General features: G+C 48.7%; 12 protein-coding genes across 22 annotated transcripts; 6 read left to right on the top strand and 6 right to left on the bottom strand.

Moving 5' to 3' along the window:
• Window positions 1-19,882: 19,882 nt before the first annotated feature.
• cited2 (Cbp/p300-interacting transactivator, with Glu/Asp-rich carboxy-terminal domain, 2) lies at window positions 19,883-24,886 on the top strand. Its single transcript, XM_029002774.1, has one exon. It carries the CDS (start codon window positions 20,295-20,297, stop codon window positions 20,925-20,927), a length of 633 nt encoding a protein of 210 aa, XP_028858607.1. The 5' UTR covers window positions 19,883-20,294; the 3' UTR covers window positions 20,928-24,886.
• A 3,070-nt stretch (window positions 24,887-27,956) lies between these two features.
• txlnba (taxilin beta a) lies at window positions 27,957-45,297 on the top strand. Of its 2 annotated transcripts, none has more exons than XM_029002581.1 (10): window positions 27,957-28,155; window positions 29,601-29,905; window positions 34,987-35,078; window positions 35,602-35,772; window positions 38,842-39,036; window positions 39,741-39,860; window positions 41,996-42,070; window positions 43,254-43,346; window positions 43,439-43,534; window positions 44,109-45,297. In XM_029002581.1, exons 2-10 carry the CDS (start codon window positions 29,605-29,607, stop codon window positions 45,099-45,101), a joined length of 2,136 nt encoding a protein of 711 aa, XP_028858414.1. In that variant the 5' UTR covers window positions 27,957-28,155; window positions 29,601-29,604; the 3' UTR covers window positions 45,102-45,297. The 2 variants fall into 2 exon arrangements, with proteins under 2 accessions (XP_028858414.1, XP_028858413.1); XM_029002580.1 differs by lacking the exon at window positions 41,996-42,070 and adding an exon at window positions 41,846-41,920.
• Window positions 45,298-47,804: 2,507 nt separating this feature from the next.
• On the bottom strand, window positions 47,805-59,662 carry heca (hdc homolog, cell cycle regulator). Its single transcript, XM_029002582.1, has 4 exons — window positions 59,230-59,662; window positions 56,332-57,402; window positions 49,066-49,220; window positions 47,805-48,270 (listed from the first exon to the last, which is right to left on the bottom strand). The coding sequence occupies exons 1-4, from the start codon at window positions 59,651-59,653 to the stop codon at window positions 48,106-48,108; spliced, it is 1,815 nt and encodes a 604-aa protein (XP_028858415.1). The 5' UTR covers window positions 59,654-59,662; the 3' UTR covers window positions 47,805-48,105.
• A 1,578-nt stretch (window positions 59,663-61,240) lies between these two features.
• Window positions 61,241-63,484, bottom strand: LOC114763581 (uncharacterized). Its single transcript, XM_028953346.1, has 7 exons — window positions 63,260-63,484; window positions 63,046-63,107; window positions 62,922-62,946; window positions 62,342-62,755; window positions 62,109-62,234; window positions 61,553-61,755; window positions 61,241-61,454 (listed from the first exon to the last, which is right to left on the bottom strand). The coding sequence occupies exons 1-7, from the start codon at window positions 63,274-63,276 to the stop codon at window positions 61,435-61,437; spliced, it is 867 nt and encodes a 288-aa protein (XP_028809179.1). The 5' UTR covers window positions 63,277-63,484; the 3' UTR covers window positions 61,241-61,434.
• A 1,426-nt stretch (window positions 63,485-64,910) lies between these two features.
• abracl (ABRA C-terminal like) lies at window positions 64,911-66,416 on the bottom strand. The gene is made up of 3 exons (XM_028953179.1): window positions 66,322-66,416; window positions 66,066-66,146; window positions 64,911-65,220 (listed from the first exon to the last, which is right to left on the bottom strand). Exons 1-3 carry the CDS (start codon window positions 66,410-66,412, stop codon window positions 65,036-65,038), a joined length of 357 nt encoding a protein of 118 aa, XP_028809012.1. The 5' UTR covers window positions 66,413-66,416; the 3' UTR covers window positions 64,911-65,035.
• A 687-nt stretch (window positions 66,417-67,103) lies between these two features.
• Window positions 67,104-71,903, top strand: slc25a27 (solute carrier family 25 member 27). Of its 5 annotated transcripts, none has more exons than XM_029002768.1 (9): window positions 67,104-67,321; window positions 68,045-68,236; window positions 68,329-68,413; window positions 68,504-68,626; window positions 68,725-68,837; window positions 69,850-69,934; window positions 70,007-70,099; window positions 70,920-71,022; window positions 71,830-71,903. In XM_029002768.1, exons 1-9 carry the CDS (start codon window positions 67,225-67,227, stop codon window positions 71,833-71,835), a joined length of 897 nt encoding a protein of 298 aa, XP_028858601.1. In that variant the 5' UTR covers window positions 67,104-67,224; the 3' UTR covers window positions 71,836-71,903. The 5 variants fall into 5 exon arrangements, with proteins under 5 accessions (XP_028858601.1, XP_028858600.1, XP_028858599.1 ...); XM_029002767.1 differs by lacking the exon at window positions 71,830-71,903 and adding an exon at window positions 71,101-71,418; XM_029002766.1 differs by lacking the exon at window positions 71,830-71,903 and having other exon boundaries at window positions 70,920-71,418.
• Window positions 71,904-71,910: 7 nt separating this feature from the next.
• On the top strand, window positions 71,911-74,190 carry pigh (phosphatidylinositol glycan anchor biosynthesis, class H). Of its 2 annotated transcripts, none has more exons than XM_029002772.1 (5): window positions 71,911-72,192; window positions 73,059-73,196; window positions 73,304-73,387; window positions 73,474-73,555; window positions 73,676-74,190. In XM_029002772.1, the coding sequence occupies exons 1-4, from the start codon at window positions 72,016-72,018 to the stop codon at window positions 73,543-73,545; spliced, it is 471 nt and encodes a 156-aa protein (XP_028858605.1). In that variant the 5' UTR covers window positions 71,911-72,015; the 3' UTR covers window positions 73,546-73,555; window positions 73,676-74,190. The 2 variants fall into 2 exon arrangements, with proteins under 2 accessions (XP_028858605.1, XP_028858604.1); XM_029002771.1 differs by having other exon boundaries at window positions 72,987-73,196.
• A 5,637-nt stretch (window positions 74,191-79,827) lies between these two features.
• On the bottom strand, window positions 79,828-81,347 carry rhov (ras homolog family member V). Its single transcript, XM_029002123.1, has 3 exons — window positions 81,093-81,347; window positions 80,941-80,999; window positions 79,828-80,858 (listed from the first exon to the last, which is right to left on the bottom strand). The coding sequence occupies exons 1-3, from the start codon at window positions 81,271-81,273 to the stop codon at window positions 80,412-80,414; spliced, it is 687 nt and encodes a 228-aa protein (XP_028857956.1). The 5' UTR covers window positions 81,274-81,347; the 3' UTR covers window positions 79,828-80,411.
• A 1,538-nt stretch (window positions 81,348-82,885) lies between these two features.
• vps18 (VPS18 core subunit of CORVET and HOPS complexes) lies at window positions 82,886-89,149 on the top strand. The gene is given in 6 exon segments (XM_029002122.1): window positions 82,886-83,138; window positions 83,370-83,511; window positions 84,406-84,497; window positions 85,488-87,358; window positions 88,261-88,769; window positions 88,771-89,149. Coding segments are annotated over 6 exon segments (2,925 nt in total). The 5' UTR covers window positions 82,886-83,047; the 3' UTR covers window positions 88,991-89,149.
• A 776-nt stretch (window positions 89,150-89,925) lies between these two features.
• Window positions 89,926-121,496, top strand: ino80 (INO80 complex ATPase subunit). 4 transcript variants are annotated; one of them, XM_029002118.1, is made up of 37 exons: window positions 89,926-90,299; window positions 91,634-91,700; window positions 91,776-91,949; window positions 92,058-92,206; window positions 93,764-93,831; window positions 93,910-94,056; window positions 94,138-94,258; window positions 94,359-94,561; window positions 95,226-95,279; window positions 95,374-95,577; window positions 96,372-96,570; window positions 96,646-96,713; window positions 97,362-97,556; window positions 97,650-97,730; window positions 98,154-98,249; window positions 101,235-101,294; window positions 101,379-101,521; window positions 102,586-102,670; window positions 102,754-102,871; window positions 102,995-103,080; window positions 103,845-104,012; window positions 104,111-104,244; window positions 104,337-104,404; window positions 104,490-104,583; window positions 105,023-105,206; window positions 107,576-107,716; window positions 109,762-109,987; window positions 114,244-114,371; window positions 115,489-115,583; window positions 115,715-115,787; window positions 115,877-116,035; window positions 116,113-116,215; window positions 116,324-116,412; window positions 117,676-117,837; window positions 118,352-118,529; window positions 120,379-120,579; window positions 120,867-121,496. In XM_029002118.1, exons 3-37 carry the CDS (start codon window positions 91,804-91,806, stop codon window positions 120,977-120,979), a joined length of 4,539 nt encoding a protein of 1,512 aa, XP_028857951.1. In that variant the 5' UTR covers window positions 89,926-90,299; window positions 91,634-91,700; window positions 91,776-91,803; the 3' UTR covers window positions 120,980-121,496. The 4 variants fall into 4 exon arrangements, with proteins under 4 accessions (XP_028857951.1, XP_028857953.1, XP_028857954.1 ...); XM_029002121.1 differs by having other exon boundaries at window positions 89,927-90,299; window positions 118,370-118,529; XM_029002120.1 differs by lacking the exon at window positions 91,634-91,700.
• A 356-nt stretch (window positions 121,497-121,852) lies between these two features.
• chac1 (ChaC, cation transport regulator homolog 1 (E. coli)) lies at window positions 121,853-123,270 on the bottom strand. Of its 2 annotated transcripts, none has more exons than XM_029002125.1 (3): window positions 122,587-123,270; window positions 122,472-122,507; window positions 121,853-122,391 (listed from the first exon to the last, which is right to left on the bottom strand). In XM_029002125.1, exons 1-3 carry the CDS (start codon window positions 122,755-122,757, stop codon window positions 122,020-122,022), a joined length of 579 nt encoding a protein of 192 aa, XP_028857958.1. In that variant the 5' UTR covers window positions 122,758-123,270; the 3' UTR covers window positions 121,853-122,019. The 2 variants fall into 2 exon arrangements, with proteins under 2 accessions (XP_028857958.1, XP_028857957.1); XM_029002124.1 differs by having other exon boundaries at window positions 121,853-122,394; window positions 122,587-123,258.
• A 2,290-nt stretch (window positions 123,271-125,560) lies between these two features.
• Window positions 125,561-133,127, bottom strand: dll4 (delta-like 4 (Drosophila)). The gene is made up of 11 exons (XM_029002693.1): window positions 132,873-133,127; window positions 132,529-132,774; window positions 132,394-132,451; window positions 131,944-132,207; window positions 130,226-130,286; window positions 129,962-130,092; window positions 129,136-129,305; window positions 128,244-128,463; window positions 127,129-127,852; window positions 126,780-126,888; window positions 125,561-126,417 (listed from the first exon to the last, which is right to left on the bottom strand). Exons 1-11 carry the CDS (start codon window positions 132,924-132,926, stop codon window positions 126,412-126,414), a joined length of 2,043 nt encoding a protein of 680 aa, XP_028858526.1. The 5' UTR covers window positions 132,927-133,127; the 3' UTR covers window positions 125,561-126,411.
• Between the last annotated feature and the right edge of the window lie 5,213 nt (window positions 133,128-138,340).

Here is a 138,340-nt window from a genome sequence, read left to right as displayed (position 1 = left end):
CATTTAGCAAACATGCATTATAGACTTTTTATATGAAAAATTACATGGACCAATCAACCAGTCATACCAACAAGAGTCGTCTTTACGGGACATTTATGGCGTCCCCGGTTCACATTTGGTGGGACTTTCTGACGTCTTTAGAACGGTCAGTTCTGGAGACGTTGGCAGAACGTTCCTGGAACGTTTATTTACTTGAACTAATGATAATGTAGGGCCGGAGGGCAGTTTTTCATCATTTCCCAGCATGCCCTGCATTTAGTCATCAGGGATTTTGGGGGTTAAACATTGTGGTGGCTGGTTCTCACTTTTTTCTTTGGCTCCTCCCCCAGCAGGGCAAATAAAACAATTAAGCCTACATAACGTTCCCTGAATGTCCCTGCAAAGGCCATGAAAATGACGTTATTTATTTTTTTGCTATAATACTGCCATTAACTAACACACGTAACACCTCTGGGTGTTCGAGTGTATCGAAACTGGAACATATTAACAAAGAATTAAGACGGATTAACGGGGTTAAATGTGCTCAACGTTAGCCCTTTCATACGGCAAAAGTAAAGAAATAAATGAATAAAACTGCACTTCACAGTCCATTTTCTTGCATTTCAATTATGCGGACTTGACAGAAAACCCCCCGCTGCCGCGGTCGACCCCCCACCCCAACCTTGACACCTCAATTAAATGATCCTCCGCTCCAACCTCTGCCATTCTTTTTGATACCGTCTATATCTGCCCTTGTTAATTCTCGCTCCCTTAAGATTTTTGGCACATTACCATGCATGACCATGCATCACCGAGAACCTTGAGTGTTCCTACTTCAGATCGAGTTACAATAATCCAGTGTTGAGGAGGTGGAATTAACTATTAATGAGGCTCTTCGGAGTGCAAAGAGGCTTAATGAGACCCATAAAGCAAATTTTGACTTTGTCTTAAATTTTCATCCTTTAAATTTAAACAAATTAACCAGATTCAGTGAAGTTGCAATATTACAGTATCGGAACATATTGATTTAAGAAGAATGAGGCTGAATTATACAGCACGTCTGCCACTTGTGGGACTATTAAAGGTTTATCTTATCTCCTGTGCCTTTGGGATTAGCCGCTTCAAACAACACTCCGAAAGAAAAGATGAAATAGAGAATAAAACACCAGCTTTTTTAATACGCTTTGAGGGGATAATGTGCCGAGATCCGCGTCAGAGTTGAGACCTGTCTGCCAAAGACCAGCGATAATGACCTTCGCTGCTCATCATGAGACAGGCGGAGTCTCCTCTGGGTCCAAAGGCGATAAACACGTCACATGACCATGCCGGTGTTTGTTTATGGGGAGCCAGGCGAGGTGAGGGATCAGATATGCATCAGATATGGGGGAGGGGGGGGTGATATTTAGACGGTCCAGTCGGATCCCGGTGAGCAGTTGACAGAGGGCTCGGTCCTGGCCGGGAGAGAGGAGGAAAAGGCGAGTCAGCGGCGCAGCTCCCTTCCCCCCATCCGAGCCCGGCTCACACGCACCAGGCAGCTGGCAGAGTCCTCTTTTAAAGGCGCAGTGTCTTCATCTGGGCCCACGGGGAGAAACTCGCCACCAAATAAACATGGCCGCAGCAGAAAAAAACTCCTTTTTCACCGCTGTTTGTATTCCAAGATTGAGGGAAGGTCAGGGGGGCATGCTGAGATGTCAAAAGGACGGTGCTCCGAAATGAATAAAGCCTATTCTTCATGCACGGGGGAGACTGACTTTAGGGGATGGGGGGTGATTAAGTGCTGCTTTTCTACGGTGACCTTGGTGCTCACAAGGTTCTCTGGCAGCGGCCTGGAGGAATTCGCCCCAACGTCCGCTCGGAACTCCTCCTCTCCTCGGACCATCGCGGGCCGGGAGGGTGGATCGAGCGCCGCCGCGTCGCCGCCGTGACATTTCTGGGCCGGATTCAGCGTCGGCCTAAATTAATACATGGTTCCACGCCGGCAAATTGAATATTAGGCGGCGAATGGTCAAGCTGCCGGCTGTCTGGGAATTCAGTCTTAAGGGGCTCATTTACTTTTGTCAATCTCCGAACAAACCGAACGTTTTTCGTGTGAATTAAAATGCAGACTAACGACCCTTCACCAGTCCGTCAATCACTCACAGGCCATCGTCCACAGAGTTTTTATGGAACTTTTGTATCTAATTAATTAACTTAATTAATTTGAAGTCATTGTCACAATGTATTTATTTATTTTTAATAACCTCAGTGTCTGTATATGCAGGGATATGCAGTTTTATATAGTTTGTTCCAGAAATTCACAGAATGTGTTAAAAAAAATATATATATATATATATATATATACACACACACACACACATATACATATATGTATATATAATTTTAGATAAACATATATATACACATTTTATATATATATATTTATTTATTTATTTATTTATTTTTCGCCGACCCTGTGAAGAGGACTTTTGAATACCGCCGCATCTTAATGCGCCGCCACTCACCTGACATGCGTCGGGGGGGGGGGGGGGGGTGGTGAGTCATCCGGCAAGTTTTGTTGCGGTAAACATTTGTCATGAGATGTTCGGCTGCAGTTGCCAGGCAACATTTGAGAGGCGAGGGGGATAAGTGCGGGAGGGCGGCCCACACCGGTCTAATCAAGCTGCTGAGATGAAGCTAATTATTGCTCTGGTAAATTTTTAAGGACGAAAAGTCTGTAATCTTCTCACTTGGGCTAAGAAGCCAGTTCCTGCTTTTAAAGAGCAGCCTGGACAGCCCAGTTCAAACAGATCCTTCAGCTGTGGATCTCGGGAAGTGGCTCACAGCCCTGAAATAATGTTCTTTTTTTACCTAAACACAAGAGATAAGACCAGTTTAATAATTCACAGAGAACCTGACGCCGCTCACATTTATATAACCGAGGCAGGTTCTGCTTCCCGGCAGCGTCTCACAAGACCTAATTAACAGCTCTGAGATGTTAAAATGATCATTTCGCCCAGTCACAGACTCATTCCTCTGTCCAGTGGTCACCACATCTGAACCGCCAAGCGGTGGGGACAAGATGGTAATGTTTGAGGAACATATCTGCACAACATTACTCTACCAAACACGACTGGCATCGCCTCCAGTGAGGTCGAACGTCTGCATCTTCCCGCAAAAAATAGATGGACGTTCCCAACGGAAAGGCGTCTTCCAGCGCTTGGTCCTCATGGTCCTAGTGAGGAAATGAGCATTTCTGCTAATTCTTCATGATGGACAGCGCTTGAAAATATGCCGGGATACAGAATCGGCTACACAGAAATGTCTTCTTGTCACTGTATGTCCAGATAAACCATACAGTGTCAGGAATGGTCCTAAAAATACGAAGATTTTTTGGTGGCCATTTGCATTATTTTTTTGGTAAACACCGAAGTGGGTCCCACAGACCCGGTTTACAGACATAAACACGAACATTGTGAAGTGCAGAAGATGCACCAGGCTGCAGGAGAGTTCCACAGGGACCACCACTTCTCCAATCCGATCGGATCCCTTGTTCCCAAAACAACGCTTTTCCACGCTCGGGTTCTGATTGACGAGGGGACAATTTTGATGATTAGTGTTTGCACCTGGATGAAGGAGCGCTCAGGATGTGATGAGTTGCGTCGCGGTGATTGCCGTGCGGGCACAGGGCACAATCAAAGACGCGCGGTAACAGAGAGCGAGATTTAGTGTTCTATCATGTACCAAATTTCACCCTTTCTGACCGAGAAGGAACGGAGAAGGAGTGTCATTTCTCACCGGCATCCAGTCACGTCATATTTTGACAGTGAGAGTGAAGTAATTGTCATTGTGATACACAGCAGCACAGCACACGGTGCACACAGTGAAATTTGTCCTCTGCATTTAACCATCACCCTTGGTAAGCAGTGGGCAGCCATGACAGGCGTGTGTGAGGGCGGCTCGGGATTCGAAGTAGTTGATGCAACCATGACATTTACATCATTAATCAGACGCCCTCATCCAGAGTTACAGGGACAGTCCCCCTGGAGACACTCGGGATTTAAGTGTCCTGCTCAGGGACACAAGGCTAGTACTGACATTCCTACCATGACAATGTGACAAGATGGATTTATTCACATCAGGAACTGAGTGAATAGTGGTTAACACACTCGTCTGTGAACCAGAAGACCCAGGTTCAAATCCTGAGCAAGACACCTAACCCTGAGTGTCTCCGGGGGGGCGACTTACTGATAAGGGCGGCTGGTAAATGCTGTAAATGTAAATGAGTGGAATATGAACGGAACGCTGCTCCAGAGGGGTACGTTGCGTTTGCTACCTTGGGGCTGGCGGTGACGCTCGGGGTGGTTACCAGTACGCCGTCAACTCCATGTCCAATGGCTCTTGTTGCTTGGAGACGGGTGGAAAGTTGCTCGCCCTGTTTTTCTGTTGTTGTTTTTTTCCTCTCTTCTGGATCACTTCTGTGTTTGCTTATCATGTTGCACCCACTTAGCAGAAGAACATCTAAGCCAGCGTACATGTTACACTTTGTGTCTATGGCCATATTTAGATGTGCATTCAAACTCATGCAGGGGGATAGAAAAAGTGTAAAATGCCAGTTTTTTCGTCCTTTTCCCACCGTTAATGTGATTTGAACAATTAAAAAAAACGAACACATGGCAACGCCTTATGCTACGATCGCTCACTCCGCGATCCAATTTGTCCAGCCGTGTGGAATTTTGGTGTTGACCCTGCAGTTTTGCTATGTGAGTGTGAAGTCAAGCAGAGGGCCGGTCTTGCCAGAATCATTCAAACAGCGGACGCCACGGCACCCAAACGACCCAGCAGCGTCTCCGCGCCGGCGTACCACGGTATATTACATTAAGCTATATTACGTTATATTACATCATATAATTATCACTGTGCCCGTTTCATATTTAATAAAAGCAGAGCGTACAGTTAATTCCACAAGCTTAACAAAAGAAAAGAAAAAGAAAAAATAACCAATGAACTTTGCTGCCAAGAAAATCTTGGCAAGAGGAACAATACATATATTCATCATTCAAACAAGGCACGGAAAACGATCACTCTTTATATGAAAGTATGCACCGCACATTCCTGTAGTAGCGCTGGCGGCTGCTCGTCTGTGATTTGTATTTGTGATAAATGCTTGTCGATTTGTCTGGATTTACGTGTGCATGTTTAATATACGCAACAGGAAACCGTCTGACGCAAAGCATGCGAAATCAACGCCCTCGTGATGATTTGGAGATGACTGTGGCGTTACGAAAGTGGACTCCACGAGGGCAGGAGTGCGGTGAGTTGGTTTAAAGCCGCCTCGCCTCTAAACATCCTCGTCTTTACATAACGCAAGGAACGACGGGCCCGGCCCTCCGGCCCGCCGAGCCGCGGTCACATGCGCATTCCTGGTGTGCCTGACCCCGGCGACCCGGTGGGCCGCGTTGGAGCGGGCGAGGGACTGCGGGGAAATAAAACGCCCCACGGAGAGTCACCTTCTGGCCTCGCAGCGAGCAGCCCCCAAATCTGGAGCAACATGAAAGAGCCTCATGATACACACTGTCAGGTGAGCGAGTCAGGTGACTGCAAGGAAGAGCGAGGATTGGTTAGGACAGGAGATAAACAGGAAGTCCTGGCGCCTGCTCCTCGCTCAGACATCGTGTTTAATTCATGGTCCATGAGCTCTCACCTGTTTCCAGTGTCCAGTCCTCTCCATCTCCGGTACCGTGAGTTTCTCCATCTCTTCAGCTCGCGAGCTACTTATATCGGCCGGTTTATCGTAACGCCGTTTCCCCGGTGGGATTCCGCTTTTAGCGCTCGGGCGTTACAACAACAATCGCGTGTGTCTTCCAACCTCCCGCGGTTCTCTCCGCGTTTGGGTCAATCCCGCACGCTACAAGGGCGTACCTCTCTCACGATTGTCTGTGTGGTTACACGCCTGACAGGATGTCTGAGCCCGTAGTCGACCCAGCGGAGTTTGAGCGCGTGAAGGCGGAAGTCACATATTTACATGGTATTATTGATGCACAAGCCACCACCATTAATACTCTCAAGGACTCCGTTTTGCAACTCTCCACCTCCATGACAGTGTTACAGCGCCAGCTCTCCGGCGCCACCGCCGGTCCTCGTATCGCTCTGCCAGATAAATGGAACGGGGTGGACGGCCGCCCGGACGGGTTATTAGCCACCTTGGATATGATTTTCGAGTGCTACTCCTCCCATTATGAGACGTCTCGCTCCAAGGTGGCTCTCTTAACATCTCTCCTGTCCGGGCGTGCACAGGAGTGGGCGGCGGCCCTATACAACGCCAAATCACCCATCTGCAACGATTATTTTCTCTTCTCCGAGGAGCTCCGGAAGACTTTCGTCCCAGCCAGCGGCGAGAGGGCTCCGGATTCCCAGCTTCTCCATCTGCGTCAGGGGTCTTTCTCCGTCTGCCACTACGCTTCAGAGTTCAGAACCCTCTCAGCCAAACTCTCTTGGGGAGACGACGCTCTTCGCGCTCTCTTCATTGAGGGCCTGGCTGATCACATACGAGACGAGATGACTGGCAAAGAAGCTCCTCAAACCCTCGATGCGGCGGTGGATCTGGCTCTCCGTATAGATCAGCGGATTCTGACACGGCCTCCACCTGCTCAACGTTGGTCCCGACCACCTTCCACTCATATGCCGTCTCCGCCTCGTTTTTCATTTCCCGGCGCGGCCGCTAGCCCAGCGGCCGAGGAACCCATGCAGCTTGGACGACTGCCGCAGGGGGAACGAGACCGCCGCTGGAGAGAGGGCCTCTGCGCATACTGCGGCTCTTCGGAACATCGCCGTCCCCAGTGCCCTCTCCGTCCGGGAAACGGCACAGCCAGGTAGGTGTCGGGGGAGCCCTGCCTGGCACGTCCACTCATATCGTTAGTTCTCGTTTCTCGCTCAGGGTAACTTTCCAGCTGGGACACAAGCGGGTCGAGTTGGAGGCTCTCCTGGACTCAGGAGCAGCCGACAACTTTATCGACCAAGGGTTAGCCTCCCAGCTGGGAATATCCCTGGAGGCAGTCACCCGTTTCATTCCCGTCACCTCTGTCGATGGACACCCTCTCCAACCTTATCCAGTCCAGTCTCAGACCCAGCCAGTTCTGATGTCCATCGGCCTCCACTCTGAACACATCCACTTCCTGGTCATCTCAGCACCTTCATCACCTCTCATCCTGGGTTATCCATGGCTCCAGCTCCACGATCCACACGTCCTCTGGTCTGAAAACCGCATCCTGGACTGGGGTCCTGCCTGCCGCCAGCACTGTCTGCTTCCCAGGGCAAGCACGTGCTCCAGAGAATCCCCAGCCCCCCCGCCCGCCGACATCGAATCCATCCCTGCTGCTTATCGTGACCTCGCTGAGGTCTTCAGCAAACAGCGAGCCTCCACCCTGCCTCCGCACCGTCCTTATGACGTCGCCATCGACCTCTTACCTGGGGCAGTGCTGCCTCGTGGTCGGCTGTTCTCTCTGTCCCCCGCAGAGAACAGGGCGATGGAGGATTACATCGCGGAGGCCCTCCAACAGGGCTTCATCCGGCCCTCCACCTCCCCTGCGGCCGCAGGTTTTTTTTTTCGTTAAGAAGAAAGAGGGAGGTCTCCGCCCCTGCATTGACTACCGGGGGCTGAACAAGGCCACCATCAAGAACCGGCACCCGCTTCCTCTCCTCTCCACGGCATTGGATTCCCTCTCCCGGGCCTCCATCTTCACCAAGCTGGATCTGCGCAGCGCCTACAACCTCGTGCGCGTCCGGGAGGGGGATGAGTGGAAGACCGCCTTCATTACTCCAACAGGACACTGGGAGTACCTAGTGATGCCGTTCGGGTTGTGCAATGCGCCCGCCGTGTTCCAGCATTTCATCAACGATGTCCTCCGGGACATGCTGGGCCGGTGGGTGTTTGCGTACCTGGACGACATTCTAGTGTACTCCCAGAATGAACAGGATCATGTCCTTCATGTGAGAGCCGTCTTGAAACGTCTGCTTGCCCACCAGCTGTACTGTAAACTGGAAAAGTGCGCCTTCCACCAGCGCTCCACCGCGTTTCTGGGTTATACCATCTCTACCCAGGGCGTGGCCATGGATCCCCAGAAGGTCAAAGCTGTGACCAAGTGGCCCCAACCCACTAGTCTTAAGCAGCTGCAAAGCTTCCTGGGGTTCGCCAATTTCTATCGGCGTTTTATCCGGGGTTTCAGTTCAGTTGTAGCACCGCTGACGACTCTCACTAAACCAGCTCATCAACCCCGGCCGTTTCTTCTTCCTCCAGAGGCACTTCGGGCCTTCCATCACCTCATCAGTCTCTTCACCTCTGCTCCTATTCTTCGCCACCCGGACCCGGCTGAGCAGTTCGTTGTCGAGGTGGACGCGTCCGATGTGGGCGCGGGCGCTGTTCTCTCACAACGTGGTCCAGACAGGAAGCTCCATCCGTGTTGCTTCTTCTCCCGTAAGTTCTCTCCCACTCAGCAGCGTTACGGGGTTGGGGACCGTGAGCTGCTGGCCATCAAGTGGGCTCTGGAGGAGTGGCGGCACTGGCTCCAGGGCGCTGTTGAGCCATTCCTGATCTGGACCGACCACCAGAACCTGATCCACATCCGCTCAGCCAAACAGCTCAACCCCCGGCAGGCTCGTTGGGCATTGTTTTTTGAATCTTTCGATTTCCAGCTGGCCTACCGTCCCGGATCCAAGAACACTAAGGCAGACGCCCTCTCCCGGCAATTTTCTTCGTCTGTCCCTGATCCGGATCCGGACCCCATCATACCTGCCGAGCGGATCGTCGCGCCTCTTCGTTGGCCTCTGGAGGACTCCATCCGGCGTGCGCTGCCTGGGGAGCCGGCTCCTCCGGAGACGCCACCTGGTCGTCTTTATGTTCCCTCCTGCTGCCGCCAAGAGGCTCTGCTTTGGGCCCACTCCTCTCCGCTCTCGGGGCATCCTGGTCCGGCCCGTACCCTTCGCCTCCTCCAGCGCGCTTTGTGGTGGCCCTCCATGCGGCGAGACGTCCAAGAATTCACCTCCGCTTGTGAGACCTGTGCTCGGTCGAAGTCTTCTCCCTCTCCTCCGGTCGGTGATCTGCGTCCTCTCCCGGTTCCCCGGCGCCCCTGGTCACATGTGGGATTGGACTTTGTCACCGGTCTCCCTCCCGTGGACGGGAAGGACACCATCCTCACCATCGTGGACCGGTTCTCCAAGGCAGTGCACCTGGTGGCTTTGTCCGGACTCCCCTCCGCCAAAACCACTGCGGAGTTGCTTCTGGAGCACGTGGTCCGGCTGCATGGGTTTCCGACAGATGTCGTCTCAGACAGGGGGCCCCAATTCATCGCCGGATTCTGGAAAGCCTTCTGCCGTCTGATCGGTGCCACCCGCAGTCTCTCTTCTGGATACCATCCCCAGTCCAATGGTCAGGCTGAGCGGGCCAATCAGCAACTCGGCCGCTTCCTGCGCTGCTTTGTGTCCTCGCAGCCCCGTCTCTGGCCTCGGTTCCTGCTCTGGGCCGAGCTCTCCCACAACCTGCACTCTTCCTCTGCTACGGGCTTGTCTCCCTTTGAGGTCTGTTTCGGCTACTCACCACCCCTCTTTGCTCACCAGGAAGCAGAGGTCGATGTTCCGGCGGCGCAGGACCTGGTTCGGCGGTGCCGCTCAGCCTGGATCAAGGCCCGGACTGCCATCACTCGAGCCAACTCCGACTACATCCGTCAGCACCGACGTCGGCACCGTCCGGGACGTTCCTTCCAGCCCGGCGATCGAGTTTGGCTCTCCACTCGTCACCTTCGTCTGCACACCGAGTCCAAGAAGCTGACTCCTCGATTTGTCGGTCCCTACCCCGTGACCGCTCAAATCAACCCGGTCGCCTATCGGCTGCGCCTCCCCTCGTCTCTCAAGGTCCACCCCGTTTTCCACATCTCCCAGCTCAAGCCGTATGTCTCCTCCCCACTCGTTCCCCCCTCAGCCCCTCCGCCTGCTCCTCGGATCATCGATGGTGGTCCCGCCTTCACCGTCCGTCAGATCCTGGACTCTCGTCCTCGTGGCCGGGGCTTCCAGTATCTTGTGGACTGGGAGGGCTACGGCCCCGAGGAACGGTCCTGGGTTCCCTCCCGGTTCATCTTGGACCCGGACCTCATCTCGGCCTTCCATCGTCGCCAGCCTTCTCGTCCGGGACCGTCAGGAGCCGGTCGTCGAGGGGGGGGTCCTGTCAGGTGAGCGAGTCAGGTGACTGCAAGGAAGAGCGAGGATTGGTTAGGACAGGAGATAAACAGGAAGTCCTGGCGCCTGCTCCTCGCTCAGACATCGTGTTTAATTCATGGTCCATGAGCTCTCACCTGTTTCCAGTGTCCAGTCCTCTCCATCTCCGGTACCGTGAGTTTCTCCATCTCTTCAGCTCGCGAGCTACTTATATCGGCCGGTTTATCGTAACGCCGTTTCCCCGGTGGGATTCCGCTTTTAGCGCTCGGGCGTTACAACAACAATCGCGTGTGTCTTCCAACCTCCCGCGGTTCTCTCCGCGTTTGGGTCAATCCCGCACGCTACAAGGGCGTACCTCTCTCACGATTGTCTGTGTGGTTACACGCCTGACACACACCCTGAAATCACACACAGACAACAGAGCTGGTTCGACAGAGAAAAACACGCACAGCAAATCTACGAACTTGTAATTTCATGCAATTACATCTAAAAAAAAAAAAGCAATTTGAAGCTGTTCTACTTTCTAAATAAGCAGTCAACAAGCCAGCATCATCACCCCGAAAGCTGCCAGGCCAATTGAATAATAAATTGTTTTCATGGCTGCATTAATGCTGAGCCATGTTCAGAAATCATTTACAAGAAAATTCACCTTTTTATAGTTTGCCAACTCTTAAAAATGGTCAATATGACATATTAATTGCACATTGTATGAATAAGAGAGCACGTCCATACACCCGTATATCTAGCAACCCTGCGTTAACACCCGGGTGTGAAATACCACAGTTCAGTCAAAATAGCTGCAACGCATTCTATGCGATTTGAATTTTCTTGTATTTTTTTCACTGTTTAGGTTGCATCTATACACGTACAGAGGAGGCTCATTTGCGAGTCTCATGCATTGGAGTGAAGATCCATGAAAATGTTGTAATAAACTCTTAGCAGGCACGTAAAATATGACATGAGAGCATTAGTGCTGATAAGACATCAGGTCTTGATCTGTGAATCTGTCATCACAGGTTTGCTCAGGCTCATCGCCGTGTACATCGAGAAGAAGACCTTGCACTCGGGGGATCAAACAGAGCACTGCTTAAAGGGGATTGTGGGAAGCCACCTGACGTCCTGAGAAGGTTGTGCTCATCTGTCATATCTCACAGCAGACCCTCCCAGCTCATCGATGGGCAGATCAGCTGTCACCAGGCCCTCGGCCAAGTAAGCAGGCAGAGCGGTTTATGAACGAGATTATTACGATGGCAAAGTACTTTGTCAACCATTTTGTTACTGAATGCAAAATTGCTTCTACTTGTGAATGCAGGGCGTGGGATCACCAAATTAAATATCACAAGGGCTGAGAAGAATTTGGGCTTCGTTTCCTCAACTTAACACGGTGCCTTTTCATAAATTTAATAAAAAATATTCGAAAAACTCTTTTTGATGTTTGATCTTTTGCAGCTCCACATTTCACCAGAAAGACTTAGACTATTATCTGTTGATCTCTCCTGGACATTTCTACAGTCGGTCCTGCGATGCGTGGAGCGTGTACTGAAGGATAAGCCAACAGCTTATCTTCTAAAGCTTGAGGTTTAAAGCTGAAAGTCAGCTAATTATTTGTGTGTTTGAAGAAGACGTGTGGGACAATACGAGCTAAGAGTAAACCAGTTCAGTACCTACTTGTTAACAGGCCAAAAAGGATAAGATAGGATCTTACATAATCGTATGACTTGCCATTGTTCTTATTGTGGATGATGGGGAAAAAAAGAAATAATCTTATAACTGAGGCTATCAATCAATAAAAAAGTGAAGTAACGCAAGAATTTATCATAAACACAATTTATCGTGACTTATTCCTAAATCCAAAGACATCATAAAGGTAACATGCTTCCCATTCAAAAAGTGGTGACATCATGAATTGTGAGTTCGTCACATTGTGTGTCTTGTGGCAGAGAATTTGAGCAAGTGGCAGCTGATCGAATACCATCAATACTTTTGTTCCAAATGCCTGGCCAATCAGCAGGGTTTATTGCGGGATACGCGGCTGTGCTGCTGCAACCGAGAAACAACGATTGGTTGCCGCTCCTGTGCTCCCTGCTGTCATGCCACAAATGCTTGACATTGTAAAATATCATAAAGTTTTATAAAAGAAAAGAACAAAGGCACAATGGCCAGAAACATAAAGAATAAATGTAGCATAACCTTGCAGAACAATGTAGGACAAGGGAGTGAGGGAGAAATCCAACATATAAAGGGTTCTAATCACCCATGTCTAGAACCCTTGCATGTATGTACTCAGGTCTGCCTTGCCGTTTTGTGATCAATTAATGCAATTTTAAACCCCCCAGTAACCTTTCTGCTCAAATTTGCCCAAATTTGCCTCTCCTGTCACATCCACGTTACCAAAAAAAAAAAAAAGTATTTCTGCATTTTCCTGGCAGACTTGAAAGAAGGAAGTTGTACTTGTCTGTGTCAGGGCTTGGTTCTGATTGGATAGTAGAACTACTATTGTCAAGTCTTAATTTATGCACAAGCAAATCTCTATAAAGTTTAATTTAGCCACTCCTGAGAACCACCATCATTAATGCCTTAGGGGGCAAAATTAGGTCGATAAACAAGATCTTTTTTTGTCAACTTTTTTGTTTATTTCATCATTTCAAATGTGTTATTTCATAGTTCTGAGTCTCCGTTAATGTTCATTTTAACCACTACTAAGAACACCCATCAGCCACCAGGGGCGGCCTAGCAGGTAAGGAAGTGGACCTGTAATTAGAAGATCACGGGTTCGAATCCTCATCCGCCAAGGTGCCACTGAGGTCCCCTTGATGAAGGTCCCGGGCGCCTGTCATGGTGTTTACTGCTCACCAAGGGTGATGGGTTAAATACAGAGGACACGCTTCAGAAACTGACACAAAGAGAGTCGTCTCGTCCTCCAGCCTACTGTTCAACTAGACACGAGACACGACGACTCGATCCAGAATTCCCAGAAAAAACGCAGAGCTTCACCAAAACCTCCACTCTCATTCTAAGAAGGCCAGACAACATTACATGCACATATTTAGAATCATATTTTGTATTTTGTTGCATGACGAGACAGTGAAGTGTGTTTGATGAATCTGTTTTTCCTCTTTTTACCTTCATGGCTGCTTGATGAGATGCTAATTACCATGAGTTAATGAGAAGAAAGCATTCAGCATGACTATTGGAAACCGTCCCCGCTGTCCAACTGAAGGTGGTGGAGAGAGGACAGCAAAGGCTCCCTGATTTAAAAATACTCAACTGTTTATTACATAATTTCATATTGCATATTACATAAATGTGTTATTTCATGGTTCTGTGTCTTCAGTTGCTTTTTAATGTAAAAAAAAAAGTCCCATAAATGAGTAGGCGTGTCTACAGTTTTCACTGGTAAAAAAGTAAAAAAGCAATTAATGAGTCAAATTGAACGTAGTCATTAAAACAGAAAATACTAAATTAGTGTCAGAAGTAAAAATAAAGAATCTGGACAAATGTACTGGTGCTTTGGTCATGGCTGAAATGCAGGACACAGGCAGAGTGCTTCCACCACCTCTGGAGATGAAGCGTGGAGTCGAAGCCCCCTGGTCACAAGTTGAAGACGGAACGGTCCCAAAATGTGGGAATCAAAGCGAGCAGCGAGTGACGGAGCGCTCGCGTCCTTTCATCTGGCAGGAAGGTCAGACACCTCGTCCCCACTTGGCAGGACGCGGACGTCCTTGAGGCGGCCACACTTTCAGGGGGAGACGCCGCGTCTGTGTGTGCTTTGGTGAGCTTTGTTCGGAAGGCCAACTCTCTCAACAGAGCAACCGAGAAGCTGTTCGAGATTCCTGGAGAAGAAGATGATGACGTCTTCTACTGGTCCCACACTCAAGATCCACCAGGATGGTGGTGAGAAATCTTTTTAAAAAGTGAAGTGATTGTCATTGTGAAACACTGCAGCACAGCACACAATGACACAACAAAACGTGTCCTCTGTATTTAACATCGCCCTTGGTGGGTGATGTGGGCAGCCATGACAGGAGCACGGGGAGCAGTGTGTGGGGCCAGGACCTTCGTCATATATCATCATCATCATTATAACAGAATATAATTCATAAAATTCTGTTATAAGTTACAAATGAATACTTGATTCTGATTGGCTGGAAAATGTATCCAGAATCATATAATCATATAATGCAGTTATTGTATAAAAAGAACTGCTCAGTATTGTTAAAAACTAATAAGTTGTGCATGTGTAGTACAATTTTAAAAATGTCTGTTTGAAGTAGGATCCTTATTAACACACGAGAACACTTTTCCATGAAACAGGTTTTCGGTTTCTGAAAAACCTGCGTCCACACGGGAGCGTTTTCTGAAACGTCCACGCGTAGACGCAGAGAACGTCCCGAGTGCTGTTGTGACCCCCTCCAAACCTGTAGGTGGCCCTGCTCTCCTTGGCTCCAGCCGTGTCTTTTCGCGAGAAAAGTTCAGCGTAGAGGTGATTTCTTGTAGATGCTGCAGCGCGACCATGAACGTGTTGCCCGCCATCGTGGTATGTAGGACGCGTTTGGGGTTAAAGGTCAGGTCGGAGGTCGGGCTAATACGTCCACTTTGCCGTCCACACGGATACGCGTAAAAGAGAAACTCTCTCTGGAACCCGTTTTTGGAGCGCCGTCAGAAATTTAACCCGCTGTAGAGAAAAACCTTCTCGTTTGGACGGGGCCTAATTCATTCGCTTTTTCTGCATTAGTAGTAAATTCGTGAAAAACGTGGTTTATATTAGCCGGTAGTTTCGTTGCGCATCACGTTCAGATGAAGGCAACATCACAGCAGTCATGACAATCTGGCTGAAAGTCGGAGGCCGATCTTTCACAGCATTTCATCATGTTATTTCCTCTCCAGGACATTGCTGTGGTAAAATATATATATTAGTGTTTTGCATGTTGAGATGGTTGCGAGATTCGTTTGACATCGTTTTACTTCGTTAATGTAGAGTTTTAAAATAAGTTTTTTTTCGTGGTTTATGAAGAAGCCCTGGGCAATTTAGGGTGGGTGCTTCTAAATTTGAAACGCTTGGGTCCTGTACTGTAAAAATCCAACTCATGTCGGTGTAAAATGGTGCATGATTGCATGACTCTGTGGTGGCCTCGGCCATCTTCTGTGGTGTGGTCTGCTGGGGACAGGAAGGGCCAGCTCCGTTCTAGGACGCCCTCTGGACCCAGTGGAGGTGGTGAGTGGCAGGAGAATGGTGGACAACATCTCCCGCCCCGTGCAGGAGACCCTGACAGCACTGAGCAGCTCCTTCAGTGGCAGGCTGAGGCACCACGACGTGGGACGGAGAGGTTCAGAAGGTCTTTCCTACCAGCCGCTGTCAGAAAAGCTGACCACACAAACACACACATCCAGCACACCATCTCCACTTCAATATGTGTACCCACTCACTACCCACTCTGTACATACAGTATGTACACTTACTTATATTCTATGTAGATTTACATTTACAGCATTTACCAGACGCCCTTATCCAGAGCGACTTACAATCAGTAAAGACAGGGACAGTCCGAGACACTCAGGGTTAAGTGTCTTGCTCAGGGAAACAATGGTAGTAAGAGGGATTTGAACCTCGGTCTGGTTCATAGGCGAGTGTGTTACCCACTAGGCTACTACCACCACCCAGATATTATTAAAACTCACATCTGCTTTTTTGTCTCTGTCCACAATGTAAATTTCCCACTTGTGGGACTACTAAAGGGTCACCTTATCTTATCTTACCTTATCTTACCTTGTCTAATGAGAATCTGTTGCATCGTGCGTTTTGCTCCCGTCGGTTTTGCCTTTGATCCGCCTTCATTTTTTCGGTTTTGTGCAGCAGGACCTGGCAGAGCAGGTAAGAACGAGGCAGCACATAATCTCAGGCGACTTTAAATATTGATGCGCTAAAAGCACCTGCAGGGGAGAATACAGCCTTCACTGGGTTTTCACTGGGCTGGCTGTGAAAATGACTGCCTGAGTGTTGGGGGGAAAAAAATCGTATATGAATCATACGAGGCACAATTTTAAAAAATCCAAAAATCTAAACAGACAAAATGTTGGACATGACAGAAGCAACATTTCTGCAGCATGCAGTGTCCGTGCTTTTAACATTGCCTGTTGTTCCACTGCAGCACTTTTCAGCATCAGCAGCCATCCAATCATTACTATTTTTGGTTTGTCCACACGATGTGGATGTTAATTATGAGAAACATGCCTGATATGAACTCTGTCCACGACTGGGACTCTAGGGGACACGGATTGCTTGTGATCAGCCAATAAACAGCTTAGACTATGAATCTTCCTGGTAGAGTGTAAGAAAGTCCCTCGGCTCCCGACAAGAAGCATTTTACAAGCGGTGATGCTCGCCAAAGAGAAAATTATCATCTTGTTTAGATCATCTCTTGATAATGAATCTCAATAATCGATAATAATAATAATAATCAAGCTTGATAATCAGCAAAAAGTACGTTTTTAAAGTGAAGTGATTGTCACATTTAACCCATCACCCTTGGTGTGCAGTGGGCGGCCATGACAGGCGCCCGGGGAGCAGTGTGTGGGGACGGTGCTTTGCTCAGTGGCACCTTGGCAGATCGGGATTCGAACCGGCAACCTTCTGATTTCGGGGGCCGCTTCCTTAACCGCTAGGCCACCACTGCCCCTGACAGCAGAGCTGCATTGGCCGGGCAGCTCAAGACCTTCCTCTTTAGAGAAGATTTAGATGAACTTGTAACCTTCTTCTTGTCTGACTTCTGTATAGAAACTAGAACAGAGGGAATAAAAAGATTGTATTCATAGTTGGGGGTCCTAGTGAACCAGAACTGATCTCTTCATCCATGGTGACATGGAAGCTCTGGATCAGGGCGTCTGCCAAATGCCTTAAAATGTAAATGTAAAATCATTTTGTGATATCATAAAATGTCTTTGCGGAGGGTTCAGATCCCTCTGATTTCACATCCCTAGACAACACCACACGTGCCACACACAGCAGACGGCATATTATATACTGCATAATACATTTTTACGGGAGACGGTGAGGTTTTACTTCACTTTGCACTGTGAATTCTATATAATTATATTTCTATATAATTATAGATTCTGAGTGAAATGACCCGCTGCTACAACCTCCTCTTGAGCGGGAAAGAACGTTTGGCTTCCCAGTTGCTGTTTAACCCGCCAGGCCGGCAGGTCCTGTCTTTATGGCCTTAAAGCAGGGTTTTAGTCCGGGCGGCTCAGGTGGCCGGGGCAAGAGGGGACCCTGTGACACGAGCTGTCTTTTATAGAGAAGGTGGAGCTGTGACATTGCGACAGCGCTTCGAGCGTTAAAATCCACATGGCGAGCGAGTGTGTGTCTTCTGCAGACGTGCTTCCTGCACTGAGGTGGACACACCCCATGTCTTCTTCACACGTCTACACTACCGGTCAAAAGTTTGGACGCGTTATTTTACATTACCGAACGACGCCCACAGAGTAGGGGCGTCCAGATTTCAACTGCTTGTGATTTCAATCAGCCATAACAATAAAACTGGTGGGTAACACACTCGCCTGTGAACCAGAAGACCCAGGTTCGAACCCCACTTACTACCATCGTGTCCCTGAGCAGGACACTTAACCCTGAGTGTCTCCAGGGGGGGACTGTCCCTGTAACTACTGAGTGTAAGTCGCTCTGTATGAGGGCGTCTGGTAAATGTCGTAAATGTAAATGTACGCGAACAGTCAGTTTGAGTTGGACGCTCAGGACGATCCACAAGTGGTCCAGCGAAGGACAACCGGTAATCCCTCTCATGTAGAGAACTTTACTGGCAGCTTGCAGAACCTGGTCCTATTTTCCCACGGTACAGGAGAGCAGGAAGCTGCTGCGGCGACAGTCCAATCAGCGCAATTTGCCATCTGAGCCACAAGACCGAGCGTCTTTATTCGTTTTGGAACACTGATCCCTGCCTGAATAAGAGGAGTTTACCCCCGGAAAGCGGGCGTGGCTCTTTCCCCTGATTCATTAGGAGGCTTGGGGACGGCCTCCTGATGCAACGAAATGGTAAACGGCTCCTTCACCGCTGAGGACTTCCTGCAGACGAAAAACGTACAGTTCACGAGGCCCGGACGGATTAACCCCAAAATACCCCCACCCCCCCCAAAAAAAAAACGGGCCTTCCTCGCGCCGCTTGTGAGGGTGGAAGCTCATTATCTGGAGTCCCCACTGAGGTCGAATCAGGCACGACGTCGGGATTAAACATCTACGGCGTGGAATGCTATTGTCCTGCTGCACACAACAGCTGGAGAAGCGAGATTTCGGTTTGCTCAAGCACGTCGGACGCAATCACGAAACAGCTATTTTCCCTACAGGAGGCCACAAAAGGAATTATTCAATTACAAAACCTGTCCAACGTGTCCGATTATCGATAAATAAGTTGCCACGCTTTCTGTCTTCATCCTTCAGAATTCAGAATTGTGGCTTAAAAAAAAAACACCGTCTCCTGCAAACCAGAAGAGCACAAAGTCCCAGGTTCAAACCCCACACTTAACCCTGAGTGTCTCCGGGGACACTGTCCCTGTCACTGCTGACGGTAAGGCGCTCTGGATTTCACTGCTCGAACTGTGGAGTCTGCTGGTTGTACTTATGCATCTCTTATTTGCTTCTTCCACAATATGTGATTACTAGGCAGATTTTGGATTATTCGCGATTAATTTGTTGCAGAGAAAATGATCGTTTTTATGTTGTTGTTGTTGTTGTTGTTTGCTACATCTAATCGATTGGCGGTTTATTAATTTTAACAAATCTACCAGTATTGCATGGATTACAATTCATTCTACATGTGGTGAGATGTCTATTTAAAGATTGTCCTCATGAGCAGCAACACACAGAGCGCAGTCCCCCGGGGTTGCCAGATAACCAGTTCAAAATCGTTCAAATCATTGACTCCAGTAAATCATTACTGGAGAGGACAATTCATACAACACGGGTACAGTACAGGGAGGCAGGAGAATACCAGAAGCTCACATGCATATTACAATGCAATAAAAATATTACATCTAACACTAGCAGGCCTAGTGGGGTAACACACTCGCCCATGAACCAGAAGACCCAGGTTCAAACCCCACTGACTACCATCGTGTCCCTGAGCAGGACACTTAACCCTGAGTGTCTCCAGGGGGGGGCTGTCCCTGTAAATACTGACTGTAAGTCGCTCTGGATAAGGTCGTCTGGTAAATGCCATAAATGAACACGTCCTGTGCAGAGTGGGGCAGTGGTGGCCTAGCGGTTAAGGAAGCGGCCCCGTAATCAGAAGGTTGCCGGTTCGAATCCTGATCCATCAAGGTACCACTGAGGTGCCACTAAGCAAAGTACCGTCCCCACACACTGCTCCCCGGGCGCCTGTCATGGCTGCCCACTGCTCACTCAGGGTGATGGGTTAAATGCAGAGGACAAATTTCACTATGTGCACTGTGTGCTGTGCTGCTGTGTATCACATGTGACCATCACTTCACGTTAAAAGATTAGTGAGGACGTATTTGCGCCAAGTCGTCTTGGTCGCGGCTTCTCCGCGTTTTCCAGCAGCTCCGGCTCCGGCTCCGCACCGCGCGTAATCCCGGATCCGGACTTTCGCTCTGGCCGCCGTCCGGGCTCCGCGGTCCGGGCTTCGCTCCGCCCCCCGGCGGATTCTCGTATCAGACAACTAGCAGCGCCCCGCTTTTTTGGGGGGGGACTCCGTGTCGGGCGCGTCCGGCGGCGGCGGCGGAGGAGGACCACACGCTCCGGGACACTTTTTCTTTGCAACGCGTGCAGGATATAAAGATCCGGGAAGGTTAAAAAAAGGCTCAGAGGCGCAAAACTTTAGTTTTTTTTTTTTCTTTTTCTTTTTGCTGTTTTTTTTCGTCTTCTTTGCCCCCCGAAATAACCACGAAGTGCGAACTGTGGAGATCTTAACCTGCAGGGAACGGAATTGCACGGGCAGAAACCCGGCGTGGATCTTGATCGGGTTCTGGGTGTAAAGTTGGTGGAAGGAGAACCGGAGCGAGATGTAGCCGCCGAGGGTGCGCGACGCAGCTCCGTCCCCCGAATTAACAGATTTCTCGTCTTCTGTAGTGTTTTGGTTTATTGTCGGCCGGCGGGAAGGGGAATGGCGGACCGCATGATGGCGATGAACCACGGACGATTCCCCGACGCCGTGAACGGTCTCCACCATCACCACCCTGCGCGGCGCATGGCCATGGGCCAGTTCCCCGGGCCGCTCCACCACCACCACCAGCCGCAGCCGCACGGCTACGGCGGCCTGGCGGGGGAGCACATGCACTACGGAGCGCCGAACGTCAACGTCGCCGTGCGTCACGCCGGTGGCACCGGCAGCGCACCGGCCGCGACGCGCTACGGAGCGCAGTACGCCGCGCCCGCCCAGGGCGCCCAGGGCCAGCTGGCGGCCAGCATGCAGCTGCAGAAGCTCAACACGCAGTACTACAGCCACCACCCGCACCCGGCGCTCCACCACCAGCACCAGCAGCACCACCACTACGCGCACGACCCGCACGCCGCCGGGACGTTCCCGGGCGCCGCGCCGCCTCCTCCGCCCGCGGCAATGCTGCCCCCCAACGTCATCGACACGGACTTCATCGACGAGGAGGTCCTGATGGCGCTGGTGGTCGAGATGGGCCTGGACCGGATCAAGGAGCTGCCCGAGCTGTGGCTGGGACAGAACGAGTTCGACTTCATGACGGACTTCGTCTGCAAGCAGCAGCCCAGCAGAGTCAGCTGCTAGTGTGGAGAGAAGGACCAGCACGTTCCTCTTATTATTCTCTCTTTGGTTGTTTTTTTTAATCCGGTGGGGTCGTGGTCCGGTTCAGTGCCGTGCGTCGTACGAATGGGGACGTAAAGAAAGGAGAAGGTACACGAACTGCGGGGTAGGAACAGTAGAGACCCGAGCATACTTGTACAACCGTGGAGGAACTACCACTTTCCTGCACCCTTCAGGTATTCTGGACGTGCAGGTTCGGAGGAGGCGTCGTGCTTGTGAAACATGCTTGTAGACAAGTACTGTGTAACCGTGCCCATACAATTATAATAGACTGTGCATCTTAGTGGCCGTATACTTTTACCCAGAGGTCTGTGCTGTCCGATGAATTTGTCTGGTTGTGGAAAAAAAACGAACAAAAAAAAAAAAAAAGTCGTAACCTCGTCCATTCCTCCCCTGCAGCCGTACGCCGGTCGTCATCACGCCGTGACCCTCCCTCCCTCTCTCTCCGTGGTGGAACGGTCGAGTCGGGGGGGGGGGTGTCGTGTGTGTAAGTGTACGCTCGATTCCTGCTCCCAACGGGCCTGGCGTCCTGGCTCCTCGTCCCCGGCCCTCCGCCGCATTGTTAACCGCGTGGAACGTCGCCGGGGTGGGGAGCGCCCTCCCGCATCACTCCTCGGAGAAAACGTACACCACTGTGCTTATTTGGTGTGTGCGCATACATGGCAATACTACTGTGTTGGAGCTTTCTAGGAAAGTTGGACAGTATTTTTGTACATTTTTTAGAAGAAAATGTTAATTTATTCTATTTTAATTTGCAAACATGAATAAAGCCGCTGAAGTGCATTATTGCTGTGAACACCATGTCCTACGTCATTTCCTAAGCTCGCCGCTTTATTATTTTACCCCGGTTAAGACGACGTGTGCCAATTTAAACCCTTTACTTACCTGGAAAACCGTAGCTGGTCCCGGCAAGGAGGATCATTTTATCTGGTACAAACCCCTTAAAACTCCCTACTCAGCCGTCTCAAAATCAGTCCAAAAGCACGTGTGTTGGATGCTGCCAACTCATTTTAATTCATGAAAAATGTTTCTTAACTTCAATTTGCAGTATTGCAATGTTTTTTGCTGCCTTAAAGTGTAGCCGTGAAAGATTTTTTTTTATTTCCGGTGAAGTGTATTACCGTAAGGTACAATTTTTGTTTCTATGATTTCACGATTTTCAGCGGTTAAGGGAGCAGCAACCGTGATTGGAAGGTTGCCGGGTTCGAACCCCGGTCCGCCAAGGTGCCACTGAGCAAAGCACGGTGCCCACTGCTCGCCAGAGGACACGTTTCGCCGTGCTGCAGTGTCTCACCACGACGGTCACTTCGCTTCCACTTGACGTGACCCCCCGCTCTTCACCACTGCTGTTGAGGCCTGCGCCTCTAATCCGCGACGAGTAACCACGCGCTGGATTCCGGCATGTAATCTACTCGCTGCCGTAATCTGGTTACGTAATCCAGATTACTGCTCAGTAATGCAAATGTGGACGTTTCCTGGTGGTCAGTGTTGCTCATAAAAATGCATTCGTTGGACACTCACAGAAATTGGACAGCCGTGACTTGAAGAAGACAGTTTTCTGTCTCACGTGTTTTACTTTATGTGCGTTTATGTCTGGCGGTTCCCCCGAACTTGTTTACGTCGGAATGATCCGAATTCGGGCGGTTTTTGTGGTGATCTTCTGATGCTGTTCAAGTCCAGGGGGTAAAGAATTCGGTTGAGCGGAGTCGGTCCTGCAGAGAAACCGGAACTTCTCCAGCCGACCGTCACCCGACCAAAGGAGGGATGCTTGCGACTTGCACTAAACCCACAAGAGATTCCGCTCTCGGAGACGTTTTCCCGGCGTCGTGTTTCAAGAGTCGAGGATGCGGAGCGAAAGTAATACACCTGCTGGGTTGTCTCTGGAGGGGCTTCCGCATTAAAAAGGGTTAAGTACACGTTGAATAAGAACTGAATTAGAAGTACCTTCCAGGAAGCGGTTCTCCACGGTTTCCCATTATTGTCCTCATCTTGCCTCTAGAAGGGTTAAGATCTCCTGGAGACCTTTTGGCCGTATTGTGAACCCCAAGGTGAAGAGATTCCACCATGCCAGCCGCCTCTCATCTGAAACAGGACTGTTATGGATATAATAATGTTGTCCATGGATGGATCCATTGCACAATACAAAGGGAATCCTAAAACCTAACGTACGTCAATTATTCAGGCTAATAAAAAAGTAATGACACTAGACTCCCTACGTTTTTTAAAAAATCATCTGAGCAATCCGCTTCACCCACTGCTACAGAATTCAGTCAGCCAACTCTAATGGAGGACTGGGTATTATGAGGATATCAGGAATTAAACCATCCAGGGAAGTGACATTCATTCTGGCGTTGCAATCATTTCTGAATAGCCTGTTCAGGGGAAGAAATGAAAAACATTAGAAAGTTTTAAAGGGCTCCTCCAAAGACACGTCCTTGTGCAAAGTGCCAGACCTTGGGTAGATTCATTTGCTTTGGTCACTGAGGTGCATAAAATTGCTCTGTTGGTTCACTGAGAAATCCTGAATGCACATGATTTATGTACCGAGTTAAATATGAATGTATCATCTTGTAAAAGCAATTTCTACAGAAAGAAAAATGCAATTAATGCAAACAAGTGATTTACATGCATAGTAGATGTGAAAAACATTCGTGCATCTTATATTTTAATGCAATAATCTTAATTCAGTTGAGCACATAAAGTAATTCATTGGTTATCAAACACCATCGGGTCATAATTGTTGTATTGAAACAGGATATAGATAGACAGGTTTCGCAGACCTTTTATAATTCATAGTGTATATATGAATATATAAATTATATATAAATCTATATTATAATGTACAGTTTTAATGCTGAGTTCCACCCGTCGGCAGGTCCATTATTTCAGACCTTTTAGTCTGTTCCTTATTGTTATTCCGTGCCTTACACACACTGTGTGTACACAGAAGTCCTTATGTCGCGTCTGACGATTTCATGAGCAGTTAGACGATGTCACGACTAAATTATTGCTAAGGACACTTTTCTGGAACCATTCAGAACCCGTGGAACCTGTGGGCTCTAGTTGTGTGACTGTTCTAACTGGAACTCTTCTACAGCGAATATATTTTAAAAGACTTTTTTTTTTTGTTTGTCTTTCACCTTTACTTCACCCGGTCGGGTTTTTTTTTAATTCTCATTAGCAAAGTTTGGTCTTTTAATGACACCAGACCTGCACTACATCTGGCTCATTTAAATACCGATGGCAGAAGGACAGCTGAAAGACAGAGACAGAGACAGGACAGATGACAGAAGATGCCATGGTCTAAATAACAGCTGAGTCGGAGGCCCAAACGCATTCGGGTTAACCCAGAGGGACGTACGCTGTCACCGGTCCCCCATGGCAGGATGAGGAACAAGCGGAGGAACGCGTCAAATCCAGGTGGAGTCCTCAAATCAGGCCGCCTCCTGCCTTAACGCTCCACAGAAGTGGGGAGATAAATCCCAGATATACCACGTCAAGGAAGTCAGTCGAGTGTGTGAGGAGAAGGAGGAGGAGAAGTCCCTTCATTTGGTATGCTTCCCACATCTCCAGCTGATTGACAGCCATCAGTGTCTGCAGCAGGTTTAAAAATAGGAGAGAAAAAGTCTGTGGCGTCTTGCAAGAGCTTAATGGGATTGTGAGGCTTTTATGACCTTAAGATTAAATTTGAGATTGACACATTATTTTCAACTCCAGAGAATGTGTTTAATGTAGTTATGTTAATAAGAGGTTACCTTTCCATATGCCAATAAAAAAGGGAGAAGAAGATTTGAGGAATAATGCTATTATAATTTACTCAGGACTGTGAGTTCATGAAATTGGTATTTTTAATTGTTGTCATTTTTTTGTAAATTTCTTATTCCCTTTATTAAAAAATTATTTCATTCAAATGAGCTTTAAAACAGCCTTTGTCCTCAGTGATTGATTCAGTAATGTTATCAGGCCAATATGCAAATAGACTTTTTGACCTTACTAAGGATTTTATTCACAATTTCTTTTCTGTATTTGAAAGTGAGGTGATTGTCATTGTGATACACAGCAGCACAGCAAATGCGTCCTCTGTATTTAACCATCACCCTTGGTGAGCAGTGGGCACCATGACAGGCGCCCGGGGAGCAGTGTGTGGGGACGGTGCTTTGCTCAGTTGCACCTTGGCGGGTCGGGATTAACCACCACCACCCCCTAATATTTATAAAATGTGTCCCATGGCATTATTTCCATATTAAAAGTGTGTAAGTAGTCCACCATGTTCAAGCGTCGGTCTTGAGCAAAATGTGTAAACACATTATTTGTCATCTGCGCAGGTGCTCATGTTGTTTATCAAAATGATTTCCAGGTATAGACTGATTAATATTGGTTAGTGTGCAGACTTATGAGAGGTCATTGCAGGGGTGGGCTTGGTGGGCAACATGGGGAAACGCCACCCTGTCGTCATGAAAAGGATGAAAAGGCCAATGGAGCCACCCGTGTCAAAATGATCAATTATTTACATAAAACAAGCAGAGTTTTACCATAGTTGCCTAATTTTGAGTTCTTGCAGAGTGAACTAATTACTGGGCAAGTTAGTGCCGGCATTTGATTTGATTTTATAGATTTAATTCACCATATTAATCTTATTGTTTTTGTCACATTCACCTCACCTGTTGCTAATGCTCCCGGGCAAATTTTAGGCTAATTATTTGTCCCTGTTTCCAGTGCCCCGAATGAAAAGTTCCCTTCGCCACCGCGAAGAGAGTCACCTTGAGGGTGGGGGGAGAAACTAGAACCCGGGCGCGAGTAGTTGCATTGCATGGCGAGCCACCGGAGACACGGACACCGCAGATCGTGATGCTTCCGACAGCGGCCTGACGAGCGCGGTCAAATGAGACATGCATCACTGCGTCTTGTTCAGGGACAGTCGTGCAAAGCTGTCAGTCGTTACAAACATGAATTGAGCTGCAACCCCGCGCTGAAATAATTAAGTCCTGAGGCAATGTCAGAATCGCTTCTCTCTCGTAATTAAAGAGAGACTCCTACGAAAGCCGAGCCCATGGCTCGGATTAAGAGGCAGGCGTCCATTGTGAAGACTAATGCTTTGCCTCCGACTCGGCTTCCGGGTCGATTATCTCTCCAAATCAAACACAAAGAGAAGGCCACCCGAGTAGACCACCAGAATCGTTACTTCGTAAGAAATGAAAGAAACGACCGACCTCCTGTATTCAGATATAAGTCAAAAGATTAAGGTGCCAAGTGGGGCTTGAACATGTGACCTTGTGGCTCATTGGGCCACCAAATAATGCACCACAGCCATAATAACGGTGAAACTTCCCAGGACTTTTTTGCTGTTTTGTTGAAAACTACATACAAATTAACAATCAAAATTTTGGATATACCTCCTCATTTCTGGATGTAACATTCAGGAACGTCTGGCCCATCAGGTGGCACCATATCACTGTGTTAATAACCCTAATTACCTCCATGTATTCCATTCACATGCAATTTAAGCCATTTCCTCCTTCCTTCCTCCGTCTCGTGTTGCTTGTGTTGATCTCCTGTATGTACGTCTGGACATTGTTCATATTCACTCTGGACATTGCCAACAGTTGTCCCCTTCCTTCCTCCGTCTCGTGTTGCTTGTGTTGATCTGCTGTATGTACGTCTGGACATTGTTCATATTCACTCTGGACATTGCCAACAGTTGTCCACTTATGTCCATTTTATCCGTTTATCAGACGCCCTTCACCAGAGCAACTTCTGGAGTCACCAAGATGATGGCTTCTTCCTCCCTTACTCCCTTCATGCTGGGCAAATGAAGGGTCTGACCTCTATTGCCATCATGGAGTGGCTCGGCTGGCCAGACTCAGAGGAAGATGATGATGAGGATGGGTGGATGGAGGTCTACATGTGGGAACACTGCTTGGAGCTGGAGGAAGATGACATATACGTTCAGTGGTATCCAGGAGAGAGCAATGAGCTGGAGAATTAGGTTCTTTGGTCAGACTTCTCCCAGCACTCGTAGACATCCCAAGACAGGAGCTACCGTATCACATCAGTGCTCCCTACACACCCTCTCAACTGATGCACGTTTGACTGGTAGTATATATCCATATTTGAGGAATCAAAACACAATTACATATATTTTCTCATGAGCTCATACTTGTATGGAATATTAACACTGAAATTAACCAGAACATGTCACACTGGCTGGACATGGCGAGGAAGAAGGACGCATACGCACGACTTTCACGAAACAGAGGAACAGGACAGGGGAAACATCACCAAACAACGACCCGACACAAACAGGGCAGATTTATACAATCATACACACGGGTGAACACAATCAGGAAACATTACACAGGACGAACATGAAACTCCGGTTGCCTTGGTGAGCAGTGGCCACCATGTCAGGTGCCCAGGGAGCAGTGTGTGGGGACGGGACCTTCATCAAGGGGACCTCACTGGCACGTTGGCATCTCGGGATTCGAACCGGCAACCTTCTGATTACCCAAAGAATGTCCGGTTCAGACGGCACTTTGCAATTGATGGAGGACGGTTTTAACTGGGTTTGCTGATACTGCGGTCTACAAACGGCACCATGGCCTAAACCTCAGCGCTGATGTGAATGAAGACAACAAAAACGTCTTCAGAACAGTTCGGCATCTGGGCAAATGAAACTTTCCTTCCGGTTTTTTTTTCCGTGAGGAAAATCCGGAATTTTCAGTCCATGCCGCTGTGGCAAACGGATGATTATTCATAAAAACCTGGCAGCCTCCATCTCCTGGGCGCTTCATTTGACTGTGCGGAGTGTAATTCAATAATGTTTTTTCTTCCTTTTGAAAGTAGAATCCCCGCGCGACCGCTCAATAAGAGTCCATGCGGCGTCTCTTTCCTCGATTTCTGCTCCTTCTAGGGAGCGGACGTGCTATTTGCGACTTTGCTCGGGATGCGCAGAAGAAAGACGCTTCCTGGGTGGCCGCGCAGAAGGCCTGTTGTCTGCGGTGGAGCACCCTCTCCGGTCGGAGAGTTGGGTTCCACGGGGGGTTATTTTAAGAGGGTCGCCCATCGCAGCTGCTGTGTCAGGCTGACGAGCCCCGTCAGACCCTCTTCACTCCCCTTTTACAACTTACTACCCGTCCGTGTGAGAGGCTGCTCCATTGTCTTCCACGCGCCTTTCACAGAAGGACCATCTTTGGTGAGTGTCTCCACTCTTTGCTTTTAATGAGCGGTCACTAGGCGGAAAGTACGTTTGGGATTTTTCGGGGTGAATTTTGATGCCCTTTTAAATGCATGTTAATAGGATTCAACATGATAGCTTTCGGAAAGTTAAGCCAGAGATTCCAGAAGGTTCCTCAACTTCTTCAAAGTAATTGATCTGAGCATGGACTGGAGCAAACCGTCCATCCATTCCTGACCAGGACAAACGAAACGTAAAGCTGAGAAATGTTTTTCTGTCTATTTCATTGTCACCTTGTGGAACCTGGAAAGTCGATTGTGGAAGATGCTGACGTCGGGCCTGATTTTTCCGCTCCTACGCAGGACGGGCGTAACTGACATCGGCAGAGACGTGGTCAGAATAAGACAGCGCTTGACCGTATTTAGAAGCTCTAAAAATAGAGTGTTCCTACAGAACAGGTGTCGTGCGCCTGGCCAATGGAAAGGCAGCAGGGGGGGCGGGGCCGTGGGGAGGTGTTGTAGGGCTAATTTTATCCTGATAAGGAGGAGCGAGCTGTGGGATAAACAACCTCTGGACCCGGAGAGCCTGTGTGTGTGTGTGTGTGCATGCGTGTGCACTTCCGTTTGTGGCCTGCCCTACATGGCGCTCAGGAATGCCGCTGTGTTTTGTGCCATTTCTCCTTGCCGCCCCCCGGCAGGTTTGTGCCTCTCGAATGAGCGTCTGTCCCACTGCTCTGCTGTGCAGGCTGATTTCTGGTGAACCATGAGCCGTAATTATCAACATAAAAACCTGGGGAATAAATACAGCTGCTGCATCGCTACTCTAGCTGAAATTGTGGGTTCTAGCAGAAAAGGGTCAGGACACACAGTGCCACCCAGACGGATGTGTAGGAGGCCCCATAATCACCTACCATGCTGACCCAAGTCCAACAACCACCGGCACACGAGAAGGTCAGTGGGGAAGAAGGTCACCCCACCTTTGGAGAACACATGGCACCAGGATGCACCGTGGCAAGCAACAAAAAAAAAAGTGCCGCTCCATATCCATTTTCCTCAATGTTCCAGTCCCTTTGGACACACGTGTATTTTTCACGTGGGAAAAATAATGATTCGGAGCAAAAGGTTCCGGGCCCGTCTTGTCGTGCCGAATCCTTAATTGATGCAACGCGCTGCACGCGCGCCGCTGTGGTCATTACATCTGGTGGAAATATGGCAGCAACATCCTTAGGCGAAGTAGAAGGTGACCCAGCAGCATGTACTTACAGCAAACAGCTGGACAAGCTGTTAGCTGGACTCTAATGCGGTGTAATTTGCTTTAGCTCCCCACAGCAATGTAAGTGGCAATTTATTTTACCTTTTCATCATAAATCGCTTGCTTTAGAGTCCTTTCTGGAGCCCACCATGTTAATTGTGTGCTTTTCTTGCAGAAACGTTTCTTATTGTGTATCAATCTGTGTGTAACAGAGCAATGGAGTCAAACAGTCAGCCTTTACCAGACCCCTCTGTCGAGCCCAATGACCCCAAACTGGCCCAGAATGGCGGTGACTACACCGACCCCATGGAGGACTTCACCCAGCAGCTGGAGGACATCATCAATACATACGGCTCCGCCGCCGCCCTGATGGAGGAGCAGATCTCCATACTGGAGACGGAGGAGGAGAAGCTGGCAGAGGAGGTCGGTGCCGAGCAGGGGGAGGAGGCTGCACCGGCTAAAGATGCCAGTCCTGGCAAGGAGCAGAAGGCTGAGAAGAAGCTCCTCAAAGGTCTCGGTGAGTAGAGATGAAGGGTCCCATCCCGGTCATAACAAATTTAGACCGGAAGTTGCACTTGATTATTCAACGTGAATTTAATAGTTTTTTTTTTTTGGAAGCAACAATTTCGGTTGTTCTATATGTAGGGTAGCTTAATGACAGACCGTGACAATAGCATTTTTACACCCATTTTTCAGAAAAACAGTCTTTGTAGACCCCAGATTTTGTGTTTGTACTCAGAATTGTGTATTTTAGACCCACCATTCAGATTTTACATGGTAACAAGTGGATTGTGTGAACATTAAACCAACTACCTTTCTCCAATTGGTGCTAGCAGTTTGAACACACTAGCAAAATTGTATGTAGGGATGAGGACAGAAGAATAGTCACTCTTGGAGGGGGGAGGGTAGTGAATGCGAAAAAAGTTCACATTTCAAACAAAAAATATTTGACACCTACTTTTACTTAAGACTGAAGGCATTAAACAATAATACACTTGTTCCCGGGGTTAATACTGGAGTAATCACAACGGCCCTCGTTTATTAAACGTGTGTATGGAAAACATTACCAAATTGTGAAGTGAGCGTTCAATACGCTAAAATCCACACCATTTACATTTACATTTATGGCATTTATCAGACGCTCTTATCCAGAGCGACTTACAATCAGTAGTTACAGGGACAGTCCCCCTGGAGCAACTTAGGGTTAAGTGTCTTGCTCAGGGACACAATGGTAGTAAGTGGGATTTGAACCTGTGACTCTGTAGTCTTCTGGTTCATAGGCAAGTGTGTTACCCACTAGGCTACTACCATCCAGCTCTCAGATCCTGCATGCACCTTCCTGTCAGAAGAAATCGTGGATTGGGAACGATCTGCGTATGTGCGTCCAGTATGGCTACTATCTGACAAATCATAAACCTCAAATCATAAAGCTAGGTTGAATGGCCTGGCCCAGAGCACATAAACCTCTGTCCATGTATTATTAACACGTACTCTAAGTGAAATCATATGATGACGTTATGATCAAATATGTGGACTGCAATGGTCTGACTGCTTAACAACCTGCTCAGTAATATTTATGGCCTTTCACAGAAGAAATTTAACTTGAGCTGGTTTGAAATACGCATGGGGTATTTTTTTGCGGCATGATGCCATCATTTTTCATGTGAAACCCTTTTACTCGTCTCTGTGGGGACAACCAGAATGGTTGTTTTTTTTTTTTTTACACCCAAATCTACACTCCTATTGATAAATGAGGACCAATAACTTTTGCTGATCTCACTATGATGTAGTGCCCCCTAGTGGTCTGGAGCTGGTGCAAGATTCATTTTTTCCCCACTGCATCCCACCTAAGGTAACAGATTTCGGTCAGATTTCTAGATGCCTCCAGGACAGAGATGTGCACCTAGATTTCTGATCTGTCAACCGGGCCTGCGCATTAATAATGTTTCACAATAAGAAATAGGCTAAATATCCCATAAAGAACAATTAACAAATGAATCTTCACCTTTTGCAAATTGGAACCGAGCTAGAGTGAAATATTCCCGGATTAGGAAACTCCGCATTAAAGGACCGGTAAAGGCAGTATGGAGAAAAGGTCTGGAGGGAAGGAACCGTTGCCCTCAAGCCTCCCTTGCGCTGACAGCAGATTTGTCACAATTACACACATAGGTGCACAGCTGACCACATCACCTTTACCAGTTTTAAAGCATATGGCCAGCAATTATGGGCCAAATTAATCTTGACTCAACGTTAATTTGCGCTTTTTTATTTTCTTTATTCTTCCAGGCCTAATGTGGTGTAAAAGACCATGCCTGATAAATCAATTAAGCAATCTTGCCTAATTGTGTCAGTAGGCGGCGCATACTTAGGCAAGTGTTTGATATAGAGCAAGGACGTTATTTGTTAATTCATTGTGAATTTTGTGGCGGAAGAGCCTTTCCAGACTGAGCTAGGCTTTGAGAACTGCCGTGAGAGTTGCATCCACTTCGCAACGTGAGACAGAAAAAAAACTGTCCTTTAATACGTAACATGCTGTCCATGGCCTATTGTCTGTCGCCATTTGAAACTGGGACAGTTTCGCAACATTCACATCTAGTTGCTTTTTTTCTGGGCCAGGGGGTGTCATAAAAGTAAGATGGCTTTGTTGTCCTTTTATTAGGCACTTTTGTAAAATCAATGGCTCCACTGCCATTCCTCCCAAACCAAAAGTGTATCCTGGCCTGAATATAAAATGACCCCAAATATAAAATTTGCCTTTTTCAAGACTAAGACTAGTTTTTGGCCCCATCTGCCGGTATCACACTTTTTGTCTAGACTGCAAATGTAAGACAACTCTACGTTTATCATACAATTTTATTTATTCTGTCATTCTGAAACTGGACCTAGAGCCTCAAGATAGGTGGTACAAATGTGGACAATTTGGTTTTCTTCAAGTGTTTGGTTGAAAGCAAATTAAACAAGTACCCCCTTCTAGTACCAAGGTTGTATTGTTATTTCATACATTTTATTGTTAGACATTGCAATCTTAATAAAATTATACGTAAAATTATACATTTAAAACAAAATAAGACATTGAAATGTAAAATTAAAGGTTGGAATTTTGCCAACATAGAGAACGTTTTTACTCACATCCTTTTTGCACTTCTTGCACAGATATTTTGTGTGGGCGGGGCTTCATATCTTTCATATCATATCTTCATATTATTTGAGTGACAGCTCCATTTCTCAGATCTCTATCACTGCAAGATGTGTTTGCATCAAGAAGACGCACAGCAGCCACAACTATTAGCAATCACATAAGGATCACAGCTTATAAACTTACAATTGATTAATCGTGCGTTGATCATGTGTACAAATGTCATTTCATGTGTGGCTATTCTAATCAGCCGGGCTCATTTTCTGTGCATACTGCAAGATAACAGGCTCAGCCAATGGAAGGACGACACAGACTTAAATCGTGCTGATGACTTCATCCAGGAACAAATACAAGGTCCGGGGAGAATGCATGGTTATAGATGGATGTTCACAAAGTGCCAAGAAAATGGCCTTGAAGCAACAAAGAAGTAAGAATCAAAATAGCCAAGATGGATTCTGGGGGGTCAGCTGTGAAAATGTTAAATAACTCTCCTAAAATTGCGCCCACAGACCGGAGGACACACTCTGTTGGGTCATCGTGTGCTGTGCGGCAGTGTTTCAAAATCACTTCACTTTCACCATCTTGTGCACTCAGTATAATAACTTGTGTGCACAGCAAATTTTTTTCCATTTCATGGTACTTAAGGGGTTTAGTTGCATTTGAATTTAGGTGCATAATAAATAATGATACTGTTTTGTGAGGATGTGCTGTTTTCTCATCAAGACAGATATGTCCAAGACAAGACCGAGACCACAAAAAAATTGTCTCAAGATGAGAACTACATCGCTATTGTGCATGCAAATTAGGCAAAGCCTCACCCACACGACATATCTGTGCTAGAACTGCAACCTCAGGCAGAGTAAACGTAAAAGGGCCGCGTGACTGAAAAACTAGCAGCGAAACTGGAAAAACTTGCAGTGAAACTGAAAAAAACTAGCAGTGAAACTGGAAAAGCTTGCAGTGAAACGGAAAAAAACTAGCAGTGAAACTGGAAAAGCTTGCAGTGAAACGGAAAAAAACTAGCAGTGAAACTGGAAAAGCTTGCAGTGAAACGGAAAAAAACTAGCAGTGAAACTGAAAAAAACTAGCAGTGAAACTGGAGAAACTTGTAGCAAAACTGAAAAAAAAAATGCAGCAAAACTGAAAAAAACTAGCAGTGAAACTGGAAAAGCTTGCAGTGAAACGGAAAAAAACTAGCAGTGAAACTGGAAAAGCTTGCAGTGAAACTGAAAAAAACTAGCAGTGAAACTGGAGAAACTTGTAGCAAAACTGAAAAAAAATGCAGCAAAACTGAAAAAACTAGCAGTGAAACTGGGAAAGCTTGCAGTGAAACTGAAAGAACTAGCAGAAAAACTAGAAAAACCTGTAGCGAAAATAAAAAAACTAGCAGTGAAACTGAAAAAAAAAGCAGTGAAACTTGATAAACTTGCAGCGAAACAGAAAAAACTAGCAGTGAAACTGGAGAAACTTGCAGCAAAACTGGAAAAACTACCAGTGAAACTGGAAAAACTTGTAGCGAAACTGAAAAAAAATAGCAGTGAAACAGGAAAAACTTGCAGCGAAACTGAAAAAAACTAGCAGTGAAACTGGAGAAACTTGTAGCAAAACTGAAAAAAAAAATGCAGCAAAACTGAAAAAAACTAGCAGTGAAACTGGAAAAGCTTGCAGTGAAACTGAAAAAAACTAGCAGTGAAACTGGAAAAGCTTGCAGTGAAACTGAAAAAAACTAGCAGTGAAACTGGAGAAACTTGTAGCAAAACTGAAAAAAAAAATGCAGCAAAACTGAAAAAAACTAGCAGTGAAACTGGAAAAGCTTGCAGTGAAACTGAAAAAAACTAGCAGTGAAACTGGAAAAGCTTGCAGTGAAACTGAAAAAAACTAGCAGTGAAACTGGAGAAACTTGTAGCAAAACTGAAAAAAAAATGCAGCAAAACTGAAAAAACTAGCAGTGAAACTGGGAAAGCTTGCAGTGAAACTGAAAGAACTAGCAGAAAAACTAGAAAAACCTGTAGCGAAAATAAAAAAACTAGCAGTGAAACTGAAAAAAAAAGCAGTGAAACTTGATAAACTTGCAGCGAAACAGAAAAAACTAGCAGTGAAACTGGAGAAACTTGCAGCAAAACTGGAAAAACTACCAGTGAAACTGGAAAAACTTGTAGCGAAACTGAAAAAAAATAGCAGTGAAACAGGAAAAACTTGCAGCGAAACTGAAAAAATAGCAGTGAAACTGGAAAAAATAGCAGCAAAACTGATTTAAAAAATAGCTGTGAAACTGGAAAAACTATTCAAAATATTATTGTTTTGATATTAGGAATGTTTTTTTTTTTTCACATTTTTGGCACAAATCTGATTTGTACGGCAGAGACATTTGTATTGCTGTTTTGTCATAATTATAATTTTTTAAAACCATTTTACATTTATCACGTTGGACGTAAAGGAGCTGTGCTGAACTGTGCACACAGGCAAGGAGGCCACGCTTATGGTGCAGAGCCTGAACAAGCTGTCCTCACCGGAGGAGAAGGTGGAGTTGCTGATCACCAAGTACGCTGAGCTGGTGAGAGCTTCACATGATGAGGAAACAAACACACATACACACAGACACACAAAGTTGTCGTGGAAAACAGCAGGGCCTGGTGAGATGTTAGAAGTGGCTCTACTTATGCTGTGATGACCTAAATATTTGTCGCTACAGGCAGCAAAGTCAGCGCCAGGCCATATGCCACGATAAAAAAAACTCACGCATGGCAGACTAATTCCAAGTCAGGAGATGACACCAGGGATGTGACTTGGGAGGAAAAGTGTCAGAAGAAACTCAACAAAAAGCATTTTCTCCACTGCATAGAGACACTACTTCAGAGTGACATCCTGTGGGCTCTGCATTTTTAAACAGCTGTGGATGGGTGATGAGACTAACATCTCGCCATCTTCATCTCAGTCCCAACTCAGCCATAGCAAATCCTCTTAAGACCATCCAACCATCCAAACAGTTTGTGGCCTTAAAAGCGGCTTAAAGCCAGTGGTGGGTTTAATAGGGACCAGGGAATGGCGGCTGATGTATGGATTTGTGATTCCCTCAGCTGGAGGTGCAGAAGGCGGAGCAGAGGCAGCTGACAGGGCTGCAGAAGAGGCATGGCCTCCTGGAGAGGCAGAAAGACCAGCTCCAATTTGAGAACAGCCGCGCCATCCTGGCCCGCAACAAGTTGGAGGGCCTCTGCAGGGAGCTCCAGAGACACAACAGGACGCTGAAGGTGGGCAACGTGATGAACTTCACTCCATGAGTCCACCTCCCTCCAGCATCCAACCCATAACCTTCTACTTATACAAGCTCAGACATTTACATTTACAGCATTACCAGACGCCCTTATCCAGAGTGCCTTACAGTCAGTAGTGACAGGGACAGTCCCCCCCTGGAGACACTCAGGGTTAAGTGTCCTGCTCAGGGACACAATGGTAGTAAGTGGGACGTTACCAGCGTCCAGAACAGGTTCCATTTGTGTTGCTGTGTGACGTTCTGAATGAGCCGTAAATTGGACTCTTGGGGAACGTTCTCGTTCGGTCCTCTGGAGAGCGCTCTCATCTGGCACAGCAGCGACGTTGTTAGGACGTCGTATTTTGGTCTCACTGTAACGTTTTGGTGGATGTTGATGTGACTGTTCTGTGATGTTTATTTACTTGTAATAATGTGTTGGCATTACCCAGCATGCCGTGCAGGATGGCAGGTGTGTTGAGTATTATATCTTTTTCTGCCAGATTGGGGTTTTTTACCTACTAGCGTAGTCAGGTGACCATAGCTGACTTTGGCAAACATGTCATAACGTATTTACAACATAACGGTGACATAAAGCAGCTATGAATGTGTAGGTAACACGTATAAACTGAAGATTTCTTCTTTGTTGCACCACTACTCAATATTTATGCCTCATGCATATACCTCAGCCGACAACTAGCGTATCTACATACGGTGTGAATAAAAAGGTCATAATAAAGTTCCATATTCTTGTTGTGTGACGTTCTGAATGAGGCGTAAATTGAACCCTTAGGGAACACTTTGGTCCTCTGGAGAAGGTGCTCATCTGGCACTGGGACACATGCTGGTCCCATCACAACGCTGGTGGGACTTTCCTGCGGTGTTCAATTACTTGTTATAATATGGTGGCAGAAGACAGTCTTTCATCATTACCCAGCAGGCCATGCACGATGCACCAATTTGTTCGTTTGGTGTGTTCGTGGCTTTTCAGCTGTGGACAATATGATAATACAATATATTATTATGTTAATAAAAAACATGATAACATGAAAGTGAAGTGATTGTGAAACACTGCAGCACAGCACACGGAGCACAGAACAAAATGTGTCCTCTGCTTTTAACCCATCACCCAGTGGGCACCGTGACAGGCGCCCGGGGAGCAGTGTGTGGGGACGGTACCTTCATCAAGGGGACCTCAGTGGCACCTCGGCGGATCAGGACTCGAACCAGCAACCTTCTGATTACGGGGCCACTTCCGGGGGCCAACCGCTCGGCCACCAGCGCCCCATGTATTAACCAATTTATCGCCCCAACGGTGACGCGAAGCAACTTTGAATAATCTGGTTTTAATTTCTTCTGCGCGGCACCAGCACTCCCGATTTTTGCCTCATGCAGAGATGCCAGCGCGGTAAAAAGATGGATGAATCTGAGCTGGCAGGAATTCCTCAGCACCCCGAGGTGTCTGGCCCCGCCATAAACAAAAGCGCCGCCACACCCTCCCCGTCAGGCCAGCGCGGCCATAAATCCGCAAGATGGATGAAATCATTCCGCTTTCTTGCCCCTTTCCTCCTGTGAGCAACCGGTGCGTCTCCCCGACGCCTGTTCTCGGCCGTGTTTTACCAGAGCCCGTCGCGGGGACCGCGGCGCGGTGACTCGTCCCCGGCAAGAGGGATGGTCTCATTGGGCTGTTGTGGCATCTGCCCTTCGACCATAAATCAAAAGTGTAGAGTAACGGCCCTGGAGAGTCCACGGCGCCTTCAAATAGAGCGGTGAACCCTAAACCAGCTTATAGACGCTAAGCGAACGTTCCAGCTGCGTTTTCATACGCTCGCCGTCGCACGAGCCATTACGCACTTGTTGTCGACGGCGAACGAAGGCCCGCCGCGGAACGAGCGCAGATTCAACTTTTAACGCGGTTTTAAGAGCTACATCATTTCCCTTCCCGCTCGGTTCACTTGGCCGGACAATTACTCTCGCCACAGGTGAATGGGCCGCTTTCCACGCTCACGCCGTGCGTGTGTGTTTTCTCCGAAGACTGAGCTGTCAGAAAGTGTGTGTGTGTGTGTGTGTGTGTGTGTGTGTGTGAGCATGCATTGCACCCGGGGCGAAATTTCCAAATAGCGCCGCTATTGTGTCTGAGGTGTCAAACCGCTGCAAGGCCTTCGCCTCGACCCACTTTCATTGGTGCCTCTCAGAAGTAAGAATATGGCGGAAAACAGTGTTTGTTTTGGTAATTTAATATGGCCAAAAGTCTGGACAAACCTTCTCATCCAACGTGTTTTCGTTATTTTCAGGACCATTTACGTTGGTAGATTGTCACTGAAGGCACCAAAACTATGAATGAACACATGTGGAGTTCTGTACTTAACAAAAAAAGGTGAAATAAGTGAAAACATGTTTTATATTCTAGTTTCTTTGCTCTGATTACTGCTTTGCACACTCTTGGCATTCTCTCGATGAGCTTCAAGAGGTCCTCACCTGAAATGCTTCTCCAACAGTCTTGAAGGAGTTCCCAGAGGTGTTTAGCACTTGTTGGTCCAGCTCACCCCAAACCATCTGGATTGGGTTCAGGTCCGGTGACTGTGGAGGTCAGGTCTCCACTTTTTGTTAAGTACAGAACTCCACATGTGTTCATTCATAGTTTTGATGCCTTCAGTGAGAATCTACCAACGTAAATGGTCATGAAGATAAAGAAAACACGTTGAATGAGAAGGTGTCCAAACTTTTGGCCTGAACTGTTGATAAATACAGTGCTAACTAAATCATGAATTATTATTATTATCATTATCTATTTATTCTTTGGTTGGTGCAATATTTATTTACACTATGTTAATAAGCCTTATTGTTGCATCTAAAAGAAATCGAAAGTGACGAAATTAGTTGTCATAATTTAAATAAAACATGTGAACTCAGAGTGTGTAAATGAAGACATGAATATAGCCCTGTTCTAGTGCTAAGTTCGTTAAACGCTCGGCTGAAAAGCATAATTTGCTCGTTATTGTGGCCTTTCATGGAAACTGATTCAGTGATCCCCGCTCTCCACCTGAACGTGTATCTCCATGTCTTCCAGGAGGAGAGCCTCCAGAGGTCCCGCGAGGACGAGATGAAGAGGAAGGAGATCACGGCCCACTTCCAGAGCACGCTCACCGACATCCAGGCCCAGATCGAGCAGCACAGCCAGCGCAACAACAAACTGTGCCAGGATAACATGGACCTGGCCGAGAAGCTCAAGTGCATCATCGACCAGTATGAGAGGAGAGAGCAGGTACCGGGGCCCGGGGAGGGGACACACCAACCTGGGATTTAATGAGTCCATTAGAGCTCATAGGTCAAGGAAAGCTCTGGAAGGACCGGCCTTGACAACAGGGCACATGTTCCAGCATACAGATGAACAGATCCTGATAATGTCATAAATTATACATCGTTTTTGTAACGTCGCGACCGAACGTCTGATCATAAACCCTGGCCTCTATAAACGGCGCTCGGATGCAGGGCCTGCTCCTGGCTACCGGTGAAGATGCCTGCTGGCAGCTGTGACTGGCGTGTAGAGTGAACCTGGCGCCCTCTCCAGACATTGTCTTGTCCGTGCTGCCATCTGCTGGTCGTCCAGGTCTTCCACAGCAGCAGCGGGTTTTATTATTACAGCGTGGCGAGAAACAAAATTCATTCATTCAAATATGTGCATTCAAATATGAAAAATAGACAAGGACTTTGGATTGGCCAAGCAGCGTATGCTTTCATTGCACTTATAATTAGCCATAGATAAACGTTTCTCAAGTGTAAGGATAAGTGTCGAGAGTTATTGTCTTCTAGCGCTGGTACAGAAGTTGGATGAAGTAGCAGGTTGTGCCCACAAACGTCTGCTCTGTTGATGACAGAAAAGGAAATGCAAATGCGAAATATGGATTCTTTTTTCCATATTATGATGCATACTCAACATTACGCATGATGCGCGCCTCTCTCCTCCAGAGCCTGGAGAAGATCTTCAAGCACCGCGACCTGCAGCAGAAACTGTCCGACGCCAAGCTGGAGGAGGCCAACATGCTGCTGAAGGAGGCCGAGGACCGGCACAAGCGGGAGAAAGAATATGTGAGTAGGCCAGGAGAAGACGTCTGTAAATATTACCATTTCTCACGCAGCTTCTTTAAATGTTCAGGATGATGTTAAATATGAGTATTTGAATGTTGAGGACCTGCCCCGCGTCTCCTTAACCATCTGATGTTAAATATGAGTATTTTAATGTTGAGGACCTGCCCCGCGTCTCCTTAACATCTTGCTGTCTTGGTTGATAGAGGAACCATCTGATGTTAAATATGAATATTTTAATGTTGAGGACCTGCCCCGTGTCTCCTTAACCATCTGATGTTAAATATGAATATTTGAATGTTGAGGACCTGCCCCGCGTCTCCTTAACTTCTTGCTGTCTTGGTCGATAGAGGAACCATCTAATGTTAAATATGAATATTTGAATGTTGAGGACCTGCCCCGCGTCTCCTTAACCATCTGATGTTAAATATGAGTATTTTAATGTTGAGGACCTGCCCCGCGTCTCCTTAACCATCTGATGTTAAATATGAGTATTTTAATGTTGAGGACCTGCCCCGCGTCTCCTTAACATCTTGCTGTCTTGGTTGATAGAGGAACCATGTGATGTTAAATATGAGTATTTTAATGTTGAGGACCTGCCCAGGTCTCCTTAACCATCCTTAACCATCTGATGTTAAATATGAATATTTGAATGTTGAGGACCTGCCCAGCGTCTCCTTAACTTCTTGCTGTCTTGGTTGATAGAGGAACCATGTGATGTTAAATATGAGTATTTTAATGTTGAGGACCTGCCCAGGTCTCCTTAACCATCCTTAACCATCTGATGTTAAATATGAGTATTTTAATGTTGAGGACCTGCCCAGCGTCTCCTTAACTTCTTGCTGTCTTGGTTGATAGAGGAACCATGTGATGTTAAATATGAGTATTTTAATGTTGAGGACCTGCCCAGGTCTCCTTAACCATCCTTAACCATCTGATGTTAAATATGAGTATTTTAATGTTGAGGACCTGCCCCGCGTCTCCTTAACATCTTGCTGTCTTGGTTGATAGAGGAACCATGTGATGTTAAATATGAGTATTTTAATGTTGAGGACCTGCCCAGGTCTCCTTAACCATCCTTAACCATCTGATGTTAAATATGAATATTTGAATGTTGAGGACCTGCCCAGCGTCTCCTTAACTTCTTGCTGTCTTGGTTGATAGAGGAACCATCTGATGTTAAATATGAGTATTTTAATGTTGAGGACCTGCCCAGGTCTCCTTAACATCTTGCTGTCTTGGTTGATAGAGGAACCATGTGATGTTAAATATGAGTATTTGAATGTTGAGGACCTGCCCCGCGTCTCCTTAACCATCTGATGTTAAATATGAATATTTGAATGTTGAGGACCTGCCCCGCGTCTCCTTAACATCTTGCTGTCTTGGTTGATAGAGGAACCACGTGATGTTAAATATGAGTATTTTAATGTTGAGGACCTGCCCCGCGTCTCCTTAACATCTTGCTGTCTTGGTTGATAGAGGAACCATGTGATGTTAAATATGAATATTTTAATGTTGAGGACCGGCCCCGCGTCTCCTTAACCATCTGATGTTAAATATGAGTATTTTAATGTTGAGGACCTGCCCCACGTCTCCTTAACATCTTGCTGTCCTGGTCGATAGAGGAACCATGTGATGTTAAATATGAATATTTTAATGTTGAGGACCTGCCCCGCGTCTCCTTAACCATCTGATGTTAAATATGAGTATTTTAATGTCGAGGACCTGCCCCGCGTCTCCTTAACATCTTGCTGTCTTGGTTGATAGAGGAACCATGTGATGTTAAATATGAATATTTTAATGTTGAGGACCTGCCCCGCGTCTCCTTAACCATCCTTAACCATCTGATGTTAAATATGAGTATTTTAATGTTGAGGACCTGCCCAGGTCTCCTTAACCATCCTTAACCATCTGATGTTAAATATGAGTATTTTAATGTTGAGGACCTGCCCCGCGTCTCCTTAACATCTTGCTGTCTTTGTCGATAGTTGCTTAAAGAGGCAATTGACAAAACAAAGAAATGCTACACAATGAAGGAGCAGGAGTTGCAGTTGAAGAAACAGGTAAAGCGGCCTGCGTCCTCTCACCTTTTTTTCTGTTGTGTGTGTGTGTGTTTGTGTGTGTGTTCTTAACCACAGTTACTGACTCAGGCCGCAGAGTGGAAGCTGCAGGCTAAAGAGCTGAAACAGCAGCAGACAGTGATGCAGGCACAGGTGAATATCCACCGGCCAGCCCCGCCCACACGAGCCCATCTGTCGGATTTGCATCTGTCTACCACGGGCTGAACATGCGCGGCCTTTATGGAAGACCACTATATAAAATGCCCCCCCCCCCCCCCCCCCCCCCCTCGCCCCTCTCCATCAGTGGACAGTTTGCAGCTCTCCTGGAGATGCCAGCAGCACTTAAGACTGGCACTTGGCAACGGCAGAACCTTCTAAAATAAAGTTGGCTTGTGCATAGGGACCACTGACTTTCCTTGAATCTTGCGTCCCGTTTTTTTTTTTTTTAGCACAGGTCAGTCAGTCAGCACAGGTTTTGTTTCACTGCGTCGTATTGATGCTGAGCGAATAGCTTCCTTCCTTCACAACGCCACACGACACATGAATCATCTTTCACAAGTTCTCAGCGGCCGCAGAAAAATGCCACATTAAAGGGTAAATCACACCAGGACAAATTGATCCTGGCTGCCACCATGAATTAGAGCCGTCTGCTTATATGGCTGCAATTAATTGTGCCCGAAACAGACCGATAATTTTGAGCCTTGTGGTTTTTTAATGGCAGCGTCAGCCCGGCTCTCCAAATAAATTAACGTACAAGGAAATAATAAAAAAAAAAAAAAAAAAAAAAAACAAGACATATTAATATTAAGCCGCTACTCAGATTTGTTCCGAGTCGTGTCATATTTCCAATGCCACTAAGCAGAAAAATTCATTTTTTTCACTTACTTCTCAAATGAATGGGCATATGCATGTGTGTAAATCGCATGTTGATTGTCTGACAAAACCTGGTTGCTCCTGTTTTTTTTTTTTTTTTTTTTTTTTTTTTTTTTTTTTTTTTTTTTAATGAATTAATGAATTAAATTTTTTTATGAATTAAAGTGAGATTCCTGGTCTGAGATCAGACTGGCTTGTATATATTGTTTTTGTTTTCAGCACCTGAACATTTTTGCACGACTTGATTTGATAGATTCCATACCGAGATATTTTTGAGCTTTTTTGGAACCACTGTCCTCTTTATTTCTGCAAATGAGCCATTTTTTCCCCATTAAACTCTGACTTAATGAGTTGCCTGAAGGATATGCAAATCTGACTTACATAAGTGCCAATCATTTGGGAAAGGATGGTGCACCACATTGTTATCCAACCGCTAACCGTGCTTCCTGGCGTCTCCCTGCAGCTCGTTCTGTACTCCCAGAAGTTTGATGACTTCCAGACCACGCTGGCCAAGAGCAACGAAGTATACGTGACATTCAAGCAGGAAATGGAGAAGGTCTGTAATGAAGCTCAAACAACTTAAGCAATGATGCTTGTACTAAATGCCAGAGAAATAATCCAAAAAACCTTCAACCTCTCATTTCACAGATGACGAAGAAGATGAAGAAGCTGGAGAAGGAATCCAACGTGTGGAAAACTCGTTTTGAGAGCAGCAATAAGGCACTCATGGATATCATTGAAGAGGTATTATTCCATGTTTGGTCGAGCTGTTAAATCTTGGCCTGAGGGCGATTCACGTGGTAAATGATCTGCAAACTTCTGGTCTATAGTACCTATCCTTTCCGCATAATTCACAGCGTGTAATTTTGTTTCGCATGTCGGAAATTTTTCGTTTTTCTTTCTGTAACGTTCAATTCATTTGCAATTCTCCGCCGTCGAGAGAGAGAGAGAGATGCCAAAATGACTCTTATTATTGATTATGTCTTAAACCGCTCATTTCGTTTCCCCCGTAGTCCACAAAAAGAAAGGCAGGCTTTTAAAAAGCCCTGCATGTCGGGTCGGGTCTGATTCTGATTCTCAGGCCCGAGAAGGCCTAACAAATTGCTAGCTGTTGCAAAATGATCTATGACGTCAATCAATGCTATTCACAGCAGGCACCGTTATCTGCAGCGGGTAAGTGTAGGTGCGGGTTCCCCTTTCAAGTCACATTTCTTTTACCAATCAAAGGATCCGATTGGCCTTCATCATGTCCCTTGGACGAGTCTGAAAATTATCATTGATTGATTGATTTTTTTGTTTCTCCCATCTTTCCCCACAGAGGACTGAGAAAGCGAAAGAGTTTGAGCTCTTCACCCTCAAGGTCAACAAGCTTGAGACCTTGTGCCGAGCTCTGCAGGAGGAGAGGAAAGCGCTTTACAAGAAGATCAAGGAGATCAGGCTCCCAGGCGACGCGACCCAAGCAGCTGACGTCGAGGAGCCAGACATGATCCCGAGGAACACAAACCTGTCTGCAGAGATGGAGAGGCTGAGGGCCGAGCAAATCCGGCTGCACAACTTCGCCGCAACCCTCTTCGCCTCCAACGCAGAAGAAGCGGCGGAATCATCCAGCGACGAAGAGCCTGCAGAAGCTGCTGCAACTGGAGAGCCTTCAGAGTCCCAAGCCGCCGAGTCCAAACAAGAGTCAACCAAAGCGGAGCCAGCTGAAGAAGCTGAGGAGGCCATCAAAGTAGAGGTTCCATCAAACAAGTCAGAAGCAGAGACCACAGAGCTGGCAGCAAACTCACTTGCAGCCAAGCCGGAAGTAGAAGCACCGGGAGAAACCACAGCGGAGGCAGCACCGGTCCCAAAAGAAGCCAAAGCCGAAGAGCAGAGCGAGGTCCTCAAGCCAGAAGCAGAGGTACCAAGGGAAGAGGCTGTACTACCAGAGGTTAGTCAGACAACACCAGCACCCTCAGAGGTAGAAAAGCCTAAAACTGTCGAAAAAGAGATGGAACCCAAAGAAGCAGCCAAACCAGAACCTGAGGAACCACAACCAGAAGCAGCTCCTTTACCAAAGGAGCTTAAATCTGAGTCCGGAGAGTCTGATCCATCAGGTGCAGATGCCACCAAACCAGAAGAAGCAAAGTCAGAGGCCTCTGGACCCGAGACGCTCAAAGAAGCAGCAGGTCAGAGCGACGAGGCCATGCCGGAGGCCACCAAAGCAAAAGCAGCCGCATCACAGGCCACCAAATCGCAAGCACAGGCCAGCAAACCTCAGGCCAAGAAGACCTCCTCAAAGAAGAAAAGCCAACCAAAAGGCGCAAAGAAATAGCGCCCAGTGGCTGGTTTTAACCGCGTGAGAGTGAGTTTTTCTGCCGTGACTTTGCATATGTGTGTGGTGTTGCTTTAAAGTTCTGGTTTCTACACAATAAAGACCTTCTTTTTTTTTTTATTTACTTTATTCTAATGACGTGTAGTCGTCAAACTGACTTTTCAGATCAAAAATAAAGATGTCGTTGCTGAGGATTTTTGTTTGGTTTTAGAATTTGTTTTCCATTTATTACCATTTCATTTGCATCGCGTGAACATTAGCACTCAATTTTATCTTTTTCAACTGGACGCCAGACATGAAACAAGCACTCAGAAGGCACCTGGATCCTCTTTCACACACCAATTTCACCCCGCACGAGTTTCCATGGCAACATAAAAAAAGGCCCAACGGCCCACGTCCTGCTTCCGAGCGCAGAGTCTGTATCGGGTCCTTCTGGCCTGCATCACACACGAGGAAACATTCACGGCGTCTATAACGTCATGCCCGCGGCGTGCAAACGAATGGGAATTTTTACACGTTTTTTTTACGTCCGGCGGTAATAAACACGGGGAGAGCAAGTCAGAGTTTTAAGCGGAGTTTTGGTAGCTTTGCTCCTTTTCGATAAGTGTGAAGCTGTGATATGTCTTCTACCCCCACGAGGCTACGCAGCTCCTCGTCCAGGCGACGGTCATCTCTAAACTGGACTATCGTAACTCTCTCCTGGCTGGAGCCTCTGCAGTCACCATAAAACATCTCCAGATGGTCCAAAATGTGGCAGACGTCTCATCTTCAACCAGCAGAAACTCACCCACGTCCCGCCTCTTCTCACCTCTCTCCACCGGCTCCCGGTAGCTGCTCGCATAGAGTTTAAATCCTTGATGCTGCCTACAGGGCTGTAAATGGAAGTGCACCCTCCTATATCAACACACTACTAGCCAGCTACACTCCTGCACGCTCTCTCAGATCTACACACCAAACCAGACTAAAAACTCCCTCTTCACGGGGTCTCGGGTCCCAATCCACTCTGTTCTCCTGTGTTGTCCCTGGCTGGTGGGACGACTTGTCCTGCTCCATTCGACTAGCCGAGACTACCAGCACCTTTAAGAAGCAGCTGAACACCCACTTGATCAAAAAGTATTTCAGCCGAGTCGAACACTAACACACACAAAATAAAAATAAATACATTTTCGTCGTCTAGCACTTAATTTCCGAGCATGTTCTATTTCTGACAAGTTGGGCCTTATCAGGCCTCTTAGTTTTGTAAACTCAAAATCTATATAAACCGAATTAGAATTGCTGGTGTCGTCCTGTAAGTCGTCCAGCAGATGGAGCCTGTTCCTTTTCCAGAAGGGAAGCCTCATCAGTTTTACAGCATTTACCAGACGTCCTTATCCAGAGCGTCTTACAGTCAGTAGTTACAGGGACAGTCCCCCCCCTGGAGACTCTCAGGTTTAAGTGTCTTGCTCAGGGACACGATGGTAGTAAGTGGGGTTTGAACCTGGGACTTCTGGATCATAGGCGAGTGTGTTACCCGCTAGGCTACTTCCTACTTTTAAGTTACCCTCAAAATAAGAGTGTTTATTGGTTTATTGGTCAATCGTTTACTATGTACGCCTTGAAGAAAACGTTTTTTGTAAGTCTGGTGTTGTTGGAACGTACCTTGTCATAAGCTGGTCTTCAAGAGTAGGACTGGAAAACACTGCTGCATGAGATGTTCTCAATCGCGTCCATTAATGGTGGCATCAATGGTCAAAAATATCCAAAAACTCCCACAGAACGTCAAACCGCCCCAAGCAACGATTAGCTAGACACATTATCTGAAGATTACGACCTGTGTGGGAGTCATGAACGTCTTCTCCAACTGTGGCATGAAACTGTCAGGAATTCGTATTTCAATGGATGTTAGAGAGAAAATATTGTGTAAGTGTCGTTTTCAATTACAGAATTGATGAAGTAAGTTCACTAAGTTCAATTCAACAACGAAACAAGGTTTCCACATGGCTCATTAGGGGCCTCTCTGGAATATTCCGAACGAAATGGTATTTTGCTTTATGCAATTTAAAATTTTTATATTTGCATATAAGCAGGAGATGCTGGATGATGGCAGGAACCTTGTGCTACATCAGTGGGGGAAAATCTTGATGGGAAAGCCTTAAAGTGATTAAAGTGGCATTAACACTTAAGGCATTTATCAGAGCCCCTTATCCAGTGTAGTTAGTGCCAGGGGCAGTGGTGGCCTAGCGGTTAAGGAAGCGGCCCCGTAATCAGAAGGTTGCCAAGGTCCCCACACACTGCTCCCCGGGCGCCTGTCATGGCTGCCCACTGCCCACTCAGGGTGATGGGTTAAATGCAGAGGACAAATTTCACTGTGTGCACCGTGTGCTGTGCTGTGCTGTTGTGTATCACATTAGCTAGACACATCACTTTCACTAGTGACAGGGACAGTCTGCCTGGAGACAATCAGGGTTAGGGTGCTAGTAAGTGGGGTTTGAACCCGGGGCGAGTGTTTTACCCGCTAGGCCACTACCACCCCATTTTTGTGTTGTAATTCCATATCGGTCATCATACACGAGAGAATGCGGCTTGAAAGGAAGCGGGTCCTCGGCCGCTCTTCTCTAATCTGTGCTGAGGAAGGGCCCTCTCGAGATCTCACGCAGCTTCAGCACCCCGAAAGGCCGGGGCGTGGCGGGCCCCGATGGCAGAATAACGCACGCTGAACGCCGGGAGCGTCAGGCACCTGCGCCTCGTATTTATTTCTTCCTTTCGTTCTTCGACTTTGTACAAAAAGAGCAAATTTGGCATACAGATACATTCACTTGTCACAGTATGTTGTGTTGGTGTTGACTTTTCTACCCACCACAATGCCAGTTCCCGACATTTTACACCTTTATCTGGCATTGTTGTTTTGTAATAAAAATAAAGGAGAGGAGCTAAATGCACAAAAAAATGTACTGAAAACACAAAATAAGGTGCCCTATAGATAAAAAGAAGTGAAAGAATACTAGCATGCGGCGGACAGCATTCGTCAATAAGCTTCCAGGACTTTGAAGGAGGAAAAAGGTTTGACAAAGTGATAGTCCAGGTTGCCACAGTGGGGACACTGCTGCACGTTGCTGTACTCGGAGAAGTACTGCATCCCCACGCGGACGTCTATAACCGGCTTCCCGCAGTGCTTGCAGTTCAGCCGGGCCTACAAGACGACAGGAAACAGTGAGCACGCCAGGCGCTATGCAGGGGTCCCATCTTGAATATCATTGTTTCTGAATAACATTTACATTTACAGCATTTACCAGACGCCCTTATCCAGTAGTTACAGGGACCGTCCCCCCCTGGAGACACCTGGTTAAGTGTCCTGCTCAGGGACACGATGGTAGTAAGTGGGGTTTGAACCTGGGTCTTCTGGTTCACAGGCGAGTGTGTCACCCACTAGGCTGCTAGCACTACTATGTATGTTCTTACATACACAAGTATAATTTCTAGATTTATATGCCAGTGTGGTAGTACGTTATCATTCAATGCCTTCTAATAATGCAGAACCTATATCTTTAAAACGAGATCGCTTTCCGGACGACTGATCTGACGGGGCTGACAACACAGCCACTCATTTAAGATAAGAGATCAGAGAAGATGACCCTTTATTAGTCCCGCAAGTGGGAAATTCACATAGTCACGGCAGAAAATGGACAGTACAACACATATTAAAAGTTCAATGTACAAATGAATAGTCTGGATTTGAGTTTTTCAAATACATTTGTACATTTCTGTCTACATAGAATCTAAGTAAGAGTACATATGTACAGAGTGTTAAGGTAACTCGATATAATTTTAATTATTTCCTCTTAGATCCGTAAACCATGACGAATGCAAGAACTCCAACTCAGAAGTCTGCTGGCTTACAATAACCTGCATTTTTAAATAGTACACGGGTTTAGAAATACGCCATTTTCGTTCAGGGATGCAAATGACTTGAAATGGTCCACCTTACCTGGCAACACGGCGAGGCGGCTAGTATATCGTAGGTGTACATGGTGCCCAGCTGGTGCCAGCTTCCGTCCCAACGCGACTTGCACTTTATGCAGACGATTTTGTGGACCCCTTCCAGGCAGTCCACACAGATGGCGTACAGGTGCATCAACCTCCCTTCAAAAGACAGGACAGCGGGTGAGGAGACGAAGGGCCGCGGCCTAAACATCAAAGCTGGCTTTAATAGCTCATGTGTAATAATCGCTGTAATTCTACTGCATTTGTTCGCTTGCTTTAAAGGCTTCGCTCTCACACATGAAATGAAAGGGCTTTTTCGAATTGTAGAAAAATGGCAAAATGGAATAGATAAATAAATCAGCGAGAAAATAATGAAATGTGTCATGAAAACGGGAAATTTAAATATCATCAATATGACAGAAATGACAAAAACTGGGGGGGGACAAAAACATAACTGATTAATTAAATATTGAAGTAACTTTTTTTTTTACTTCTATCTGCCAGTCTCACTCATAATAATAAGTGGGCGGGACTAACACCTGTGTCCTTCCCATTCACGGTCGCTACCATTCAAGATAGCAAAACAATGTCATATTGAATTAATTAATGATGTTTTAATTTCCCATTTTAGATCATTCATGACCTTTTTTACTTATTTACGTATTAATGTGTATGATTTTTGCACTCATGGCACTCCATATTTGTTAAGGTTCCAATGGAAGATTTATTCGTGAGAGGCGGACACGATCATGTGGTGACTCACGTTCGTTCTGAGGAATACAGGAATGAGAGTTTAGAGTGAAGTGAATGTCACTTGTGATACACAGCAGCACAGCACACGGTGCACACAGTGAAATTTGTCCTCTGCATTTAACCCATCACCCTTGGTGAGCAGTGGGCGGCCATGACAGGCGCCCGGGGAGCAGTGTGTGGGGACGGTGCTTTTTGCTCAGTGGCACCACAGTGGCACCTTGGCGGATCGGGATTCGAACCAGCAACCTTCTGATTACGGGGCCACTTCCTTAACCGCTAGGTCACCTCTGAATGGGGAGTTTTTATGACGGCGGCCCTGTTCGTATCAAACTGCTGGAGAGTTGTCATTTCACTCTCACAAACAACCAGAGCGTATGATGGTTTCTCTGGAGGTAGGTTTAAGGCTGAATCTGGGGGGTGTTTGAAAGCAGAACACGTTTCAGTGTTAAAATGCCACCGACAGCATCCTTATCATTTTTGCACACTTCTACCGATGTGACGAAAGCAACCCTCTAAAGCGCACTACTTCATTAACATGCAGAATCGGGTTGGGCCCTTTTAAGCCAGGGAACGCGCCTCGGGGGGAAGTGAAAGTGCTTGGTCATGGGACACCACGCGAAGCAGACATGGAATGGAAGCACTGTGCAAACTGAAGGCCGGAGTTTGCAAACATGCTATCGGCACGTTACGGATGTTTTACGGTCCGCTTTCTCCCTTTCATCGGGCCAGGCTATAAAAACGGGACCATTCTGGAGTTGAGAGGGGCTACGCCGATCAAGGTCCATGTTGCTTATGATGGAAAAAAATGCCATTCTAGTCATTTCAGGTTACAAAACAATAAGAACACAGGTCTGTTACATTATACATTATACATTATAATACAATCTGGTCAATTCTTCAAATATGCTCCATTTTGGACCTACGGAAATGTAAGAAGATCTAACAAAACAAAAAAAAAAAAAAAACCTTCATGTGGCTTTTTTTTTTCTATCTAGATAAGTAGATTCATTTAGAGAGGAACAATTATGTTAATAGTTCCTGTTTCAAAATACTCAATATGAGCTAGGCCCAATTTTTTGAACCGGCAATCTTCTGATTACAGGGCCACTCCCTTAACCGCTCGGCCACCGCTGGCCCAGTATATACAATACAGCTACACAACGGACACCCACAAGCTTTATACTGAACTGTAGCACTGAAACACTTCAACTGCTCTCCATGTCGCACACGGCCTTTTTATGTCACCGCGTAACTTTTTAACTTAATGTTACACGTAGCACCAGGTTCCGGAAAAACGTCGGTTAAACGTCGTTTAAATGACGTTTCTCTCGTCTAAACGTTACACAAAGCACCAGGTTCCGGAGAAACGTCGTTTAAACGTTACACGTAGCACCAGGTTCGGGAGAAACGTCGTTTAAACGTTACACGTAGCACCAGGTTCCGGAGAAACATCGTTTAAACGTTACACGTAGCACCAGGTTCCGGGGAAATGTCGTTTAAACGTTACATGTAGCACCAGGTTCCGGAGAAACGTCGTTTAAACGTTACACGTAGCACCAGGTTCGGGAGAAACGTCGTTTAAACGTTACACGTAGCACCAGGTTCCGGAGAAACGTCATTTAAATGTTACACGTAGCACCAGGTTCCGGAGAAACGTCGTCTAAACGTTACACATAGCACCAGGTTCCGAAGAAATGTCGTTTAAACGTTACACGTAGCACCAGGTTCCGGAGAAACGTCGTTTACATGTAGCACCAGGTTCCGTAGAAACGTTGTTTAAACGTTACACGTAGCACCAGGTTCGGGAGAAACTTCGTTTACACGTAGCACCAGGTTCCGGAGAAACGTCGTTTAAACGTTACACGTAGCACCAGGTTCCGGGGAAACGTCGTTTAAACGTTACATGTAGCACCAGGTTCGGGAGAATCGTCGTTTAAACGTTACACGTAGCACCAGGTTCCGGAGAAACGTCGTTTAAACGTTACACGTAGCACCAGGTTCGGGAGAAACGTCGTTTACATGTAGCACCAGGTTCCGTAGAAACGTTGTTTAAACGTTACAAGTAGCACCAGGTTCCGGAGAAACGTCGTTTAAAACGTTACACGTAGCACCAGGTTCGGCAGAAACGTCGTTTAAACCTTACACGTAGCACCAGGTTCGGGAGAAACGTCGTTTAAACGTTACATGTAGCACCAGGTTCGGGAGAAACGTCGTTTAAACGTTACACGTAGCACCAGGTTCCGGAGAAACGTCGTTTAAACGTTACACGTAGCACCAGGTTCGGGAGAAACGTCGTTTACATGTAGCACCAGGTTCCGTAGAAACGTTGTTTAAACGTTACAAGTAGCACCAGGTTCCGGAGAAACGTCGTTTAAACGTTACACGTAGCACCAGGTTCCGGAGAAACGTCGTTTAAACGTTACACGTAGCACCAGGTTCCGGGGAAACGTCGTTTAAACGTTACATGTAGCACCAGGTTCGGGAGAATCGTCGTTTAAACGTTACACGTAGCACCAGGTTCCGGAGAACGTCGTTTAAACGTTACACGTAGCACCAGGTTCGGGAGAAACGTCGTTTACATGTAGCACCAGGTTCCGTAGAAACGTTGTTTAAACGTTACAAGTAGCACCAGGTTCCGGAGAAACGTCGTTTAAACGTTACACGTAGCACCAGGTTCGGCAGAAACGTCGTTTAAACCTTACACGTAGCACCAGGTTCGGGAGAAACGTCGTTTAAACGTTACACGTAGCACCAGGTTCGGGAGAAACGTTGTTTAAACGTTACACGTAGCACCAGGTTCCGGAGAAACATCGTTTAAACGTTACACATAGCACCAGGTTCCGGGGGAAATGTCGTTTAAACGTTACATGTAGCACCAGGTTCCGGAGAAACGTCGTTTAAACGGTTACACGTAGCACCAGGTTCGGGAGAAACGTCGTTTACACGTAGCACCAGGTTCCGGAGAAACGTCGTTTAAACGTTACACGTAGCACCAGGTTCCGGAGAAACGTCGTTTAAATGTTACACGTAGCACCAGGTTCCGGAGAAACGTCGTTTAAATGTTACACGTAGCACCAGGTTCCGGAGAAACGTCGTTTAAAACGTTACACGTAGCACCAGGTTCGGGAGAAATGTTGTTTAAACGTTATACGTAGCACCAGGTTCCGGAGAAACATCGTTTAAACGTTACACGTAGCACCAGGTTCCGGGGAAATGTCGTTTAAACGTTACATGTAGCACCAGGTTCCGGAGAAACGTCGTTTAAACGTTACACGTAGCACCAGGTTCGGGAGAAACGTCGTTTAAACGTTACATGTAGCACCAGGTTCGGGAGAAACGTTGTTTAAACGTTACACGTAGCACCAGGTTCCGGAGAAACATCGTTTAAACGTTACACATAGCACCAGGTTCCGGGGAAATGTCGTTTAAACGTTACATGTAGCACCAGGTTCCGGAGAAACGTCGTTTAAACGTTACACGTAGCACCAGGTTCGGGAGAAACGTCGTTTAAACGTTACACGTAGCACCAGGTTCCGGAGAAACGTCGTTTAAACGTTACACGTAGCACCAGGTTCCGGAGAAACGTCGTTTAAATGTTACACGTAGCACCAGGTTCCGGAGAAACGTCATTTAAATGTTACACGTAGCACCAGGTTCCGGAGAAACGTCGTTTAAACGTTACACGTAGCACCAGGTTCGGGAGAAATGTTGTTTAAACGTTATACGTAGCACCAGGTTCCGGAGAAACGTCGTCTAAACGTTACACGTAGCACCAGGTTCCGGAGAAACGTCGTTTACATGTAGCACCAGGTTCCGTAGAAACGTTGTTTAAACGTTACACGTAGCACCAGGTTCCGGAGAAATGTTGTTTAAACGTTACACGTAGCACCAGGTTCGGGAGAAACTTCGTTTACACGTAGCACCAGGTTCCGGAGAAACTTCGTTTACACGTAGCACCAGGTTCCGGAGAAACGTCGTTTAAACGTTACACGTAGCACCAGGTTCCGGGGAAACGTCGTTTAAACGTTACATGTAGCACCAGGTTCGGGAGAATCGTCGTTTAAACGTTACACGTAGCACCAGGTTCCGGAGAAACGTCGTTTAAACGTTACACGTAGCACCAGGTTCGGGAGAAACGTCGTTTACATGTAGCACCAGGTTCCGTAGAAACGTTGTTTAAACGTTACAAGTAGCACCAGGTTCCGGAGAAACGTCGTTTAAACGTTACACGTAGCACCAGGTTCGGCAGAAACGTCGTTTAAACCTTACACGTAGCACCAGGTTCGGGAGAAACGTCGTTTAAACGTTACATGTAGCACCAGGTTCGGGAGAAACGTTGTTTAAACGTTACACGTAGCACCAGGTTCCGGAGAAACATCGTTTAAACGTTACACGTAGCACCAGGTTCCGGGGAAATGTCGTTTAAACGTTACATGTAGCACCAGGTTCCGGAGAAGAACGTCGTTTTAAACGTTACACGTAGCACCAGGTTCGGGAGAAACGTCGTTTTAAACGTTACACGTAGCACCAGGTTCCGGAGAAACGTCATTTAAATGTTACACGTAGCACCAGGTTCCGGAGAAACGTCGTCTAAACGTTACACGTAGCACCAGGTTCCGGAGAAATGTCGTTTAAACGTTACACGTAGCACCAGGTTCCGGAGAAACGTCGTTTACATGTAGCACCAGGTTCCGTAGAAACGTTGTTTAAACGTTACACGTAGCACCAGGTTCGGGAGAAATGTTGTTTAAACGTTATACGTAGCACCAGGTTCCGGAGAAACGTCGTCTAAACGTCACACGTAGCACCAGGTTCGGGAGAAACGTTGTTTAAACATCACACGTAGCACCAGGTTCCGGAGAAACATCGGTTAAACGTTACACGTAGCACCAGGTTCCGGAGCAACGTCGGTTAAACGTTACACGTAGCACCAGGTTCCGGGGAAACATCGTTTGAATGTTACACGTAGCACCAGGTTCCGGGGAAACGTCGTTTGAAACGTTACACGTAGCACCAGGTTCCGGAGAAACGTCGTTTGAACGTTACACGTAGCACCAGGTTCCGGAGAAACGTCGTTTAAACGTTACACGTAGCACCAGGTTCGGGAGAAACGTCGTTTAAACGTTACACGTAGCACCAGGTTCCGGAGAAACGTTGTCTAAACGTTACACGTAGCACCAGGTTCCGGGGAAACGTCGTTTGAACGTTACACGTAGCACCAGGTTCCGGAGAAACGTTGTTTGAACGTTACACGTAGCACCAGGTTCCGGAGAAACGTCGTCTAAACGTTACACGTAGCACCAGGTTCCGGAGAAACTTCGTTTAAACGTTACACGTAGCACCAGGTTCCGGAGAAACGCTGTTTAAACGTTACACGTAGCACCAGGTTCCGGAGAAACGTCGTTTAAACGTTACACGTAGCACCAGGTTCGGGAGAAACGTCGTTTAAACGTTACACGTAGCACCAGGTTCCGGAGAAACGTCGTCTAAACGTTACACGTAGCACCAGGTTCCGGAGAAACTTCGTTTAAACGTTACACGTAGCACCAGGTTCCGGAGAAACGCTGTTTAAACGTTACACGTAGCACCAGGTCGGCCAGAAACACTCGGTTAAACCTTACACGTAGCACCAGGTTCGGGAGAACGTCGTTTTAAACGTTACAATGTAGCACCAGGTTCGGGAGAAAAGAACGTCGTTTAAAACGTTACACGTAGCACCAGGTTCGGGAAGAAACGTCGTTTACATGTAGCACCATGTTCCGTAGAAACGTTTGTTTAAAAACGTTACAAGTAGCACCAGGTTCCGGGAAAAACGTCGTTTAAACGTTACACGTAGCAACCAGGTTCGGCAAGAAACGTCGTTTATAAACTTACACGTAGCACCAGGTTCGGGAGAAACAGTCGTTATAAACGTTACACGTAGCACCAGGTTCCGGAGAAAACGCTGTTTAAACGTTACACGTAGCACCAGGTTTCCGGAGAAAACGTCGTTTGAACGTTACACGTAGTCAACCAGGTTCCGGAGAAAACTCCGTTGAAAACGTTACACGTAGCACTAGGTTCCGGAGAAACGTCGTTGAACGTTACACGTAGCACCAGGTTCCGGAGAAACGCCGTTTGAACGTTACACGTAGCACCAGGTTCCGGAGAAACGCCGTTTGAACGTTACACGTAGCACCAGGTTCGGGAGAAACGTCGTTTAAACGTTACACGTAGCACCAGGTTCCGGAGAAACGCCGTTTGAACGTTACACGTAGCACCAGGTTCGGGAGAAACGCTGTTTAAGCGTTACACGTAGCACCAGGTTCCGGAGAAACGTCGTTTGAACGTTACACGTAGCACCAGGTTCCGGAGAAACGCCGTTTGAACGTTACACGTAGCACCGGGTTCCGGAGAAACGTTTTTTCGTGTCTCGATGGACCGTCTAACACGCATGTAGCTGAAATGACAATAATGCAACTTTCTGGGGTCCTTTTGAACATGTAACCACTGAAATCGTGGCGTGACGGTGCCTCACCTTGCAGGTGGCACGGCACGTCGTACTCGATCTCGTCGTGCCGGGAGGGGCTGAGGAAGAGCGTGCCGTCCACCAGCGGGAACTGCTCGAAGATGGGCAGGGCGCGGTGGCACAGGGCGCAGTTGACCACGTTGCGGTGGCTGGCGCTCAGGGCGGAGAGGATGAACCTCCGCAGGTCCTCGCCCTGGCCGGCGTGGGCGTCGTCCTCCATGCGGACGTGGTAGGTGTTCAGCTTGTGCCGGGGTATGTGCGTCAGCAGCTCCGAGAGGTCCAGCCTCCTCAGGAACTGCACCTGGCCCTCGCCGGCGGCGAAGCGGGGCAGGGCCACGGCGGGGTCCAGGTGGCCGCCGGCGCGGCCCGCCACTCCCGCCGCCAGCAGGTGCTTCCTGTGGCCGTCCGTGTGGACGGCGCTCTTCAGGAACTCGCCCAGGTGCCGCGAGCTGCGGGGGCCGCCGAACGACGGGGGGGTGAAGAAGGAGAAGCCGGACGGGGGCGACTGGCCGGGGGACTCGGAGGGGGAGCGGGGTCCCGGGCCGGCCCCGCCGCCGTGAGCCCTCTCCTGAGAGCTCTGCCTGTCCACCGACTGGCGCCGCACCAGCTCCTGACTGGACGCCCGGTGGGCCGGCTTGCAGCAGCCGGCCTGCTTTCCTTTCCTGGCGTCCTCCGCGAGGTCGCCGGCGCCCCCGCAGGCCCCCGCCGCGGCCTTCCCCAAGCTCCTCTCCGGCGCGGACTTCTTCTTGCGCTCGTCCTGCATGCGCTTGACCTGGTACCAGTCCGTGTCCTTCTTCAGGTGGCCCTGGCCGCAGCGGCACGAGCAGAAGCGGAAGGCCAGGTCGTAGCCCTTCTTGGTCCACATGTTCTGCCGGCACTGCTTCTCGTTCCAGCTGCGGGCGCGGCCGATGCAGTTGAACTGCACCAGAATGCTGCTCTCCCACTCGTAGAAGCACTGCAGGTGCATCCAGTTGCCGAAGGGGCAGACCTCGCTGTTGCACACCACGCGCTGGTAGTCGTCCTTCTCAAGGTCGATGGGGCGGCCGAAACTGCACACAAGGGGCGTGGCGCATGGGGCTTCTGCGGGGAGGGGAAAAAAACACGGTGTTTCTACGGCGGATATTCCAGGTCCATTACACATTGAATGAGAACACAAATAAAACAAACATTGAATGAAACAAAAGGCTTCAACATTTTCTTTATTTTCTTGACCATTTACGTTGGTAGATTCTCACTGAAGGCATCTAAACTATGAATGAACACATGTGGAGTTCTGTACTTAACAAAAAGTGGAGACCTGACCTCCACAGTCACCGGACCTGAACCCAATCCAGATGGTTTGGGGTGAGCTGGACCAACAAGTGCTAAACACCTCTGGGAACTCCTTCAAGACTGTTGGAGAAGCATTTCAGGTGACAACATCTTGAAGCTCATCGAGAGAATGCCAAGAGTGTGCAAAGCAGGAACCAGAGCAAAGAAACTAGAATATAAAACATGTTTTCACTTATTTCACCTTTTTTTGTTAAGTACAGAACTCCACATGTGTTCATTCATAGTTTTGATGCCTTCAGTGAGAATCTAAATGGTCATGAAGAAAACACATTGAATGAGAAGGTGTCCAAACTTTTGGCCTGTACTGTGTGTATATATGAAACGCTCAGACAGATACAGGTGAAATAGACTCTTATGTAACAAACAAAAGGCTTCAGCATTAAACTTAAACGGCCCTCATACACGTCTGCCGTAACATCTAACAGTAATTAGCACCGGTACTGCATTTCTGCAACACGAGACGATGGACTGAGACGGAGACCTTGGTTTCCTTGATTCATTAAAGATTAGTTTCATTTTAAGTGCACGCTGTGTCTAGTGGGTGGTAGTAGCCTAGTGGGTAACACACTCGCCTGAGAACCAGAAGACCCGGGTTCAAATGCCACTTACTACCATCGTGTCCCTGAGCAAGACACTTAACCCTGAGTGTCTCCTGGGGGGGACTGTCCCTGTAACTACTGACTGTAAGTCGTCCTGGATAAGGACGTCTGGTAAATGCTGTAAATGTAAAGAGAAATAAGTAAAACCAATAAAAGAAGTACGTGGTGACTTGTTGTGAACAGCTCACAATAAAAAAGGGGAAATATGTCCAGTAACGAGAGGACAGGGCGAGAAGTCAACCGAATAACAAAAGCGTATCGGCGTTCACCCCGTAGCAACACTCTTGACTTTATACTTTGTAAGAAATTAACGTTGTGGGCGTGGCGTTGTGGGCGTGGCGTTGTGGGCGTGGAATTAAATCGCTGCTGTCAGAAGTGGGCGTGGTCACGTTTCGCGAACGGAGGGAAACCGGGCGTGTCACGTGTTGACGGGGGGTTAAGTAGTCCAGAATGAGGAAGTGGGGGGGTGTGAGAGCTGTCAATCATGCCCACGGGCTCCTCCCCTTTTCTAAACTCAGCGCATCGTTAAAAGTTCGCGCACCGACCAAAGAAAAGGGGGTTCCTCCTCGCCTACATACACACAAGCAGACACCCTCGGTGTTATAAAGCGCCAGGAAAACGTGCTCCATTCGTAACCGCACCCCAAATGCAAATGCACTGGCTCGATCGGAAGCCACGTTCTACGAAGCCACGAAGTGGACAGAGAGCACCGGAGGCCGAACCCCGCGGCTCTGCAGCCTCCTCGGCGGGGCCCATTCATCAAAATGGCTGTGTGGATGCGAGCAGGCCCGTCCACGTTGCGCAACAAGTCCTCCTGGCCGAGCCGGGGACCCCCGGGGACCCCCGGGACGCGCGTCCGCAACTTGCACTTTTCTCCCCCGGACCAGGAAGGGCAGAGGACGCGGCCTCGCGTGCGTGCGTGCGTGCGTGCGTGCGTCTCGGGAAGTGTCTCTCTCTCTCTCTCTCTCTCTCTCACCGCCCCTGCTCTCGGCCGGAGGCGCCGCCGCGGCCCCCAGTGGCGCCGTCGCGGCCGCCGCGGCCACCACCGCCGCCGCCGCCGCCTGCGCGCCGCCCGTCGCGCCGGCTCCATTTTCCTGCTCGTCCCCGCTGCTGTTCGTGCGCTTGTTCCTCTTCCCCTTGCTGCTCCTCTGGTTGGGCATGACGGTGCTGCGGGCGCCGAGCGGCGCGGACCCATCAGCGGGCGGCGCCTGGCATGGCCGTGCGTCGGTCCGTCGGTCGCTCGCCTCCCCTTGTTTTGATCCTGCTCGGGATCTGGCGCGGTCGGGCGCTGCTGCTGCGACGCGACGCGACGTGACGTGACGCGATGACGACATGACGCACGCGCGGCCCCGCCCCCGACCCGGGTTATTAATAGAGCCGGCGAGGGAGTCCCCACCCATAATAAAGGGGGATCCGGGGAGGGTGCACATCCCTCAGAGGGTCCTATTAGATAATAATTGGAATTCACGACAGGGTTGTAGCCTAGTGGTGTAACACCTATGAACCAGAAGACCCAGGTTCAAACCCCACTTGCTACCATCGTGTCCATGAGCAAGACACTTAACCCTGAGTGTCTCCAGGGGGGGACTGTCCCTGTTACTACTGATTGTGAGTTGCTTTGGATAAGGGCGTCTGGTAAAAGCTTTAAATATAATATAAAATATTGTCAGACTTTGAAATTTCACATAACACTGTCATTCTGTCAATTTAGAGTCACCAATCCCCCTAGTGTCCATTCATTTGGATTCGGACATTCGGGAGGAAACTGGAGAGCCCCGAGGAAACTCACACCAACATGGGGAGAGCATGTAAACTCGGAGGTGTGAAGTCACGTTGCCAGCCATCCACAGCCCAACAAGAGGTGGACGAAGTAGATTTACTTTACTGTATTTCACTACATTTCTATCGAGGGTACTCATTACTTTTAATTCTCATATTGCTACTCATTACTTTTAATTCTCATATTGCATGTTTTTTTGTGGGCCGTTTAGACTTTTGTTACACAAACACATGTGAAACACATTCACACATGAAACTGACAAGCATGCATTTATACTACTGAAAACTCACACACACGCACATGTATATGTACAGTAGTCGTTTCAATTTAAGTGCTACAAGTGAAAATTTGCAATGAAGCTCTCTGAGCTTTTAGAAAGAAATCACATTAACGTGTCCAAAATGGCCAGTGTCCTAAATGACCACCAAGACAAGGCTTGTCTACGAACTGTAATTTATAAAGTTAGCATGGCTACTAGGCTACATCGATGAAGATGACTATGAGGGTTATTACGCTACATTGAAGAAGATGAAGGTTACTAGGCTACATCGATGCAAATGAAGTCTACTAGGCTACATCGATGAAGATGACGATGAAGTCTACTAGGCTACATCGATGAAGATGAAGTCTACTAGGCTACATCGATGAAGATGACGATGAAGTCTACTAGGCTACATCAATGAAGATGATGATGAAGTCTACTAGGCTACATCGATGAAGATGAAGTCTACTAGGCTACATCGATGAAGATGACGATGAAGTCTACTAGGCTACATCGATGAAGATGAAGTCTACTAGGCTACATCGATGAAGATGACGATGAAGTCTACTAGGCTACATCGATGAAGATGACGATGAAGTCTACTAGGCTACATCGATGAAGATGACGATGAAGTCTACTAGGCTGCTGCATCGATGAAGATGACGATGAAGTCTACTAGGCTACATCGATGAAGATGACGATGAAGTCTACTAGGCTACATCGATGAAGATGAAGTCTACTAGGCTACATCGATGAAGATGACGATGAAGTCTACTAGGCTGCTGCATCGATGAAGATGACAATGAAAGCTACTAGGCTAAATCAATGAAGATGATGATGAAGTCTACTAGGCTACATCGATGAAGATGAAGGCTACTAGGCTACATCAATGAAGCCTCAGGATGAGATTCCCACCACATGATATAAGGAGACTAATAAGGCCATGTTAAGTTTTTTTTAGTATTTTTTATTAGCAAGAGGAATAGACAAGACACACAAGTCCACATTCCTGATGAATGTGTCTGTGTGGTGGGAGGACAAAATGGAAATAGTATGTTGTTAGTAGAAGTGAGAAAATAGCTAATAATTTTCTGTTTTCTTTTTATAAATTTCCTCACACACACTGGAATTCCTGGAGGTCAATCCAAAGAACTGCTGTCTACATAGAAACATAAAAGTACAGAATAAGTCATCACGATGCTCATTGTATTGTTAACGTAATACGTTTTGGCAAATTATTAATCAAACACAGACCACCTTCATTTTTTGTGGTGACATATCCGGCCAAGTGAACGACCATGTCCCCGATTCCTGCAGCCATATTGAAGTCTTGAAAATGGGTTTCTCCACTGGCATCAGCAGCATATAGAACCCATCTCTTGTTGAGGTTGACAGCTGCCACCATGTGATTGAACTCTGGCTCGATGATACCAAGCAGGAGAAACTGCAACTTGTAACATCTGTAGAATAAGTAACAGTGGGGAAAAGTCAAGCTGTCGTTCACCAATCAAATCTGGCTTAAATAAAGAATAAAGTGAAATGATTGTCACATGTGATACACAGCAGCACAACACATGGTGCACACAGTGAAATTTGTCCTCTGTATTTAACCCATCACCCTGAGTGAGCAGTGGGCGGCCATGACAGGCGCCCGGGGAGCAGTGTGTGGGGACGGCGCTTTGCTCAGTGGCACCTCAGTGGTACCTTGGCAGATCGGGATTCGAACTGACAACCTTCTGATTACGGGGCCGCTTCCTTAACCGCTAGGCCACTGCTGCCCCTTCAGTTTAGAAACCAGTGTTACCAGTATTACCTGTCGTAACAATCAGTAATACAGTCAGGAGGACATGATTCCAGGCGACCAGCAACGTTTATCAGGATAAAGACGGGGCTAGCTTCTGGTCCCATGGCAATGGCATCCCCATAGTCCTCAAAAGATCTTAAAAATATATCAAAAATACACACAAGCATTGTAAATATGCATCGAGGACTATGCAAATATGCAACTTTGTAAAAATTGGTTATTTGAACACGTTGAATACTTACTTAAGCGTGTTGTAATAAATCATGCCGCCAAGTCTGGGACTTGTTCTGTCGTCATCGTAATGATACCTGGCACGCACCAGATCATTAAACATGGGCAGGTGGTCGCTGACGTTGCTGGTAATATCGAGAGATCTGCGCCTGAAACCTGCTCCGATCAGCTGTAAGTTGATCAGCCACAGGCACCTGGCGTCTTCGTATAGCTTCGCTTCCAGCAGCATGATGGCCGCGTGTAGGGTGCGGTCCCGTTTAAAAAGGCTTCGGATGACAGACATTTTTTTATACAAAATGTGAAGACTCACCAGGATCGAGTCAAGAACACAAGTGTTGTAAAATTGGCCCTCAGCAAGAAAGTACTTGACGTCCTCAGCTCGTTGATTTGGATCTTCTATTAGTCCAGTCAACTCATCATGAACTCTGGACAGAGAAGACACAACGAACAAACGAACACGGATGTTTGAAGGAATTCTGGCGGGAATTCTGAAAAATTCCCTTTAAGGCATTGAAACAAAAAGATGCAGATGAAGATCGATCGGTTCACTTGTTCGTTTCTCAATGCCAAAGGGGTGGATTTAGAACTCACATGTTTTTCTTATCAATCTCAGCAGCTGAAAGGGAAAGAAATATGATGATATTTCCTATTTAAAAAAAAAATAAAGTACTCTGTAAAATTGAAACCAGTGATTCAGATTCGGAAAGATTTTTACCGCGACGATCGAGTAGGTCGTACAGGGACTTTTTTGCCACATCATCATCCGCCGCCATAAACCTGTTCAGAGGATCAAAAGCATATCGCACTCATTTGTTGAACTCGTTTGAATCGTACAAAGACCTGCCCCAGCATGTTGCCTACAGCATAAACCCCAAAGGAGGGAATCATCAGGCCTAAAAGTAACAAAAATGAGAGAATTAACAACGTACAGCATGACAGCCGCCATTGCGCCAAAACAGGAAACAGAAATATCCTGTGGCGTACTATCTAATATAATAGGACTGGTGTCACCTACGTCACCTTGCCTAGCCGTGCTCCCTCCCCTTCTGTTCAGCCATTGCAGTGGTGTCAAATCTGCGTTGGATTTTGTGCCTGTGAACTTTACATATGAACTTTAATGTAAGGTAGGCATCCATCAGCGTGGTTCAGATCTCCAAATTCATCAACTTGGTTGGCCAATGAAGGCTGAAAACCATTGGTGGTCACCTAGAATTACATTTACAGCGTTTACCAGACGCCCTCTTCCAGATAAGGGTGGTCAGTAAAGTGAAGGTGAAGTGATTGTGATACACAACACAGCACAGCACACTGTGACACAGTGAAATGTGTCCTCTGTATTTAACCATCACCCTTGGTGAGCAGTGGGCAGCCATGAAAGCTTCCAGAATTACCCAGAAAGCTTCCAGAATTGTGTAAAATTATGCTTGTGATATTTGAAAATAGAGTCCTGCAAAATATGAGAAGCTATTGTTTCTGTGCAACCTGGTGCCAAAGCTCCACTGGCCCTGTGTTGGGGTTCCACCGTCCTAGAGCAATATTTCTCAGCGGATGGCGAGCACCACCGAGTAGGCCGTGATCTTTTAACACCACCCAGAAGTCATGTCCAGTGACCAGAAGCTGTTCTTCATAACAGTGCCAGCAAAATAGGGGCCCAGCGGTGGCCGGTTCGAATCCCGACCCGCCAAGGTGCCACTGAGCAAAGCGCCGTCCCCACACACTGCTCCCTGGGCGCAGTGTGATAAAGAAAAGATATTTCTTTTGGGATTAATAAAGAAAAAGAAAAATAATAATAATAGTAAAGAGAACCTGTTGACTTTCTGTAATGTTTTATTAATGATCGATGCTTACAGTACAATGTAAAAGTGTATTTCGCATGATCCCATTTTGTTGGCCGCGATAAAAAAAGGATTCTGGAACACTAACGCATGCCCTTGCATTTGGAGCTCCCATCCTGCAATAGCCTTTCATTGGTCTGTAAAACGCGATATTGCTGCCCCCTGGGTCGACTCTTCACGGTTTCCTGAGCTTGCATTCAATAATAAAGATAATATTGCTGCAGCACAACAGAAAATCATAGAATAACTGCAGTTCTTAGTTGGCCATGGTACTTATGCTGGGTGGAGAGAGGAAGGCCTCGAAAATAATATTCCAGATCTATTCTATATTTTGCAGTTATGAGACGTTGATTTAGAATATTACAAACACTTACAACTATTTCACATTCTTTTGACGTCAAATTCTACACTTCAGAAGGCAAGGTACATTTCATAAGTAGTATTTCCATTTCTTGTGCGTCAATGTTAAATCTAATGAAAGATTTCTTCCTAAAATTACAATAACCAAATTTCATTTAATTTTTTTTTAAACAGCAATAAACCAAAACCACTCACTCCAGTGTAAAATATTTGGTCATTCCATCCTGAGATATTATAGGAGCACGTTTCAGAACTTTCCTCCTCGCTCTGGTATCTCTGGAGCTTCGCTGGCATTCACCTAGTCAACACTAATTGGTTGTAGGTTAAATCAAACCCCGAAATTCACAAGAGGTAGTGACCATGTAAACAGTACATGAAATCAGTATTGATATGAACGCAGTAGTAAATGACGTGTTTTTTTTTTTTTTTTTTTTTAAACCCAATTCTGAAATTATAAAACTGTTACATTCTTAAAATTCAGTATCAAAACATTAAACCAGCGGGCACGCCTCAGTCCTGCAACAGGACAACATCTACGTTGTCGTGGACGCCTTGGAGAAGAAGCTCCCCCTGAAACGTGATGATCTTCCTCTTCTTTGCGGCCTTCAGAGTCCCGACTAGGGCTTCAAAGAGGTTGGCGCACTTTTCGTCGTTGAAGAGAACTCCGAATTTGACGCTAAAGTTTCCATCAGCATCTGAAAAGGAGTTAAAAAAAAGTTATAATAATAATAATAATATCCTTATTATTAAGTGACTAAAACAAATGATGAAATTGTGAATAGCTGAATTGATGGCAACTTAATTCATTTCTATTCATGTATCAGCGTTCTAAATCCTCACACAACCAGAATTACATTAGGAACCCTCGACTGATACTGAACCAGTTTCAACATCAGCTGCAACCAAAAACAGCCCAGAAACGTCGGGATTCGAACCGCCTTCTGATTACGGGGTCACCACCGGCCTGTCATGGACCAAACTAGGCGTCTGAAGGTATCTGCAGTCTTATCTTTACTAGGGCATAAAATATATATTGCAATATAAATTAACCATAGATGTACATATATGTAGACTGTACATATAATGGTACATGATTTAAAAGTAACTGCTTTAGAAAGGGTAACATGTGAAGTGAAGTGATTGTGACTTGTGATACACAGCAGCACAGCACACAGTGAAATTTGTCCTCGGCATTTAACCATCGTATTTATGTACGTATTTTCGTCTATGATGCCCATCAAAGCAGAACCCCGCTTACTACCATCGTGTCCCGTCCCTGTAACTTCTGATTGTAAGGCGCCTTGGATAACCGCGTCTGATAAAACGGAGATGGTCTTTTGAGATGGTTCTAGGGCACCTGTACTGCTCTGCTGGTTCCAGAGCCAGCAGGTCTTTCCCTTCACCCAGGTGGGTCCTGACCACTGAAGGAACACACCAGATGAGGTGCAGGCCTCAACACATCAGGCTTGAGGAGAAAATGTCGTTGGTTATCATTGTTATCAGGACCACAACGTCAAAAGAGAACCGGAGCTCCACCTACTTTTCATTCCAAGTCGGCGGATTTCTTCCATGAGTAGGGCGATTTCGTGCTCCACATTCATACTGTTGTTCTGTCTTGTCGCTGCAAGACAGAACAAGCAGGGCACAAGTTCATTCCGCGCAGAGACGCGGAAGTGAGCAACGCCGCGATGGAACAATGGCAAACGGCGGCAAAGGGTCCTGCAGTGGCTCGGCCCGTTCTTCATTTTCACAAGCATTCCCCACCGCCGCGGCGCGGCTCCGGTGCCGAATCTCACCTGTGCGGGAAGAAGGAGCTCCGACGCGTCCGGGGCGGTAAGGCGTTCTCGGACGTCTGAGGAAACTCAGCTGATCGGAGCGCAATACCATATAAGGCAATGATGCTGACGTCGACGCGCTGGCCCCGCCCACACCGAGCTGAGGGCCTGTAGCGCGCTGCAAGGAAACCACATTAATACTATACCGTAAAAGTAATAATCACGGGAATTAATTGCGACCTGCGATGAGTATTTAAATTGCAACCAACAAGCGCAAAGTGATTGAATACAAAGCGTGATTTATTTCACATTTCTTTTCGAGTTGTCGTTTGTCTTCCATTGCGGGGCGTGCGTTTAATTCCTATGTGATTGAAATTATAAACACAGCAACGACAAGCCGACCTTCAATTTTTTTACGATTTAAATCGGCTGTAATCTGCCACTAGATGCCAGCAGAGGAGAGCAAATCGAGAGAATAACAGCGTGGAACAAATACCAAACGAACGTAGACCGCAGCGTGATTTGTTTGTTTTTTTCCTGCATTTTTGCGTGTATTCGACATTAACCGTTTATCGTTCTTTTCAGCGCGTCGGGTGTATTTTGGAAATTCCCGCTTCAAACGCTAGTGAAACACGTCACGCCGTATCCACCAATGAAAAGGCGAGACGCAGTGGGCAACGGGCGAGTGCTCGTGTTGAACTCTGGGAAATGTAGTTCTTCTGCTTCCTCGGTTTACTACGAACCCAGTTGTTTTGTAAACCGGCGGAACTACAACTGCCACTTCCTCGCCGCTGTATGGACGCTGGATGCCCTTTGGATTCCTGTCAATATTAACTGCGCCGCGTCTGGTCTTTTATGGTTTTCTTTCCTTGGCAGTAGGCGAATGTCTTCTGGTTAACATTCCGCAACGCCGATTCGCTGCGAATGAGGGAACCTCGAGAGGACAAGACTGGGGTCCCACAATGGCCACGGGTGACAAAGTTCATCCTGTCAGCCTGCGCTGCGACTGTTGCAGAACTGGGTAGGCGAGCTCTGGTTCCCATTTCAGCCAGTGCATTGGTATAATAATAATTTGTATTATTAGTATAGCACACTATGGGGCAGTGCTGGCCTAGCGGTTAAGGAAGCGGCCTCGTAATCAGAAGGTTGCCGGTTCGAATCCCGATCCGCCGAGGTGCCACTAAGCAAAGCTTAGGTTCAGGTCCCCAAACACTGCTCCAATGGCTGCCCACTGCTCACTCAGGGTGATGGTTAAACGCAGAGGACAAATTTCACTGTGTGCACCATGTGCTGTGCTGCTGTGTATCACAAGTGACAATCACTTCACTTTCTTCTATTTACACCACAAATGATAAATTACCACTCATTGTGTGACTTGGGATGAGCGTACATTTAGGCCCCATACGAATTTGCACTGGTGAATGGTGCTGGAACATCTGTAGAAGGTAACGGTGTAAAAATAACAGACATATTTAAGCTATTTTTGATATTTGCTCTATTGTGCTATTTTTGTACATAATTTATTCCTCTTGTTCCTCCTACTGCATTGAGCATGTTGTCGACAAAAGAATTTCCCTAGGGATAAATAAAGTTCTTTATCTTATCTTATCTTTACACGGAGTTGCCAAACCGTACAGTGGCGGGATGTACAGTGAAAGCTGGCTGCTTTCCACCAGGACTCTGCCTCCGAGTAAAACCCAGACCGTGGCGGTCCGTTAAAAACGCATCACGCATCTCTCTGCAGTCACGTTCCCGCTGGACCTGACAAAGACCAGGCTGCAGATCCAAGGCGAAGCGGCCGCCCGGCAGCGTGGCAGCGGTGGCGCGGCCCCGGGTGCGTACAGGGGGATGATCCGCACGGCGTGGGGCATCGCGCGGGAAGAGGGTCCCCGGAAATTATGGCAGGGGGCCACGCCAGCAATCTACAGACACATTGGTAGCACGCAGCAGCACTTACGCACTGAAATAAGCTTAAAGGAAAAAAAGAAAAGACTTTAATGAGCCGTATTTATAATTGTCTCTCTCTAGTGTATTCAGGCGGTCGGATGTTGGCGTACGAGCAGTTCCGGGAGTCTCGCGTGGGCAGAAATGAGGACGGCAGCTTTCCTTTGTGGTAAGAAATTCAGTTCCGAGTTTATTCATTTATCTTCCATACCAGTCATTATTGTCATCATTATTTTTAGTTTGGCGTATGTGCCCACAGGAAAGCAGTGTTCGGTGCCGTACTCTCCGGGGCCCTTGGCCAGTTTTTGGCCAGTCCGACAGACCTGGTCAAGGTGCAGATGCAGATGGAGGGAAGACGCAGACTGGAGGGCAAGCCGCCAAGGCAACCAATGCACTCGGAAATACACATACGCGATCAAAAGTCCGGCCTCCCGCGGCCACCGTCGTGCGAAACACGCTTTGCCTCTTTGTGTTGGGCAGAGTTCGTGGGGCTTATCACGCCTTCGTGAAGATCCTCTCGGAAGGGGGCATCCGTGGACTTTGGGCAGGCTGGGTGCCCAACGTGCAGCGGGCAGCCTTGGTCAATTTAGGAGGTGCGGGCGCACCCTGTAACCTGACATTGTATAGGCCAGGGGTGGGCAAGCCCCGGCCCGTTGGTCTTTTTATTACAGAATTGCCCATAATTATAACTGCATTTGTTTTCCTGTAACGGTGGCACAGACGGAGCTGCGGATCTCCGGTGAATGGCGGTAAATGATCTCCACGTTTTTATAGGTTTGCAACAGAACGGCGTTTTTGTTTTTTTTTTAAAGCCGCCATGCGTCACGCAGGATGCCGTACGAAACCCAGTTTCCCAGTCAGTAACGCAGAAAGTCGGACCCCACCAGACGAGGACAGACCTCCTGCTGCTACAAAACTCCTGGTTTTAAGCAGTTACTCTGGTTTTATTCTCCTCAGCGTCGTGAAATTAACGCCCATGGCGACGTACACTAGGTGGCGCATACTTATCATATATATTTCATACATGCATTTTCATTCCTTTGTCCTACTAGATATAAAGAACCAGATCAAATTTACATTTACAGCATTTACCAGACGCCCTTATCCAGAGCGACTTACAATCAGTAGTTACAGGGACAGTCCACCCTGGAGCAACTTAGGGTTAAGTGTCTTGCTCAGGGACACAATGGTAGTAAGTGGGATTTGAACCCGGGTCTTCTGGTTCACAGGCGAGTGTGTTACCCGCTAGGCTACTACCACACTACACCCATCAAATCATTAAACGCGCACACTTCAAATACACAAAATGCACACATCTCTCAAACATTTTATTCCAGCGTGATCTTGAAGTTTAGTAGGATGATTACTTGGTTGCAGGAGACCTGTCCTTGACTTTCTGCGTCACCGGCTTTGTAGATATGAACACTGTGACGCCTTTTTCATGTTTATGTCTGATATGTATGCATATGGCGCCCTGAGCTAAAAAGTTTGCCCACCCCTGGTATGGACACACGGCTAAAATTGGCAAATGCTCAAGCGGAATCCATGTTAAATTGCCTGTGAAACAGCGTTTTCGTTTTGTGGGTGCCTTCGTGTGTTTTTCAGATCTCACTACATACGACACCGTGAAGCACTTTCTGCTGAGGAACACCTCCGTTCCGGACAACAGCGCGTGTCACGCAGTGGCGAGGTACTCGGCGCTATGAGGCAGAATGATTCTCGGCCTTTTATGAAGACCTGCATCTTAACTGGCTTTGTTCAGCACATGTTCAGGTCTGGTGGCTGCTGCTATGGGAACGCCGGCTGATGTGGTCAAAACTCGTATTATGAATCAGCCACGCGATTTACATGGCAGGTGAATCAGAACAACCACCTTTTTTTTTTACTGTAAGATAAATCAATCTTTTATTACTTTCAAACCAAATTATTCTGAATTAATTGTGACTGCCACTCCTGAACCTTTTTTTTCTATTAGTGTGTCCAAACTTTTGGCCTGTACTGTATATAAAAAAAAAACGAGAACGATTCCTATGCTGCAAGGGTTCCATCTGCACAAGTCCCTCAACCTGAACTAAATGCATGAAAATCAATATATGCTTATTTTAGGGCTGTAAAAAACCTTCTCATTCGATGTGTTTTCTTTATCTTCATGACCATTTATGTTGGTAGATTCTCACTGAAGGCATCAAAACTATGAATGAACACATGTGGAGTTCTGTACTTAACAAAAAGTGGAGACCTGACCTCCACAGTCACCGGACCTGAACCCAATCCAGATGGTTTGGGGTGAGCTGGACCAACAAGTGCTAAATACCTCTGGGAACTCCTTCAAGACTGTTGGAGAAGCATTTCAGGTGAGGACCTCTTGAAGCTCATCGAGAGAATGCCAAGAGTGTGCAAAGCAGTAATCAGAGCAAAGAAACTAGAATATAAAACATGTTTTCACTTTTTGTTAAGTACAGAACTCCACATGTGTTCATTCATAGTTTTGATGCCTTCAGTGAGAATCTACCAACGTAAATGGTCATGAAGATAAAGAAAACACGTTGAATGAGAAGGTGTGTCCAGACTTTTGGTCTGTGATGTTTATCAGACCAAATTCAAATGTAAATTTTGATCGAATAGAGACTAAAACAAAACCAGCCATGAACGCTGGTCTCCATGTTCCTCCTCAGGGGTCTTCTGTACAAGTCGTCTGTTGACTGTCTCCTCCAGTCCGTGCGGGGGGAAGGACTGCTGTCTCTCTACAAAGGCTTTATCCCAACCTGGACCAGGATGGTGAGCTCTGTGCACCATCTTAAGTTACTGTGCAGGCTGTGCACTAATATGCACCGTCCTGGCTTTTTGCCGTTTTAGGCACCGTGGTCCATGACGTTTTGGCTGACCTATGAGCAGATACGAAAGCTGACAGGCATCAGCTCGTTCTGATACGTTCAAATCCCATGATGGTGCTTGAATAAAAGATGCTGCTAATTAAGAGCCAACTAACAACATGTGGTGAAGTTTGTATTTTATTGTTTTTGTTAATTAATGCTAAATGTACTAAATGATATCAGAATCAAGAAGAATGATTCTGCTAAATTTTCAAATGGGAAGCGTTGCACATCCATCATCTCTGCTGGGTTACAGAACACCTGTTACAAAGCCGGAAAATACGGTCAAAATACGAAGTTTGTGGTGCATAAATAAAATATCTTTTTTTTTTTTGTAATACATTTGCATCATTTGTTGAATCCTCTGTTTTGGCGTATGATGCCAGGTACACCACGTAGTTGTCGAAACTGCAGCTCGTACACCCTGAGAATACAGTTAAACCAGGTCAACGGCTGGACAGATCGATGTCAGAACCACAAAATTGAATAAAATTTTGTGTAAAAAACTAAAGATTTTAGAAGATTAATTGCGCTAGATGTTCTAACCACTATTTTTCTACAGTTATCCAAACTTTTTTGGCCTGTATTGTATATGAAGAAATATCATCACTGCTATATAGTTTTAACTGCACGTGAAGTGCTATTTCGAGTACCTTGTGATTCGAGTGCATTTTATGCACTGTAATGTGTTGCATTGCACGGTTTCTTCCAGATCTAAGATTAGTTTGATGGGGGAAGTATGGACTACAGCAGTGGAGTCACCAGGCCAGCCTGTGGTTTCGTTTCCGGGACAAACGGAAGTTATCTTCCTGCATATGGCGGGGTGATTTCGTATTGAAAAAAGACTAATTGTCTTTTTTTCATCAATCGACGCAACTTTCGCTAATAACCTGGCGGCATGGCCGACGACAGTCTCACCGACATCTACGGCAACAGGATCGGCGTGGCGTGCCGCTGTCACTCGGACTTGTGTCGCGAGGTCACGGTGAGCGGGCCGAAGCTGTCGCTGCGCTCCGTGTTGGTGTACACTTGCGGCGTGTGGCTGCTCGCCTACGCGGCCTTCTGCTGCACCGAGGTAAGCGCCGACTACCGGGAACCAGGGCCGCCAAACTCGCTTAATACGCATCTGTTGTCGCGACGCGTCGAAACCACGTAAACTACAGGTCCCACAATGCAGCGCGTCGGATGACTTTCACACCGTATCTGAATTTGCGCATGCGCGGTTTTTGCGTCGCTAGCAGTGAGTTCACTATCGGCGAAAGGGGAGATTTCTGGGGATTTGTTCTGCGAATGTGTGTCAAATACAGGACTCACTGCTAACTTTATGAGGTGACGAGAAATGTTGTGAAGTTGTGAAGCAACTAGAAATTCTTTTGTTCAAAGCGCCATGCGAACCGAGTGCGCATTGCATTATGGGACCTGTAGTTCGTGGGCGGTCAGCGCGTCATGTCCATAATAACAGATCTACATAAAGTGATCTCGCGGATTTTACACATGTGTTCACATACAAATCAAGCGGCATGGAATGCGTTGTGCAATATATATTTCCCTGTTCTTGTTTTATTTATTTTCTATATAAGTCCCCTTGGGTTGTGTCATTTCCAGTAAAAAAAAAGCAATAAATGAGACTACGAGGACTGTTTGCCAGCTCATACTTCGTATTCACTGATATTTTATGTATCGTGTGTGTGTGCTAACTTTAAATCTGACATTAACAGGGTAACATTTTTGCCTCAATGGCATTTCCACCAACATATTCTCTTAATGTCAATTGAAATTTGCAATAAATATTTTCACTCAGGATGTTCCTATTTGTATTATTGCTTTCATAATTTTCCACTATCTTATGGATTTATGTGCCTATTGCAGAACACTGCCGTTCTTTCCTGCGCAATAATACTGACCCTGGTGGGGTTGATGGTCTACATACACTTCTTCAAGGTGGACCACGAGTCGCTCCTCATCATCGGCTCCCTCGGCGTCCAGCTGTCGTCGTCCTACGCCTCCGGCAGGGAATGCACCTCATTTATAGAGATGAGCAAAATCAAGGACGTCGTGATCAATGAGGCGGTGTACATGGTGAGGAGGACGCTGCCGCCCACGTCTGCATGAATGCATTTTTAGCCCCAGTGGAATTCCGGCATGTGGGAGAATAATTTTTTTTTTCCTTTACCCCCCCCATGCAGCACAGAGTTATTTATTACCTCTGCATTCTTATAAAGGACCCCGCCGATCCCCACGCTGTGTCCAGTGTGCTCCCACTTTTTCAGGTAAGCACCGGAATACGCAATAATCACACGCGTTCTGGTATTTGCACCACGTCAGACATGAAATCCGTTCATGTTCTTTCATCAAGAGTTCAAAGCCAAGGCTGAAATGCTTAATTGAAGTCTACAAGACGTGCCAGGAGATCCTCGCGCAGAGCTGACTGCGGTGAAGTAAGTCGGCATGTCGCAACCCGTCCGGTCGCATACTGCAAATATCTTTCAGTGTGTTTTCAACGTGCAAAAGAAGATCATTATAGCTCATGTCATTTTTTTATTTTTATGTTTTTCCAGGATCCTGCATGCCTTCGGGTCACCGTTAAGCGTCTTGTGTCTGCCGAGACCGGTGACATCCGAAATGGACGGCCACGTGCGATTATTTCGCCAACTTAACCCTGCACGGTAGTTCATTTGACATAAATGAAGATTGACTCTTAACTATTAGATTTTGCCAGTGACCCAGTAGGCTTGAAGCTCCATGTAATTTTTTTCGTTACTATAATTTTTACTGTAGGAAATACCACCCGACAACATATTTATGATTTTTTTTATTTTTTTCAATTTATTAGATTCTGTTTTTTTTAATATATATATTTATGTTCTAATTTAGCTATTTGTCTATTGAGATATTTGTCTCGGCTAATTAAGAACTATTAACGATGTAATTAATAAACCCTTTGGGTTCGTTCTTGAACACGTTTCCTCGCCTCTCGTGGTGGTGTGGACGTTTAGCAGCAGAGGGCGCTGTTGCTTTCCGCTGGAAAAGTTCCGCACTAAGTTCAATAAAAAATAAAGCTTTTCGTCATCCATCCCGCAGAATGTGCTTTATTTTCCCGGGAAATGGCAGGTTGATCTGTGAGTTCCACGCGAGGAAATGTGTGTCAAGGCTCAACAGAAGCTTCTGAAAATGTCACCATCACCACACGTGGACAGATGAGTCAATAAATTACCTTCCCGTCGGTGCTCGATTAACGAAAGTTTCCGTCCCTTGCCGCAGCGAGGACCTTGACTTACTCCTCTGCTTCATGAGCAGTTGCTATTCATTAGTACAGGAATAGAATCCGCTCTGGGCCCAGAGGTTAAAGGTCACAGACACGTCACGGGGTGAATTTCGCACCCGTCCATTTGGAGCGCCCTGCTGATGAGCTGCTTGTCCCGAGCCACAATAACCGTCCCCGAGGGGTGGAACTTCACAGGGCGCTCCGTTAGCAGGCCGTGAAGGCCCTCCTGACAAGATAATGACGCTTCCCGGAGGTGCGAATCGGGGGTGTCTGGGTGGGGTAACACACCACCACCCCCATCTGGAAGACCATTACCAAGGTGCTAAAAGGGCCGTGACAGCGAAGCAGCACCTGATCAAAGTTGAGCCCAGATTGTCTTTTCGTGGTCGGCCCGCCGTGCCTTTCAATTCGAAGGTCCTGGAGCTCCGGATGACCAGCACCATCTGTATGGAGGCGCCAACCGCTGGATTTGGGGGGGGGGGGCTTTGAGCCTGAGGCTTGGGAGGGGTGCAGGGTGTTTAAAAAGGGACACGGCGGAGCCCTGCTGAGCCCCGGAGTTCCCCGCCGTCCCCCCTGCGGCCCTTAAACTGCTTCCCGCACCACTCGCTTCTTCATTCATGCCGGGTGGTAGTGGGTTTAAATCTCAAACCCCACTTACTACCAAGTGTCCCCGGGGGGACTGTCCCCGCCACCACTGACTGGATAGGGGCGTCTGGTAAATATTGTAAATGTATACTGCATGGGGAGTGATGGTCAGATGAAAACCAGTACGGAGTGTCTGATTGTAAGGTGCTCTGGGTAAGGGCGTCTGGTAAATGCCGTAAATGTTAAATGTATGTTGGAGACGGGGATCTAACTACGCCCCCAGGCTAATTCTTCCGAGAAGATTAATTTACTTTAATTGAATTACTTTAATTCACTGAGCCTCCCACCTCCTCCCTTTTTCTTCAAGCTTCCTTTGCAATCGGCACACCTTGTTCACAGGCCCTCAAGAACGTCCCAATAGACGTTCCAACAAGCCAAGCTGAGCAGGCCTGGATGTTAACTTTTCCTCTGTGTTTGCACAGGAGGTGGGAGTTCTTGAAAGTTCTCCTGTCCACTTCCACACCTCCCTGAATAACAAACCATCACCGCGTCTCCAACTGGCCTCCACCCCCCTCGGCCCTCTTGATTGCTTTGCCTCCCAGCATTCGGTGGAAGAACCCGGTTCCACGCAACAGGTGTTCGGGCTTTTCCACCCCGAGGTAACCTGAGCCGACCCCGAGGGGCCGAGGCGAATCGCATCGGCCTCAACAGCTGCAGCGGCCGCTTCCTCCGGGTTCGCCCTCGTCTCTGTCTCGGCTCCCGCCTCGTTCTCGCAGAACCTGAACTTTCCCCTACTTCCTGCCGCACGGTACAGTAAATCCCCCGGATCCTGAAACCTCTCGAATTGGGGTGGTAGTGGCCTAGCGGGTAACACACTCGCCTATGAACCAGAAGACCCGGGTTCAAACCCCACTTACTACCATCGTGTCCCTGAGCAAGACACTTAACCCTGAGTGTCTCCAGGGGGGGGACTGTCCCTGTAACTACTGAATGTTAGTCGCTCTGGATAAGGGGGTTAAACGCTGTAAATGGACTTCAGGCTCGACCGACTGGGGTTTGTTGTCAGACGGTACAGTTTCCCCGAATTTCCTCGAGGCGGATGTTTAACTTCGTTCCAACTGCTGCCACCGGAGAGGCGTCCTTCCGGTCCGACCGGCTGCCGTGACTCGGAGCAGCTCGCCGAGCCGGTCGGGCGAGGCCGGAGGCGCTTTCATCATCCCACGTCTTAGAATGGTGCCGCGATGACGGCCCGCTTCAGAGGACGTTCGGGGAATTACTGAGGAAAAGGGGATCTTTCCCAAGCGGGAGCCGGGTTTAGTTCCCATCGAGGTGGACCGGCCGACTCGGGGTCTCGTTTCGGCCCTGACGCAGCCCCGTTATTATCTCCTGCTGTGATTCGACACCGCCACGCTTCTGGCGAGGCCTCTACCACAGACGTCACCGGGGCAAAAATGTCCCGTGGTACGTAATGCGATTATCCTGTAGACAGACAGCGTCTTCAGAGGGCAGCGCTTCTCCTCCCTGTGTTCTCCGCTCCGTTGCAGACTTTTCCTGGTTTTTTATGCGATAAGATGAACATCACATAAATACATAAAAACAAAAATATATTTAAAAAAAGTTCTGGTATTGCCACGGCTTTCCAACCGTGGTTTTTCTGTCATATTGTATGATAATTATTTTATATGATTATTCTTTTAATTATATGATAATAGGGTGGTAGTAGCCTAGCAGACCCAGGTTCAAACCCCACTTACTACCATCGTGTCCCTGAGCAGGACACATAACCCTGAGTGTCTCCAGGGGGGGACTGTCCCTGTAACTACTGACTGTAAGTCACTCTGGATAAGGGCGCCTAGTAAATGCCGTAAATGTAAATAATCTAGATCGATATATCAATTGATAGATGTATAGATGTACAGACAGACAGAGAGAGAGGCCTAGCAGGTAAGGAAGCGTACCAATAATCGGACCGTGTGCTGTGCTGCGGTGTTCACAATGACAGTCACTTCACTTTCAGATCCCACAGTGACACACTGCTAGTCTAGTCCAGTCATAACTAGTCTTCCATGTGACTTCTAACATCCCGGGTAAACAAAAACACGACTCCACTGTTATGGGCGTGCCACGGAACCAGCGCCGTTTCACATGCACGGCTGTCCCTAAATGAACACTGTGAGAACGTGCACGCCCCCAGATTCCCAGATGAGGACACGCCTACCGCGGCCCCGCCCAACCAATCAGACGCTCGCGATTCTCACGTGCAAATGTGTTTCATTCATATGACCAGGGGGCAAAAATGTTGATGACCTGTCAGCAGCCTTGACAGATACAGAAAGTGCCTATGAGGCGGCGTCAGAGCTGTCCGCTTCGGTGACATTAGAAAGCACGAGGCTGCTGCACCACCGGATGCCTCCACTTCCTCCACTGATCAGAATGAGGGCGCGATTGGCCGACTGTAGTTACGATCAGGTCGTCGGTTCCTGGAAATCGCCGGACCCCGTTCGGCCATTCAGGTTTTTAACGGTTTCATCATGTTCCAGGGCCAGTCGTCACCCCAGACAAACGCACACTTCCTGCAAAGAGTCCGATCACTTTCTCATTTGTTCAACAGACACGACACCGCGCTCCACCGAAACTGAAGACGGGGCCCTTCAGCTCGACAGTTACATTTACATTTACAGCATTTACCAGGCGCCCTTATCCAGAGCGACTTACAACCAGTAGTTACAGGGACAGTCCCCCCCTGGAGACACTCAGGGTTAAGCGTCTTGCTCAGGGACACGATGGTAGTAGGTGGGATTTGAACCTGGGTCTTCTGGTTCATAGGCGAGTGTGTTACCCACCACGCTACTACCACCCTGTTGGTGCCTGCAGGCGATGGGGAGGGAGAGCATCTCTCGGCCATGATTGGAACCTTCAGATGAACCCGACGCAGCCTACAAAATGCAAGATTATACGATTCTGTAGCCGTGGTTCCGTTCGGCCATGGCGAGGGCTGAGAGTTGCTAACATTGCTCTGCACTTTATGCACACTCTGTATTTAGGATTTCGATTTTTGCCTATTTATTGTACTGCACAGTGTTTTCATCTCTATATACTTATAGAGCTATTTACATTCTTACATGTATTTATTCGCAGTAGATATAATTATTTATAAACAAATTCTACAACTTGTACAATAACACATTTTGTTGTTGTTGTTGTTTCTACACTGTACTACAGAGACACCGTCTACCGGAATCAAATTCCTGGTATGTGCTCGCACTCACTTGGCCAATAAATACGCTTCTGAATCGGAAAAAGACGTGTCCTCGCCAGGCTGCACGCGTGTCTGTTCTCGGCTAGTTGGTGACATCAGTGAAACTCAACAGCAGAAACTGGCCGGCCGCCATGGAAGACGCCGGTCGGTTGGGCTGGGAAGCCTGGGAAGAACGGGCGGGGGTGCCTCACTACCCATGGGAACCTGAACGTGTCGGGTCAGGCGTACGTTACTCAACGTGCATGACAGATAAACGTCTTTTCACTGTGTTCCTGTACGCTACCATGAGCCACTTGGCCTGGGAGGATATGTTCGTCCCATTCGACTTTTACTCCACTTTCTGTCAAATTTGTAACTTCATGCTGAAGAAAGTCAGTCTTACATTTACAGCATTTATCAGACGCCCTTATCCAGAGCGACTTACAATCAGTAGTTACAGGGACAGTCTCCCTGGAGCAATTTAGGGTTAAGTGTCTTGCTCAGGGACACAATGGTAGTAAGTGGGATTCGAACCTGGGTCTTTTGGTTCATAGGCGAGTGTGTTACCCACTAGGCTACTACCACCCTCCACTAGGCTACTACCACCCTGACTGGCGAAGCCACCCAGATTCAGCCTGATAGACTTAGAAATGCAAATTTCTATTCATCACAGTGGAATGCATCCTGAACTGCTCTGTTCTTTTGACTCTGCGTAGATAAAACATATTGAAAATATGGAATGAAATGGGTAAAGTAAAAACGGAACACGACCAGTAAAAAGTGAGCCGGCTAGGGACGGGTAAAGAGTTCCGCGCGTAAAAGAGGAGGAAACGGTGTCTGCGTGCGCAGCGAGGCTTCGTTTTAGTGTTTTTTTTTCGCCGCGTGTGACGTCTCTGTCCCCTCACAGTTGTATGAACAGGACGTGGCCAGTCGGCCAGGCGCTTTTCTCAGGCCGAATGTAGATAAGGTGCAACTGTGATGCGCGGTTTACGGTACAGGTGAGTAATACGAGATTTACGGGACGTTTGCCTCATGCAATGACTCACGGTCCTCCAGACAGGGACAGTGGCATCCTCTCTTTGCCTCTTGGGACACAGTCACTGTTGACAGTGTCCAGGTGATCTCTGCGTCGTCCCTCTTCCTGCGTCTGTCACCGGCAGCAGATGCTCATCAGGGCTCATGCGATCAGCCATGACCGTGAATGTGGCGCAAACAACACGGGGAAAGCCAGTTCATACGCTATAAAAATATATATTTTTAAAAATATAAAACATGAAAATATGGTGAAAAAGCACCATGGTTTAAGGTCACATTCTTATTATTTGAAATGTCCCGGCGTCAACTGCAATGTCAGAGCTGCTTTCACTATCGATATCAGGACGTTGTCTGTTTTTTTGGGGGGGTTGGGAATTCCCATCCCTTCCAAATCACAAGTGTTCATCTTTTCAAGAATATTTCTCATCTTACATGCATTCCACATGGTTATGATTGTTTTTGTTTTTTTAGAATAATCGTACTGTTGTCCTTAATCCAAATTAATATGTCTTACTACTGTTCCAGACACGCGTATGGTTCATAATTTAGTCAAGCTAACGACCAGAATAAAAATAAAGAACACAAAATGGCTTTCTTAATTTATTGCCATGAACAAACTTTGTGAAATATGGTTTTAGACAAACTGATACAAATATTTTTTTGTCCATAATAATATTAAAAATCATCATCATCATCCATATGTAACAAATCTTTGGCATTAAAGCAGCAGGCCAATAAAATGTGTATGTCACCAACGTCTGACAGAGTCTTCTACAAGAAGCATAACATGTTAATGTGTGGGCGCGTACGTTCAATATGAACGTGACCTTTGACCCTTGTGTCGTGTGCACAACTCACCAAACCAGCCCTCCTCGCCTTAATAAACAGACCGTCTGCGGACATGAACGAGTGTCAGCTGACCGGTGACACCTTGGTGACACCTAGCCTTGCCATCGGCACAATCGGGGTGAAAAAAAGCCGGCTGACGAGTCCCCCCCCCCCCCCTTTCCCATCCAGACGATGCAAATTCACCGCGTTTGCATGAGAATAGTCCATCCTGAGCTTCGGGGGGGTGGCCCTGTGTCTCTTTATTTCTTCTTCTCCGGCGGCAATAACCATCCGCGCTTTTCAAAGCCACCGGCGGCGGGGGGTGAGACGTTCCTCGCGCGCTTCAGATGAAGCAGAAGAACTTCCTCCAGCCGCACTTGGAGAAGGCCTTGGCGCGCCGGTCCGACAGCCGCCGCTTTTTGGCCTTCCCGCCTTTGTGCTTGATGGCCGCGAATATGGCGGCGTCGAAGGCCTCCTTCAGGTTCTTCTGCGTCAGCGCCGAGCACTCCACGTACTCCGCGGCGCGGATCTTGCCGGACAGAGCCCTGGCCCGAGAGCCCAGCACCGGCTTCACCTTAGACTGGTCCAGGTTAATCAGGACATTGACGTCCAGCAGGAGGTCGGCCTGCGTCCCCACCAGCACGATGGGGGACCTCGGGTTACAGGCCCGGATCTCCGGGATCCATTTCTTGGAGACGTTCTCGAAGGAAGTGGGATTGACCACGCTGAAGCAGAGCATGAAGACGTCCGTTTGTTCGTAGGACAGCGAGCGGATGTTGTCAAACTCGTCCTGGCGAAACAGAACGCGCATTAGAGTCGACGTCACCGTCCACAGTTACCTCTTCCTGATGGTGTGAAGCATCTGGTCGTACCTGTCCAGCGGTGTCGAACAGCTGAATCTGCACCGGAGACCCATCAACTTGGACGTGACCTGGAACAACCAAGGACAATTCGGACCGTCTCTCGTCTCAAGAACACTTTAGAACCCAGGTTTAAGAAGGCTGTTTCACTTTACCACTCTCACCTGTAAAGACGTCAAAAGCCGTCTGTTTGTAGTCCGCGGGATAGCCGTTGCTGGTGTAGCTCACCACCATGCTGGTCTTCCCGACGGCCCCGTCTCCAACCAGCATGCAGCGGACGGCCGGGGACAGGGACGCCGACGGGACGCGCGGCTCTCGGCAGAAGTAGTCCATCCGGGGCGGCATGTCCGAGCGGTCCCCCGAGGATCGCGGTGCTGCCGCTTCTGCGGAGCCAGACGGCCGGATCGTCCCGCAGCCCCTGTCCCCGCCCACCGCGCTCCGCGGTCCCCGCCCACCGAGCGTCGGCCCGCCGCGGCGATTTGCATAGCCACGCCCACCGGCGCCCTAGACCGAGAAAACGACGTGACGAACCTCTGAATCCATCCAACGATATAACACGATACAACACGCATTTAAAACCCATGGCAGAAAACAGACAATTTCGAAAAGAAAAACAGAAATGTTTCCGGGGATTTTTTTGGTTGCGTGTGTGATTGTTGCATAACAACAAGAGCAACATTAATTTCTCATGTAGCCCTAAATCACATACAGTGTGTGTGAATGGGCTTTGCCAGGCCCTACATTTACATTTACATTTACATTTAAGGCGTTTGGCAGACGCCCGTATCCAGAGCGACTTACAACGTGCTTCCATGTTACCATGGATGAAGTGGTCAGTTCTGGTTCACTAGGACCCCAACTATGAATACAATCTTTTTATTCACTCTGTTCTAGTTTCTATACAGAAGTCAGACAAGAAGAAGGTTACAAGTTCATCTAAATCTTCTCTAAAGAGGAAGGTCTTGAGCTGCCGTGTGAAGGTGCTCAGTGACTGAGCTGGAAGTTCATTCCACCACCGAGGGGCCAAGATGGAGAAGAGTCTAGATGAGCGTCTTCCTTTTACCTTCAGAGATGGAGGGACCAGGCGAGCAGTACTGGAGGCTCGGAGTATACAAGGTGCAGTGCGAGGTGTAATAAGGGCTGTGAGGTAGGATGGTGCTACTCCATGTTTGGCTTTGTAGGCCAGCATCAGTATTTAGAACCTGATGCCTGCAGCTACTGGGAGCCGGTGGAGGGAACGTAGCAGAGGGGCGGTGTGGAGAACTTGGGAAGGTTGAAGATCAGTCAGTTGACCCTTCTGCACACAAGGGAAAACTCCACACAAAAAAACCTGTAGGAGAGAGAAAAAGAAAGGAAGAAACGTTGGGACGGAGTGATACAGAGATGAGTGTCCTTCCAGGGTAGAGTGAGCATGCAGGTGGTGTCAGTGCCGGCTTTGTCCAATAAGAGAAAAAGTCCTACAGTTGTAGAGGTGGAAAAGTCCAGTAAAAGTGTAGTATAGAGCATCTGTCCATGTTTGGGTGGTAGGAGCCTAGTGGGTGACACACTCGCCCAGAAGACCCAGGTTCCAACCCCACTTTCTACCATTGTGTCACTGAGCAGGACACTTAACCCTGAGTGTCTCCAGGGGGGGACTGTCCCTGTCACTACTGACTGTAAGTCGCTCTGGATAAGGGCGCCTGGTAAATGCTGTAAATATAAACGTTTGGAGGTGCTGGACAGTGCAGAGTAGGTTTTTGTCCAGTGTCATGGTGGACATTACGTGTCCATTATTGTGCTACTGGTCCGTTTGAAGACCCCTGAAGCTTCAGTTGTTACGGTGGTGGTGAGAGTTAAACTATTCCGAAACTTTTACGTTCGTAACTGTGGAAATAAACAAGGCTGCAGCGAATTTGATGCGGCGACCGCGCCCCCCAGCGGCCGACGCCGGACACGCCGCTTCCGGTCACATGACGTCCGGCCAGAGGATCACCTGACTCGGGCGTGACGCTCGCAAACTGAAACGGCCGCCTGGCTCATCATGGAGCCGCGACGGAACGTCCGCGGCCACCCGCTCTGAGGACGCACCGCGCCCTCCTCTAGGACGTCGCGTCGCTCCTGTCCCCTCGCCGCCGCCGCCATGTCGTCCATTCTTGACGAATATGTCAACTCGCAGAGCACCCGCAACGCCGCTCCGCCGCACAGGGCCAACATCGGCTTAACCCACTCAGGTGAGCGGCCTGCCACTGGCTGGTAGTAGCCTGGTGGTAACACACTCGCCTATGAACCAGAAGACCCAGGTTCAAATCCCACTAACTACCATCGTGTCCCTGAGCAGGACACTTAACTCTGAGTGTCTCCGGGGGGGGGGGACTGTCCCTGTAACTACTGATTGTAAGTCGCTCTGGATAAGGGCGCCTGGTAAATGCCGTAAATGTAAAATGTCTGTGTTGTGGATGCAGGATTCGTGAACGTGAGCCTGGTGGAGGAGAAGCCCATTTTCAACAAGCAGAGGATCGATTTCTCGCCGCCTGAGAAGATCAACCACTTCGCCGTGTGCAACAGTCAGCTGTGCATGAGTCTGGGGAAAGACACTCTTCTCAGGTAACCTGAGGGTGGCCTGCAGCAAACAGTAACGGCCAAAAGGCTCCCAACTCTGTAAACTGACGAACGAGTGAGTCTCCTGCACGGTGCATTTAACCCTGCATCACCCCGGGGAGCAGTGTGTGGGGACGGTACCCTCATCAAGGGGACCTCAGTGGCGCCTTGGCGGTTCGGCATTCGAACCCACAACCTTCTGATTATAGGTCTGCTTCCTCACCCACTAGGCCACTGCTGTCATGCTGTCAGGAGAACAGAGTGTGCAATAGACAATTTGGGGACACTTTATTCTGCAATAGACATTTTAGGGACACTTTAGGGAAAGCAATCCTTGGTTTTATTTTTATTGTGTTAACTAAAAATCTTGCAGGTTATATCAACAGTGTTTAAAAAGAAGAAAAGACATTTACATTTTACAATTACAGCATTTATCAGACGCCCTTATCCAGAGCGACTTACAATCAGTAAATACAGGGACAGTCTCCCTGAAGCAATTTTTAGTTAATGTCATACAAAATGTAGCTCGCACAAAACAGTTGACATTATGCATATGCAATTGTTGGAGTAATACTGGTTACTTTGTTACTGAATTGTTCTTGTTGGAGTAATACTGGTTACTTTATTAACGATGATTTGTGTTAATTTGTCCCCGCCAGGGGACGTTGTACGAGCGAGCACTAACTGTGCCTCGTAAAGGTCCTGTCTACATGTACGCAGATATTCCATCATTAACAGGATATTTCTGAATGACCCTAAACCCTCGGTAGAGAATATATACTGTAATTTAAAATGTTCTTGAAGATGTTTTCTTCGTAATCGTGCTCAGTTTTAGTTCAACCTTAACGCATTAATTGAAATGATTGTGCTGATGATACAGATTATGGTGTTGTTACATAGGATCGATCTTGGGAAACCCGATCAGCCGAACCAGGTGGAATTGGGCCGCAAAGATGACAGCAAAGTGCACAAGATTTTCCTGGACCCAACAGGTACTGTTTGCACGACATTGTTCACTAGGGGGTGTGACGTATTTTGCAGGCACGTGGAGCTTGAAAAGAGCACAAGCAGGTAGTAAGCGGTAGTAAGCGGAGTTTGGACCTGGGACTTTGTGCTCTTCTGGTTCCATTCTGAGGAAACCTGCTTAAATAACACATCGCGGACTGCATATGTTATGGTGCATAATTCCCTACGGAACCTCTGCCTGTGTGGAGTGCAGGACGAGTCTCTACACCGGGCGGCCCAGAATATCATTTAGTCAAAGTCAGCTTTATTGTACAGGACATACAGAGAATTGAAATTTCGTTACTCTCAGACCCATGGTGCTTACAAGTAACATTGAATACAACACAGTAACATTGAATAAAACACAGTAACATTGAATAAAACACAGTAACATTGAATAAAACACAGTAACATTGAATAAAACACAGTAACATTGAATACAACACAGTAAAATTGAATACAAAGGTATAAATACAATTTTAAAAACACCATATACAAATAAGGGCACATGGTGGAGAGTGCAAAACCATGTAGTGCAACAGAGGTAAGTTTAAAATGACAAAGTGACAAGTGAGGTAGTTGGCAGACCAAAGCTGCACAGAGTGACTGGTGCACGGTCAGTTTGTGTGTGTGTGTGTGTGTTAGGGTTCAGAAAGGTTGTGGAGCAGAAGAGGGGAGTGGGGGCAGAGCCGGGATTTACACACTACAACCGAGACAGGAAGCTTCGCGCAACGCCACCACGCGTTACGTTGTGCGTTGGCTGGCTGTAAAGGCGTGAAATCAGACATCTGTACCCCGCCGTGCGGACAAATAACACGAACATTATGGGATTTTTGGAATTATTGTTGGTACGGGTTAAAATTATGGTGCAAGTTTGCTAATTGTGGTAAGTCTGTTTATTTCAGAGACGACTGCACACTCGCCACACCCCTGTAATCCACACCGTGGAGCATTTACATAATCGCTCTTCCTTCCAGGATCCCACCTGGTGATCAGCCTGAGCACGAACGAGTGCGTGTACCTGAACAGGAACACCCAGAAGGTGCGCGGCCTCTCGCGGTGGAGGGGTCACCTGATCGAGAGCGTGGGCTGGAACAAGGCGCTGGGCACCGAGACCAGCACCGGCCCCATCCTGGTCGGCACCAGCCAGGGCGCCATCTTCGAGGCGGAGATCTCGGCGTCGGAGGGCACCCTGTTCAACACCAACCCGGACCAGTACTTCCGGCAGGTCCACGCCCTGGAGGAGGACGGCCGGCCGGCGCCGGCCTGCTGCCTGGAGGTGGAGCGCGGCGCGGAGTCCAAGTGCTTCATCGTGGCCACCACCCGCAAGCGCCTCTTCCAGTTCGTGGGCAAGGCGGCCGAGGGGTCCGAGCAGCAGGGCTTCGGCTCCGTTTTCGCCCAGAACCAGGAGCCCCTGCCCAGCTTCCAGGAGTTCCCCGTCAACATGGGCTACAGCGAGATCACCTTCTACACCCCCAAGCTCCGCTCGTGCCCCAAGGCCTTCGCCTGGATGATGGGCAACGGCGTGCTGTACGGCCAGCTGGACTACGCCCGGCCCGATTCGCTGCTCAGCGACGTCAGGGTGTGGGAGTACACGCCGGACATCGACTTCAGCTTCAACAAGCCCATCTCCATCGTGCTCACCCAGTTCCACTTCCTGCTGCTGCTCCCGGACCGAGTCAAGGCCGTCTGCACCCTGAACGGGCAGGTGGTGCACGAGGACGTCTTCCCCGACAAATTCGGCTCCCTGAAGAAGATGATCAAGGACCCGGTGGGCGGCCTGGTCTGGATCTACACCGAAAAGGCGGTCTTCCGCTACCACGTCCAGAGGGAGGCCAGGGACGTCTGGCAGATGTACATGAACATGAACAAGTTCGACCTGGCCAAGGAGTACTGCCGGGAGCGTCCCGAGTGCATGGACATGGTCCTGGCCAAGGAGGCGGAGCACTGCTTCCAGAACAAGCGCTACCTGGAGAGCGCCAAGTGCTACGCCCTCACGCAGAACTACTTCGAGGAGATCGCCCTGAAGTTCATCGAGGCCAAGCAAGAGGACGCCCTGAAGGAGTTCCTCCTGAAGAAGCTCAACAGCCTCAAGGCCAGCGAGAAGACCCAGACCACTCTGCTGCTGACGTGGCTGACGGAGCTCTACCTGAACCGCCTGGGCGTCCTGGAGAACGATCTCTCCGGCGGCAGCGCGTACAAGGCCAGCCGCGAGGAGTTCCGGCACTTTCTAAACGAGCAGAAGCACAAGGAGAGCTTCTACAACAACCGCAGCACCATCTATGACCTGCTGGCCAGCCACGGGAACGTGGAGGACATGGTGTACTTCTCGGTGATCATGAAGGACTACGAGAGGGTCATCTCCCACTACTGCCAGCACGACGACTACGGCGCCGCCCTGGACGTGCTGGCCAAGCACTGCGACGAGAAGCTCTTCTACAAGTTCTCGCCGGTGCTCATGCAGCACATCCCCAACAAAGTGGTGGACGCCTGGATCCAGATGGGCGGCCGGCTGGACCCCAAGAATCTCATCCCGGCCCTGGTGAACTACAGCCAGATGGGCGGAACGCGGCAGATCAGCGAGGCCATCCGCTACATGGAGTTCTGCATCAACAGGCTGGAGGTGAAGGAGGAGGCCATCCACAACTACCTGCTCTCGCTGTACGCCAAGTACGAGCCCGACTCGCTGCTGGCGTACCTGAAGGCGGCCGGCACGCACGCCTCCGAGATCCACTACGACTTGAAATACGCCCTGCGGCTGTGCGCCGAACACGGCTACCTGCAGGCATGCGTGCTGGTCTACAAGATAATGGAGCTTTACGAAGAGGCCGTGGACCTGGCCTTAAAGGTACGTGATTAGTCAAGTCCGCTTTATTGTCAATTCTGCCACATGTACAGGACATGCAGAGAATTGAAATTACGTTACTCTCTGACCCATACAAGTAACATTAAATACAAAAACAGTAACAGTAACATTGAATACAGAGTATAAATACAATAAAAAAAAAAACACAATATACAATTTTAAAAACACCATATACAAATAAGGGCACATGGTGGAGAGTGCAAAACCAGGAGAGTGCAAAACCAATAGTGCAACAGAGTTTAAGTTTAAAGTGACGAAGTGAAAGTGAGGTAGTTGGCAGACCAGAGCTGCACAGAGTGACTGGTGCATGGTCAGTTTGTGTGTTTTAGGGTTCAGAAAGTTTGTGGAGCTGAAGAGGGGAGTGAGGGGAGTGGGGGCAGAGCTGGGAGGGAGTTATTATTTCAAATATACTCAGTATGCCATAGATATTTTTCCGATTCCTCTAGAGCATTGAATCTCATTTTATATACTTTATTTACATAGTTTGTGGCACTTAAAATTATTATTATTTAAAAATTTTGCGTTAAATAATAAATGTATTCTGTATTCAGGAATGTATTCTGTTCCAGTACATTAAAAAATTTATCCAGAATTTTTTTTCGATATCATGTTAAGATTTTAAATGTATGTGTTTATTATTATGTGTTATTATTATTTAATTGTATTTTCTTACTGTGTTGTGAATTGTGAATGACCTTCATTTATTATTGAATGTAATTTTTCGGATACGATTCTAAAATTGACCTGTTATTTAAGAAACCGGTTATGAATACTGCATTGTGAAATATAACATGGACTGAATACACCAAAATGTGTACAACATACAACTTTTTGTGACTAATACTCTTTAGTTTGACTTTTTTTTTTTTTCCTTCTTCTCATAGGTGGACGTGGACTTGGCAAAGTCTTGTGCAGACCTCCCAGAGGATGACGAGGAACTGAGGAAGAAGCTGTGGCTGAAAATCGCCCGTCATGTAGTGCAGGAGGAGAAGGACGTGAAGAAGGCCATGAACTGCCTGTCCAGCTGTAACCTGCTGAAGATCGAGGACATCCTGCCTTTCTTCCCAGACTTTGTCACCATTGACCACTTCAAGGAGGCCATCTGCCTCTCACTGCAGGAGTACAACCGGCACATCGAGGAGCTGAAGCAGGAGATGGAGGAGGCCACCGAAAGTGCCAAGCGCATCCGCGAAGACATCCAGGAGATGCGCAACAAGTACGGCGTGGTGGAGTCCCAGGAGACGTGCGCCTCGTGCGACTTCCCCCTGCTCAACCGGCCTTTCTACCTCTTCCTGTGTGGCCACATGTTCCACTACGACTGCCTCTTCCAAGAGGTCACCCCCCACCTCTCCGCATACAAGCAGAACAAGCTGGAGGACCTGCAGAAGAAGCTGTCCGCCGCCACTCAGACGGGCAAGACCCGTCACCCGGCCCAAAGAGGACGACGCCATCAGCCTGGGAAAGGGTCACGTGAGCCGAGAACAGATCAAGTCGGACATGGACGACATCATCGCGTCCGAGTGCGTGTACTGTGGCGAGCTGATGATCAAGTCGATCGATAAGCCCTTCATCGATCCTCAGAGGTTCGAGGAAGAGATGCACAGCTGGCTTTGAGTGTGGAACTGTGACACGTGTTTATAATCTGCATCGTTACAACATGCCGCATGGCCAATAAAACGAAATATGTAAATGGAATTAACATTTGCAACATTATCAGTAGTGCTTTAACATGCATTCTGAATTCATCTTAATAAAACTGTTCTTTGTAATCGAGTACACTGGGTTTTCTTACATTTTCTGACATTCCAGTTAAATTAATATTGTGATTTTCAGTGGTGTTGATCACAATACCTTTTGCTTATTATATTTCCTTGTTTTCTTAATTCCTTTATTTACACTGAAGTACAGCTACTTCTAGCATTATCTCAGTCGTAAGAGGGATTTTCAACTGTAAAAAAGGCTATACTACAAGCTATACTACATCTCTCCATGAACCAGATTGTGCTTCATTTTGAACTCAATATTAAAACAATGTTATAATACATTATACATTAATACATTATTACATTGTTTAACTGAGTATATGTTCACTGTATACCTTCACATGGTCACATTACTGTCATTCCACCACACTGTAATAAACAGTATTCTGGAATTATTGTTTTCTGATCTTTAACCATAGCAATGGTAACTTAAGAGTAGCTTTCGTGGGGATAATACAAAGAAGAAGAAAAATTAAGAAACATTTTTTTTTTTTTGCTGGAACAACTGGACCAATTGAATGTAATCTGGCGTAATTTGTGTGTAGATTTTGAAGACCCTAAACATTTATTGAGATAAAAAAAATGATGAAATATCCACTAACATTATCGACGTAGAACATAGCCAAAGCGATTAAAATCGCGTCATAATTTCGATCCGTCACGTGAATCCGTAAAATAATATCGGATCGTCGGGAAATCTCGCGATAGCTCGTCGCGCCGAGTTTCCTTGTCCGTGACGTCACAGGGCGCTCGGAAACGTTCGGCTTTCGCAGACGTGACCAATGGATTTCGGACGGCGCGAACGCCGCGGCCGCAGGGGCGCGTTTTCGGGCGTGAAAACGAAGCGCCGTCGCGCCCGGCGCCGGCGGCGGCCCGCGTCCGTGTCCGCCGGCGGCCCGGACGCGCCTGTGCGCGGCCCGAAAGGCGCGTTTCCGCGCACCGCGCCGCTCTGCGCTCGGCTGCGCGGCCTGCCCGCTGCTCCGTCCTCGCCATGGCGCCGCGTCCCTGCTCTCTCGGTTACTGAAAGTGGCCGCCTCTCCGCCGCTGCCGACTCGACGCCCGCACTCACTCGCTGCCCGCAACCGCCATTTTGGAGACGGGGAGCAGAGAGTCGGCAGCAGCGGACGGCGGGCGGAAAGCAGGGGGACGCGGGGCCCGAGGTGAGCAAGTGTTCGCGGCGGCGACCGGGGGGAAACATGGCCGGGAGGGAGTTGAGGATTAGAAGCGGGGATCGGAGCGGCGGCCGGCGCGACTCCCGCGGCGCCGAGGCATAAAAGGGGCGACGGGCGAGAGGCCGCCGACGTCGCGCCTAAAACAACAGCCATGCGATTAAAAGTGATTTTAGTCGTCCGTCCGAGCGGCGGCGGCCTTAAAGAGACAGAACCCGAGTCTGGACGCTTCGAACCGGGGGACGCGGGTGAATAATGGAGGTTACGCGCGTCAGGGCGCCGCGTTGGCCCGCCGCGCTAGCCCCCCGGCGCCGCCGCCGCAGCGCTCGCCAAATAAACGCGGCCGAGCCGGACGGTTCGGACCGGCGGAGGACCTCCACGCAGGCGAGGCGTGAGCGGCTTCCCGGCCGCCGCGCAACTCGACCCCCGGGGGTTCGGGCGGACGTCGCTCGCGTTAGCCTAGCGGCTAGCGGGATGCTAAAGCGAGGTCCCCGGCGTCGGCGTAGCTCGCCCGGACGCGGCGTCTCGACTCCCAGCGCAAGTCGTGGCCGCGCTCCGCTGGCGTCCGGAGGGGGGATCGGCGTGGCCGGTCGGCGAGCCTGCGGTCCCGCTGCGAAATTCGGCTTTTATATTTTTAAAAAAAAAAAAAAAGTGGAAATGGCCACAAACACGTGCGGCGAGCTTCCATAAAGCTCGGCATGTGCGAGCACTGGAATTCAGATTATAAATCGATTAGGGTTTTCAGTTCCATAGAATAAAAAAAAACAAAAAAAACTCACTCTTATAGATTGTGCCAGGATGAATATTTATGAATATTTATATTTCTGAAAAATAAAAGTGATGCACAAGCACAAGGCCAGTAATATATGTATGAAATACATATATAAAATATTAATAGAAGCCACGTGGTCATTGATTCCTTTCTGTGATCATACCCATATTTTCCCAGAATGGATGTATAGGCCGCTGGTTCGCATTGCCCATGTCCTCTTCTGCATGCGTGTTGGAGAGTAACATCTAAAACAGTCTATAATAAAATCTATAATCACATCTTGTACACATCTTAGCCATCCTAATTTTATTTGTTTGGCCTTTTTTGGTTTGTTTTCAGCCAACGTTCCTTTAAAAACACTGTACCTTTAAATTAATGTGCTTTAAAAAATAGAATCACCCCATAATGATAAATCATCAAATGCCAGTACGTTGAGAACCGTGCGCAAATAAATCGCTAAGTCATGTAAAAGGGTGGAAATGGGATTCGTACTCTTCTGTATTTCCATGGTCCTGGAAATAGTCGCTAAAAATATCGACTTTTTTGGGGCTAGATTCGAGCGTGTCGATTTCAAGTCCTGGGTGTTGGAGCTCAGAATGACGAGGACCCAATTCCCAAAGGTAGCCACCTCGGCGCAACCATTCGTTCGCTGCCTTTTGCTTAATGTCCCTAATGGCGCTGGCGGCTCTGTGCAGTGAGAACCGGTGCCCTTTCTGGGTCTCTATGGCCTCGGAGCAGGATGGCGCCGGGCAGCAGGCGGCCTGCTCGAAGCTGGCCAAGCCCCTTCACCTGCAGTACCTGGAGCGGTGCCTCAAGCTGGACGGCTTCCTTCGGCAGACGGCCGTCGTCTTCAACAGGGACATCTCTAGGTGGGACCCGCCGGCCAGTCACCAGAACAGCTCAGCTGTGCAGAAGTGTCTTCGCTTTTTAAAAGTTGAAAGCGACTGTTTGTCCTTCTATGTCCTTCTCGGCTCCAGTGACGACAGCGACGACTGCCTGGTCGAGGGGTCCTCCCTGGAACCCCCCAATCCTCACGCACCCCTACCGGCACTGAAAGAGGAGCCGCTGGAACCCGGGGAGGCCGCGGGACTCTCAGAATGTACCCTGAATGGAGCGTTGCTGCAGGGTGGGTGCTGCTAGGGATTTTATTTAGTATTTAACACATGCATTCACTCTCTGGCGCTTTGTTTCATGCCACGTTTTAAGCATGCCCCACCCGCTGCTCCCTGGGCACTAAGCGTGACGCAGGGTTAAATGCAGAGGACACATTTCCTTGTGTCGCCGCTTGCTGCGCGTCAGAATGACAAAAAGAACCACTATTTCACTACGTTATGTCAAAAAGTAAATAACATTTGAGACGGTAGAATTTAAGGGTCGCTCGAAACACATTAAGTGCCTCAACAGCCGAGTCAAGTTGAGTTTTAAGCATTTAAACAACGTTACATACTGACATAAAGTGACCGCGTACGACAGACAAACCGGTAAAGTGTAAAACCACAGTACACAGAACATGCTGGACAGACAGACAGACGGACAGAGAGCGAGACAGACAGAGAGCGAGACAGACAGAGAGCGAGACAGACAGAGAGCGAGACAGGCAGAGAGCGAGACAGGCAGAGAGCGAGACAGGCAGAGAGCGAGACAGACAGAGAGCGAGACAGACAGAGAGCGAGACAGACAGAGAGCGAGACAGACAGAGAGCGAGACAGACAGAGAGCGAGACAGACAGAGAGCGAGACAGACAGAGAGCGAGACAGACAGAGAGCGAGACAGACAGAGAGCGAGACAGACAGAGAGCGAGGACAGACAGAGAGCGAGACAGACAGAGAGCGAGACAGACAGAGAGCGAGACAGACAGAGAGCGAGACAGACAGAGAGCGAGACAGACAGAGAGCGAGACAGACAGAGAGCGAGACAGACAGAGAGCGAGACAGAGAGCGAGAGCGAGACAGACAGAGAGCGAGAGCGAGACAGACAGAGAGCGAGAGCGAGACAGACAGAGAGCGAGAGCGAGACAGACAGACAGACAGACAGACAGAGAGCGAGACAGACAGACAGACAGAGAGCGAGCGAGCGAGACAGACAGACAGACAGAGAGCGAGAGCGAGACAGAGAGCGAGACAGAGAGCGAGAGCGAGACAGACAGAGAGCGAGACAGACAGAGAGCGAGACAGACAGAGAGCGAGACAGACAGAGAGCGAGACAGACAGAGAGCGAGACAGACAGAGAGCGAGACAGAGAGCGAGACAGACAGACAGACAGAGAGCGAGCGAGACAGAGAGCGAGCGAGACAGAGAGCGAGCGAGACAGAGAGCGAGCGAGACAGAGAGCGAGCGAGACAGACAGAGAATGAGACAGACAGACAGACAGAGAATGAGAGAGACAGACAGACAGAGAATGAGAGAGACAGAGAACGAGACAGACAGACGCGAAGGTGCAGAGTAACAAATGAGTAAACGCTGCCGTAAAGTGATTGTCATTGTGAGACACTGCAGCACAGCACATGGTGACACGGTGAAACATGTCCTCTGCATTGAACAGTCACTCTCGGTGAGCAGTGGGCGCCATGACAGGTGCCCGGGGAGAAGTGTGTGGGACCTCGGTGGCGGCTCGGGATTCGAACCCGCTGGCCAACATTCACATCTTTAGGACTTTGAGCAGCTCATTTATAACGTTTCCACAGAGCAAAAAGCGGACAAAGCGAGCCTGTACAACTTCTCCAAGCTGAAGAAGAGTCGCAAGTGGCTGAAGGTGCGTATGCTCGCTCGCTCGCGGGTGCGACCGCCGCCCGGCGTCCGTCGCTTAACGCGCCTCTCGTGCTCCCCTAAGGGCATCCTGCTCAGCGACGACACCACGGATTCGGACACGGACTCCGACGACTCGGACTTCTCCATGTCCCGAGACGAGCTGCAGGACATGCTGCGGCTGCACAAGTTCACCCGACTCCACCAGAGCAAGTTCCACTCGGACCGCGAGGTGGGTCCGGGGGTCCCGACTCCCGTACCTCCCCGTAAACGCCGCGGCGCGCTGACCGCTTCTTGGCCTTCCCCCGTGCAGCTGCAGCAGTACCAGTACTACAGCACCGGCCTCCTTTCCTCCCACGACCCCTTCTACGAGCAGCAGCGCCACCTGCTGGGGCCCAAGAAGAAGAAGATCAAGGACGACAAGAAGTTCAAGGGCAAGTGGCCGCCTGTCCCCCTGACCAAGTGCAACCAAGCGGCGCTTCAGTCGTACATTTACGTTTTTTTTTTGTTTTTTTTTTGCCTCTCCGTAAATAGCCAAACTGAAGAAGGTGAAGAAGAAGAAGAAACGGGGCGAGGACTTCTCAGCAGAGGGCCGGCCGTACGTCACGAAAATCTTCGCCAAGTTCTCCCTCGACCCCGCCGCGCCGCAGGCGAAGAAGAAACACTTGACCGTCGAGCAGCTGAACGCGCGCAGGCGGAAGGTCTGGCTCGCCATCGCCAAAAAGGAGAACCCCAAGGTAGGCGGGCGGGGCCGAGTCGGTCAGTAGCCTAGTGGGTAACACACTCGCCTATGAACCAGAAGACCCAGGTTCAAACCCCACTTACTAACATCGTGTCCCTGAGCAAGACACTTAACCCTGAGTGTCTCCAGGGGGGGACTGTCCCTGTAACTACTGATTGTAAGTCGCTCTGGATAAGGGCGTCTGATACATGCCGTAAATGTAAATGGTCAGGGTCGCGTTCAATTCGGGGCGCCGATTTCATTCCTTTTTTCGTCCTCAAAGATATTTTTTTTTATTGATTTTAAGCAAGAGAAAGAAGACGACAAAAAAAGAATTAAAAACTAATTAAATAAAAATACGACGCACACAATATAAACAAGATCTCACTACGTAAATCAATTCTGTAAGAGTTACATACAAAGAACGGGATAACATTATAGGAAAAATGGCAATTTGGTCCTATTGGAAGTACAATATTGATTATAATAACGCGTGCAACTCTAAACCCACCAACCTTTCCACATAATAATAATAATAATAACCCCGTCCTCATGCCAGATCGATTAACCCAGTAAAGGTCCACAAACAGTATTTTGTCGTCTTGTTCTTTTTAATTATGCTAATAGTCGGATTCTGATGCTGAAGGCCAATTTCATTCTGATCGTTTTTTTGGTCCTAGGCTTTCAAGCAGAAGGTGTCTGCGAAGAACTTCGTTTTATCCAATGCCAAGAAGGTACCAAAACCTCTCAGGTCCAATAGCAAAAAGGTTTTTGAATTGCGTGTTTAACTACCGACGTGGGTTGTATTGCCGTGTGCTCGTGCTCCAGCTGGCGCACCAGTGCATGCGCGAGGTCCGCCGCGCTGCCATCCAGGCCCAGAAGAACTGCAAGGAGACGCTGCCGCGCGCCCGCCGCCTCACCAAGGAGATGCTGCTCTACTGGAAGAAGTACGAGAAGGTGGAGAAGGAGCACCGGAAGCGGGCGGAGAAGGAGGCCCTGGAGCAGCGCAAGCTGGACGAGGAGATGCGAGAGGTACCGGAAAGCCGCAGGGACACCCGGAACGCGAAACGAGACCGAATCTGTAGGCATCTTAACAGTACGTCCCTCTACGATCATACATGTCTACATAGTTCACCGATCCGGTAGTTTTACGTTTAAAACTAGTACTAGTAGAAGGCTGCTAGTAGCCTGGTGGGTAACACACTCGCCTGTGGACCAGTGGGTCAGTGGTGGTCTAGCGGTTAAGGAAGCGGCCCCGTAATCAGAAGGTTGCCGGTTTGAATCTGAGGTGCCACTGAGCAAAGCACCGTCCCCACACACTGCTCCCCGGGCGCCTGTCATGGCTGCCCACTGCTCACTCAGGGTGATGGGTTAAATGCAGAGGACACATTTCACTGTGTGCATCATGTGCTGTGCTGCTGTGTATCACATGTGACAATCACTTCACTTTAAGAAGGCCCAGGTTCAAACCCCACTTACTACCATCGTGTCCCTGAGCAGGACACTTAACCCTGAGTGTCTCCAGGGGGGGGGGGGGGGGGCTGTCCCTGTCACTACTGACTAAGTCGCTCTGGATAAGGACTTCTGGTAAATACTGTAAATGTAGTACGTTTGCTTGCTCTACGTCACGTGCTGCTGCGTACGTCGCTTCCGTATTCCAGAACTTTCTCAGCCGTGTGTCTCCTTCTAAAAGACACGCAAATTTTAGGGTCCTCATATTTTGGTCCTCAACATTTGGTGGTGAAAATTTGCCGTGGTCACTGCAAAGTCCTGTAAACTCTGTTGTAAAAGAACCCGGCACAGTTGTAAATTGCGCAACATTCCAGGCCAAGCGGCAGCAGAGGAAGCTGAACTTCCTGATCACGCAGACGGAGCTGTACGCCCACTTCATGGGGGGCAAGCAGAAGGCCGCGGGGGGCGACGGCGCGCAGGAGGAGATCCTGAGGAAGCTGGAGGACAACAGCGCCCAGAGGCAGATCGACATTGGCGGCGGGGTCATGGTGAACGTGGGCCAGGAGGACTATGGTAGGAGGCCGAGCAAGTTAAATGTCGCTGTGGAGTTACTGTGGTGTTCGCTCATCACCCTGATCATCATTACAGACAGCGAATATTACAAGGCTCAGGCGCTGAGGAACGCCAGACAGGCCTACCAGGTCCACCAGGCAAGGGTAAGGTCCTCCATACAGCACCTTTTTGAAGGTCCCCTGACGGGAAGTTTTGTTGGTCCCCTAATTCCGTATCTGAAGTCTCCTTCCGAAATTCAGCCTCGGTGCAGAACTAGTCACTTTGTTCCAGTCCCACAATGAGATTTCCCAGCATGCACCGTTACGGTGTCTGTAGCTTAAAATGCTAACGAGGAGGAGAGCGGCCAATAGAAATTGAAATGACATCATCAACGCCGTCCACCAACCACAATGTTTGGGGCTTTCTGATTGGCGAAGCAGAACGGCCAAATCACTCTTTACACCTATCGCCATTTCTACCCTCTGCAGGACCATAGACAGCCTAGCGGAACTCGTGTTAAGGTTTAATCATCTCACAAAGTCCCATCTTCATAACATGGGACCTTTAAATAAAAGAAAGTTAAACAGACAATGTGGCTCCAGCTTTGCCTGTTTGCCAAAAAATCACATTTTAACCTATTAACACTCCAATATTGTAGCAAGTCCTTCATAGAATGGCCATGAATTCGTGAAATATCCTAAATATTGATCTTTGGTTGTGCTTTATGAATATTTTTTATCTCTGAATTTTTTTTGAAAGGTTGAGCTACACTTGCTTTAGAAAAGAATTTTTTTTTAATTAAAACCCAACAGACCAGGTTATTTGACGAGGAGGCCAAAGACAGCCGCTCTGCGTCCCTCCACGTGTCCGGCTTCGGCGAGAGCTACAGCCTGTCCAACCCTTCCATACGGGCCGAGGAGGACCTCCCCCAGCCCACCGTCTTCAACGGCAAGCTCAAGGGCTACCAGCTGAAGGGCATGAACTGGCTGGCTAACCTGTACGAGCAGGTAAGACCCGGACCTTGAGGGGTCAGTTCCCGGCGGGACCAGGGACCAAAGTCTCGGGGTCGCGTGACCAGTGTCCTGTCGCATCTCTTGAAGGGCATCAACGGCATCCTGGCGGATGAGATGGGTTTGGGCAAAACCGTGCAGAGCATCGCCCTGCTGGCTCACCTGGCAGAGGTAGGCGCTTCGGAGCCGCGACCTTCCCTCTACATCTCAGATGTTGCCTGTTAGGTCGGGAAGATTTGCTGGAATTATTGTTGTGGAATTCCATTATAAAGAACGGTGGCTGCAGGCGTCCGTTTAAAACGGCCTTTGAAATGTTTTCTTCTGACAGCAGCATTTTTTAAACCGGGCCAAAACCGGGCCAACTATAATACAAGAAGGCCATGAGCCAAAAATCGCAGAATGATCGCGCTTCTGGGTGTTAAATAATGTAGGATCGTTATTTAAACGCCAGGATTTTAAGCTTCTGCTCCTCAGCTCAGAGGATGCAGAGTGCCGGGGAATCTGGACACGGAGGACGTGTCGCCAGCGTGCCAGTAGTGTCCTGTTATCTCACGCGTCTCTCGTTCTTTCCCTCCGCCCGGGAACGGCCCGCAGCGCGACAACATCTGGGGGCCGTTCCTCATCATCTCCCCGGCCTCGACGCTCAACAACTGGCACCAGGAGTTCACCCGCTTCGTCCCCAAGTTCAAGGTGAGGGCAGTGTTCTGGTTTATATTTGGGGTCAGCGGTGGCCCCCTTGATGAAGGTCCCGTCCCCACACGCTGCTCCCCGGGCGCCTGTAATGGCTGCCCACTGCTCACCAAGGGTCATGGGTTAAATGCAGAGGACACGTTTCACCGCGTCACCGTGTGCTGTGCATCACAACGACGATCCCTTTCACTTTCTGCCCCGCTCCGGAGCCCCTTTTCCAGAACGTTCTCCCAGCTGTTCCAATTGAACGTGGGCTTATGCTGGTTCCCGGGCCAGCCTGCTGGTGGCAGCGTGGCGTTGTGGTCCGTTCACCGAGGCTCTGGTCCGAACAAGAACTCACCGCGTTATATCGTGCACGACACCACGTTGGGGACATTCTCGTTTAACAACGTGCCAACAAGATCCCATTTCTTCACAGAGTCCGGTCACGGTCGCGGCCTCGTTACAATAAACCCCAAACACGCGCTGACACGTCGTCAATACGCTCCAAAAGGCGCCGGTTTTTGATGGAATTCTGTCTTTTGAGCTTTCTGCGTCTGGCCCGCCGGGCGCGGCGTGAACTGGACGCGTCTTCTCGCGGCGCTGCTCCGGCAGGAATGCGACCCGCTGTGGTCGGAGCCGTTGATGCGTGGCGTGGAAACAGAGCAGAGGAAAAAGCTGATTCAATAAGTGAGCTATTGTACTGCTCCCCCCCCCATATTTATAACTAAATTGCTCGCGTATTTTGTTTTCTCTCTCGGCGTCGAGGTCAAAAAGCTCCATTTGGTCCGATTGGAGCCCCTCGCGGTTCCCCACATCCGTTCTTGGCACGTTTTGCCGGGACGTAGTTTCTCTGTAGGCACAGGCAGGCAAAGTAGCTGGTGGTAGTAGCCTATGAACCAGAAGACCCAGGTCCAAACCCCACTTATTACCATCGTGTCCCTGAGCAGGACACTTAACCCTGAGTGTCTCCAGGGGGGGACTGTCCCTGTCACTACTGACTGTAAGTCGCTCTGGATAAGGGCGTCTGGTAAATGCCGTAAATGCAGGTGAAGATGCATTGTGGCACGTCCCAGCGACCTCGCCGCCAAAAGAGGTGGAATGATTGGCGACGGCGGGACGTTCCAGCGCTCGTATTCCGTAAGTGGCCTCTCCGCGGTGTCTGGTTGGTGGAGGGTCCTCTGCTTCCAGGAATGGCGCGGTTGTATTGGAACATCAGGCCAGCATCTGGGAGAGCGGTTGGCAGCTGGTCGGTTTGTTTTCGCACCGCGGGCGGGGGTGGGTGGGTGGGAGAGGTGTGCGCACGAAGCGTCTCCATGCTTCTGGGATCGGCGGGACGCCGTCACGCCCGTGTGGCGCTTCGTCCGAACTGTTGCGCAACGTTTGTCCTCGGAATTGCATAATCCCGCCCCCGGCGTCTCAGCCAAACCCGCTGGAATGGCTCTGGCCCGGGGGGGGGGGGGGTGCGTTGTTCTTGGAGCGCGGTCCTTTTCTGAGAAGCGTCTCTTGGTCTCTTCGGGGACGCCGATTACGCTGACGAACTGTCACAGTCGGCCGGAAACGTTTTTGTTGGCTGGCGGCTTCGGAATCCATCGAGAGTTATGGTTCGCTTTAAATACATCCAATAACTTCTGTGTAAACGCCGTGTACCTCAGACCGGGGCCAGAAGACCCAACGTGCACGTTAAGTGGGTGGTAAATTACGGCAAGGTGCGATACGCGGAACGGTGTCGCGATTCGGTTACAATTATCGATGCATCGCGATGTATCCCAACGATTTTTTGCCACCGCTTCGCACGACGCCCGCGAGATGGGGGTTAAGGCCCGAACCGGGCGTCCTTCTGCCGTCCCTGGCGTCCACACGGCCGTTTTAACTTTTATTAACAAGTCAACAGAAATACAAACAACAGTCTTGAGATTGGGCCCGAGCTCTCAAATAAAGATACACATATTTACATTTACAGCATTTACCAGACGCCCTTATCCAGAGCGACTTACAATCAGTAGTTACAGGGACAGTCCCCCCCCGGAGACACTCAGGGTTAAGTGTCTTGCTCAGGGACACGATGGTAGTAAGTGGGGTTTGAACCTGGGTCTTCTGGTTCATTGGCGAGTGTGTTACCCACTAGGCTACTACTGCCCATATAGACAAATAGACAAACTTCAAGCAAAAATATAAACTTAAAAGAGACATAAGTGGCTTTGGACTTGTCTCCAACTTCTTCCAAGCATGTGAGTCTTCAGCTGTAGTTGTGCTGTCAAGTATAACTGTGGGTTTTTTTTCAACCAATAAGTTTTCATCTTTCTTGCAGCCATTCGTAGGAGACGTAGCAAAGTCTTCTGATCATGGGACAGATAATCCGGGAATTTGTCCAGTGGACATTTTAAAGGGTCCCAGGAAAGATTCACTTTTAGGAGCCCTTCCACGTGCCCCTTCAACTTCAGTCCAAAAATGTGGGACAGTGGGACAGACCCAGAATATTTGCGTTTGATCGCCCACAAGTCCACTGTCCCTCCAGCACTTACTGCCACCCCGACTCCCAGAGCGGAGAGACGTTTTCTTGATGTTAATTTATACCAACGTCCCGACGAGCGAACGGCAGCGGAGCACTAATCGAACGCGGCTACGCAGTGCGGTAAAAACGCTTCCGGCGCAGCCACAAAATCGGCCGCGTCTGCGTCACGACGCATCGATTACGCGACTAATTTCAACGCCCCTTCGGCGTCCGTGGCTTTTTGTGGACAGGACAGGAAATAGTGGGACAGGAAATGGTGGTGAGAAACCAGCCAGCTATTATTATTTTTAATAATAAAAAATTGCATACGTATTATTCTTAATAATAAAAAAATTTGCATACGGATTATTCTTAATAATAAAAAATTGCATACGTATTATTCTTAATGTCTTGATGCTTTACCTGATAAACTAGTCGTTTTTTAAATCATGATCAAGACCTTTACGTCTTGCAGCTCTTTGCACTGAATCATCCGTGTTGTTGTCTGTCAGGTGTTGCCGTACTGGGGAAATCCGCATGACCGGAAAGTCATCAGGAAGTTCTGGAGCCAGGTAGGCCATCGGCGCCGCTCATTAGCATTCCGATGTTGGCGCCGGACACCGCCGGACGACCAGTCCTTCCCTTGTCTCCTTCAGAAAACCCTGTACACCCAGAACGCCCCGTTCCACGTTGTCATCACCAGCTACCAGCTGGTGGTTCAGGACGTGAAGTACTTCCAGCGGGTCAAGTGGCAGTACATGGTCCTGGATGAAGCTCAGGCCCTAAAAAGCAGCAGCAGGTGCGTTAACCCACTGACCCCAGATCAGCCCAAAACTTTGAAGTACCTGAACCATTTAAATTTACAGTATGTACCAGACGTCCTTATCCAGAGCGCCTTACGGTCAGTAGTGACCGGGACAGTCCCCCCCCTGGAGACACGGTGGCAGTGAGTGGGGTTTGAACCTGGGACTCCTGGTTCTGGCTACAACCACCAGGGAGACCGAGGACCTTTGTAGGAGGGTAGACTGACCTCGGATGGCGGAGAATGGTGTGGAGCCGGGGATGGAACGTGAAATCCTGCGGTGTCTGTCTCCACGGCGACTTGATGTGATTTATCGCCTCGCCCCGCGCTCTGTCCAGTCTGCTCCTCCCGAGGAGGGCCCAGGGCCTCGGCAGGAAATGTCCCTCGTCTAGGGAGGCCCTGGTTATCTTATCTGTCCTCTTCCGAGGCAAAGTAGTCGCCTTGTGGACCGATCACTTGCCTATGAACCAGAAGCAGGCTGGAAAAGCGTCCTTTCCACGTTTACAACTGCAATGTTTAAAATTTCGGGGGACGTGCGGTCATGAAAATTTGCCTTAGAGGACTTGAAAAGTCCCCCGAGCAAGACCCTTAAACCTGGGGACTGATTGTAAGGTGCTCTGGATAAGGACGTCATTGAGTAGGGGGGGTGTCCCTCTTCACGGCGTCTCCGATCCCAGTCGACTGTGTTCCCCTTCGTTGTACCCGGCTGGTGGGACAACTTGTCCTGCTCCATTCGACCTGCCGAGACTACCACCACCTTTAAGAAAACCCACTGGTTATTTCAGACGAGTCGAACACTAACACACACACTCACAAAATCAAAAAAAAAATTAAAATTCGTCTAGCGCATAACAATTGCCTGCAGGTTCTTTTCTGGGCCTTATCGGGGCTCTCAGTTTTATAACTCAAAATCTATAGAAACCGGATGAGAATTGCTGGTGTCTTCGTCTTGTAAGTCGCTTTGGATAAAAGCGTCTGCAGGGTAGAGTAAAGTAAAGTGTCCCGGGGTCTCACGGGTCCAGCGTCAGCTCATCGCGTCGGATGTGTTGTGCCTTTGACAGCGTGAGGTGGAAGATCTTGCTGCAGTTCCAGTGCCGGAACCGGCTGCTTCTCACCGGGACGCCCATTCAGAACACCATGGCCGAGGTAAGGCCGTTCGCGGGAAACCCGTTTCATCCGACCAGAGCCCGTGGCGAGTCCAATCTGACCGCAGTACTCTCGTCCACCAGCTGTGGGCGCTGTTGCACTTCATCATGCCCACGCTCTTCGACTCCCACGAGGAGTTCAACGAGTGGTTCTCCAAGGACATCGAAAGCCACGCCGAGAACAAGTCGGCCATCGACGAAAGTGAGTGGGTTTTGTGCTTTTTCACTCGCGCACACCAACATGAAAACGATTTTTTTCCCGCCCTGCGGATTCCTCTCTGCTCGGAAAATCGTGGAATGATGCTTGTCTTCCTTTGCGGCCCAGACCAGCTGTCGCGGCTGCACATGATTCTCAAGCCCTTCATGCTGCGCAGGATCAAGAAGGACGTGGAGAACGAGCTTTCGGACAAGGTGACCTCCAAAACGATCAACCTTTATCAACCTTTATTAGTCCCACAAGTGGGAAAAAGCCCACGTTTCGTACCAATTAGAGACTCTTGCGATATATTTAAAATGTGTGTTTTATGCAATGTAATCATTTTGAATAGGGGCTTTTAAAATGAATATTTAAAATATTTTTGGTGCTTGCTGCGACCTATGAAATTCATCCTAGCCAGGGGCTGTCCCCCTCTATAAAGATGAAGACGGACCGTGAAGGGGCTTTTAGTGTCGTTTCAGATGATGCCGCTTACTTTATTTCGACACACGGGATCAACCAAAGTGAACCAAAGTACAACGACATTTATTTCTTATTTAGCTTATTTAATCACATACAGTAGGTTTCAATGGGCTTTGACTGGCCCTGCAGTTGACACCCGCCCCCACCACACCTTGACCTTTTCTGCACACAAGGAAAAGCTCCAGTAAAAAAAACAACAATAATAATAATAACACATTATATTTTTAATTACATGTAATTAATTTACATTTTAATTACATGTAATTACATTTGTAATTAAATTTAATTACATTTACATTTTAATTACATGTAATTACATTTTTAATTCCTTTTTTATTTTCTTGATTTATTTTTATTTTCTGTCACTCCTTTAGACTTTTAAGTGTGCATTATAGCAAGCTCACGATTACTCTGTTGCAAAATGAGTCGACGGTCAGCCCTGGTTTCGATACAGCGCGATCTGGATAAAGACATTTCTCAACATTTGAACATGCAGATCGAGATCCTGACGTACTGTCAGCTGACCAGCAGGCAGCGGCTGCTCTACCAGGCCCTGAAGAACAAGATCTCCATTGAGGACCTGCTGCAGTCGTCCATGGGCTCCACCCAGCAGGCCCACAGCACCACCAGCAGCCTCATGAACCTCGTCATGCAGTTCAGGAAGGTGTGGCTCTCCGTCGGCACGCTTGCTTTCTTGTCTTTATTATTATTTTTTTTTTCATTTTAATCATCTTCACGCTCCGCTTTTGTGCTGCTCTGAAGGTCTGTAACCACCCTGACCTGTTCGAGAGGCAGGACACCCGTTCACCCTTCCACATGTCCCTGATGCCTTTTCTCATGTCCAAATTCCTCTACCGTCAAGGCCTTCTCCACTCCTCCAGCCATTGGAGGACCAAGTGAGTGAAAACCATCGGTCATGAGCGGTCATCTATTTGTGTATGTATGTATGTATGTATGTATGTATGTATTTATTTATTTATTTTCCCAGACTGCTTCAGGTGTTGCTCTCTCCCTTCTCCCCACATCACATCCAGCAGTCTCTGTTCCACAGAAAAAGTATGTTGTCCCCTCCGCCGGCCGCGTCCTCAGTCCCACCCTGGCTCTGTCCGCATCTCTCACTCTGTCCCCCCGTCCCTCTCAGGCGATGACGAGGGCAGCTGCTTCTCCTTCCTGCGCTTCATCGACGTGTCTCCGGCCCAGATGTCCAACGTCATGCTGCAAGGCACTCTGGTTAGGTGAGTACTGCAGACACGAAATTCGCCTTGAATATACAGGGTGGGCCGTTTATATGGATACACCTTAATAAAATGGGAATGGTTGGTGACATTGAACACATTTTATAAGTGGTCAGAAACTTGTAAATAACTCATGAAAGAATAAAGTTACGTTAAAACCAGCACACCTCTGTTCTTCTTGTGAAATTGCCAATAAATGTGACCCCTTTCCTATTGGAAAAAACAAAAGTTGGGTCCAAGATGGCCGGCTTCAATATGGCCACTATGGTCACCACCCATCTTGAAAAGTTTATTAAGGTGTATCCATATAAATGGCCCACCCTGTAGTATATAACTATATGCTAAATATAGAATCTAGAATATAATAGAACTGAAATGCTACTGAAACACGTTCATGGCATGTCAGGACCAGTAGGGACGCAGGTGTTGTGTCTTTCAGGTGGTTAGCCCTGTTTCTGTCCATCAAGTCCTCCTACCGGCTCTACCAGCAGCGCCTGTGGGCCGCAGAGGGCGAGGCGGGGGGCGGGCAGGCCGGAACCCACTTCCTCTCCCGCAGGGATCTGATCCTGTGGCCCGACCGGCCCGCCGCGTTCCCCGGCACCCGCGGCAGCGCCGCTCTCCAGGTACCCGCCAGCACTGGCCCCGCGATTCGGCCGTCCGTGCGTCCTGCGGCAACATTTCCGCACAAGATGAGGATTTGGGGCAGAGGTGGCCTAGCGGTTAAGGAAGCGGCCCCCATAATCAGAAGGTTGCCGGTTCGAATCCCGATCTGCCAAGGTACCACTGAGCAAAACACCGTCCCCACACACTGCTCCCCGGGCGCCTGTCATGGCCGCCCACTGCTCACTCAGGGTGATGGGTTAAATGCAGAGGACAAATTTCACTGTGTGCACCGTGTGCTGTGCATCACAATGACAATCACTTCACTTTCATTTACGGCCGAACCAGGCATCCATGGCGTAAGGCGAGCGCCAACTGAACGCCGATTTCTGCCAAATTCCCATTTCAAGCTAACGCCAGCGAAATGCCGATCAAACGACAAAGTGCAGCAACGACACGTACGACGTTCAGAGGCCGTTCGTTTCGAACGAGGCCGAACTTCTAGCCGGAGTGGCTCAGATCTGGTCGCCACAGTCACTACTTTTTACCTAGAAAATCAACGTCATCAATTATGAGATTAATTTCAGCACCTCCACTTCTCAAAGTGGTCCACGTTTTTTATCACGTCTGCTGGTTTCTTTCTTGAAAAAGAAAAGAAACTACAATCAGTATTTACAGGGACAGTCCCCCCTGGAGCAACTTAAGGTTAAGTGTCTTGCTCAGGGACACAATGGTAGTAAGTGGGATTTACTACCACGTTTACAGTCCGTGAATCCGTGGGGTGAATTCATTAGATGATTAGATGATTCTTTATTAGTCCCGCAAGGACTAATAAAGAATCATAACAACAGCACAGACCCTCGACTGTGATCTCGACTGTACAATATACAATTCAATGTACAAATAAGCAGAGAATAGAACAAATAAAACAGCGAATGTGGAAGGAGCTGCTCAGTGCTGTCAGGGTCTCCTGCATGGGGTGGGAGATGTTGTCCACCATTCTCCTGCCACTCACCACCTCCACTGGGTCCAGAGGGCGCTGATTTAACCATCACCCTGAGTGAGCAGTGGGCGGCCATGACAGGTGCCCGGGGAGCAGTGTGTGGGGACGGTGCTTTGCTCGGTAGCACCTCAGTGGCACCTTGGCAGATCGGGATTCGAACCGGCAACCTTCTGATTACGGGGCTGCTTCCTCAACCGCTAGGTCACCGCTGCCCCAAGTTGGACCCCTTTGATCGGTTTTTCATGAAACCCTCTATTACAAAGTTTTTGGGAGAAGTGGCTCATTCAGCATATTTAAAGCAGCATTAAAATATGAAGCTAATATTCCGGCCGGTGTGTTTCATAGTGTGGCCGGACGCGGCAGGGCGAGCCACGCCCGTAGATTGCTGACTGTGGCAAGTGCTAAACACCAGTTATTTCACCCTTTTTTGTTAAGTACAGAACTCCACATGTGTTCATTCATAGTTCTGATGCCTTCAGTGAGAATCTACCAACGTAAATGGTCATGAAGATAAAGAAAACACGTTGGATGAGAAGGTGTCCAGACTTTGGCCTGTACTGTACATAGTTCCTGTAAAACTGCGTGAGGAACGTTTTTTCTACAAGCACAACACTTACAACCTTTACGTAGTGAAACACGTCACATGGTGTTGAGTGCGTCGCTTCCATATTCCAGAACTTTCTCAGCCACGCGTCTCCTTTTAAAAGTCACGTAAATTTGAGTTTTTGTGGTTTTGTTTTAACCCTTTTTTTAACACAGACATTTCAGAGAACATTTAGCCTCGGAGTCATAGAAAATTCTCTTGTTAAAATGTGCAACAACCCTCAACTTAAACTGGGTAGCAGCAGCGTACCGAAAATCCGATCGCCGGTGAAGTTATCGCCACGTTCCCCCCCCGCCTCTGAGAAATCAGGAGGAAGTCTTTGGAACGTGCAAGTTACCTTATATACTGCCTTTTGTTTCTTTTTTTTAATAACAGATCTTTACTTTGTCTGTTGATGCTTTATGACGCTGTTATGCCTTCGCAACTGAGATGTGGTGTGTCTGGTCGGTTATGATTTTGAATTCATATGCTGCATCTTATGCTTCCGGTATTATTGAACAGCTGACACGTGTACTTTCTTTAAAGGTTTAAATATATCTAAACGATTTGAGAAAGTGAGAAGCGATGAGTTGTCACGTGTGAGACGCTGCACATATTTCAACTACAACAACATTTATTTCTTATATAGCCCAAAATCACATACAGTATGTCTCAATGGGCTTTGACAGGCCCTACAGTTGACACCCCCACACTTGACCCTTCATCATCCTTGGTGAAGAAGCCGTCCTGGCCGTCCGCCGTTCTTCTGTCTTCTGATTCTCTGCATTTGTCTGCTTGTTTCTCAGGATCTGGTGTTCACCCGCTACCACCCGGGGCTTCTCGGCCACGCTGACGTGCGGGTCCACCAGAGGCGTTCCGCCAGCTCCACCCTCAGGCCGTGCCAAGCCGTCCATCCGCCCAAGTTCCTCCACGCCATCGTGCCCCGGGTGAGTTGCCCCGACAGCCTCGTGATCTTAAATGTAATGGAAGCCCGGACCAGGGGGGATGGGGGCTGAGCACAACTGGATTCGATCATCAGTGTCCAGGTCCAGCACCGCCCATATGGGCTGCAAATGGTCTGGTGCTGGAGACCAGCTTGTTGGATCGCTGGCGCAGGAGAGAGTGTTTATTCTGGATGCGGAATCTGAATCCTTAATAACTGCCATGTGTAAGTGTAGGCCAGGTTTTGTTAGGAACTTAATATTAAGTTGTATTAGGCTTTCATTTAGGTGTCATAATTTCAAAAGCAGCAACGTTTCCTCTACAATAGAAATTATTTGTGAAATAAAGCCACGGTTCTGTTATATATATACACACGCACATGCACACACACACACACACACACACACACACAGATATATATATATATACATATAAATACACACACACACACACACACACACACACACACACATATATATATATATTAGTATTTGATGAAATATGCTGAGATGGAGGGAAAAAAAATATGTTGACGTGGACAACGGTCAATAATAATTGATTCAGAATGGTTATATACAGCGCAGCTTTTTTACACATGCATATTTCAAATAGGTTGGTAGGGTGGTATATGGGTGGTAGTAGCCTAATGGTTAACACACTCACCTATGAACCAGAAGAAATAGGTTCGAACCCCACTTGCTACCATCGTGTCCCTGAGCAAGACACTTAACCCTGAATGTCTCCAGGGGGGGACTGTCCCTGTCACTACTGACTGTAAGTCGCTCTGGATAAGGGCGCCTGGTAAATGCTGTAAAGTTAAATCTGTAATTTTTTTGTAATGTATTTCGGTTTTTATTACATCGTGTCCTGCATTGAGACGTCGGCACTTGCTCGGTGTGCCTCGTGTATTATGGTGGGGACCAGTACAGCCGGTCTGGTAAACATCTGCTGCCTTCAGAAGGAGACCTGACCTCCTCCACCCCGACGCTCGGCTCCCGCCGCACTCCAAACAAACACCGACGGCAGCATGTTGGTTTTACCCCCCTACCGCCACCCGACACGTAACCCGGCCGACCGCTGACCACCTCGGCCTCCGAGAAGGCTGGCCTCAACAAGGACACCCGAGGCATTGTGGGAAGGCGATAAGATTCAATAGCCCTTCTGGTAATCCCCCCCCCTTCGTTTTTTATTCACGGGGCCTCGGCACATCTGCGTCCCCGGCCCCGTCGGTCGGCCACGTGGCGCGAGCCAGACCCCCGCGGCAGCGCTTTTCGCCTCAGATAAGAGCGGAGGGAAAGCTAATGTCCTCCGGCTGTCAGCAGGCCGTAAAAAACGGCCGGGAGTGGAGCGAGATCTGAGGAAACCGTCCCAGGCCCCGCGGTAGTCCACGTATTTCACGGTGAAAACAGCCCGTCCATGACTAGTAAACTTTTTCTTTTCTTTTTTTTTTTTTTTTTTTTCGACTGAAATTGTCTGAATTTATCGTAAATCTGTGCCGACGGCTTAACACAAACGTTGCACTGACTTTGTTGGGTCAAACACCCGGCGTTTTATTAAATCTGACCGCCGAAATGCCACATAATGGGGACAAAATTCACTGGCGAATCGCGGAACGACTGTTGAATTTCACTCTCACTTTACACATATTTTATGTTTTAAATATTTGGTTATGTTTTGCAATATTTGCATATTGGTTTTCATTGTTTACTTGCAATATTTGCAATATTGACATTTACATTTACAGCATTTACCAGACGTCCTTATCCAGAGCGCCTTACAGTCAGTAGTTATAGGGACAGTCCCCCCCTGTAGACACTCAGGGTTAAGTGTCTTGTTCAGGGACACAATGGTAGTAAGTGGGGTTCGAACCTGGGTCTTCTGGTTCATAGGCGAGTGTGTTACCCACTAGGCTACTACCACCCTATATTGAGGTCTACAGCAGTCGCTAAAGCATTTCACAGTGACATGAAATTTGAATTGAAACTAGTGTCACGAAGGGGGACACGGCGACGCGGCTCTGACTCCCGTCCTGTCCTGTCCGGCCCCTCAGGTGACGGCGCTCCCCATGGAGCGCTACTGCGCCGACCGCAGCGCCGAGTACGAGTGGCGGATGGCGCGGGCCGGGGGCAGCGTGGCGGCCAGACAGAGCTTCCTGTACGGCTCCCCGGAGCTGGCATCCGCCCGGGCCGGCCACGCCCAGGCCTTCCACCCCGAGGGGCCGGGCGGACTGATGGCCCTCTGGCCGCGGCATGGGTGGTCCTTCATCAGGATACCAGGTACTGTGCATCTCTCTCTGTTTTTAATAATAATAATAATCGGATAAGAATCGTACAATCTGAGCCGTAATGGATGTCGCGCGCGGCTGAGCGGCTTATCGAATTCATGATGCGAGTGGTGTATTTGCATACTAAACCAACTAAACCAAAAAAAAATAAAAAATCACGAATGAAACCGCTATTGCAATACCTGTTCCATTAATCACAACTAAGACATTTTCTGAAAATCCTTCAGCGCTGACGTGGCGGGGTCGAAGCGGCCGGGTGGAGACGGAGCGCGGACGCGTGGGAGAGGAAGTGGCTTTTAGCCGGGGGTGGGGGGGGTCACTTATCACCCGTAATGCAGAGGAACTGTAAATCCCACACAGATAAGATCAGTTCGCTTCTTTAGCTTTTTCTTTCTCTTTGTTTCGTTGCCCTGTGAGCTTTCAAGGGTGCCCAACGTGAAATAGTTTTGAAATCGTGTCATAATCATTGATACGCACTACTACCGATTAGGGGTGTGTATTGGCAAGGATCTAACGTTACGATACGTATCATGACGCGGTACATATTGCAATATTCTACGGTTGAAATATGAGCTGCTGTGTACGATCTGTGTGGATGAAATTGCGCGAATAATTCAGCCAAAACGACATAACAGAATTTTTTGACAAAATTTGTATATGTGGTGATATTGCTGTATTGATGTTTTCTGACACCTGTACTACTGATCATAATTGTGTGTGTGTGTGTGTGTGTGTGTGTGTGCTGAGGCCTGACTGTGGGAGAAAAATGCCTGGGAGCGCTTGTGAAGTCGGGAGGGGGGACAAAGCGAGGAAGTTTGACTGTTAGACATTGTTTCGGTGCGTGAGTGTTATCCCACCGGCTCATTCGCAGGCCGCGGCCGCTTCACCTCACTCCTCACTGGGAAGGAAGTGATTGGACCGCCGGGCCGGTCCGACTGAAGGATTGTCTTCATAGGCCGCCATGGCGCTCGCCGCGCGGCCCGAGCCAATCAGGAGCGCCGACTCGGCTCTAATCTCTCCAGACATTCCAAACAAAACGCTGCGCACGGTATTAAAAGGAAAAATCCTAATACATGCACGGAACCACACAACAATCCGTTCTGCCGCAGTAACCCGGCCATCTTTATTTTTCCCCTCTTTTTCCATGAAGGAAACGCCCGGGCTTTGTACTCACCCCCCACCCCCCCATCCGCTGCTTTCGTTTGCCCTTTCGTCTTTTATTCATTCCTCACTACAAGGCAGAAGCAGAAAGTCGTGTGGCGTGTGGCTCAGGCCCCTGTCAGATGTGCCAATCACAGGGCGGCTCGGCGCCGGACTTGGACCCTTTCCTCTCTCCCGGCACCCCTGTCTAGGTTCGGGACGAGCCGCCGAATCCAGCTGTTCCTTGGAAGAATCCGTACATGGCAGGGAATACATTGATTCTGGTAAAAACCTCGGCAGCTCCACGCAGGCACGAGAAGGCCGTCTCCTGGTGTTGTTGGCAGGGTGAGGTCCTGGCCAAGCCAAGACGGCCTCGGTGCTGGCTGTTTAAACCCTGGGGGGCTAATCGTGGTAGGTTTTGGGACGTGAAGGATCCCGGCCTGATCCCTGTAAATTAAACATTTGCACGCTTGTGCCGAGTCGGGAACCTCGGCCGCCCCCTCGCGTGTCCTACAGGGGGAGCCGTCGACCCTGAAATAGTACCTTCGGGACAAAACGGTCCCATCGCGATGGCAAATAGTGTTGCAGCCCTTGGATTTTTAACGTGAAATGATTGTGCCACCGCACTGTAAAAGCCATGGATGCTTCATTTTTCTTTTCTCCAGCGACTGTGTCCCACAGCTAAAGGCCCCCGGCACCAGATCGGCCGTGAAAACGGGGACGATGGTTTTAATGAAATTAGGACTGGCGGAAGAGCACCGGGGTTAATTTGCAGGCCCTGCTCCCTTCTTAATTGGGTCACCCATGGGTCAGGCCTACACCCTGCACCGGAGAGATTGGATTATTTGGGGGGATTGGTTATAGGGTGGAAGAACCGGGTAAAACCCAACTAGTCCCTTCTTTTAAACCAATACTTCAGAAATCAAAATGACACAAATTTTCACAAAAGTTTACACTGTTCAATAATTTGTCAGTCAGTCATTACGATACAGTAATATTACTGTGAAAATATATTTTCATTTTTGGTTTTGGACAGCCTTTGTCGTTCAAGGTGCTGGCATTCATTACAATGCTTGTAACGTGGCTTCTGTACTGCGCTGTAGAAATAGCTGGCATCGGAGGGAATAACTTTGAGTTCTGTTGGTGATTGAGGGCGCGTTCGCATGTTTCTCCGGTGCAGAGAGACCTGAGACATGAAGATGCAACCAGGTTGAAAAACAGATTAATACGAACATTTGTAGCATTTTTCAGGCACCTTGGATTTTAATATCAAATAAAAAACAAGGTAACGTTCATTGAATCAAATAGTTGAAGATGGTCAGATAGATAGATATAGAAATATGTTGTTTTTTTGTTTTTAAACTAAAAACTTAATTTGTTTTTGGGTAATTTTCAGCTCTTCTCCCTGGAGAAAACCCGAACAAATAAACCGACAAACCACGTGCAATTTTTAAATAAAAACTTTTGGGTTTTGGGTAAAAAATAGCATATTATTATTAATTCTATTTAAAGTTAATCCGTCTATTGTCAAATAAATAAATGTATAATTCTATTTTTAAATCCCATCACTTCCACTCTCAGGATATTTTTCTAGATAAAATGGAAATTTTTTATTTTTTTTGTAAACTGTACGTTTTTGAAGAATTACCCTTTTATTTCTTTTAAATCTAATTTATGTCAATAGTATCTGCCCCTCTCTACTTAACATTTGCCAGGATGACGCACTTAAAAGTCAAATACCAAAACCCCCCTGCCGCCTTTCAACAGCTCTGCTCTAGGTCGCCTTTGAAGACGCGTCCAAAATTCTTAGAAGGCCCTCCGAGAGAGCGAGAGATCAATACATGCAGGAAGTGCTTGTTCTCGGTCACCGCTGCCTAATCTCTTGCCATCGGTTGTTGAGTTTGGAAGGCAATTACTTTATTTCCGCGGGGAAAACTCGATATTGTCAGTCTTTTTTTTTTTTTTTTTTTTTTTTTTTTTTCTATTTAAACAATTAGCCAATTGCGTCGTGTTTTCCTTGAAGTTCCCCCTGATAATCGGCACCACATGGAAATCTTGGCACGCGGGTTCCTTCCGCGAGAGCCGGAGCGTTGTTGTCCGCGGAGAGGGGGCCTGGTTCTCGGCAACCTTCTGCTCCGGCTTCATTCGTTCCTCTTTAACACCTCGAGTGGGCAGCTGTGGGTGAGCCCCCCGGGTTGTGTGGTCAAGGTTCACTTGGGGGACGCATTAGCATCGGCCGTCGCTGCCGCCCCCCCCCCCCCCCCCCCCGGACATATTAGCCCGCTGGCCGTGTGCCGGCTGACCGCAGGATTCTGGGATTGCTCACTCGCTTAGTTTAGAGTGTTCTTGACCCGAGGGGGCGGCCGGCCCTTCATCTGGCACCCTGAGGTCATGACCTTGGGGTTGGGGGCCACTAAAGCATGCCTTCTCGCTCGCGGCGCTAATGATGTTAATCGCAGTCACCCGGCATGCAGATCTCTATCTGGCAAACGCTCTTTTAAATCACAAAGGCAGGCTTGCCGTAATCGGACAGATCTTTTCTATTGAGAAATAAAAAAAAGGTTCGTAATCATCTGCGTTTTGGAAGAGCGCAGCATGCGATGGACGGAGCATTTGCCGCTTTTTGGAACGTAAATGCTTTACACTAAAGCAAAACGCATTGAGACGTGGTGGTTTAGCTTTAGGGTGCCATGTTGATGCACAGCAGCACAGCTCACGGTGCACACGGTGTCCTCTGCATTTAACTATCACCCCGAGTGAGCAGTGGGCCGCCATGACAGGCGCCCAGGGAGCAGTTTCGGCAACCTTCTGTTTACGGGGCCGCTTCCTTAACCGTTCAGCCACCACCACCACTTTATTGTACAGCATTTAATGCCCAGAATCCAGGTCCAGGTTTGCGCCACTATTCACGTACACGTCTGCAAGCGCCGTTTCTAAATCAGAAATGGGTTCCTCACTGACTATGACAACTGTTCTCAAACAGGCTAAAACATCAAGTTCCAAGCAGAACCCGTGCAATCCGGACCTCTTATTAAACCCGGACCTCTTATTAACACATGACATTACGTCACACGTCGTGGCGACATTAACATACGTCGTGCGTTCCAGACAAGGAGACCCTGATCACCGATAGCGGGAAACTGCATACGCTGGATCTGCTGCTGAGCCGGCTGAAGTCCCAGGGCCATCGGGTCCTCATCTACTCGCAGATGACCCGCATGATCGACTTGTTGGAGGTGAGGACGTCGCTGTGTCGTCATCAGTGGTTTTGAAAAGTGTTGAAAATGACCGAGAAATAAGTTTCAGTGACATGGTGGATTGGGATGGCGCGCTGGAACGCGAGCTGGAAGTTCCCGGCGTTCCTTCCCAACAGCAGCAGCTCGGTCCACAATGTTGCACGAGATAGTTTTAGGGCCCTACACGAAGTCACGAGGAATGTAGGAGAAGCCCAGGTGGTTGCGAGTGCTCCACTTCCTCTGTTTACAGAAGAGAGGGGTTTTTGTTTCGGCGCCACGTGATGTTGAGCGACCAGCTTTTCCACGGCTCGATATGAGCCTGGGAAAAGCCTCTTTTTCCTCCCCTTCCAAAAGAAAAGTGAAAGTGAAGTGATTGTCACACGTGATGCACAGCACACGGTGCACACAGTGAAATTTGTCCTCTGCATTTAACCCATCACCCTGAGTGAGCAGTGGGCAGCCATGACAGGCGCCCGGGGAGCAGTGTGTGGGGACGGTGCTTTACCCAGTAGCACCTCAGTGGCACCTTGGCGGATCGGGATTCGAACCGGCAACCTTCTGATTACGGGGCCTCTTCCTTAACCGCTAGGCCACCACTGACCCAGAGACATCAGAGTTGGCACCAAAGTGGCATTTTCATGTCCGATTATCGATCTTATTTGATTCATGTTTCCCGTATTAACTAGGGGACAAATTGGGATGCTGCTTTTTTAAAATAATTTGGATCAGTTTTATTTCTGCCACTGACAATAGATCGTTCTTCAGGTGCACAGAACACCATTTAAGATTTTTTCTGATAGTTCTCGTCTATTTTATTTGTCCAGCTGCACTCGAAAGTCCCATATTCCCAGGTTGAAATGGTCCGTCGTGGTGCAATATGGGATTGGAACTGCTGTCCCCCTTCATCTGTGTCCAACCTCGGACCGTTGAGTGGTCCCATTCCACACTGCAGCTTTCTGCATTATTGGTCCCGTCTGGATGTCTGGATTTAGTGGGAGACGCTCGGTTGAGTTTGTTGCGCGTTCTACGCGTCCTCCGTCCGGCGGGTGGACGGGGGTTTTACTGATGTTTACCGGCGGCTTGAACCTTCACCCCCCCCCTCTGCCCGCTCCCGCAGGAGTACATGGTGTACCGCAAGCACACCTACATGCGCCTGGACGGCTCGTCCAAGATCTCGGAGCGCCGGGACATGGTGGCCGACTTCCAGAGCCGGTGAGTATCCCTCGTCCGCCGGCTTCTGGTTCCAATTAGCCGGCTCCGAGTGTGTGGTCGGCCATATTGAAACGTCTGTAGCCGTAAATCTTGGGCGAGCAGGCGCCCTCATTCCCCTCTCTTCCCCGCAGGACGGACATTTTCGTCTTCCTCCTGAGCACCAGGGCAGGGGGACTGGGCATTAACCTGACCGCCGCGGACACGGTGAGCCTGAAGGACGTTCCGGGTTCCTGTCTCTCAGCGGGACGGAATGAGAACGGGGTCCAGATGCCTCCTGTCTCTTGTCTTCCCAGGTGATCTTCTACGACAGCGACTGGAACCCCACCGTGGACCAGCAGGCCATGGACCGCGCTCACCGACTGGGTCAGACCAAGCAGGTCACCGTGTACCGTCTGATCTGCAAGTGCACCATCGAGGAGCGCATCCTGCAGAGGGCCAAGGAGAAGAGCGAGGTGAATACCACCAGACACGTTCTAACACGGGCTAGAAGCAGCCCTGAAAACGCCGTGTCCACCTTCCTCCCACACAGATCCAGAGGATGGTCATCTCTGGCGGAAACTTCAAGCCGGACACGCTCAAACCCAAAGAGGTGGTGAGCCTGCTGCTGGATGACGAGGAGCTGGAGAAAAAACGTCAGTAGACGGCCCCACGTTCCTCCACACTCCTGTCCAGACCAGATGTTTGGTTGTAAGGTAGCGAGCGGTGGGCGTCCGTCTCATTGGCCACGTTCTTCCCTGCAGTGCGTCAGAGGCAGGAGGAGAAGCGGCAGCAGGAGGAGAGCAGCAAGGTGAAGGACCGGAAGAGGAAGAGGGAGAAGTACGCCGAGAGGGTATGTGGCCTGGAGAACCTGCCGAGAATCAGCACGTCAAAGGTTTTAGAATCGATTTTCCAAAATTAAGGCCTCAAATATAAAAAAAAAAAAAAAAAAAAAAAAAAAAACCTTAAATATAAAGGTATTTTAATTTATACGGCAGACCTATTTCCGGGTTTACTAGGAAATTCCGCCACCGGAAACGACTCACAAATAGTGCAAAGCCGAATATATAACCTAGTGGCTTGCAGCAGTGCAGGAAATATGAGAGAATGACGTAATATAAAATTCATATTGTATTTTAGAAGAGCATCACCGTGTCTGCTGAGAAAAAAATCTGGCCAATTTGATGACAGTGGCCCTAAAAAGGTCTTAAAAAGTCTTAAGCTTGATAACTACATGTTTTGCACAATCCAAGACTGATAGGGTTCGGACCAGCTTGGCATCCAGGGCGTAGATTTTCTTAAAAAGGGCAAAATTATGGGGAAAAAAAAATAAAAAATTGTACTAGGTCGTAAATAGCTCACGTTTAGCCCTTAAAAGTCAGCGGGTCTTTTCTGTTTTGCGCCAGAATGTATATTGGTTCCATGCTCTCCAGATGTAGCCCCCGGTAATAAAACTACAAACGACACCAAGGTGGAACCGATCGCTGATATAAACTTTACGCCGCGCATTTGGAATTTTGCCGCGTGCGCTGGTCTGGAGGGTTTGCGAGGTAACGTGGGGTTTTGTCGGCTTCGCTGAGGTGCTTTTATTCGGCTTTGCACCAGTCTGTATTGGTGCGTGTAACTTTATCCCGTCCTGACTGTGAATGAGGCGTGAAATGTTTGGCTAAAATGCAGTTAAAATGGCGAATATGAAGCACCCGGCACGTTAAAAGTCGCCCAGACGGGATGTAAATGCGAAATTAAAAAGCGTGCAATTCCTGCAGTCATGAATTAGCAGGAATACTGTTCCAATTTGTTAAATGTCACTTGATAGATTTCTGTTTTTTTTTTTTTTTTTTTTTTTTTTTTACTCCTTTTTTTTTTTACTGACTTTTTGGCCACTTGGACATGATATTTTAAAACAGAATGAATAGGAAACAATAGGAAAGGTTTTTAATTGATGCTGTCAGCATTATATTATCCATTTATTCTAAATGCACGTTTTAAATTAATCTTTCAACCACAAAACAATTATAAATGAAATTAATACTAAATAAATTACATTTTGGGAAAATTAATAATCAGCGACTTTTTAAATGCAACAACTTTGCTTTTTTTTCCTCGGACTTCCCAGAGGAAAAAGGAGGACGAGCTGGACGTGAAGAAGAAGAAGGAGGGCGTGAATATTGTCCTCCCCTTCGCCCCCTCGGCGGACAACTCCAACTTGTCGGCGGACGGAGACGACTCCTTCATCAGCGTGGACATGGACTCGGCCATGCCGAGCCCCTTCAGCGAGGTGAGACCCCGAATCTCATCTCTCTCTCTCTCTCTCTCTCTCTACCACCAGCTCCCGACTCGGCCCCACTTACTTAATAACAATATTCTGTTGGGTTCATGTGAGATTTACGAAACCCGTTCGGGTTTGTATGTTGTGATGTGACGAAAGGACCATCCAGAAGTGCTGCATGATTTGGGTTTTTGTGGCGATGGTAGCAGCCTACAAACTACATAAACCGTGTCTGCTTTTCCTAATATCAGGCCATTTAAAGTAAATCAAAACTTTATTAAAAGTGCCAGTTACCAATAACACACCTGATTATGAGCATCTTTATTCCTGTTTTAAGGTTTTTACTTTCATATGAAAAATGTAAAATGTGGGTGGACCTAAGTAAAAAATATTTAGTGCATCGGTGCAAGTGTGAAGTTCAGGACTCTCGTTTATGCCCTTCTTCTTCCTCCTCCTCCTTGCTCCACTCTGTACCTCTGGCCCTGGTCCTGCCCCGTGTCCCCGTGTCCCCGTTTGACCCCAGAGCTGTGTGTCTCTGCAGATCTCCCTGAGCAGCGAGCTGCAGCCCGGCTCCCTGCCGCCGGACGAGAGCAGCAGCGACATGCTGGTGATCGTGGACGAGCCCGTGTGCTCCGCCCCGCAGTCCCGCGCCACCAACTCGCCGGCCTCCGTCACCGGGGCCGCCTCGGACGGCATGAACGGTGAGTGCCACCGGGCGTCAGCGTTGTTTTCGTCCCCTTGCAGTTAAGCAATGTCAGAGCTTCAATCCTGACTTGAAGACAGCTTTGTTCCATTAGGGGGAGGTTGGGGGCACTTTTATAGTTATTTTTTACACTTCCAGCCGTTGCAAAAATGGCCCCAATAAAACAAATAAAACACTTTTTGTTCTGTTTGATGTTTTTCCACCATAAGGCATATTTCCACGTGGAAAAGCTGCTTTTTTATTTTATGTTTTTTTCCACTCGTTTCACTCTTCTGATTAAAATTTATAATAATACATTTCTGTATTATTCTGTAAAAAAAATAAATAGAATACATTTATAAATTTTCTTTTGCACCAAATGAACCAAAATACTTCTGCAAACTTGTGGAGTTCTTTGACTGACTTTGGTACCTTGGACAAAAAGGCAGAGCTTCTCTGAGGTTCTAATGGTCCTGATGGAAAAATCTAAAATAAAAAATATCATACTGTGATTATGAAGAATGATTAAAAATTGATTCTTTTTTATTTATTCTTTTGCCAGTGAAATGTTCTCAGATTGGCCGAGTAGAAATATGTTCATAGCAATGGAATAAAGTAGAATAAAATACATTTATAATAAAAGTGCATCCTCAAAGAAACCAGTGTAAGTAATTATGGATATGGCACATATTCATATTTATTGACTGGTGTTGTCTTCTATTTAAATATCATAAGATTTCATAATTATTGTTCAATATATATACGAAAAATAGCATATTGTTATTGTGAAGATTGATAGATTAAATCCAGCTCAATTCCATTGATATTTAGAATAAATACTACAAAAGCAATAAATAAAAATAAGATTTTTATGATATATTTATCATATTGTTTTTATAGGCCAGTGAAAATAAATATGGATATTGATCATGTGCATTGTGGATAATGGTTTGGCCATTGATAACGTTGCTACGTGCCAGGTTCTTTTTGAACGTGGAGCCGCGTGCAGGACTGGTTTATTACTCGCCGTTTTTTCACCGGTAATATCATGCACGAGTGCGCCGGAATCGTCCAAGAAAGGAACTCGTGATGAAGCACCTGGCTTCAATCCCCTTTTATAGGCCAGCGTTTCCATTAACGCGCTGGAGACCCGGAGAGTCCATTAATGCCTCCTCACCGAGGTCCAGTTCTGCGCTTTCTGAGGAACACCTGCGCCGACCTTCTGCCTTTTGATGTTTTTTTTTCCTGTGTGTCTTATGTCCAAGCTACCGAGATTGCGTCCAGACGCTGGCTCGTCTCTGTCCCTTCGTCCCTCAGCTGTCGGGGTCTGGGGGATGTGGGATCTGGCGTGGGTCCGAGGGACGACTCGAGAGCGCCGGCGTATTTCAGTTCTCTAGTCGGGAATCCCCGGCAACGCAGAGCGGTTAATGAGACGAGGACCAGTAATTACACGTTATTGACGTTTTAATCAGTTCTAATTGGGGACCGTCCACCCACATTTCAGAATATAATGGAGTCTTTATTGTAAGACATACTTCCACGTGACATTTTAATGAACATCTCCAGTGCCGGAGAAAACATTTACCGCATTTACCAGACGTCCTTATCCAGAGCGACCAGAGTAGTTACAGGGACAGTCCCCCCCTGGAGACACTCAGGGTTAAGTGTCCTGCTCAGGGACACGATGGTAGTAAGTGGGGTTTGAACCTGGGTCTTCTGGTTCACAGGCGAGTGTGTTACCCCACTAGGTTACTACCATAACCCCAGACTCGCAAGCCGAGATCATGTGACGCGTCTTGGGATGGTGCGAGCATCTGGAGGTGAGCTTCTCCGGTCCTAACCGTGCGTCTGTTGTCCGTCCTCATCAGGCGTGTCCGCCCAGGACACCACCAGTCCGGGCCGGGGCAGGACCGGCAGGAGTCGGGGGCGGCCCAAGGGCTCCGGGGCAGGCGGCAAACCCTCCAGGAAGGGGCGCGCGGGCAGCGCGGCGGCCATGGCGGGCGCCATGGCGGGAGCGGCCGCGGCCTCCGCCGCAGCGTACGCCGCGTACGGCTACAGCGTGTCCAAAGGTAGGACCGGCGGGGGAATACCGCACCAGACACCACATTTCAGGATTTAGTCCTTTTTATTTCATATATTGTTTTCCAGACTTTGTGGAAAAACTTTTTTTTTTTTGGGTTTTATTGTATTTTTTTATATATATATATATAATATATATATATTATTTATCAGTATTCTTTTTTTTGTTTTTGGACGTAATTTATTGAAGGGTGGCAGAATAAAACGGGAAAAGAGGGATTTTTGTGTAGATGGCGCGTTCGCAGCGATTTAAAATGTGACCCGACTGCGTCCCCAGGCGTCCCGGCGTCGTCCCCGCTGCAGCCCTCGCTGGCCAGGGCGTCGGCCCCGCCCGCCCACCACAACCCCGCCAGGAAGGGGAGAGGAGACGGCGGCCACGGCGCACGGTAGCGCACCAGGACCGAACATTCCGCCTCGCCTCCGCAGGGAAAATGTTCCGCTTTTTTAACATTTTCAGAACCTCCGCTCACATCGTCACACGTCTCGCACAAACGCGTCCATCCGTCTCCACGACGGATTAAAGGTCATTGTTTGGAACGAAGGCGGAACCTTTTTTTTAAATTGGCAATGTCAAATCGGAACGGCGCCCCGCTTTTGTGAGATCCTCTTATTTTTGTAGACGTTGCCACTAACACAGCAGCCGAACAGCCTTCTTTGTACAGCCACTGCTGCGGCTTATTAGTGAGAATAATTATATATACATACATATATATATATATGTAAAATTTTGGGGGGATTAATTACACCATTTTGTAGTGAAATGAAATGCTTGGGGGGGGGGGGAGAATTCGTGACCGGTCCTGCTTGACAGACGTGTGCGATGGTCACAACGCTTCGGATGTATGATAGCTTAAGTTAAAAAAAAAAAAAAAAAAAAAAAAAAGTGGATAAATTATGTAAATTGTATTGAAGCCATTTTATTTAAGGAGAAGAAATGAGGGGGAAAAAGTGGACTTATGCTTTTTTTTTTTTTTTGGATCATGTTCATGTTGGGTCTTCAGCTGGGTTGGGTGCATGACGCTCGGGTTCGGTTTTCGTCTCGGAACAGATTGTAAATATCACCGAGGGGGTTTGGGGGGGGGGGTCAATTTTCTCACGATTGCCCGTCTATTTTTATAGCTGATTGTGTAAATATATGGAAAAAAAAATTGCCTTTTACTAAACTGGAGAAATTCAATTCCATTGGAAATAATAAAAACTACATGCTAGACGACGGTACGTGTGGCGGCCTCATCTTTTCATAATCGACTTGTCCACTCACACTTTGCTTTCGGAAAGGCTTTAATTTCTCTTGGGAAAGTAAAATGTACAGTACGGTTTACAGTACAGAGTTGCACCGACATTAACAAACGCAGCTCATGCTTCGCGCATGCACACAAGACGTCACCGTGACGACAACGTAGTACAGGGGCATCACCACGGCAACAGCTTTACAGGAGGACGGACAGGCGGGCCAGGGCGGCCACCTCGATGGAGAACAGGTGGGCGTCGTCCACCTCGGGGCAGCTGGCCCTCATGAATTCGGCGAGGCGGAGCAGGTACTCGACGTTGTGGCCCGTCTTGCCGCGGCAGGCCACGATCCGGGCGGCGATGTCGTCCGGGCTGGCCGGCCCCAGGTAGGTGGGGTTGTCGGGGGTGGCGATGTACACCAGGGCGGGGACGGGCGGCCCGTGCCCGCCGCGCGGGTGGAACTCCACCACCTTGGTGACGTAGCCGCCCCGCACCGCCTCCCGCACGTCCAGGTACTTGAGCGACTCCGCCACCTGGGCGCCGGTCACCTCGAAGGCCACGCCCCACGTGCACTGCTGCAAGGTGAGAATTGACACGGTCAAACTCCTCCCACGGCCTTCACCGACCAATCAGGCGTTAGGCCAGTACTTACGTCACGCTCCTCGATCAACGTCACGACTCTTCCCGGCTGTAACGGAGAAGCGTAAAATGACGTCAGTGGACCAAGCGGAAGCCGGGACAACGTGAAAACCAGGACGTCCACTCACCAGGTCATCGTCGCCACGGTGGAAGTTGTCCCCGTGCCAGAAGCGCCTCTTGTAGCCCTTGACGTGGCCGACCTCGCTCCTCCGGTACTTGAAGTCCGGCTTCCACACCAGCGAGCCGTAGCCGAAGATCCACAGGCTGCCCCGCCCGGCGAGGACGTCCTGGGGCTTCATGGCTCCGGACGGACGGACGGATGTGGGGGATTCGCGACGCGAGCTAGCGAGCTAACCGGCTAACGCCCGCTTCCTCCGGCCGAGCAGCAGCGGTATCGGCTGGCTGACCGCGACGCCGCGGCCGGTGCTGGGCTCCAGCCGCTCGGCGGCTGCGGAGGTGCGCGGATCTCGGTGCCTTGTGCGGTGCATGCCGGTGCGTCAGGGTTGCCGCATGCCGCCTAGAAATCCATCTTCGCCTCGTCGGCGTTTGGATGGAAAGAAAGCGCGGGAGCGTCTCGTCCTCCGGCCGGTCGGGGCCGGGCTGCCGTCGAGCTGGCGCGGGTTCCTGGCGTTTTCGCTCGGCGACGCGGACCGGCGTTTTGTCGGTACAGACGAGCCACGGATCTGCGTTTAAGAGCAGGACGTTCAAGGGCGTCCGGCTGATCGGACCAATGGCATACGCCGGGAGGCGGGCTTATGGCAGACCCCGTCCAATAGGATTCGCTTTGGCAAAACATGGCATGGAATTTGAGAACGCGCCACATCATTGGCGCAGAGGCGGCTTCCAAAGCCCGCCTACGTCTAATCCGATAGGCCAATAACAGAGCGGTCAAAGAAAACGCTGCCTCTGATTGGTCAACACGTCCGTCGTGCAAAGGTCGTCATAAAGGTGTCGGCTGATGCAACTTGGCTCGGCGTTTCGAGCATCCTGATCCCAATATTGCATCAGTCCGCCGCGGCTCCCGTTAAAACCGAGAATATAAATGATATATATTATATTCACAACTCTTCAAACGATCACGTTAACACCACAACTAGGACCCACGTACTGTGCACATGATCAGCATTTCTAAAACGATTCCAGAAAGTGGAACACAGGAAATGGGACTAAGAAGCACCAGTGTGATCATTATAATATAAATTTTACAGCATTTATCAGACTATATTTATCGTAAATTATTGTCTGCATTGCCCGTTACCTGCCAATAACCTTTGGTCGGCCGAAGATAATTCGGATTAGACGCCACTCGTGTTTTGTAGATGGCAGCGCTTCCTTGTTGTCCCTGTCATTTTAAAAGACTCTTCCTTAGTTAAAGCGGGATTAGCTATAAATAGCGGTATTAGCTGGCATCATAAGATACAGGCACATGTAAGCTCCTTACGCGTGTACAATGCGCAGGCCTTTCTCTCCCAATGCCTCGCAAGATCCTATTGCCAAGGCCTCTCAAGGAATGGCTGCCTTAAGAAGGCTGTTTACTGTCACAGTGTCACCCACACGTGCCAACGAGGCGCGATCGAGCGTTCCAGTCGATTCTTTCAACGCCTCGTGTCGTCCTTTCTCCATCCCAGTCACCTCCACTCGGCCGCAAGCTACAGGCGCCCCGAATTCTGTCTGACTTTCAGAGCAGTGGCTGGACTTGCACCAGACTGTTGCTTAATTTAAACGAATTTCTCCTTAATGCACAAATGCATTTTGAGCAAATACCCAGCCTTGCTATGAGACCACCGCCTGTGTGCTCACTGCTGACCTCTAGCGTTAATTAATCGCTACTGCAACAAACGGCCGGGGCTCAATTAATTATAAACGCCCCAACGGTCCACCGCAGGCCTCTTAAATAAGGACAATTCGTCATATCATGCGTGGAGAATAATGTACCCCCTTACTACAACATTGTGTCCCCTCTCCAGGGGACTGTCCCTGGCGCTGCTGATTGCAAGTCGCACTGAACGAATGTCCATTGATGCGAAATATAAATGATCGTTCAGACATTTGCCCTGTTGGTAAAACATCCACGCCGGCGGCAAAGAGAGATGCGTGAGAAAAATATCTGGCCAGCGCCGACATGTTCTGTATTTTTTTTTTTTTCTAAACCAGGCAGGAAGCGGGAAATGATGTCACTGGGTCACAAACAGGATGCTGTGATTATAACACAATGAGAAATGCTTGGCCATGCGGCGGGGACCCAGAAACAGGGAGCTGGGACACACACACACACACACACACACACACACACTGGCTGGTGGGTGGGGTCGAGGAACAGGTTGCAGGCAGCTCAAAGGCTTTAGCAGATGACTAATTACCGCGATAACAAGTGTGTTTTTCGGCTGCCCATTGAGAAAAGTGGTGAATAGTGGCGGTTTTACCCCCGACCGTCACCGGGCACAGTGGTGACCCCACGACGCGACCCCGTCCTGAACAGTCACTATAAATAACGCATGCGGCAGATTGCTCTGACGGGCCAATAAAAGTTTTCTTTTTTGACGGTGACTTTTTACCTCGAAGCCCATCTGTGCGCCGGTGGCTTCTCCGCGCCCCACCAAGGCCTTTTGTCTCGGCCGCCGCGCCCGAGACGTCACCTCGAACCCCGAAGGGAAGCCGGGACCTTGGCACGATTTTTTATTTATTTTTTTTACGGGCACCCAGCTACCCGCTGAGTGAGGGTGGCATATGCCGCTGTTTTTATGGCGGCGCGGGGTCGCACCCTGGGGCATCTGGTTTTGTTTTTTTTTTGTTTTTTCCTTCTCGCCGCTCGGCTGTCTTTGTTTCACAATTTCCAGCTCGAGGGGGCTGTATCCGAGGCAACGGATTTGAATTTCAAGCCAATTTAAAAGTGGAGAAGGGGCGGGCGTTTGGGGGTGCGAGGACTTTTTTCTCCACCGATAATTGTCTTGTGTTGGGGGAACGGACGGATCAGAGGGAGCCGGTCGGTCCTACAACTTCGGTCAAAAAATATTATCACACTAACCAGAACAAATAATAAATGGCATGTCGCCGTGGTAACAGACACAGCATGAAAAGTAATGCCAATTTCCAAAGCACAAATCTGATTTCTTTTTGTTTATTCTTCAGATGTTTGGTCCTTATAAATATGCATTATATACAAAATAATATTATAAAACATATAAAGAGCAGTGTGTCTTAATTTAAATTAACTCTTGAAAGTCATTTAAAGTTAATTTTTTTCTTCTTTTACATTATCATGTTTTTTTTAAAAAGTAATTATAGGCAGTCTGTGGTTCGAGTTACTTTTTTTTCTCTTTCTATCCATATTTATGGGCCATATGTAAAAAAAAAAAAAAATTAAAGGTGAATTGGACTTCCTCTTGGATCCTGCTGGCACAGTACAGTGTCGTAGTTCCGGGTCCCTTGTAGTGCAAATGATCCAAGAGGACCAGGGGCACGAATTGAGCTCCGGATTTAAGGCTTCGTTGTGGTTTTGGGCTGCATACGATCTTCACCGCGGACGGTGGAAGTTCTTCAGACATTCATAGCGCTCAGTGTTCAATATTTTGTGATTCAAAGACTGAGAGAGAGACTGAGAGAGCTCCATTGTACTCTGCCTTCTTTGCATAGCTCACAATGCTGGCTGGGTGTGGACGTTGATTGGTTGGCCGCAGAACGGGTCCATGATTACTCCAACGAGGCGCTGGAAAGGTGCTCGGCGCTGCCAAGAGTCTCACCGTGTCTCTGTACATTTACAGTCATTCCAACGGCCGCTCGTCCGCGGCGAAACGCAAACTCCAACCGCCGCGTCCATTCCCCCGAGCCGCCTTCTGCTCGTTCTCCGGACAGCGGCGGACTTGCTTCGTTTCTCCGTTCCCTTGTAAACAATCCAGAGGAATGGGAAACGTCCGCCGCGACCGCCGCGTCCTCCGTTTCTTCGTCTCCTTTCTTTATACCTGCAGAGGGAGAGCGAGAGAGCGGCAGCTGATTTAAGAGGCGCTGTGAGAACTTGGCACCCGCGCAAGTCCCAGGAGAACCAGGCCAAGTGAATAGTATGGAGCACGTTATGTTATCTGCTGAAGCCGGGGGGCCGCTATCACCCATCTGTTTGGCTTGGCAACATCCGCAAAAGCTCGATTGTGTTCGCTGGGCAGATTGGGAGAGAGAGAGAGAGAGAGCGAGCGAGCGGGGGATTCTTATACTGCAGCCGGCAGTCCGGAAACCCCAATTCAATGGACGTGTCGGAGATATAACACGCAGGGTTGTGGGAATTTTGGACAAAAGGACTTCCACCCTTAAATCACGGAGAAATACTTACCTCGGTCGCGATGACACATTCCCGCCGCTCTTCTGCTATTACGAACACCGACTGGTATGTGGAGTCTCTCGGGGAACATATCGTGGATATCCTACACTCCGGCTTTTCACTGCAAGCACACAAAAAGCAGACCAATCCACGTTACAGCGTAAACGTCCCCGAAAACCACCCGCCCCAGCGGACGTTACGAAGTCGTCCCTGCTCCAAAGCGTTCTGGTACTTGGAATTGTTCTCTCTACACCCACTCTGAGTGAGTGTGTGTGTGTGTGTGTGTGTTCACGTCCAGCTATAATTACGAGCGGGTTTCAGATTTCATGAGATGGACCGAAACGGAGGTTTTCTTTCTCACCTGCACATTCTACTTAGTGGTACTTTCTCTTCTAAACTCTTCTCGTAATTGTAAGTTTTGTCGTCCCGTAACTGGCCGTCCTTTATATCCTTCGAGGAGTTGTAGTCCAAGTGGAAGTTCTTGTGTGTGTGGTTGGACTTTTCCGAGGTGCAGTCCACCTCCAGGCCAACCTTCTTGTTGGTGTTCTTCAGCTGTGAGGCTGGGATGAGGTTGTCCCGCTGGACGTCCGAAACGTTGTTCATGGCCTCACCGTCGCCGCCCTCACGCCGCCTCTGGGCGCAGATGTGCCGGAGGGCGATGAAGAACATGCAGAGCACCACCAGCAGCACCACCATCACCACCGCCGTCAGCACGGCCGTCCACTGGAAGCCGTCCTGGCTGCCCCTGGAGTTCATGCTGGGCAGCGTGACGGCAAAGTACTCGCAGTGGTGGCCGGTGAAGCCCACGGGGCAGAGGCAGATGGGGGCGTTGCCGGGCACGGCGAAGCAGGAGCCCCCGTTGAGGCAGGGCTTGGCCGGACACTCGGCGGCCTCGCGCTCGCAGTTGCGGCCGGCGTGGCCCTGGGTGCAGGCGCAGGCGTAGTCGTTGATGCGGTCCAGGCACGTGCCGCCGTTCAGGCAGGGGCTGCCGGCGCACTCGTTGACGTTGATCTCGCACCGCTGGCCGGTGAAGCCCGTCCGGCAGCTGCAGACCCGGTTCCCGCCGTGGATTACGCACAGGCCTCCTGTCGAGCGGAGAGACAACCGTTACATCTGGGCCGCGCCCAGCGCGCTCGCACTACACAGACCCCGGCGGACGTTCCTTACTGCGGATTGCGGTCCGCGTTTCACATTCCGTTGTTTAGATCAGAGGACAATGGTTGCCAGATGCGGGCCGATTCCTGTTGTTCTGGGGGGACCAATTCGAGAAGGTAGGCTGGTAGTAGCCTAGTGTGTAACACACTCGCCTATGAACCAGAAGACCCAGGTTCAAACCCCACTTACTACCATCTTGTCCCTGAGCAAGAAACTTAACCCTGAGTGTCTCCAGGGGGGACTGTCCCTGTAACTACTGACTGTAAGTCGCTGTGGATAATGGAATCTGGTAAATGGCGTACAGACTCGACAAAGACGTACCATTGGTACAGGGCAGAGTCAGGCACTTGTCCACCCGCTTCTCGCAGTTGAGGCCGGTGTAGCCGCGAGGGCAGTCGCAGGCGTAGCTGCGGCCGGAGTCCCTGGGCCGGCACCGGCCGTTGTGGAAGCAGGGGGAGTCGGCGCAGGTGAGCAGGCTGTGTTCGCAGTGCGATCCCTCGTACCCGTCCGGACAGGTGCAGCTGTAGCCTGGGTTCAAGTCCTGCCGGGAGAGGAGACCTTTGACCGACTCGCGCAAAATTAAGTACCCGTAATCAGAATCCCGAACCGCCGAGGTGCCGCTGAGCAAAGCTCTGTCCCCACACACTGCTCCCCGGGCGCCTGTCATGGTGCCCACTGTTCACCATGGGTGATGGTTAAATACAGAGGACAAATTTCACTGTGTGCACCGTGTGCTGTGCTGCACACGGTGTATCACAATGAAAATCACTTCACTTTCAAAACGGACCCACAGTTGAAAGGTGGAGCATGTATTATTTGTCTCTTATTGGCCCTCATGCAGTGGTGGCCTAGCGGTGAAGGAAGTGGCCCCTGTAATCAGAAGGTTGCCAGTTCGAATCCCGGCCCGCCAAGGTGCCACTGAAGTCCCCTTGATGAAGGTCCCGTCCCCACACGCTGCTCCCCGGGTGCCTGTCATGGTGCCCACTGCTCACTCAGGGTGATGGTTAAAAACAGAGGACACGTTTCACCCTGTGCTGTGCTGTATCATAATGACAATCACTTCACTTCTTCTTCTAGGGTTCACTTAAGATTCCCTGAGGCCCAGAAGTTTGTCCTTGCGGAACCGAAATGAACACCTACTCCACCCAATGTTCCTGGCTGTGTGTTTCCTGCAAAAACGCATGGTTTATTTATTCTAAATAAAGCCGCTTACTGTGCACAGGGCTCCGTTCTTGCAGGGGTTACTGTCGCACTCCTTGACCTCGAACTCGCAGTTGACCCCGGTGAAGCCCGGCCGGCAGGAGCACGTGTAGCTGCCCTGCCCGGTGTTCATGCAGGTGGCTCCGTTCACGCAAGGCTTGTGATGCGTGCAGAAGTTGAGGTCTGGTGAGTGAGGCAAGTCGTATTTTAAGCATGTGTCCAATTGTTGGAAGGAAACTTGGCGTAAGAGTTTAGGGACATTTTTTCTGATTTCTGAAATGCAAATAGCTGTAATTTATAGAAAATATTTTGAATGGTGGCAGTGCCCATCAATCAATGCATTTACCAGACGCCCTTACCTAGACATGACAGGGACGGTCCCCCTGGAGACACTCGGGGTTACATGTCCTGCTCAGGGACACAATGGTAGTAAGTGGGGGTTCCAACCTGGGTCTTCATAGGTGAGTATAAAACCCACTAGGCTACTGCCACCCAATGCCGTGTTACGACTGAAAACAACTTGAAAGATGACACTGTGACAAAGGTTGTCAAGTTCAAGTTTATAGCGTCCAAGCCCAAATGAACAAGATGCATCATGGAGCTACGGGTCCTGGTAAAGTAGGAGGCTGGTAGTGGCCTAGTGGGGTAACACACTGGCCTATGATCCAGAAGACCAAGGTTCAAACCCCACTTACTACCATCGTGTCCCTGAGCAGGACACTGTCCCTGAGCAGGACACAGGGACTGTCCCTGTATCTACTGACTGTAAGTCGCTCTGGATAAGGGCGAAATGTAAAGTCCAATACGTAAGACCAGTAAAGAGCGTGTGACATTCCTACCCAGGTCGCAGTAGATTCCTCCCCAGCCCTCCTTGCAGTTGCACTGCCACGGCTGCTCGCACGTGCCATGCTTACAGGACGGGTGCTTCTTGCACTCGTCGCAGAACTTGCCCTGCCAGCCCTCCCTGCATCTGCAAAGGGGACAAAAAAAAGCAAAGCGTGCCGTGAACCGGCGCGGCACTTTGCGCTCCACTAAAAGCCTGGGGTCAGGAGTTCAGGGCGCCTCCAGACACGACCCCAGAGTCCCAGGGATCGGGGACTTACACGCACTCCCCGGGTCTGAAGCACGTCCCGTTCCTGGTGCTGCAGCCGTCCGAGCAGATCGCTGCAAGAGAACCGAGACGAGGGACACGTGAGCGGAATCACACAAGCTTTTCACGTTACGCGACTTGTGATGAGCGCCTCTAAAGCGGCAGGGCCTGGCCCACAATGCACCCCGGCAGCGGTTTCTGGCCAGCACGCCGTTCGCCATCGATTTTTATTTTTTCCCCTCTCTTGTGGGCGGGGCAGAGGGGGGCGCAACAGATGCTCGCGTCTCAATAGCAGACAGCTGCCCCCATTGTCGGCCATGTTTGCAGCTGCCGCCCCCCCTCCCAACAATAGCGGCCCCGGCAATTTGGTGGCGCGTGGCGGATAATAATGGCGCGATTAACCCGGCGCGTGCGGGGCCAGCCTCCTCCGATGACGCTCGCGCCGGATTAAATTACCCCTCCGAGGGAGAGAGAGAGGGAGCGAGAGAGAGAGAGAGAGAGAGGAGCGAGAGACATAGACAGAGAGAGAGGGAGATGGAGCGAGGGAGGGAGAGAGAGGAGCGAGAGACACAGACAGAGAGAGAGGGAGATAGAGCGAGGGAGGGAGAGAGAGGAGCGAGAGACACAGAGAGAGAGATGGAGCAAGAGATGGAGTGAGGGAGGGAGAGAGGAGCGAGAGACGCAGAGAGAGAGGGAGGGAGCGAGAAACAGAGAGAGGGATAGGGAGGGAGAGAGAGGAGCGAGAGAGAGGGAGAGATGGAGTGAGAGACAGACAGAGGGAGAGATGGAGCGAAGTAGAGAGAGAGAGAGGGAGGTGTGGTAAACAAAGAATAAAACGGAGGGCGCAACTTTTACCGAAGGAACTTTTCTCCTGCGTGACAAAATTTCCCTCATTATCTCGACATATATTAATATATTGTGTATAATAAGGTGGTGTATAAGTGTGGATTATTACCTTATCTTGACATATATTAATAATGTGTTTAATAATGTCCTGTATAATAATGTCGTGTATAAGTGCGGGTTATTACGTTATCTTGACATATATTAATAATGTTCTGTATAATAATGTGGTGTATAATAATGTGGTGTATAAGTGCGGATTATTACGTTATCTCACATATATTAATAATGTGTATAATAATGTGGTGTATAAGTGCGGATTATTACGTTATCTCACATATATTAATAATGTGTATAATAATGTGGTGTATAATAATGGGTGTATAAGTGCGGGTTATTATGTTATCTCACATATATTAATAATGTGTATAATAATGTGGTGTATAATAATGGGTGTATAAGTGCGGGTTATTACGTTATCTCACATATATTAATAATGTGTATAATATTGGGTGTATAAATGCGGATTATTACGTTATCTCACATATATTAATAATGTGTATAATAATGGGTGTATAAGTGCGGATTATTACGTTATCTCACATATATTAATAATGTGTATAATAATGGGTGTATAAGTGCGGGTTATTACGTTATCTCACATATATTAATAATGTGTATAATATTGGGTGTATAAATGCGGATTATTACGTTATCTCACATATATTAATAATGTGTATAATAATGGGTGTATAAGTGCGGATTATTACGTTATCTCACATATATTAATAATGTGTATAATAATGGGTGTATAAGTGCGGGTTATTACGTTATCTCACATATATTAATAATGTGTATAATAATGGGTGTATAAGTGCGGGTTATTACGTTCTTCGCAGTACTCCCCCCTCCACCCGGCCAGGCAGGACAGCTGGCCGTCCGGCCCGCAGCTGTAGTGGCCGAAGCGGTCGTCGCGGGGCGCGCATCTCTTCGAGCACTTGTCGCCGTAGTAGTTGTCGCTGCAGACGAAGCGGTAGGAGTAGCGCAGCTCCGTGTGGCGGGACGCCTGCACGTCCGGGGACCAGTCGGGACCGACGTCCAGCCTCCTCTGCACGGCGAACAGGCCGATCAGCAGGCCGCGGTCGCCGGTGTCTGCGGGTCAGGCAAGAACGGGTCACACGTCGCGCAATTACCGGCGACCACGACGACGACAACGTGCATTCGTGTAAGCGTGTAGGCATCCGTGGCGCTTTCCCACGCCAGGAACACAGCGGAGGAAGTCGAATTGCGGTGCGAGTGGCGGCGCCCCCTGGCGGCGAGGGCGCGCTTTGCACCTACCCACAGGTAGATCCGCGGAGGGCGAGTGCCAAGCCTCGACGATCAGCGAGAACGAGCCCTGCGGGCAAAAGAACCTCGTTTAGTGGACACGGGTGTACAGGTCGGGGGACGCGGGGGACCCGGGGCGCCGCTCACCGGCCAGGCGAAGGCGAGGGGCAGCCGGACGGGGCTGCGCGGCGGCCGGAACGAGTTGGAGCCCAGCACCGGCGTGACGGCGCTGCCGAAGATGCAGTCGCCCGGCGACACCACCGCCTGGTAGTTCTTCAGGCACACCCGGAAAAAGGTGCGACAGTCGGGCGCGCAGGACGCGCCGCTGGCCAGCGCGCCGCCGCCGTTCCGGAACTCGCGGAGGTCGAGCTCGAACACCCCGGAGCCGCGGATCTGCGGGACGCAAGAAGGGGGGACAACAGCGCACAATGCATCTGGGTGTCATTCACGGTCACCTCCCGTCCGTCCGGTTCGGTTCGGTTCTGCGTTACCTGCGTCAACAACGTCGCGCCCAACGCGACGGCGAAGGCGAACCAGGCAGCCATGTCGAGTTTATATCCCCGGGGATCGCGGGGCGCCCCTAATTCCGGGGGTGCGTATATTCCTGCGCGCCGCCGCGCTGCGTGGCTCGGACGCGCGCCGGGCGCATCGGAAACGTCCAGGTTACTTCCAGCGGAAGGGCGGTTTATCCAACTTTCTTCTCCTTCTTCTCTCCTTCTCTCCTTCTCTCCTCTCCGCGCCGCGCCTCCCCCGCTTTTTATACTGGCTTTGTGGTCCGCGCGTCCCGGTATATAAACTGGCCGTCCCCGCAGACCCCGCCCCCTTCACATGGTCCCTCCCCGCGTCGACAAGCGCGTCCAGATTTCACGGTGATGGTGATGATGATGATGATGATGACGATCGCGATGCTCCACTCGGTTGTTTTTGTTTTTTTGTTTTTTTTCGGGTTTACTTTTCGCGCGGGAAAGTTAACCCGCTTTTTATTAACGAGCCGCGTGCGCGCGACCCCGTGGGAAGCGCCGGGGGCGCGCGGGACATTATTATTAATAATAAAAATAATAATAATTATTATTATTACTACAGCGCGATGTTAATAGAAATAAGAGGAATAATTAGTCCGCGCCTTCTCAGAACGAGGCGGGGCTCTTCATTAAGAGCGCGACAATTAACCTTGCGGTTCCCGATGAGCTTCGGCTCGTCAGACTCTCGAATTATTCTTTTTCTTTTTTTTTAATACATGCGATTTGCATGTGAACTTCTTCTTCTGTAACGCAAACCCCATTTTAATAATCGTATTGGAAATAAGTGCTCTTATTTCTCTCCACTTTACTGGCAGTGTGTGTGTGTGTGTGTGTGTAGATGAAGATCCACCCTGCAGCCATAACTACAATAACAATCATCACTATTCTAAATATATTCACATTTATTTTTGGAATGTTGGACGTTCGTATTTCATATCCCCGCAAAATGAGGAGTCAGGCTACAAGTCAAAATGAGTTCATGGAATTCCAAATGAAAATGGGTCAAGCCGACCGCGGACTTGCTCCCATTTTGGACCCTGGGACATATTAATAATGACAGTGATGCTCGTAATGACCGCCTCCTGCTCAGTTTCGCTCTGTTCTCGCAGTTCTCCGTGACCCCGCCCATCCCTAACCACAGCGTGATGGAGACGCGCTGAGGCGATGGCGAGCCTGGCATCGAGGCCGACGTGATTTACGTTGTGCACGCTGTGGACGTCGAGATAGCGCCTCCCCGGCCCGTCCTCGCTTTAAACGCGCTGTTGGCGAGGACGCGAGGACGCGAGGACACGGCCAGCCGTGTTTGCGGAGCTGTTTATGGCCGCGGCCTTGTGAACGGTCGCCGCTCCATATTTGCACACCTGTCAGGCCGACAATGCAGGACGCCAATTTGGTTTCGTTGGCTTGGTGGGCCTGAAGCGGCCAGTACGTTCGGTCACCTCGTCACTTTTTCACGGATTTTTCTACCGTGTTGGACGAAGGAGTCGGCGAGCTTCACGTCGGTCATCTCAACGCAAACCTTCACGCGCTGACCGAAACGGGTTGAATCTTTTCTTTTTTCTTTTTATACGTTCCAATGATGATCGGTCCTCCTCCATCACTGAAGGCTCTTTCAGGCCCGGCCTCAGATCCTGGTGGACTTCCTGTCGTCCTCTGTTGCCCCATGGTGAGACACGGTGATATGATCGGGGGCTACTTCCGTCCCCGCCGTCTACACCACTTCCCTTCCTCGCGTCTAGGTCAGAACGACAGCGTCGCGTCCGTTTCTCTACGTCAAATACGGTCCAGAACATACATGTGGCTCAGAAGAGGGTCAAACGTTCACCAGTTCGCCCATCAGAAAGCTGATCGTCTGCATGTTGGTGTCGGTAGTGGGCGTGGCCATGTTTGTAGAGAGTGGAGGGAAACGTAGGAGAAAGGGACGCTGCGCTGGGTCCATTCATGTCACGCATTGACAGGAGCGGGTTTAAATTACGAGAGCTGTCAATCATGCCCACAGGCTCCTCCCCTTTTTAAACGAAGTGTATTAAAGCGTTATAAATCTTCTAGACTTCAGAAATATATACAGACAACGAGCATTTCTTGCATTTCGAAGTACAGAAGGTCACAGTGGAGCACAAAGACCTGGTCTGTAGGAAATACGGGATGTCTCAAAATCCCAGATTCTAAAACATCTGGACTTGGTCTCGGGTCATGAGCACGACTGATCTTCAACCCTCTGCTACGTTCCCTCCACTGGCTCCCAGTAGCTGCAGGCATCAGGTTCTAAATACTGATGCTGGCCTACAAAGCCAAACATGGAGTAGCACCATCCTACCTCACAGCCCTTATTACACCTCGCACTGCACCTCGTATACTCCGAGCCTCCAGTACTGCTCGCCTGGTCCCTCCATCTCTGAAGGTAAAAGGAAGACGCTCATCTAGACTCTTCTCCGTCTTGGCCCCTCGGTGGTGGAATGAACTTCCAGCTCAGTCACTGAGCACCTTCACACGGCAGCTCAAGACCTTCCTCTTTAGAGAAGATTTAGATGAACTTGTAACCTTCTTCTGTATAGAAACTAGAACAGAGTGAATAAAAAGATTGTATTCATAGTTGGGGGTCCTGGTGAACCAGAACTGGTCACTTCATCCATGGTGACATGGAAGCACGTTGTAAGTCGCTCTGGATACGGCCGTCTGCCAAATGTCGTAAATGTAAATGAGCAGGCGTCGCTTCTTGGTCTAATGAAAAAAAAAAAAAAGTAAAGTGATTGTCATTGTGATACACAGCAGCACAGCACACGGTGCACACAGTGAAATGTGTCCTCTGCATTTAACCATCACCCTGAGTGAGCAGTGGGCGGCCATGACAGGCGCCCGGGTATCAGTGTGTGGGGACGGTGCTTTGCTCAGTGGCACCTTGGCGGATCGGGATTCGAACCGGCAACCTTCTGATTACGGGGCCGCTTCCTTAACCGCTAGGCCACCACTGCCCCAGTGCCATCAATGCAGTAGGTGCTACCGCTCTTGGCGTAGACGAGCATCGCATTAGGAACACCGTATGGGGGTAAAATGGCGCCCAGCGGGCTGCGTGGCACGCCTCGAGTGCGGCCAGATGGCCGCGGTCCGTTTGGCCGCAATCTGTCCAGGCCAATCGGCGGGCGGCGGCCCCGGCCGGCCCATATTGCCCCCATCGCACGGCGGGCCACCTGTCGCCGCGGTTACGGGCCCGCGCGCTGTTTGCTCTCGGTGGGCACCGTACGTGTAAAACCGCGCGAGGCGAGGCGGCGGGCGCCATAAAACGCGCCGTAAATCGCGGCCCGGGCCGGGGGAAATGAACTCGAGCGCGAGGGAGTGGGGATTTACGAGGTGCTTTACCGGCTCCAATCGCCTCAAAACATGTTTGTTTTTAATTCCGCTCCACGGACGGCCCGCGTGATAGCGTGCAATAAGGCGCGGCGAGGTAATAACCGGAGGGATCGTGCTGACGTCCGCCAGGGAAATACTGAGAAGATCGGGGGGTTGTTTTTGGCCAAAAAAAGGGGCTCCTCGGCCAATTAGGGCTCTCAATTAGCCCGCCGTTTTGTGTGTGAACGGTGGTTTCCTGGCAACGCTTGTCACACTCGTTGGCGGTGCGGTTGAGTACGAGGACGCGCATAGGCTGCGGTTGATGAGGGAAATGTCCTATTATGACTAGTTACATTAATCTGAGATTTGACAGCAGATGGACGGCTCCCACCGGCCCATTCGGCGTGATGACCCACCCACCTAATATGGAGCTGGTCCCCCTCGTGCCACCTGAACAGCCGTGACCCGCGCAGGTGTGGACTTCGCTAGAGCTCTGAAGGTGCCTGCTGCGGGATCTGCATGATGGCGCCTTGATGGCTCCATGGAGGCCACGGCAACACCTTGAATCGATCACATGCAACAATCTGTGATGCACCGTTGCATCGGAACCGTCTTTCTTCATTAATTGGATCTTGATTAAACTGCCTCGTATGCTCCACCCGCAACCAGGAAACCGTTTTAACGTCACTGGTCAGTAGTTATAACGTAATGGCTGGACGGTGTAGGGTTACGGTACACGCCCTGCGGCGTGATTAGCTCCAGCGGCCCATTTCCAGAATGAAACGTACAAAAACGGACAATTTGCGGGTCACACGTGACACACGTGAGGTTATGCGGTAAACAAAAAAATGTAAACAAGGCAACGCGTTCTCATATCCGAGGCTCAAACTATTGATGTGAGGACAGCATGTCACACTCTTGGCTTCTGCCAACCATCTCAACGGGTATGGTTACTGGCCGCTTCTTCCTGCCGTTAATGACGATGGTTTTCTTCCAGTGGTTCGTTCCATCGTGGCCTTCAAAGCCTCTGCAGAGCAGCACCGGTGCACCGGTTCTCTCCTCGGGCGTTGCGCAATGTTTCCACCGGCCCGTCCTGAAGGCTGCTTACCAAACAAGAAGGTACCCGCGGCCCTCCGGGTACCGAACGCTCCAGCGCCGCTACCTCGGAGGTGATTCTGGAGGAGAGGATGTCCTCCTCGATGCTCGTTGCTACCAGCAGGTCCGCTGACGGTCCAGATTCATTTACAGCTGATCTTTTTCTGTCTGGCCACTGGTCAGTTTTTTTTTTCTGCTCATCATGCTCATGGGATGAAGTAGCTTTCCATTTATATACCTGTAATAGGTCCTAATAGGGTGCACGTATGGTCGCGGCAAATGGTGCAGATCCCACACCGGGGCGTAGAAGTCGTCTCGCTGAGACCCGATCATGCAGCGGGCGCCAGAATTAAAGCGTGATTAAACCTTACCTGCTGCTGCTGAAGGGTTCTCCACTCGTTCCTTTAGGTGAAGACATCGCTGTATACCAGATTTACCAAACTCGGCCCAATATAGAGAAGTCTGGACGAAGGTTGAATGACTAGGTGCCATTATTTTCAGAGACGCAGCTTTGACCAAATTCAAATTTTATTTGTCACATACATGGTATGATGTGCAGTGAAATGCTTTTTGCGACTGCTATAGACCTCAATATTGCCAATGTTGCAAGTATACAATGAACCAATATGCAAATATTGCAAACATGACCAAATATTACACTTTTACATCTTTAACAAAAAATATGTGTAACAGGTGGGGTGAAGGTGTGCAAATGAGTGAAAGACGATGTATAAGATAAAAAAAAAAAAAGTAAAGTGATTTTGTGCAAAGAGTCCAGGGTAAAAAAACAGAAAAGCTCCTGAAGCACCGTATGATCTCATGTGGTGGGTGGCACAGCCTCCACACGCACGCCAACCGGCTGCAGAAAACACGTTGGATTATCGGGGTCGGCATGGGGTTTTGGGATCTGAGACGGTGACCAGTGGACCAGTTGGCGGTCCAGCCCCGACCCCCGTCCTCCCGCCAAGGTTGGTATGGTCCACCAACACACCCCAGGGTTTTGTTTGCTTGGAAAG

The sequence above is a fragment of the Denticeps clupeoides genome, chromosome 14, assembly GCF_900700375.1.
Source record: "Denticeps clupeoides chromosome 14, fDenClu1.1, whole genome shotgun sequence".
Classification (NCBI taxonomy): Eukaryota; Metazoa; Chordata; class Actinopteri; order Clupeiformes; family Denticipitidae; genus Denticeps; species Denticeps clupeoides.
This window is presented reverse-complemented; position numbering and strand designations above follow the sequence as displayed.

Bases quoted from the DNA above. Each gene is read 5' to 3' on its own strand.
- ino80 (XM_029002120.1), top strand. From the start codon at position 91,804: ATGGCCTCGGAGCAGGATGGCGCCGGGCAGCAGGCGGCCTGCTCGAAG. The intron at 95,578-96,371 runs GTACCGGAAAGC...GCAACATTCCAG, and splicing joins TGGACGAGGAGATGCGAGAG to GCCAAGCGGCAGCAGAGGAA. The intron at 97,557-97,649 runs GTAAGACCCGGA...CATCTCTTGAAG, and splicing joins TGGCTAACCTGTACGAGCAG to GGCATCAACGGCATCCTGGC.
- LOC114763581 (XM_028953346.1), bottom strand. The intron at 62,947-63,045 runs GTAAAAATCTTT...TTTCCCTTTCAG, and splicing joins CGACCTACTCGATCGTCGCG to CTGCTGAGATTGATAAGAAA. The intron at 61,455-61,552 runs GTGGTCTGTGTT...GTTTCTATGTAG, and splicing joins TGTCACCACAAAAAATGAAG to ACAGCAGTTCTTTGGATTGA.
- slc25a27 (XM_029002766.1), top strand. From the start codon at position 67,225: ATGAGGGAACCTCGAGAGGACAAGACTGGGGTCCCACAATGGCCACGG. The intron at 68,237-68,328 runs GTAGCACGCAGC...GTCTCTCTCTAG, and splicing joins AGCAATCTACAGACACATTG to TGTATTCAGGCGGTCGGATG. The intron at 68,627-68,724 runs GCAACCAATGCA...TGTGTTGGGCAG, and splicing joins CTGGAGGGCAAGCCGCCAAG to AGTTCGTGGGGCTTATCACG.
- pigh (XM_029002771.1), top strand. From the start codon at position 72,016: ATGGCCGACGACAGTCTCACCGACATCTACGGCAACAGGATCGGCGTG. The intron at 72,193-72,986 runs GTAAGCGCCGAC...TGCCTATTGCAG, and splicing joins CGGCCTTCTGCTGCACCGAG to AACACTGCCGTTCTTTCCTG. The intron at 73,197-73,303 runs GTGAGGAGGACG...CCCCCCATGCAG, and splicing joins TCAATGAGGCGGTGTACATG to CACAGAGTTATTTATTACCT.
- cited2 (XM_029002774.1), top strand. From the start codon at position 20,295: ATGGCGGACCGCATGATGGCGATGAACCACGGACGATTCCCCGACGCC.
- dll4 (XM_029002693.1), bottom strand. From the start codon at position 132,926: ATGGCTGCCTGGTTCGCCTTCGCCGTCGCGTTGGGCGCGACGTTGTTG. The intron at 132,208-132,393 runs GTAGGTGCAAAG...CCTGACCCGCAG, and splicing joins CTCCGCGGATCTACCTGTGG to ACACCGGCGACCGCGGCCTG. The intron at 127,853-128,243 runs GTACGTCTTTGT...TCCGCTCGACAG, and splicing joins GACTCTGCCCTGTACCAATG to GAGGCCTGTGCGTAATCCAC.
- abracl (XM_028953179.1), bottom strand. From the start codon at position 66,412: ATGGTATTGCGCTCCGATCAGCTGAGTTTCCTCAGACGTCCGAGAACG. The intron at 66,147-66,321 runs GTGAGATTCGGC...TCTGTCTTGCAG, and splicing joins AGCTCCTTCTTCCCGCACAG to CGACAAGACAGAACAACAGT. The intron at 65,221-66,065 runs GTAGGTGGAGCT...ACTCCTTTTCAG, and splicing joins CCGCCGACTTGGAATGAAAA to ATGCTGATGGAAACTTTAGC.
- rhov (XM_029002123.1), bottom strand. From the start codon at position 81,273: ATGCCGCCCCGGATGGACTACTTCTGCCGAGAGCCGCGCGTCCCGTCG. The intron at 81,000-81,092 runs GTGAGAGTGGTA...TGGTTGTTCCAG, and splicing joins GGCTTTTGACGTCTTTACAG to GTCACGTCCAAGTTGATGGG. The intron at 80,859-80,940 runs GTACGACCAGAT...CTGTTTCGCCAG, and splicing joins TGTTCGACACCGCTGGACAG to GACGAGTTTGACAACATCCG.
- txlnba (XM_029002581.1), top strand. From the start codon at position 29,605: ATGGAGTCAAACAGTCAGCCTTTACCAGACCCCTCTGTCGAGCCCAAT. The intron at 35,079-35,601 runs GTGAGAGCTTCA...TGATTCCCTCAG, and splicing joins TCACCAAGTACGCTGAGCTG to CTGGAGGTGCAGAAGGCGGA. The intron at 43,535-44,108 runs GTATTATTCCAT...CTTTCCCCACAG, and splicing joins TCATGGATATCATTGAAGAG to AGGACTGAGAAAGCGAAAGA.
- heca (XM_029002582.1), bottom strand. From the start codon at position 59,653: ATGGGTGGGGACTCCCTCGCCGGCTCTATTAATAACCCGGGTCGGGGG. The intron at 49,221-56,331 runs GTGAGGCACCGT...TGTCTTTTGAAG, and splicing joins CGTGCCGTGCCACCTGCAAG to GGAGGTTGATGCACCTGTAC. The intron at 48,271-49,065 runs GTAAGGTGGACC...GTCGTCTTGTAG, and splicing joins CCGCCTCGCCGTGTTGCCAG to GCCCGGCTGAACTGCAAGCA.
- chac1 (XM_029002124.1), bottom strand. From the start codon at position 122,757: ATGAAGCCCCAGGACGTCCTCGCCGGGCGGGGCAGCCTGTGGATCTTC. The intron at 122,508-122,586 runs GTGAGTGGACGT...TCTCCGTTACAG, and splicing joins ACCGTGGCGACGATGACCTG to CCGGGAAGAGTCGTGACGTT. The intron at 122,395-122,471 runs GTAAGTACTGGC...CTCACCTTGCAG, and splicing joins CGTTGATCGAGGAGCGTGAC to CAGTGCACGTGGGGCGTGGC.